The 144,179-nt window shown below is 44.6% G+C and overlaps 2 protein-coding genes across 3 annotated transcripts; both read left to right on the top strand.

The window, feature by feature from the left end:
- The first annotated feature begins 24,088 nt into the window (after positions 1-24,088).
- Positions 24,089-133,291, top strand: TGFA (transforming growth factor alpha). Of its 2 annotated transcripts, none has more exons than XM_061210589.1 (6): positions 24,089-24,352; positions 59,589-59,642; positions 112,036-112,153; positions 124,717-124,866; positions 127,658-127,767; positions 129,726-133,291. In XM_061210589.1, exons 1-6 carry the CDS (start codon positions 24,313-24,315, stop codon positions 129,731-129,733), a joined length of 480 nt encoding a protein of 159 aa, XP_061066572.1. In that variant the 5' UTR covers positions 24,089-24,312; the 3' UTR covers positions 129,734-133,291. The 2 variants fall into 2 exon arrangements, with proteins under 2 accessions (XP_061066572.1, XP_061066571.1); XM_061210588.1 differs by having other exon boundaries at positions 112,033-112,153.
- Positions 79,618-80,067, top strand: LOC133105381 (guanine nucleotide exchange factor MSS4-like). Its single transcript, XM_061211371.1, has one exon. It carries the CDS (start codon positions 79,625-79,627, stop codon positions 79,994-79,996), a length of 372 nt encoding a protein of 123 aa, XP_061067354.1. The 5' UTR covers positions 79,618-79,624; the 3' UTR covers positions 79,997-80,067.
- Positions 133,292-144,179: the final 10,888 nt, after the last annotated feature.

Raw genomic sequence — 144,179 nt, 5'->3', positions numbered from 1 at the left:
CTGATTTCTGATTTCATACCATTGTGGTTGGAAAAGCTGCTTGATCTGAATCCAATCTTCTTAAATTTATTAAGACTTCTTTTGTGGCCTAACATATGATCTATCCTGGAGAATGTTCCATGTGCACTTGAGAAGAATGTGTGTTCGGCTGCTTTGGGATGGAATGTTCTGTAACTATCTGCTAAGTTCATGTGGTCTAACACAGTGTAACATGGCACCAGAGCCAAGCAATCAAGGGTTGCTTACCCTGGGCAGCAGCCACAAAACAGGGACATCAGTTGTGTGTACAAACTCCTTCCAGGGAGACACTAGTAATTTGGAATGGGCTTCAGGGAGAATGCAGATATGATGTCTGCTGGCTTCTCTGGTCTTGGGAGAGGTTTGCAGTCAGCCTCTAGATGTGTACTAAACCAGAAGCCTGACTCTCAGGGAGCAGCCTCTAAAGTATGCAAATAGGTCTCTTTCAGGGAAAGGCTGGGAGATGGGCTTTTCCATCTGGTCTTTCTGTGCTGAGCCCTGGGGTGCTAGCTGGTTAAAAACTGTTTGTTTTGTTTGCTACAGTCCTGTAGGACCCACAAATGCAAGCTAAATTGGACACCAGAGCCAAGTAGCCAAGAGGGGTGTCAAAACAACAGCAGCAACAAAAACCAATGCATCAGATATATGCACAACAAAAGCCAATGCAGCAGCAGCAACAAAAGCCAATGCATCAGTTACAAAAGCCAATGCATCAGATGTATGCACAAGCTCCTTCCAGGGAGACACCAATGACCCAGAGCAGGCCAGAGGGAGTATGTGGAGACAACACCTGCCAGCCTCCCTGTCTCTGGGTAGAATCACAAATGTATGCTAAATTAGAATCCTGGCCCCCAGACAGCAGCTTTTGCAAATAGACCTCTTTTGAGAAAGACTGGGAGATGGGCATTTCTGTTTGCTCCCTCTGTGCTGATCCCTGGAGGGGAGAGCCACAGTGAGTCCTCATGAGCCCATTAAGAACTGTTTCTTGTTTGCTATCGTCTAGTGGGTTTTGTAGACACAAGCCCCAGGGGCCTTTAGAAATGGTTGTTTTGGTGGCCCATTCCTCAGGTGGAAGTCTTAAAAGTTGTGGTGCTAGATTCTGAGTCAAAATCTTTTGCTCCTCAGGGTTTCCCTCCCAACTGTATGTTGCTGTAGCTGGATATAAGGTTTATGGCAAGAGTATATCTCAGCCTTTTCTACCTGTTTTGATGTGAGCATTTTCTTATTTGCCCCATGTGTAGAAGTCAGTCAGCTAGTTTTTAGATTTCTTTTAGATCCATGTGTAGATATAGATTTGGTGTGTCCATGGGAGGAAGTGAGTTCAGGAGCCCTCTATGTCACCATCTTGGACTTGAACCTTCAGGAGGAAGCTCCTTGACATATGTCTTGTGTGGCCAAAAGTGTTGCCTGCCATATCAATAAACAAAGGATGTTGTGGTCATCAAGCCATCAGCCACTGCAGCCACCCCCAATGGTGCACACCAAGGGGATTCAGGATGGAGAAAAACAGAATACTGGCCCCAGATAGTTAAGGTGCATATCAAAGGAATGATTTCAATGAGCCCAGACTCTCATCTTCCCATACATAGAACAGCACTAAATTCATTAACTTGAGACATCTGTTTTTTCTTTAATTAGCAGGAATCTTCTGATGTTCAACTACCTGTTTTGTTTTGTTTTGTTTTTTACAAAAACTCCTATATATCCTGGCTCCTTCCATACCTCTTTGGAACAGTCCCTCAGAGCTATCTGAGAGGCGGTATCCCAGACTTTAGGCCTCAGTAATGCCCCAAATAAAACATAATTCTCAACTTTTAGGTTGTGATTTTTTTTTCAGTTGACAATTTGCAATGATTTTTTTGGATATGACACCAGAAGCACAGGAAACAAAAACAAAAATAAACATGTGGGATACATGAAACTAAAATGCTTCTGCAGAGCAAAGGAAGCCATCAACAAAATGAAAAGACAGCCTACACAATGGAACAAAATATTTGCAAACCATATATCTGATATTCAAAATGTATAACAAACTCCTTTAACTCCTTAACAACAAAAAAAAAAACCCAGATTTTAAAATGGGCAAAGGACCTGAATAGACATTTCCAAAGAAGACATACAAATGGTCAATGAGTATATAAAAATGTGCTCAACATCACTAATCATCAGATAAATGCAAATCAAGACCATAACGAGATATCACCTCATTCTGTTATGATGTCTTTATTTTTTTTTAAAGGTAAGTGTTGTCAAGGATATGGAGAAAGGGAACGCTTATACACTGAGGGTGGGACTGCAAATTGGTAGAGCCATTATGGAAAACATTTGGAGGTTCCTGAAAAAATTAAAAATAGAGCTATCAGATGATCCAACAATCTCAGTTCTGGGTATTTATCTGAAGGAATTGAAATCAAGATCTTGCAGAAATACCTGCACTCCCATGTTCATTACAGCACTATTTACAATAGCCGAGATATGGAAATGACCTAAATGTCCAATGACAGATGAATAGTAAAGAAAATGTGGTATATACATACTGCTACAGATTGAAAGTTTGTGCCCCTCCCACCCACCGCCCACTCACCTATTGAAATTCTAACCCCCAAGGTGATGGTATTAGGAAACATAGCCTTTGCGAGGTGATTAGGTTATCAGAGCAGAGCCCTCATAGGTGGGATTAGTGTTCTTATAAAAGAGACCCAAGAAAGCTCCCTTTCCCCCTCCACCATGTGAGGACACAGTGAAAATATGCCACCTATGACAAGAAGTGGATCCTAACAAGACACTGGATCTGTCAGCATCTTGATTGTGGACTTTCCAGGCTCCACAGTGTGAGAAATAAATTTCTGTTGTTTATAAGCTACCAGTCTCTGGTATTTTGTTATAGCAGCCCAAACAGACTAAGATACATACAATGGAATATTATTCAGTCTTCAAAAAAAAAAGGAAATCTTGCCATTTGTGACAACATGGATGGACCTGGAGGACATCATGCTAAGTGAAATAAGCCAGACACAGAAAGACAAATACTGAATGATCTCACTTATATGTGGAATCATCAACTTCATAGAAGCAGAAAATAGAATGGTGGTTTCCAGGGGCTTGGGGTAGAGGAATGGGGAGTTGAGGGTCAAAGGGTATGAAGCTTCAGTTGGGCAAGTGTGGTCAAAGAATGTCACCTGCTATTTCAGTAAATAAAGGATGTGGTGGCCATCAAACCTTCAGCTACTGCAGCCACCCCCAATGGTGTACTCTAAGGGAACTCAGGATGAAAATAAACAGGATACTGGCCCTAGATAGTTAAGGTGCATATCAAAGGAATAATTTCAATGAGCCCAGACTCTTGCATCATACCATACATAGAAAAGCACTAAATTTATTAACCTGAGATGTCTGGGTTTTCCTTAATCAGCAGTAATATTTTGATGTTCGACTACCTGGTACATTTTTTTGCAAAAACTCCAAAATATCCTGTCTCCTTCCTTACCTCTTCAGAACAGTCCTTCAGAGCTATATGAGAGGCTGTATCCTGGACTTAAGTCCTCAGTAATGCCCCAAACTAAAATTATTCTCAACTTTTAGATTGTGCATTTTTTCAGTCAACACAAGATAAATAAGTTCTGGAGATTTACTGCACAGCATTGTGCCTATAGCTAAGTATTGTATACTTAAAATTTGCTAAAAGAGTAGATCTATGTTAAGTGTTCTTACCACACACACACACACACACACACACACACACAAGATAATAATAAAGGGTGTGGGAGGAAACTTTGGGAGGTGATGAATATGTTTATGGCCTTGATGTTGGGATGGTTTCATGGGTGTATACTAATCCTCAAACTTGAATTGTGTACATTAAATATGTATAGCTTTTTACAAGTGAATCAGACCTCAGTAAAAAATTTTAAAACAATGTAGTGACTTAGAAGAACAACAATCATTTCATTATCTCCCTTGGTTCCTGTGGGTCAGAAATGCAGAAAGGGCTTACCTCCATGTTTCTGGGGTCTCATGCAATTCTAGTTGGATGATGGCTAGAGCTGGAACATCAGGGAACTAAAGTAGCTGGGGGCTGGCCGGGCATTCATAAAGTCTTCTCTTCATATAGTTATGGGGCCTCTCTATGTCATCTCTCCACATAGGCTAGCTTGGGCTTCCTCACAGCATGGCTCCCCATGGCAACTGAAGTCTCAAAGAGTAAGTATTCTAGTAAACCAGGTTGAAGCTGCATTGCCATTTATCACCTGCCCAGGAAGTTATGCAGCCAATCTAGATTCAAAGAAAGGAAAATTAGACTCCATATACTGATGGGGCAGCAGCAAAGTCACATTATAGAAGAACACGTGGGATTTGGATTGGGAACGCACTCCATTTTGGAGAGAATTGATATCTAAACAATGTTACGTGTTTTGATCCATGAACATGGTATATTTCTCCATTTATTTTGGTCTTAGTATTTTTTTCTCTTCAATATTTTGTAGTTTTCAATGTATAGATCTTGTATGTATCTTCTGTCATATTTATTTCCATCTATGTATTTATTTCCATCTATGTATCTGATGATTTTGATGCTCTTGTACATAGCACTTTTACTTCATTTTAAATTGTTTATTGCCAGTACATAGAAATTAACTGATTTTTATATTGACCTTGTATTCTACATCTGTGGTAAAGTCACTTATTAACTCTAATTGTTTATACATTTTATTGAATTTTATACATACACAATCATGTCATCTACAAATAATGAAAGTTTTACTCCAAGCTTTATACTCCACCCCTCCCCCCAAGACTTTCAGTGCTATGATGAATAGAAAACGGTGACAGTGGCCATCATGGCCTTGTTCTCAATCTCAGAGAGAAAGCATTCATTATTTCACCAGTAATTATAAACTGTAGGTTTTCTGAAATACACTTTTATCAGATTAACGAAGTTCCCTTCTATTCCTAGTTTGCTGAGAGCTTTACCATGAATCTATGTTCAATTTTATCAAATGCTTTTTCTTCATCTACTGAAATTTATTTTTTCCCTGTTCTGTTAATACATGAATTACATCGATGTTTGCAATGTTAAAACGAAATTTACATTCTTGGACTAAATCCCATTTGGCCAGGATGCATTATCTTTTAAAATACACTGCATTCTATTTGCTAAAATTTTATTTAGAATTTTTTATTTTTATGAGAGATATTGGCCCATAATTGGCATAATTATTAATAGTGCCTCCTTTCACTTTAAATAGGTTAAATTAAATGATCACCCTAGTAAATACTACATCTTCTTGCATTTTATTATTGACATTATTTTATTTTATTATTTACATTTTATTATTAAGTTGCAACCTTCCTGAGTTTTTCTTCTAGTTCTACAATAGGTCATTTCAAACAGTCTTCTGAATTATATTCCCTTTTCCTTGTTCTGTAGGATTTTTTACACATGCCCAGTTTTGAGGTATAAACAGCAGGATTTGTTTTCTTTTTTTCCCTCACCTCCAACTAAGATCAAGTCTTTCCAGACTAGATGCTGGTCATCAGCATCTAGTGAGTATAATTGTGTTGCCCTTGACCACACTGCCAATCCACTGTGTGATGAGCATCTCCTTTTCAGATCTGGAGTACAGTTTGACATGCAGAGTGTGTCCAGAGCAATTTTCAGTTTCTAGCAGGCATGCACCTACCATGGCTTCGTTCTACTGAGATAGCACATTCTTCCACCCGGTTCCCTATTCCTCTGACCCACAGAGTCACCTGCAAAACTGCAACTGATACTGTGTACTGCTAATAGGGATCTTCCTGTCTCCGCCCCTGCCTTTAGTGTTTAACTTGTAAATATTGCACCTCCCAGAATACAGCACAAAATTGCTGGTTTTCCTTCCTCCTCCCCCTCCCTCCCATATACACACACTTCTTGACCAGTTATTTCCTGGGAGGTGCTACCTCCAAATAGATGTATTACTGGCATCCTCAAAAAGCAGCACTTCCATAGCATATGGGTAAGCACTTTGTGTTCTAGTTGGTACAGACCTTGGATCTCTGTGTCTGTAACAAAAAGTAGGGGCAGCTGGTTTCCCACTGAGCTCAATTACATGAGCCATAACCTGGATAAGTTTGTACCAGTCCACTGTGTCCCACTTTATGATTAATGAAAATGCCTACCAGAATCTGGTTAAGCCATGGATTGGGTTGACATTTCCAGTGTTCTTTTGAGTTCTTGTCTTTTTCTTTGTTTTCATGAATAACATAAGGCAAGTTGGGAGAGGCTGCCTCATACACTTCTAGTCAAATGGCGTTAAAGCCAGAAGTCATTTCCTTGTGGCTACCATTTTTTTATATATGTGTTTAGATCTGTCGCTAGGGAGAGAGGCAAAGTGTCAGCAATCTGTGAAATAGCACTGCCTGGTTTGGGTTGTGCATGAATGGTGTAAAGAACTACACTGCAGAGGCCAGACCTCAGAGAATGCTATTATTTGTCACTTGTAGTGAACTATTTACACAGGACCTGTTTTTCTGTATACACATCAGATGTTACTGCACCGACTTCAGCACAAAGAGACCCTCTTTCCTGTCTCTCCTCCCCTGAACCCCTCTCGACAAGTCACATTTTCTAACCACTGGGCCACTGTTTTTCCCATCAGTTGAAACCTCCACTCAATGTGTTCTCTGCAAAGTGAAAACTCCAGTCTCAGTTGCTTATTTCTCAAGTCTCCTTCCTGGGTTTATTCTTTCAAAACGTTTGATCAGGCAGTTAAGGCTGGAGAAATGCGAGAGAACAGTGTGGTCCAGTAGGATCCACCAGAGGTAGAGAGTCAGCACGTAATTAAGGTATGTCATCCACAGGGGCTTGAGGCCCACTCCTGGTGAAAGTTATTCTTAACTTTATTCTTACCTTAAAAAAAACCCTTGTTTTTCAAAAATTGTGATTTCAAACTTGCAGCATTAACATAGATTTCTCAAAAACATATTGGATGGTGATAGTTTTACAATTTCATTTTGGTAACAGTTTCCAAAAGAGGTGTTGGGGCTTATTGAAAGATTTAAAGAATTTTCAAAGAGTAATTCACTCATTCATTGAATGAATATTTATTGAGAATCGACTATGTTCTAGACTGCACTAGGTACATAAACTTCTAATGGGGAAAGATAGACATAAAACCAACAATTTTGGAAGTCTTTATGTAGTATAATTGTGGTATGGGTATAATAGTTATGACTTTAGATGAAGGAAGAGATCTTTTACTTCTCCTAAGTCAAATTAAATCACTCTGGAGAGATTGCCCAGGTTGATGAAGTTCACCCTGGTGACCCCTGTTACCGTTGGGCTGATGTCATGCAGGAAAATAGCATAGGGCCCATTCTTCAGGCTCAGTGGCTCCCACTTTGGCTGACTCTTATCCTAGCCCATGTTGCCCTGTAGTGGTAGCCCATTCTTCTGGAGGCTCCATTCTCTCTATCCAAGCTTGACCAATGAGAGCCCCCACCAAGGGCTCAAGTGTACAGACTTAGTGCCTGGATTCCATAGGCACCTTAGCAGTGATCTACCAGAAGCCTTGCCACTCCAGAGAAGGTAGTGCTGTGTGGTCAGGCTCACAGAATCAGCAACCTTCTCCTCCAGCCCTGATCCCTCATGGTTCCAATGCTCACCCTGCCACCCACTCCCACCCAGGAGGCCCATGGTCTTTACATCCTTGTGGGGGTCCTTCCACTTAACATCCCAGGATCCTTGTAAGCCCAAGAAAACCTAGAGATGGGTGGGGTGGGGTGGAAGGGCATCCATATCTGCATTTTGAGGTCAGACAAAACACCCTGAGATGGGAAAAAAGGAGATGCTATGAGTGCCCTTGAGAAGCCTGCAGGATACTATCAGACTTCATGGGTGGCCCTGACCACATCTGAGGAATCAGAGGAGGCTGCCCGGAAGAAGTGATATTTAAGCTGAGCTGTGAAGGAGAGTAGGAGTGAACTAGGCAAGTTTTAGTCTTGGTGGTGTGGAAGGTTTTGTGTGTGTGTGTGTGTTTCCTGAGAATGTTAGTAAGGGAGAGAAGTTTATTACTAGAATTAGAAGGATGACATTTTGATTGTGAGTATACCTTGGTGAGTAGGGCTACTTCAACTAAATCTCACATTTAGATATTTCTTACCTTCCTGGGACTTTTGGAGACATTCCCAGAGGAACAGGTATTGGTTCTTAGTTCCCAGCTGAATTCTGTAAGAGCCAGGGAATTTGGATATGTCTCCCAAATTTTAGGTTGTGTAGAATGATCTATAGAGGTAAATCATTAAACATGTACCAGACTCTCCTTTGTTCTGATTTTGATTTCTTTCAAATTGTTCACCACCACCACACATGTGAGAACACGTTTGGTGTTAAGATTCCTGTACGTGAAGATCTGCACAGGGAGAACCCCTCCCAAAGGAGGCATACTCATCATTCCTCATTCTCTTAGTCACTGGGTTCGCTATCTAGAGCCTTTGTAGCTTCTTTTGGCTGTAATGTTTTCAGTCGTTCTCTCTCTCTTTTTTTTTTTTTCACAAGTTTTAAAAACAAAGGGGCAAGGCCAGCTCTCTTTTCAGAATCAAAATGCAGAACAAATGAGAAAATGATGGTATTTAACCTTCCCAAGTTTGAACCCCCAAGAATAATGCAACCAACTTTTATATTTTCAACAGCCCTTCTACATACAATCTGTCTTCTCTGACTTGGCTCCAAGTTCTATCCTCATTTTCAATTATGCCAATTCTATTGTCATTTAAAAGGAAAAAGCCTTCTTGGTTATTGTCAGAAACTGCTGTATAGCTTACCCCCACCAGCACCCAGGAAACTACAGAGAGGATGGAGTGGAAGGTGGGCAGGACAGAGTCAGAGGCGATTCACCAGGGTCACTTAGTTCTTCCGTGAATCTGGTTGTTAACATTGCTATTATATTGTGACAATGACTACTGACTGTTATTTTCTGAGAGAAATGGTGGGGGGAATTCCTTTCTTTTTGATGCAGCTAGTACATAAAACAGCGATCTCATCAGCTGAGCTGTCAGGGAGAATCCAAAGGGTCCAAGAGAGCTCTGAGATCTGAATAGTTACTATCACGGCAGGACTGTGTCTTCAGTGCCTCTTTGCCAGGGGTCCTGGTGGTGATAATGTCCTTTCTCGGAGAGATGACCCTGCAAGAGAGAAGCAATGACCTTTGTTTAGCTTGTGGCAGGTATAATGAGGGAGATGAGTGTTTACTGATCCCACTCTGTGCCAGGCCCTGGATTTGAAGTTCGCAGGCCAGAGTTCAGATTCTTGCTCTGACGTTTCCTGGCTGTGTGACCCCAGAAGAATCATTTAATTTCTCTGAGTCTCAGCTTACACATTTGTAAAATGGGGATACATTGGTAGCTTCATCACACATGGTTGACGTAAGGATCAAATGAGATAATTATTCAGAAGCTCTTTGTAAGTGGTGCCATGAGAAGGAATTGCTGGTTATCTTACTCAGTGTGATCCGATATCACAATATCATAGAACCTGCCCCACCTGGAGGTCCCGTCCTGGGGAATTCCAAGGTCTTGCCCAACTGGAGAAGCAGGTCACCTGGCAGATCCCTGTCTGGCATCCGGAGACCCATGAGAACTGGCAGACCAGATCTCTAGTGATATGTAAGTAAAGGACCAGGCAAAGGCACTGTGGGCAGGCATATCTGCTCTTAGATCTGGGGTGCCATTTCAGGCATAGGCAAAGGCTGGGTTGTGGGCAGCAACCAGATTATGCTGAACTGTTTATTGCTATATTTGCAAACGTGCACCTGAAGGTTTATACGATTGCTCACAGGAAAAAAGAAATTAAAAAATACCAGAGGTCCAGTCATACGAGAGTAAGAAATAAAATGACAACATCAAGGATCTTTCAGACCAGGATAGAAGTCAAAGGATTTTTGTTGCTGTTGTTAATTTAGAATTACATACACGCTAAAAGGGCAAAAAATTAAGTGAATCATGTGACTCACTGAATAAAGGCCACTAAACTCAGGTTTTTTTAATTAAAAAAAGATAAAAGGTCAACACACTCTTAAAACTAAGGGTAAAATACAAACTCTCACTCATTAAAATTAAATAAAAAATCATTTGATACCATATGATATCACTTACATATTTTTCTAAAATATGACACAAATGAACTTAATGAAACAGAAACAGACTCACAGACATAGAGAAACAGACTGGTTGCCAAGGGGGAGGGGAGGTGGGGGAGGGATGGTTTGGGAGTTTGGGATTAGCAGACGCAAACTATTATACATAGGATGGATAAACAACAAGGTCCTACTGTATCGCACAGGGAACTATTTTCTATATCCTGTGATAAACCATAATGGAAAAGAATATGAAAAAGACTGTATATATATGTGTGTGTGTGTGTGTGTGTGTGTGTGTGTGTGTGTGTGTGACTGAATCACTTTGTGTATAGCAGAAATTAACACAACATTGTACATCAACTATACTTCAATAAAATAATTTTAAAAAGTCATTTGAATGCTCAGTTTCTTATACTGCTGGTAAAGAGAAGGAAAAAGTGAGAGATGGGCAGAGTAAGGAAAAGAACAGGAAAAGCTGACTGGAGAGCGAAGCAGGGTAAGTGGTCCCGGGAGGCAGCAAGGAGGGCAAGCTGAAATAGAGCCAAAGAAACTGCTCTTGTCACTTGAAGCACAGACCCCAAAGCAAGTTATTACTGACTGGTTTTCTGATTATTTCTCAGAGCCTAGAAATGGCTCATCTACCTGTTTTAGGAAGAAATGTTTGTTGTGAAGGAATGGCTTAAGTTTTAGGAATTTTCTTTGTGTGATCTTAGTGGTAGCTTCAAATCTGTTGGTTTACTTTTTTTTCCTATGTTCCTGCTGGTGGCCAATAAAAACTGAGCAGAGAGAAAGAAGTGGGCATGCCCTGCCTTACTGGACAGCTATTCCACTGCTTTGTGCCAGATCCCCAGAGATTCAACTTGGAATAGCATCCCTAGAAGATCTGACTGAAGAATCCTTAGGATCTGAAATGTGACAAGTACATGTCAGTTCGGATATCTGCCCCTGATGATGCTAGTAACAGGTTGGATTTAACAGGCCAGAGGATGATAACATGGATATAAATTAGTGGTCTCACCTTTCCCCTTTCCATACCATTCATCTGCACACCACACCCCTGCTGGGGACATCTCTCATTACAGGTGGCCGTTCTCAATCTCTCACTGCTAGAAGAGCACATCAGACTCTGAGGGCAGGTCAGACGTGAAATGTAAAAGCCCCTCCCCAAGGTTTCTATGTCCACCCCCTTTGCTAGTACTGATATTATGCTCGAGAACAAGTCAGCATCAGACAGAAAGTCACTGTCGCTGCAAACTGTGCTTTGTCAGTCCTGCGGTTGTACCATTTTAGCCTCACCTTCCCAAATTGGGCAGACACTGCACCTGCCTATGCCCTGTGAGGTGACAACAGTTGTGAGTCACAGCAGTGACATCCACCGTGCACTGAATGGCTTCCATGCGTCCGGCTCTGATTACACCCTTAACACACGTCATCTCATTTAATCTTCCCTATTGACTCTGTGTGCTGAGTGTTATGACTAGCCCCACTTTATAGGTAAGAAAATTGCCAATTGGAAAGGTTCAGAAAGTTGTCCTTGGGTCCTTAGTGCCAGAGCTAGGATTTGAACTCAGAAACTCGAGAGCCTGTTCCACAAAGTCCCAGGCACGGTCTTTCCCTGTAGAACCACCTTGACTTTTATGATTTAAAGACTCCTTTGTATGATAAAACTTCTATCCTTTTATAGGTCTGATTTTCTAACAGGTGGGGGTTTGAATGAGTACCTAAAAGGAAAAGAGTATTCCAGTGTGTGAGAGGTTGGGTGGAAGGGAGGGAGGAGGAGGCACGGCCATGAAGACATGGGTGCTTCCAGCCTAGAATGAGCTTATTGCCAAAGGTCAGAGGTCACTTGTTCGCGCTGACCGAGGCACTGGGTATGCCCCATTTCCTGGGAAATGAATGGACAATTCGGGGCCTAGTCAGTCACTGCTACTTCTCAGCCTTTAAGCCATAAATCTAAAACAAATAATAAACAAGGGAAGCTCTTTAAGACTCCCTCAGCAATCTAGTCTGCTTGATTTTTATTCAGGGAAGATGCCAAAAAATCCCCGACTCACTACAATTTGTTTTTTTGTAAGAAACTGAAAAGATGGAAAACTCAAATGTTTCTGCTCTCCCTCATTTGAACGTTTCGAATCCAAAGTAAACAGGGGACCTCTGTCCTTTGTGTTGGATGGTGGTAGACACAGGGCCCTTGTTCCAGGAGCACAGTGTCTGCCCATCACGGGCCCCAGTGCACACTGAGGCCCTGTGTCCGGGCCAGTGGGACGGGCCCTGATTCCCCCACGCTGTGCAGCAGTGCACACAGTTGGTGTTCAAGCTTCATCTCTCCCCGACCCCCGTGATCATCTCTACCTCAACGAAAAAAGAGAAACCCTCTCATGGCTCACTCTCGGGGACTCTGAAACCCGTCCCACTGTGCTCACTGCTTTTCTTGCTGAGAGAAAGCAGTTTGTTGCTTATTGCAAAAGTGAAACAAATTCATTGTGGAATATTTAAATCAGAAGACGAAGAGAGAAGAATAGACAAAGAATCACTCAACTTAAATACCCAGACATAAGTGCTAACCATTTTGGTGTATCTATAGCCTTTATCTGTTTCGTGATGCATGTATAGCAACACATTTTTGGGGGGAGGAGCAACATTTGGATCATACTGTACATTGCTTAGGGATGTCCTGTAAATCATCACCCAAAGAAATGTCAATTGGAATAAAGAATTAATTGTAAAAGGTGGTGGAATAAATACAGATGAATATTTATTTCAGTTGTTAACCTGGGGTCCATGCATAAGCTTCGGAGAGTCTATAAATGCATGTAATCATGAGCACAATTTGGTACACAAATATAGATATAGATAAGGACATAGATAAAGACTTAGCTATACGGGGGCAGCAGGGAAGATGGTTCATAGTTTTCACCAGATTCTCCAAGATATATGTGACTCCCAAAACCAATGACTTATATTAACTTGGCTTGGAGGAAAATTCCCAATGTAGGAGACCACCTACCACACAGCTGGTAGGAACGTGAATTGGTTAAACAATTTGGGTAATCCTCTGTGTATGTATGTGTGTGTGTGTGTGTGTCTGTGTGTGTGTGTGTATGATTTAAAATATACATAAGAACATATTATGAAGTTAAAATAGTGCAAAGCAGTGTAAATTGGAGAGCAGAGATTGACAAATTATTAATACAGAATACAAAGCTTGGGGGATGGGCAGGATCAAGAATATAACAGATCTGTGGTATGATAAAGGTATTATTTCAGATCAGTAGGGAAAGAATGGATAAAGTTAATGGGTATCAAAAACCTTAAGATTCTTCACCAAATCAAATTGTATGGAGAATGTTATAGAATAGTGGTTAGATTAGCATCCTTGTTTGGTTCCTGCCTCTAATGTTTTCACATGAAGAATTTTACACATGCTGATTTGATGTAGGTATTCCTAATGTTAATGAGGTAGCCTATATCTAAGATATTTTTCCTGTAACTATAGAGGTAATTACATTTTATCTTTGATGTTAAAATGTAAAAAAAAGAATTTGTAACTATGTGTAGAATGGATGTTAACTAGATTTATTGCAGTGATAATTCAAAATATATGCAAATATCTAATCATTATGTTGTACACCAGCAACTAATATATGTCAATTATATGGCAATTTTTAAATGTAATTATTTATTAATAAAATATTACCTGAATTATCAGAACAAACTCTACTTGGTCCTAGTATATTGTTTTTAATGACATTTTGGATTTGATTTGCTAGCATTTTATTTACTTTTTTTCATCTTTCCTCTTAAGTCAGATTGGTCGTTACAGCTTTTTTATTCTTTTTTGTTTGTTTTTGCTACTTCTGTTAGTTTGGGATATCAGGGTTGCTTTAGTTTGAAAAACTGAATTGTGACACTTTCCAGCCTCTTTTATGTTCTGGAACACTTAAACAGCAAAGACATTAAATTCCTTGAAGGCTAAAAGAAATATACTTTATAACTCTGTGGAAACGGCATCTTTTATGGAGTAATTTTTTTAACAACTTTTCCATTTCTTTTTTTTTTTTTTTTAAATGAATTGACATGTTTTTATTTATTTATTTTTATTTTTGGCTGTGTTGGGTCTTCGTTTCTGTGCGAGGGCTTTCTCTAGTTGCGGCAAGTGGGGGCCACTCTTCATCGCAGTGCGCGGGCCTCTCACCATCGTGGCCTCTCTTGTTGCGGAGCACAGGCTCCAGACACGCAGGCTCAGCAGTTGTGGTTCACGGGCCTAGTTGCTCCGCAGCATGTGGGATCTTCCCAGACCAGGGTTCAAACTCGTGTCCCCTGCATTAGCAGGCAGATTCTCAACCACTGCGCCACGAGGGAAGCCCTCCATTTCTTTTCTGATTATTAGTCGTTTCTAGTTTCTACTTCTTCTTGAGTTGATATGGCAATTATATTTTTCCTAAAAAATTTATTTATTTTAACAAAATTATTCAAATTCATTAACATTGAGTTATACATTACTATTTTCTTATAATTAAAAAATTTTTTCTACATATGTTCTATTTCACATCTCATTCCCAACACTATAAATTTTTTATTTTCTCTTCACTCATGATTAATCTTGCCATGCTTTTATTATTCTTTTCAAAGATGCTCTTTCATTTATTCTGATTTTGCCTTTTTTTTTTTTTTGGCTGCGCCAGGTGGATCATAGTTCCCCAACCAGGGATTGAACCCAGGCAACAGTAGTGAAAGCACCAAGTCCTAACCACTGAACCGCCAGGGAACTCCTTGATTTTTGCCTTTTCTAATTCACTAATTTTTGCTTTAATTGTGACCCCACATTTCTGCTTTCCTTAGATTTTTATTTTTTAATTTCTATTTCAGTAAAGTTGTTACTTCATTTAGTTTAATTATTTTTTAATAATAAAAGAAAATCTGTGGCTACAAATTTCAGCTTTAGCCAAATCCCAAATATTTTGACTTTGTTCTCATCACTATTTTGAAGTATAATTTTAATTTTCTCTTAGATCCAATAGTAATTTAGGAAAAAATGTTTTTATTGTATGTTTAAGTTGTCCTTTGTTATTAAATTCTAATCTAATTGAATTATAGTTAATGACTGTAGCCTAAGAAATTTTTTCTTCCTGGAATTTAAGGTTTCATTTGAAGGTCAGCATATGTTAATTTCTTAAAAATCTTCTAAGGATTTTTGAAAGGAATGTATTTACATTTGTAGAATAAAAAAATCTTAATTTGTACATATTAAATTAATTACATTAGATAAATTATCCAAATTCATTGTAAATTTACTAAGTTTTTTTTTTCCTTTTGAGGTGCCACAGAGATGCTCCAGTTTCAAAAAGGGTATCCCTTATCTATTGTTGCACAACAAATCACCCCAAAATTTAGAGGTTTAAAACAATGACATTTTGTTATTTCTCAGGATTCTGAGTGGGCTGGGTTCACTCTTACAGCTGGATTCAACTGTGGATCAGACAGGGGCTGTGTTCAGGACTGGTGGCTTGTCTCTGCTCCACATGGCCTGTCATCCTCCGGTAGACCAGATTGAGCTTCTGCACATGGTGGTGGAACCATTCTAAGACAGCAAGCTCCAATGCACAGGAGTTTTTCAAGTCTCTGCTTGTATCCTCCCATTAACTGAAGTCCCATTGAACTAAGAAAGACACATGGTCAAACCCAGACTCAGTGTGGGAGGGGGCAATCCAAGAGCATGGGTACTGGGAAGTATGCGTCATTGGGGACCATTGATGTGAGAGTCTAGCACACAAAAGGATGACAATTTGTTCTTGTAGTTCTCCTTACATTTCTAATAGTTTTGACCAAAATAATCTTGTTTACATATGAATTCATTTTTTTGCTACAAATTTTAGTTTTCTCATAATTATGTTACCCTACCACATTTCTTTTGGTTTTGTATTTACAGTTTTTGATTTTATTATCACTGACAGGTGAGTTTTTTAAAAGCCTCTAGTTGGATTTTGTATTTTAAAAGGGGAATTAAAACTACTCATGTTTAATTGGAATACAGATACATTTGTGCTTACTTCTACCATCTGATCATATGTATCATTTTTTACATTTCTTGGACTTTTTCCTCATTCCCTTTTCCTGCTAACTCAATATATCTCTCTCTGCTCCCTTTTTTCCTCTAGAAATTTAGATGCTAAATGTTGTATTTTTATTCTATTACTAGCTACCTTTAGATCTTTGAATGAATTTATATATCTATCAAAGAAAATAATTTTATAGTAGTTATTAATTCTCTTCAGTGAGTGATAACAAAATAAGCACATTTTTATTTTCCCTTCTATGCCACCCTGTCCCCCCAGTTTCTATAACAATAATCTGGGCCTTTAGATTTAGATTATTACTATGATTTAATCCTGACTACCAATCCATGTATATATGTTTTCTTTTAAGAATTATCTTCAATAGTTTTATTAAATTTCCAACCATACCTTCAGCTTCACCTAACAGTGGCCCAGACATTAAGGACATTTAATTACACCACATAGAAAGGAGAGTGAATGGAAGCAGGTCTATGGTTGGTTCAGCAGCTCTAAAATGCCAGGGTGCTCTCAGATTCTCTTGGCCTTCTCCTCGTGGTCACAAGATGGATGTCACACTCCAGATACTTCATCCTTAGACAACCATCTTCAAGACAGGAAGAAAGGTCAGGCTACCTCATTGCCTGGCTTCAAAAAGAAAACTCCTAATAAACTTAACCAAGGAGGTGAAAGACCTATACTCTGAAAACTATACAACACTGATGAAGGAAATTGAAGATGATACAAAGAAATGGAAAGATATCCCATGCTCTCAGATTAGAAGAATTAATATTGTTAAAATGGCCATACTACCCAAAGCAATCTACAGATTTAATGCAACCCTATCAAAATATCCATGACATTTTTCACAGAACTAGGACAAATAATCCTAAAATTCATATGGAACCACAAAAGGCCCCAAATTGCCCAAGCAATCTTGAGAAAAAGAACACAGTCAGGAGGTTATACCTCCCAGACTTCAGACTATACTAAGTCTGAAAGCTACAACAAATAACATACAAGGGAACTCTCATAAGGCTATCTTTGTACTCTGTTGGTTGAAATGTAAATTTGTACAGCCATTATGAAAAACAGTATGGAGGTTCTCAAAAAACTAAAATGATCCAGCAATTTCACTCCTGGGTATATATCTGCAAAAAAACTAAAACACTAATTTGAAAAGATAATCTGCACCCCAATGTACAAATTGGGTTAAGAAGATGTGGGGGGTGTGTGTGTGTGTGTATACAAGATGTGGTATACACACACACACACACACACAATATGTAATATTATTCATCTATAAAAAGAACGAAATTCTGTTTGCAGCAACGTGGATGGACCTAGAGAATATTATACTTAGTGAAAAAAGTCAGACAGAGAAAGACAAATACTGTGTGATATCACTTATATGTGGAATCTTGAAAAAATACAAATGAATGTATACGCAAAACAGAAACAGATTCACAGATACAGAAACAAACGTGGTTACCAAAGGGGAGAGGGAAAGGGGGAGGGACAAATTAGGGGTATGAGATTAACAAATACAAACTACTATGTATAAAATAGATAAGCAACAAGGATATACTGTATAGCACAGGGAATTACAGCCTTTAGCTTGTAATAACCTATAATGGAGTATAATCTGCAAAAATACTGAATCACTATGCTGTACACCTGAAACTAATATAATATTATAAATCAACTATACTTCAATTAAAAGGAAAAAGAAGAAGAAGAAGCAAATTTCTACCCAAGAAGCCTAACAGGAGACTTTCCTGACATTTTATTGGCCAGAACTTAGTCACATGCCCAGCCCTAAGCCAATCATCAACAATGGGCAAGGAATCCTCTTGCTTCATCCCCTGGGTCAGCGCATGCTGTCAATCACACAAAACTGGGATTCTGTTAGCAGGAAGAAAAGGAAAATGTTCATTCTATTGGCATCCAACAGTGAGTGCCACAATATATTAAAAATCAGGAGTAAGGCTCAACAGTTCTACTGCTTTATCATTCACTGCCATTTCCGTTACACTATTTCTTTTACATTACTGAGTTTATTTGCTTGGCTGGAATATTTTCTGTGGAGTCTTTTTATTTATTTATTTTTCCATTGGGGTGGTACATGAATGATTTACTTTTTTTATAGCTGCTTGTCTGAAATAGCTTGGTAAGAGACACAATTTTGTGTTACAATCATTTCCCCCCAAAATGCATTTTCCATACATATTGCTTTGTTGGTTTTGGCATTTATGCAGCAAACATGAAGATGATGTGTTTCCTTCAGAGGTTACCTGATTCTTCTGCCTGTGTGGCTTCACAAAGAAGAGAGCACTTTACTTGTCCATTGTTGAATCCCTAGTGCCTGGAACATAACAGGCTTGTCATGGACATGTGTGGAATGAATGGATGAAAGAAAAAAGAGCCAGTTGTCTGTGGGAGACTCCCGAAAGAGCCCCTGCATTTCACCTGCACGTTGAAGTTTCTTTCCCCTGCACGTATAACCACATAACGTTAGCTGGGAGCCAGTACAGCTGCCCTCACCACGACCCCCTCGCCAATGTTCTCTCTGTGCCAGGCATAAAATGTGAGTGCCCCCGCCAAGGGATCCCTGCCCTGTGTGCACCCCTGTACCTGGACACTTCCTGGATTCTTCAAGAGGATGGAGATTTGCCCCTCCTGACTTTTCTGTGATTCATTTCTGCCTACAGCCTTTGTTACAACCAACCTCAGGAGCATTGCTGGGTTCTGATGGGGGCGGCTCCCTAGAGATACCTTTCTTTTCTGTGAGGTAAATTGAAGGTTGTCAAAGCCTTCTCTCAAACTGGTCTCATCTGCGTTGTCTTAGAGAAATTCCTTAAAATGTCTGTTATGTGGGTGGAATCCTTTTTCAGTTTTGAACAATGGCAGATTTCCCCCGTCATTATTTTCCTTTGCCTGTTGCAATGGGAGTTTGAAAGAGAGGCAGGAGGAGAAGTTCAGTGTGATGGTTTAAATGTATGTCACAGAATAGAAGTCTGTCCTTGCACTTTTTATTATCTCAAAATCCCCTCCCCCTTATAGATCTGTGGGATGTATATCCCCCTCCTCTTATCGCTGACCCCTCCTGTCTTGGGACACAAGAACAGTTTCTCCTCTATGAGCAATATGCTCCCTTTTTGGCTCTCTGTTAAAAATATTTTGGATATCCTGGCTTTGTTTTTCTCTGTCTCATATATTTTTTAAAATATTTTATTTATTTATTTATTTATTTGGCTGCGTCCGGTCTTAGCTGTGGCGCGCGGTCTCCTCTAGTTGCAGCATGTGGGTTTCTCTCTAGTTGTGGGGCACGGCTCTAGGGCGCACCAGCTCAGTAGTTGCGGTGTGCAGGCTTAGTTGCCCCATGGTATGTGGGATCTTAGTTGCCCGACCAGGGATAGAACCCATGTCCCCTGCCTTGGAAGGTGGATTCTTAACCACTGGACCACCAGGGAAGTCCCTCTGTCTCATATCTTATCTCTCATAATTTTTTTCCTTTTCCTCTGAGTTTGGGGAGAATTTTTTGAGTTTATCAGGCAGATTGACCCATCACTAAAAAATATTTAAGTCCGTTTTGCAGCTATCTTTCTTTGATTTTTCCTTCCTCAATTCTTTATATTTTTTTTCCTGTCTCTCTTTTGCTTCTCTTGATCATCACTACCCTTTCCCATCAATACCATTAATTTCACCTGCGTAAGGATAGCTAGGCATTTGATTTAGGACTTTCCCCCGGCACTCCTGAGAATTTGGGGGGCAATCTTCCCAGTCTTCAGAATGCTCTGGCTGTACGGCTGAGGCTGCAGGAGGTGGGGGGACAGCAGCAAGGACAGAATTGAATGCATAGCTCTTCTGTCTCCAAGTGTGCTTAATGGAATGGTTTGGCATCAGCTGTGCTGAATCCTCTGGATACCTCTCCTGCATGCTGGTCAACTAGGCAGTTCACGAGCTATATGAGAAGATAAGGATTTTAGTTGTAGCAGCCATCTGGTAACTCTGAGTCTTAGAGACTCTGACTAATACCTTGACATCTTGGAGCTGCTTGGACCACCTGTGGAACCATCAACTTCCAGACTTCAATACTGGGCTTTAGAGCCATCCTGTAATATCCCTTGCGAAGGAAGGATTCAAGCTGAATACACAACTTGAATGTGCATTCCCAAGGTAGACCTGAGAGCTGGGAGATGGAAGATGTTAAGCAGAAGGTCAGACCAGTCTTCGGACAATTCTGGCATGAAAACCACCTAGGTAGCTGAGGACAAAGCAAACGCCTCTGATGGCTTCTTACCTCACCCATTATGCTGGTGATGAAAACTGTAAAAGTGGACTCAGCATAAGGTTTCCTACTTTTTCTTTTGGCTAGAGATAAGGAATACACTAATAGCTGAGGCTTTGCAGGGGGCTGATACTCGAACAATACCTTACTTTGGATTAGATTTCTTTTCCTAAATCCCTTAACACATTAAAACCTCACTCGGCCTGAACACAGTTCTCCAGAGTCCTTTATAAAACCTCTCTCTCTCTCTCATACACAGATGACATCTGACCTTTGACATCTTACTGAGTCAGGCATCCCTTCCTGTTTTTCCTCTGAGTCCCCCTGTCTACTGCTGCCACCGAGGAAGGTCCTGCAGCCACCAGAAGCCTTCTCTGCTCACTGCCTTCCAAGGCTTGTCTGCAGGAATTGTAATTCCTTCAATGCAGTGGCCCATGGCAGTGCTTCCTCCCTAAGAATGTCTGGGCTGTTTACTCACTAATATCTGGGTTAATTGCCGATCTAAACAGCGAGTTCTACTGGCCTGAATCATTCAGGGAAGACTCTGATGCTAGTGGTCCCACAATCACTTCCACAAATGAATCAGGAAGGAGGGGGAGGCTGATTACAGTGGAGAAGGAGACTCTTTAAACATACACTCTGTAATAAGCATGTAGAAGAAAGGAAAGGGAAAACTGACAGTGGGACTTTGCTGGCCTCTGAGCAGAAGATAGAGTAGTTCTCCTGTTTGCACGGGGAGAAAAGGCTGTGCTTGGCTCTTTACAGAAGGTATTATCCTTGAGCTCAAGGCCAGCTGAATCAAGCGTGTGCAGAGGTAGCCCAGGCATGTTCTTAGGAGGAAGGCCGCACGTTGGTCAGTCTCCACGCACACAGAAACAGGACTTTCAGTGGCCACGCGAGACAGCTACCGTGCCTGTAGGTAAAGGAACGCAGCGGCGTTCTCTATGTAGCATCCGGGGGCTACAGCTGGAATTTCACTCAGCTTGGGGTGCCATTATTCCATACTGCTAAAATACAAAAACCTCACAGCATCCTCTAGGAAAAATGATTTCTTCCCTCTAAATCGCATTCTGTAATTTTTTTCTCATTCTTCTTACACCACAGGCTGAGAAACAAATTCATAGCTCCTGACTTACCTGTGAAACTATCCCCTGTAGGAAGGTGAACACACGCACAAGCAAAGAACTGATACGGAAATGTTAAAAAAAGACATTGGTAGGAAATTGAGAGAGTGGGAAATTTATGTCCACTGAGAGACTTTTTCTTTAAGCAATAGTTATATTTGTTGATATTAAATAATGTGCTAAGCATGCAAATAAATTCTTCCATTTAGTCCTCACGTCAACCCAGTGAGTTCAGTATTATCCTTATTAAAACCATGGGAACTGAGGCAGCATGGTATAGAAGCCAATACAGAGGCTTTGGAACAAGCTCATTTTGCTTTCAAAATCGGGCTCTGCCAATTGCAGGCTTTGTTTCTCTGGGTAAGTTACTAAATTCTCTAGGTCTCGATTGTTTTCATATAAAAGGAGGATGGAATCTATCTCATAGGGTTGTTGTGAGGATTCAATGAGAGATACAAGATGCCAAAGTCAGAGTGTTAACATTTTAGGAGACTGGGTTTCCTCCTAGTTCTATAAATGTTCAAAAATTATTTTTCAGTTTACAAAAAAATCTTGTAGATGTTTAGAAAAAAACTTCAACACCTGATTGTCTCTGTGACTTGAATGATTTGGAAGGTTGATAAAACTACAGATATGGACTGGCTATTGACAATTTGAGGGAAGAATGAATGATTTCCAAGCATCAGAATGTCCTCTGATGTGAGTACTCTTTAGCCTGCAAGATATCAAATTATATCTTGATTACAAAGATTTTACAACCCTGAAGGGGACAAGCTCGTTGTCTTGATTCTGCTGCTACTTCCCTCCACCCACGACTTTGTGTGCAGGCAGGGGGCAGAGGAGCGGAAACTGCTGAACCTGACTCTTGCCAGTTTGGACAGTCAGCCCTCAGCCACAGTGAACTTGATGTGTGTGTCCCAGCAGGAAACAAGGTGACAGGTCAATTCTCCAGTCCTAGTTGGGGGTCCTGGAGAACAGGAGAAGGGTGTGGAGAACTCCTGATTTCTTTCCTCCTATAGACAAGGCAGGCTAGTCTAGGAAGGAGACAGAAGAGCCACTGGAACAGGTCAAGACCAGTCTGAAGGATGAAGACACAGATGCTGAAGGGAGTCAGGGACCACTCACTAAAGAGAGTGTGTGTGTGCTCTGTACATGCATGGGTGTGGACTTAGGAAAAGATGTACCCAAGGACTTATCATGAAACCCTCACCACCAATCATTAACGGTTGAAAGAGCAGCAAAGTATCCTCTGACAAATGTATTGCAAAGAATGGTTTCTCAGAGTAAATTTACACTGTTTTCAAAATCCCTTTCTACACTGGTGTTTCCTGCTCAAATGTTGAGGCCAATGGCCTGGTGCTTCCTTTTTGAAACTCAGCTCCTAGGAAATAAACTCAACAAACATCAACTCTGAGAGTCTGAGCATTGCGCCAAGGAAACAGCAAGAGATTTTGCTCCCTGCCCCTTCAAGGAGAGTGGGTCTACCCTGAGCAGGTAGGCTACAGGGATGAGAAGACTTAATCCTTGAGCTCGGGGCATCTGGAGAATACACCAGTCACAGCCTCTCAAGGGCACACGGTCCCCTATGGATGGTCCCCAGGGAACCTATGATTCTTCCATTCTCTGCCCAGAATGTCTTCCCTCTGTCCCCCCTACTTCCCCAAATTCCAGCACCAGGGGCCAGCTCAAGGCCACAAATCCTTGAAAGAACCACTCAGGTAGCTCCCGCCCAGACACATCCTCTCTCAGGGACATATGGCTGCATGCTACCTTGTTCTCGGCCTCCACTGCCTGTGGCGGGATGGGGTGGAGTGGGCTGGGGGTACCGGTGGTGATGGATAACCAGGTGCCCCACAGCAAAGACCCATCTTCATTATCAGCATCCGACCAGAGGCACGAAGGCCCGCTGATCTTAACAACGTGCCGCCTGAGAACGTGGGGTGGCTATGCTCCCGCGGCAGGCGTCCCGAAAATCCAGTGTTCTCTCGGATGGGGGCGCAGGTGGGAAATCTGGTTGAACAAATTCTTCGCTCGATTCTGGGGAGCACTTTCCTTGGGCCAAGTCTTGGCAGGGGCAGGTGAAGCTTGCAGGTCCCGTTCCGGGTCGAGCCCCAGTGCCTTGCCCGGGAGAGCCCCCGGCAGCTGCCGTTGGCGCAAGTGACAGACGCCAGGGCCGCTCCGCTCCCCCGCCTGGAACCTAGAAGCGGCCACTGCGCCCGGCCGCTCGGGCTCCGCAATGAGCTGCTAGTCTGAGGGTGGTGTCTGAAATCAGGCGCTTCCTGCCTTTTCCTCGGCCTGGGTGACCGGCTCGCGCTGCGGACTCGGATATTCCCGGGTCGCGCCGCGCCGCCCCGCCCCGCCCCGCCCGGCACGGTGCGCGCAGTGTCCCCGCCCCTGCTCCACCCCCACCCCCGCTCCACCCCCACCCCCGTGCCCCTAGAGGGGTCCGCCAACCGGGGCGCGAAGGTGGTCCGCCGGGCCCGGTAGGCGAGTGGCGGAGGTGACGGTAACCGCCTTCCCATTTCCGCCCGGCCGGCGGCGCGGCGGGGCGAGTGCCAGCTGAGGCGCGCGGTCCTCCCTCCGCCCGCCCGCGCCGGGGGCTGGCCCTGCCTCGCCGGCGCCTTTTTCCCCCGCACCGCGGCGCCGCTTCGCCACTCAGGCGCCTCAGGTAGGACAGAAGGCTGGAGCGCCTGCCGCCCGCCGCCCGTAAGATGGTTACCTCGGCTGGACAGCTCGCCCTCTTCGTGCTGGGTACGTACGCTGCCTGCTGCGCGCCCGGTGGCACCTGCCCTCCGCGACACCCCGCTTTCCCCTGTCCCCTCCACTTCTCTCTCCCGGGGGTGTTCTGCGCCCGCCTAGGAGAGGAGAGGGCGGCGAATGCTTTTCGAGGCTTGAAGGCTGGGAGGCAAGGGGAGTCACTCGGGCTTACTAGCAATTGGGAGAGCCTATTCCGAAGAGGGGGACCGTCGAGCGCTCAGGCTTTCCCCGGTAAGTGGCCGCCGGGCCGTGCGTGAGAACACCCGCCGGGGAAGGGGGAGCGGTGGGTGAACGGGTTTGAACTTTAATCCGCCTTCTCTGTGTGCTCGTACGCTTGCCCACACCTACTTGCTTACCTGGCTGCCTCCAAGCCCTTCTTCACCGGCGTCGGTAGCGCGTAGACTCGCAGAGGGTGGCCAGCGTCCGACCCTCCGGCCGGACCTTGGCTGCTTCCCTTTCGTACCCGCCGCCTACCCGTGAGCCCCAGCGACCGGCAGATGTTCACCATCAGCAGCGGCGCCTCAGTCTTCTAACTTTGAGAGTTCTCGAGCTTTGGGGGTGGGTTTTGGATTTAGTGCGGATTAATTGTTCTTTTAATTAACTTACCTTGGAGAAGTGGTTTAAGTGTCAGCTGAGGACAGGAGTGAAACCCTAGACGAAGCGCTGCTGATTTCCTTTGAGTTTGTTCTTGGAAGAGAACGAGGGATGGGGGAAGGGAGGGGAAGTTAAACCCGGCAAACCCGGGTCGGGTCTGGGGAGCCGGTGAGATTTTCAACGGTGAAGGTCACTGCCCGGCCGGCTCTTGACCCTCGCGGCGCCGGGTCTCTCTTGTGTTGAGATAGCAGATTGACAGGCCAGGTGTCTTGGTTGCTGCCGCAGCTTCCGTGAAATGAATTGTTCAGTCGCTATCTCCTGCGTTTAACCCTGTAAAGCAAGTTGCTCCCTACAAGATCATTTATTAGAGCGTGAGAAAAACTATAGAACCCCTCCCTGCAAAATGCCCAGAGCCACAGCCCCACCCAGTTCTGTGTACAGTTTCAGGGGGTTCAGGGACCCGCCCGTAATCCTGCCCATGAAACGCTGATGCTGATTAAGAACCGCAGCAGAAGTGGAGGCATCATATAAGGGAAATACAGAACAGCCGTGGAACGGGATTCCACAGCTGCTCCGAGGTGTACCCTCACCTGAAACTCGCCAACAGGTGGCATGACTCTGAGTGGCTTTTTTTTTCTTTTCCCAAGACCTTTTTATATTTTTGTATTGATGGTTCTAATTTTAGATTTTTTTTAAAAGCAGTAAAACATTACCAATGCAGTAGAAGCCTCCTGTATTTGGGTCCCTATGTAATGTTTTTTGCAAATGCTAATAGTAATAATAATAATAGCTAACACTCTTTGAGCACTTCCTCTGTGCCAGGCACTGTTCTAAGTGCTGTGCATGTATTAACTCCTTTAATTTTCACACCAACCTGATGAAGAAGGTATTATCGTCCCCATTTTATGGAGGAGGAAAGTGAAGCCCATGGTCCCACAGTTAGTAGGTAGTTGGGCCAGAATTACGAGAGTGTGGAAGGAATGTGGATATTAAAAGTCACCTAACTGTGGTCACTGTAGTCCCATCTCCCAGGTTTGGGACTTTTCCTCGAGTCGAGATGGGTGGAATACGCTGGAGATTGCTTTAATTGGGTTTTCTTTTGGACTGTCAGGATCTCAAGGCGGTCTTAGGTTATTCAGTGAAAATCACAGGCAAGAAACAATGAAGGTAAGCAAATTTGAGGAAGCTTTGTAAAGTTGCCCCTGCCCCCCCCCCATCATACTATACTTGCCCATGAAGACTGCATTCATTCATCATGGAATTTTTCTCTTTTGCCTGAGTTCAACTTGATCTTTGTTTCCTTCCTTAAGAAAAAGATGTATAAATTTGCAAAGATTGATCAGTATGTGAAAGCTGGCTCATACAGTTCCAAACTATGAGCAGTTGAAAAAAGTAGAGGAAAAGCAGGCAGGAGGAACTTACACCAGTGAGGATTCCTTTTTATTTATATTGCTTAAAAAAAAAAAAAGCCATTGAACGTGGCCAAAAAAAGTCAATGTCGTTCTGTACATTGACTACCACTTCTGCCTCCCACCTCACTTTCTGCTAGATTACTAGATACCTGTCAGTGCCATGTGCATCTTTATTCTGCACATTTCCTGCAGAGCTGCTTTCCTCTCTAATTTTTCTTAAATTAGTTGAAGGCAGTTCCAGGCAAATCAGCCTGTGTTCTATCAGTAATCAAGATCTAGAAAACCGGGATCTTTCCCCTCCTTCCCCACCTCCATGGGAACAGTCTGAGAAGGAACTGTTAGGAGTCTCAGCTGATTCTTCTGATTACTTGATTGACGTTTTGGCCAAGAGAATGTGGAGACTGTTACTTAAATGGCAACATTGGGAACATAATCTAGGTTCCTGTGGTGGCTGCGCTCCCATGTCAGGTTTCTGTCGTTGGCGGAACAAACCTCACAGGGGCTTGGCTTCTCCAGTCCCAGGTCCTCCCTGTGTCAAGGGAGCAAGATGTGTAATCTTGGGCGAGTTACTTAGCTTCCTTGTGCCTTGTTTTCCTCATCTGTAGAATGGTGATACTAATAGGATCATTGAATATAATTAATGAACCTAGAATGGTGCCTAGCACATAGTAAGAGTTTAATCAATCATCGTCATCACTTTGAACCTCATAGAATTCCAGGTATCATTGCAGGTTATGTCCATTCTGTAACTGAGAGTTTGTCTTACTTATCTCATTTTCCATCTCCCCACCCTTCCTAAGACAGAAAATACCACCTAAGCTAAAAAGCTAGTCAGAGATTTTAGCGAATATCGTTTGGCAGATGACAACTTCAAGAAAGTTTGGGAGTTCTTTTGGACCTTGTGAATTCTTTAATTTTTGATGCAGAACATTTGTATTTCCTCCTTACTGTTCAGTGGTCAGTTGTTTATCGAAGTCAGCACTGTATTCCAGTTTTCTTATTTATAAAGTGAGAATAATAAAACTACCCACCTCACAGGTTATGAGAATAAAATGAGATGGTAAATATGGAAGCTATTTATAAACTTCAAAAATAAATAAAAATAAACTTTAACATTACACACAAAACGACATTGATTTTATAATGGGTCTGATCATCCAGAAAAAAGCATTATTATTTTTATGGCAGCTCCCAGAAGTAGGACTAAATGTAGGCTAAAGAAGGATGTCCTAGGACACGAAATGCCATGAAGGATGGGTAGAGAGGAAACAGGTCAGCTTCCCTGTGGATTCGGGGCTGAGGGACCAGCAGGGGGCATGGAGTAAGACAGTTCTCTTCTCCATTACATGGTAATGATGTCTTTCAGAGTGAACAGTGGAGGTTTGCCCAGGACACATGTTTTCCTTGTTGGGCAGCTGTAATTAGGGAAAGTTCACTTTGAACAAGGGCTGTAAAGGTGTATATGGAAGGCTTAGAGGCTGAGTTTCCTGTATTTACTTTTCCAAAATCTGGTTTCCTAGGATAAAGTGATCTTTCTGTAAATACTCAGTGTCCCCTGCAAAGGAGACCTTTCTTATAGGAGTAAATGATGCTTCATGTTCCTGTGGTAACATATGAAAAATAGATGGTTTTTCCATTAGACCTATCTCTAAAGGCCTTTTGAAAGTATGTTTTGAAGAAAGCCCTGCTCTTTGGGCTGTCCACTAAAAGGGACAGGGGATGGGAAGTGGAGGTTGGGTCAAACAAAATGGAACTGGCCTGACACACTGAATTGGGCATCTTGTGCCTGGTTTCACACTCACAACCTCTGTAGTGTCTTCCACAACAGTACCCGCAAATTACAACCACTTGGAGAGCTTGGTAAACCAGATGGCTGGGCAAGAGGTGGGAGAGTTTGCATGTGTAAAGAGTTCTCCAGTGTGGCTTGTGCTGCTGGTAGGGAGGAGAGTAAAGGGACACTTTGAGACCCACCGCTCTACAGTCGGTGCTGTTAGGGAAGCTTCTAGCTTAACGAGTTGCATTTTATCTGAAGCACGTTTGATGTTTTAAATGCCGCCGTGGGTTTATGAGCATTATTAAAGGCACTTCTACGGGCTGTCTTGTTTACCAGAGCAGAGTTAGAAGTCGTGCTGAGAACTCTTATCTGTTCTAAGTGTTCTTGTACTTTACCTATGGAAAATGTAATGATCCCATGTTATTAAACTCAAGCTGACCAAAGCTAATCATGTCATGCTTTCTTTTTTGTGGATCACCAAAAATTGACTTGTTTTGCTGTCATTTCAAATATTTTTCATCCCCTCATTCTAAAGTATGAACTTAATTCTGTGCTCAAGCTAGTATGTATTAGATTGCGTATAGATAGAGGATTGGGGCACTTTTATGGTGACTTTTGTTTTGCGCTTTTTTTTTTTTTCCTGTGAAATGTCAAGTATAAAAATCTTTCGTAGAATCAGGAAAGCCAGAAATCTAGGCTACCAGAACCATCTCTTAGGAGCTCTTCATTTTAAGCACAAGGCACATTCCCTTTAGACCGTCTCTAGAAATCTGGGTAAATTCTTTTGAAGCATTACGAATTAGTTGTATTAAATATGACTTGAATAGTTGTTACCTGGGCTTAGAAAAACTAGGAAGTTTCTTGAAATGGAATTTTATGTATTTGCTAGTATTTTTATTTCTTTCTCTTTTAAGTCAGAGGAAACAAAATTTTCTTTCACTTCCCTAGTCTAGTGTATTATATGCCCAGTACTATTGTCCTTAATATTCTGCTGTCCTCTTACCCTGAAAAGCTTTTAGTTTTCCCCACCTTAGGGTTTACACTTCTCAAGTACTTGCAGATGGTTAGGGCTTCCTCTAGGAGAGATTTGACACATAACTCCCTTGTATAACAAGCTTGTATAACTTTGTATAACTCCAGCCTGCCATTGCCTTTTCTCTTTTGGTTTTAATTTTTGAATGTGTTAACTTTTCTGGCTGGGAACCTCAACAGCATGTCCTGACCCCTCCATGTCCTGCCTTCAACTAACATTGGCTGGTGCTTGCCGCCTCTTCCCTTCTAGTTTGAGGGCTCCTTGAGGGCAGAGCCCCTTGGTCTTCATCTTTGCCTTTGGCACCCTGAGCACAGGCCAACCTTCAGGGGAGACCAGTGAGCACTTGATGACTCCTTGGGGTGCTGCATACTGAATACTCCAAGTGTGGACTCAGTTAGCAAACACTTGGCTGGGTAGGTAACGTTTATCCTGAAAAACTCTTCATTATGATAATCAAGAGTGGTTGCATATAAATTCTTCTATACAGCTAGTTTTCAGATAGTGTTTTATTGTTTTTTAAGAATAGATTATGATTTGTTTTTGATTGCAAAAACATTTTTTTTTCTCTAGAACATAGAAAATTCAGGAAAGCATAAGAGAAAAGTTATTTTAATGGCCTGTAATTCCACCACCCAAAGATGACTATGATTAACATTCCATTGCACAGCCTGATGGATGAATGTATAGGTCAGTAGATATTCTTTAAAAACTTGTATGACTTCCAAGAGGCTCGCACTGTTTAACTTATTTTTGTAACTTAACAATCTTTCATGATAAACATTTTTATATCATTTAACATTCATCCATAACATCACTCTTAGTGGCTGGGAAATAATCCCTTGATTATGTTTACTATAATTTTGAAGCCCTTTGGACATATAGATTTTTCTTATTTCTCACTGTTATGAATAATCCACACACTGTTGTTGGGAATATAAATTGATACAACTTTTCTTGGAAGTCAGCGTGACAATAGCTATCAATTTTACGTGGGTATAATTTGGGTCATCAGTTTCACTTTTTGATATATATGCTACAAAAATACTTGCCTAAAAGTGTGAAGAAAAATGTAAAGGGTGATGATTGTTGACTTGTTTATAATCGTAAACAAGTTGCCAGTAAAAAAAGTTGCCAGTACCACACTGTTATAGTTTTTTAAGCAGATTCCTTACATAAGATATTTTTATGTATGAATACAGTTATTTATTATGTATCTATTTAAAAGAATAAAGGTTTTTATGAAATATTAAAATCAAAAAGGCAGGTTCCAGAATCAGATGTATAGTATCGGGCCATGGTTTGAATTGATTAGTTTTTTATAACAAGCATATATTAAATTTATAATGCTAAAGTCAAGGAACATAAATGACACAACAGACATTCTTGTACATAAATGTTTGGCTCATCTTTGATTATTTAGGATAAGTTTCTAGAAATTGGCTTTTTCTCCCACCAGCAGTATATGAATGCTCACTTTCTAGACTCTTCTATAACCAGAAGTTAGTTTTAACATTTACCAAGTTGATTGGAGAAAAAAAATCTTAGCCCAGTTTCATATTTAATATTTGTTAGCGTGAGTAAGTTTGTGGGTCATTTGTCATCTTGTTATTTGCATCTTAACCTTTTCAAAATTTCTTCTTATTGATGGATCATCCTTTTCTTAGAACTTTATAACACACTTTATGTAAAAAGGTTGTTAATACTTGGCAAGTGTTCATTTATTGTTTGTCTTTTACTGTTTTCTGTATGATACTTTTGACATGCCTAAGGTTTTTGTTTTTATATAACAGAAACTATAAATCCTTCCCCTAAAGCTTTCTACCTTTGCTTGTATAATTAGGAAAACCTTCCCTATCCCAAGTTGAGGGCAAATATTTACTTATTTTTTTCTTCTAATTCTTTAGTGGTCTCATTATATTGAAATAATCTACCTGTACTTTATTCTAATGTATGGTGTGAGGTATCAATACAACTCATGTTTCATTTTTTTAAAACAGCCAACCAGTTAATATTCTCAATTGTCATTTGTGGAATAATCTATCCTTCCTACTGTGGTTTGAAATTCCATTTTTTATCATATGCTAAATTCTTCTAAGTACTTGAATCTGTTTGTGGGATTTCAGTTTGGTTCTTTTATTTTGTATTTTTGCCCTTGTTGTGAACTTGTTCATTGAGGTAGTCTAGAAATATTTATTGAGCACCTATTCTGTGCTGCAACAGCTTCTAGGTGCTAGGGAATCAGCCAAGACTGATCCCTGTTCTCATGGATCTTGTATTCTAGTGGGTGAGACCTTTTCCGCTGCTTTGTATTCTAATTGGTTATTGATATCTAAACGCTTTTTTAAAAAATTATTTATTTATTTGTTTATTTATTTATTTTTAACATCTTTATTGGAGTATAATTGCTTTACAATGGTGTGTTAGTTTCTGCTTTATAACAAAGTGAATCAGTTATACATATACATATATCCCCATATCTCTTCCCTCTTGAGTCTTCCTCCCTCCCACCCTCCCTATCCCACCCCTCTAGGTGGTCACAAAGCACCGAGCTGATCTCCCTGTGCTATGCGGCTGCTTCCCACTAGCTATCAATTTTACATTTAGTAGTGTATATATGTCCATGCCACTCTCTCACTTTGTCCCAGCTTACCCTTCCACCTCCCTGTGTCCTCAAGTCCATTCTCTAGTAGGTCTGCGTCTCTATTTCCATTCTGCCCCTAGGTTCTTCATAACCATTTTTTTTTTTTTTTAGATTCCATATATATGTGTTAGCATACGGTATTTTTCTCTTTCTGACTTACTTCACTCTGTATGACAGACTCTAGGTCCATCCACCTCACTACAAATAACTCAGTTTCGTTTCTTTTTATGGCTGAGTAATATTCCATTGTGTATATGTGCCACATCTTCTTTATCCATTCATCTGTTGATGGACACTTAGGTTGCTTCCATGTCCTGGCTATTGTAAATAGAGCTGCAATGAACATTGTGATACATGAGTCTTTCTGAATTATGGTTTTCTCAGGGTATATGCCCAGGAGTGGGATTGCTGGGTCGTATGGTAGTTCTATTTTTAGTTTTTTAAGGAACCTCCATACTGTTCTCCATAGTGGCTGTATCAGTTTACATTCCCACCAACAGTGCAAGAGGGTTCCCTTTTCTCCACACCCTCTCCAGCATTTATTGTTTGTAGATTTTTTGATGATGGCCATTCTGACTGGTGTGAGGTGATACCTCATTGTAGTTTTGATTTGCATTTCTCTATCTAAAAGCTTTTTAAAAATTATATTTACAGTTGACCCCTGAACAACACAAGGTTAGGGGGCCAACCCTCCAAAAATACACCTTTTTTATGGTTGGCCCTCACATCACCGGTTTCTCCATTTCCAAGGTTCCCCATGGGCAGACTCGGTTACCCGGCTCATGTAGTAGTGTAGTATTTACTATCAAAAAAAAATTCACATATAAATGGACCCACACAGTTCAAACTCCTGTTGTTCAAGGATCAACTGTATTTTGTAATGGGTTTTGTTAATTTTAATAGTCTTTCAGTTGATTCAGGTTTCTTACGTAGATGATTATGTAATTTTGAATAGTGATAAGTTTGCCTGTTTCCGTTTTTATTTTCATCGCATTACTTTTTCTTATCATGCTGACTAAAACCTTAAGAACAACATTTTTTTAAAGGCAGTAGATATCCTTGTTTTTTTCTTGATGTACTGCTAATGTTTGTAGCATTTAACTAAGTCACATAAGAGGCTGACTTTTCAGTTATTTATATATAATATGCATATATATGTGAGTATATATTTGTATATGTATATATATGCATATAAACTTTATCATGTTAGTAAAATATACCTCTCTTCATAACTTACTAAAAGATTTGGTATTTTGCTTTGTTTTTTAAAGCAGGGGAGATAATGTGTTGTTGTTGTTGTTTTTCCAAATGTTTTGAGGATGTTTATTGACTCAAATTAAAGCCATTCTTAAATTCCTGGAACGAACCTTCTTGGTTGTGCGGTATTATTCTCTGTATCTACTGCTAGATTTGATCTGTTCTGAAGTATTTGGGGCCTTTTTTCTTTTTTAGGTTTTGATAGCAGTGTTATGTCAGCTTTCTAAAATAAATATTAAAATGTTCCATCTGTTTTACGTTCTGGAGTAGCTGAAATATCATGGAAATCAAATGGTTCTGTGTAAGCTTGAAAGAAATTGCTTATGAAACTTCTGAGCTTGGTCCCTTTTTAGTGATCAGTTCAAGTTTTCTACTTCTTGAGGTGTTTTTGGTAATTATTTATTTTCCTCACAGTCTATTCAATTCAGATTTCTAAAGCTTTAGCACAGATTTATAAATGATCTCCTTTTAATTAAAAATTTTTCTTTCGCACCTGCAACCTCAGTTAATATGACTGTACCAAATATGAAACAAAGTAAACCCTTAGGCCCCCCCCAAATAAAATATATTTTTAATTTGTTTTTCTTGATAGTGATATTTTGAAGAAAAACTTCTTTTTAATCATCAACCAAATTCAAGTCAAAGCTTCATATTTGATGGTTTATTTGCATAAATGCATGTGCCAAAGTTGTTGTAATAATGCCATTTCTGATTTGGATGATGCATGGCACTGTGATTTCTAGCAGAGGCTGCTAAGTAGCTTCCTGATGGTTTCTTAAGCTTTCAAAAGTTTAAAAACCTCCAGATACATTATTGTGTCCATTAGATGTTACTGTAGTGTTTGGAGCAAATGGGACATTTCTGTTGTTTGCTTATTTGCTTTTTGTTTATTTTTTTCATTTGTTTTTAAGATCAGTACTTCGAGGTAAAAAAATGTTGGGTTCTGACAAAGAGACCATGTCTTCCTCGTGGATTTTAGGCCTTTAATCTGAGTTTGAATGAGGTTAGTAAACAATTCTCCTGGGTGCTTAGAGAATAGATATACCTTGATGGCTCTTTCGTCATCTCTTTCCAGGGCTGAGGCACTCTCTGTGTAACTACTGTACTTCCAAGAGGTATGGGAGATTAACTGGCTAAATGGTACACGTAAAGTGGTGACACAAAAGCAGCCAAAGCTGATAAACGAGCGGTTTGCAATTACACACTCTGCTCCCCTCCCTCTGCCAGGCCTTGGCAACAGGGAAAACACAAACTTAGGATACTTTTCTTGGTTGAAAGAAAGCACATAAGACTTGTAACTTTCACTGTGGCGGTGGCTTTGAGGAATTGGCATGTGGGCTGCTGAGGGACATAACCTGGTCACTTTATTTGTCACTGAGCTCAGCTGGAAACTCTGGGCTTGGGCACTTCTCACCTGGGACTGGTTTCTGGGTTACCACTTTTGCATTGAAGGAGCACATCAACAGGCCGGTTTGCATGCCGTACACACTCCCTGCTAGCACGTTTGCACAATGACAGATGTTTTTGCACATAGCAGACCTTGGGTGTTATAATTAGAGTTTCAGGGGATGAATCATAGGTCCCTGAACTAGAATGAAAGCAAGCCCGGGGCCTGAGCATTTTTTTAGGGAGGTGAGGTAAACTCATAGATCACATTGATGGGGAATCCTTCTGGATCTGGACTCTCCCTAAACCGCATCAAAGACTCCCATGTCCCCCCCACCAAAAAAAAAAAACAAAAAAAAAAAACCCAAACAAACACATCTTTTGTGTTGGCCCCAGTGCGGGCAACTTAGCGTTACCAGAACACACACCCTCTGGTCGCCACCTCCCATGTGGGCCACTCAGGGTACCCTCCTTGTCTGCCAGCCTCGCTAAATCCTAATCATTCTTTTTCCACAGCGAAATAGAAAGCAGAATCTACAAACCAAAGTATCTAGAAAACACCCGCACATTCAGCTCATCAGAGACATCCGCTGACAAGGTTGAATTGTCAGGGATCTTAACAGATCCGTTTCTGTGTGTGGTTATGGATATATTTGTATATTCACTCTTTTTCCTTCAAAAATGGCATTTGGTATTTTGAAATCTGCTTTTCACTTACAGTGTATGGAGAAAATATTTCTGTGGCAAAGATACAAATGTATCTATCGATCTATTCTTAATGACTAACGCATTCCGTTACACAGCTCTGTCATTATTCATTTATCCACCCCTTATTGATAGAGATGTAGGTTGTTTCAAACTTTTAAATATTTAAACCTGAAATGAAAATGTTTACAGCTAAACATTACCAGCATCTTTGAATTCTTTTCTATGGTCAAATCCCCAGAAATGGATTACTAGGTCAAAAGGTACACACTTTTTCACCTCTCAGTATGTTTTGACAATCTGCCTTCCACAAAAGGTAGACAAATGTATACTTCTGTCCTGTGTGTGACTGCCTGTTTATCAGCAAACTTGCCTAGGATGAATATTATCATTTTCTAGACTTTGCTAATCATGTTGGCAAAATGGTATCTCCTTGTTTTAATTTGTGTTTCTTTGGCCAAAACCAAAGTTTGCTACAATTGAATGCTTCTTCATGTTTGAGTATTTGAATTTCTTTTCTTGGGACTTACCCATTTCTGTCCTCAGGTCACGTTTTGGGTGGGTGAATTATCTTCTCATTGATTTGTAAACAGTTTATAAAAGATATATTAAATTTTTTCTTTATTTTGTCATTTTGCCGTTTAAATTTACGTGTGTGTATGTTTGGGTTTACAGAAGTATGGTTTTGTTTTTGTTTTTAACTTTTAAGAACTTAAAATCTGTTCATTATTTCTTTGTGATTTCTACTTTTGTCTCGTGGTAGGAAAGGATTTGCTATGACTCTCTGATCTCTCATTTCCCCTTGTACTTTTATGTTGTTACTTTTTGGATTTCAATTTCACTTCTTTGGGAATGCATTTTGGTGTAAGATGTGAGATAAAAATCTAACTTGCCTTTTTGTCGAAATGATCCGGTTCCTCAAACACCATTTGTTGAATAATTTATTCTCTGCTCACTGATTTCGAATCCCACTTTTGTCACTTGAGACTTTCTTAGGAGTACTCGAGTCTTTTTGGAGTTTCTGTTCTGTTCCATTAATCTGAGGCTCACCCTGTAATGAACCATTCTTTGGGGCTGGGAATGTGTTATTGCCCCAGGAAGTTGGAGCAGAAAAATCTTGAGAAGTAGGCAGGCATTGGGTGGTTAGTGAGTCTCACTGTCCTGAAAGGCATGGTGAACCTGCCTCTGCCCTCCTATTTTTTCTGGAACTTTGTGCTTTGCAGGAGTAGGGGGACATGAGGCAGGCCTGCAGTCCTCACTCCATGTGACCTTCTGGTTAACTGACATTGTATTTTTCATGTCGCCTTCTCAAATGGGAGGACGGTGGAGTCTGCCATGGCATACCTGGAGCCACAGACCAAACCTGGCACATCTCCCAGGATATAGTAAAGGAAATAATTAAAGAATCAGAAAGGAACTTCACTGGAAAGTCGTAACATTGTTTTATATATTAAAACAAACTCAGATATATTAGCAAATAGAATGCAAGATTGAAATATCAAAATTAAGTTTTTGGATACAAGACTTCAACTAAATTGTGATTTTTTTTTTTCACTTCGATAGTTTCAGGCTGTGCCCCCAGACTCTAGAGGAGCGAGTATGAGTTCCTTCTCTTTGCCATTTTGGGGGTTTTAATGGAAGAGTTTGAGAAGTACTGTCCCATGTGGATGACTAATTTTCAGATACTTAGAGCAGAATAGTAACTAAAATGAATAACTTCATCATTCTTCTGCTTCTCTTGGATATAATTTGCCTTTCTTTTTCTAAGTTTTCCTAAGGTAAAAACTTAATTATTGATTTTAAATCTTTCTTCTTTTCCAATATATTCATTCAGTGCTATAAATTTCCCTCTAGACACTGCTTTCACTGCATTCCACAAATTCTGATGAGTTGTGTTTCCATTTTTATTTACTTCAAAATACTTTTTGACTTCTCTTGAGATTTCTTCTTTGACCCATGTGTTATTTAGAAGTGTTGTTTAATCTCCAGTATGTGGGGATTTTCTGGCTATATTTCTGTTATCAATTTCTAGTTTAACTCCTTTATTGTCTGAGAGCAGACATTGTATGATTTCTATTCTTTTAAATGTGTCAAGGTGTGTTTTATAGCCCAGAATGTGGTCTAGCTCAGTGAATGTTCATGTGAACTTGAGAAGAATGCATATTCTGCTGTCATTGGGTGAAGGAGTCTATAGATGTCCATTATATCCAGTTGCTTGATGGTGTCTTTGAGTTCAACTATGTTCTTATTTTCTGCCTGCTGGATTTGTCCATTTCTGAAAGAGGGGTGTTGAAATCTTCAGCTGTAATTGTGGTTTCATCTATTTCTCCTTGTAGTTCTATTCAGTTTTGCCTCATGTATTTTGATGTTTTATTGTTAGGTGCATACAGGTTAAAAATTGTTATGTAATTTCATCATTCTTTAATGATTCTTTAATGATTCAGGGTCTCCCAGTGCCTGAAGATCATCACTAGTAAATCCTTTATCTACATGTGGTACCTGTAGTTAATGCAAAACTTCCGTTACTACCTGCGAACGAGGAGAGCTTTCTTCCTTAGTTAAGCAGAACTCTATTTTAACTTTCCTTGTGGAGAGAGAAAAATATATAAAAGGCATTACTCCAGGTTCCTGGACTAGTGCTCTGTTAGGATCAAGGTAGTGGGACCTTCATTGATTGAAGCCATCCTTTCAAATCAGTTCTTATTTTGAACCCTCTGTAGGTTGTAGAAGGTTTCGGTGAATGGATTGCTTATGCCCCAGTGAATCACTTGAGAGTTAGAGATTTACACTTAGAAAAACATCAACTCACTATGTAATATTGATTTACTTTCTTGTGAAGTGCCCCTTTCCCCTACTGTGGAACAGAGGGAAAAATAAAAAGTCCTTTCAACTAAATTGGATTTTTTTTGGATTTCACATAAATGGCAGGACATTTTTCTCCTAACAGTAATAACAGAGGCATTTGGAGTATCTCAGCTGTCATCCCATGTAGAATAGATCCAAGTGATGAAACAGTAGTTGTGATTTTTGTGAACTGGGCCTAACGTTTTATTCTTAATTCACCCAAGGTAGCTACTTTATTCACTTATAGAGCCCAAGGGATGAATAACAAAACTAAGATCTGTCAGCTCAAAGTGAGGGATGCTGTTTGTTTGTTTGTTTAGGTTATTTTATACATGGATTGTTCACTTCAGCAAACACTTAACTGTGTATCAGACCTTCTGCTGGGTTTGGTGATATTAAAGCAAAGAGGGCCATGACCTAGCCCTTGCCCCCAGCCCCTGAATTCTTTGTAGCAGAAGCAAACACACAGTTTTTCACAGTATGACATGAGATACACAGTGAATACCTTGGGCCCAAGAGGAGGGTCCTTGAGGGACTTACCTGGCGGTCCAGTGTTTAGGACTCCGCACTCTCACTGCTGAGGACCGGGCTTCAGTCCCTGGCTGGGGAACTAAAATCCCACAAGCTTTGTGGCGCGGCCAAAATGAAAAAAGAAAAGATGAGCGTTCTTGGTATGACGGGGCAAGGCACTCTTTGAGGAGATAATGGCCAGTACTTAGAACAGTGCCTGGCACATGGTAATTTCTTTAAGTGCCTTACATATTGCACACATTCCTTTAACCCATCTAGCAATCCTGCGACATACGGTGATGATCCGCATTTTACAGATGAGGAAACTGACGCAAAAAAATGTTAAGTAACTTGCCGAAGTTCCTACAGCCAGCAAGTGGCAGAACAAGGATTTGAACCCAGGACCCTTTCCTGCTGTCCTAGCCTTCCCACTGTTCTGCTTCTCCAGGTCATCCAAGGAAGGCTGTGGATACTGAAGTGCCTGGCATCAGTCACATGTGAGAGTGCCGTTTTGTAGTAGACATTAAGTGTAATCAGGCTTTCAGACAGCTGCTCCCCTAAATAATATTTACCATATAGAGAGTAATTGCTATGAAGGTAATTGTCATGCTGGCTAAAAGGAAATAGTACTACTTCACAATGCCATGAAATGTAAAGAAACAAGTGTGGTAGAGGTTTTATCCCCCCTTCTTCAATCAAAAGTTCAGATGTTCAGAAGACAGATAATCACATGAGGTGTGTGTGACTTAAAATATATTTTGTTGTGACCAGGGAGCCTCTAATAATAAATTCGTTAATGGAGGTCTGTTTGCATTTCTACCATAAATTTTTTAAAAGGAGTTTGTTTTAAAGGGTGATCTCTTCCATTTATGCAGGCAGCCTGTCCCCGACGGGTGACGTGCCTGAAAAATCACAGCGCACTTGAACTGCAGCCTCGAAGGCCCTCTGCTGGGGGGCTGGCTTTGCCCTCGTCAGCCCCCTTTTCACGCCTGCGCGGTTGACGTTTCCCCCAAATAAGAGCGGAAGGTGGAAGAGTCTTTAACACTTTTAGTTCCTCCCAGTCCAACTAAAGATAGAATCTGTGTTAGCACATTTGCTAATAGCTGGCTTACTTTCAGCCTCTTCACCCCAACTGTAGCGATGACACATACCCACAGACAACATAGGCATCTCCTTGGACTTGATAGAATCTCAGATCAGAACGGAAAGAGCATTTACTGTTTCACTTGTGTGTAGGAACTTCATTCATTCAGCTGGCAGCATTTTTGATGGCCTTTGTACCTCTGAATAGACAGTTGAGTATCGGATGCCCAGGTGTTAGAACAGTGCCGCAGCGTGGACGGTCAACAAAGGTTGATTCAAGGTGATTTTTTTTCCCTGTAGGTAAAGGTAATGGGGTCAGATGCACTGGCAGTCAGTGTGTTACTAACACACAAAGCAGCCAGTGGGACAGACCTCTTTTGCAGTGAGTGAGCTTCTGAAAAAAAATGTGGGATTTAAAAAATCTGTATCTTGTTTAAAGGACCTTATTTGATAATCCTTTTCTAGAACAATCTCTCCTTAATTGGTTTATAAATCTAAATCATTCACATCTCTGGTTTGCCTAAAGTATGTTCCCTCTACTGTGGCGACTTCTCTCAAAAAAAAGTTGACTAGTTGGGAATTGTGTTAAAGCCCATCCAGTTGGCCATGGGGGAGAAAAAGTTGATGTTTTAAGGGAGCCAAGAAACTAAACTCTCTCCCCAGAGTTACCCACACAGATAGTAGCTCCTTATAAAACTCCTGATATTCTCAGAGCAGAGGGCCTGCTTGAATTTTCCACGGTCTTCTCCACACTGGGCTGCAGGCCTCCTTGATCTTTGTTTGCGTCTTCTCATCTCTTAGTGACCCGCTATCCAACGTTTCTTCCTCTGATTGATGCTCTTTAGTTGTGACACTCAACAGGAGAGAAAAAAGAAAGGTTTAACATTTTGGAACAGAGTAATCCTTTGGGGAGAAAATGTCTTCATCTTTTCAGCTTGTGCCTCAGAACCCAAGGAACCAAAATTGCACGGGGCTGGTGTGTGATAACGAGGAAAAGACTAGGGAAATAAGCCTAGCTGTTTTCCAGGAGGAAGAAAATAAACGTGCTTCATCATTCACACATGTGTTTCACCTACTAATCAGGGAACAACGCTTTCCGGCCATTTTCTGTGCTCCTGTGGGAAGAACCATGTGAAGCAGGGAGAGGGGCAGGGAGAGGGTTCTGCTCCAGTGGGTGACTGTTCACAGGCCAAGGATGGAGAGGCAGCCCCCACTGCTGAGAGCCCTCGCAAGCCCGCCCTGCGGATGGAGAGTTTATCTGAGCTCTCAGCCTTGAGAAGTGAACCACAGGGCTATGGGGGAGGGGGTGTTTTTTATCCTAAAGAAATAGGATATGATATGCACCTTCCCTTAAAAATACTTCCTTAAACAAGGCAGGTACCAGCTGCTCTGGTGAATGGGGGAGGGGGTCAGCCTGCAAGGTGAGACCCCCTTCTAGGTGTGTGGTCTTCATCCCTGAGCATGCTGTGACCCCAGAAGCCGGTTCTGGCTCAGCCAAGAATGTTCTCTGGGGACTGTGATGTCATCTGATTCTACTGCAAGCAGAGCAAAAGTGGGCAAATGGCCTCACTGTTTGGCCTTGAAGATAAATCATCACCTTTTGTGAATGAGCATGTTTAGGTTCCCAGTAAGTTAATTAGAAAGCATTAAAGAAATCCACATTGTTCTAACTACCTATCTCTGTGCTGCTCTTGGTTGTTTCCACTTTAGCCTCTTTTATCATTGGTTCAGTCACCGTTTTCACCTGGACTGTTTATCACCTGAGATATTTTCAGAGGCTACACAGGCAGAAATTTTCTGAAAATCTAGGGCTTTGATTTATATAAAAACCTTTTGCTTTGAGGAGGTGGACAAATTGGTATGAATAGTTATTGGTATTCTCTGGTACTGTCTCCCTTATCCTGGCGGAGAAAAGAAGAATCCACTTTCATTTGTAGCCATACCAACAGATGACATCTTGCTCCATTGACAATAATTGTGTGCAAGGGTGTGAGAATGTGTGCATGTGTTTCATCTAGAGGTTTCGTTTCCTACTTCATGGGCTTTTTATTTCAGATTTCCTCTTGCCCCCATCCTCAACTTCTGCAGTGCCTCACACAATACCTAACATTTAATGGTTGATCCTTACGTTTTTATTGATGACAAATAATTTACCCCCAGAGTCTCTCTTCACTTCTCTTTTCTCTTCTTTCCTTCCCCTCCCCACCTCTAACTTTCAAAACATCATTGACATAGCAGCAGGTATTTTTTGAGCAGAAGTGGGAAATAGTTCCATTTTCTAGGCCAACTGTGATCCCTTGGAAATGGCTCTTTCTAAGGATTTGGAGGCTGCATCTGAGTTCAGTGGGAGATAGTGCTGTGATCAATTAGTAATGTCTGCTGTGGACCCAATGTGGAGGTGGTGTCACATATACTTGCATTCCTGCTTGAGATGGTGGGCCGTTTTTCTTAAGAATGAGAAAAAGTCATATGTTTCTCCAAGGAATTAGTTGAAGATGTTCCCACTGGTGTTGCTTACATTTCCTGCCTTTTAAAAAATACAGTACTCTAATTTTTAAAATGTGTTCCATAAACCTAATACCATAACCATGTAGAAGTGCTACTGAGTTCTGCTAGGCAGGATTAGCATCCGGCAAGGCAGAGAGCCTGTGAGGGTATGGACTGGTACATCCTGTCGTCGTTCAGGACGCGGGGTATTTGCCTACCTTCAAAGTAAGAAGCAGAAAACCACAGGTAACGCTGGATGACAAAGCTCTGTGTTGATGTTCATGTCTGCCGATCTTGGGCCCTCATTGGGTAATTAGCAGGAGTGTTCTGGCTTGCCTGCTAGTCAGAAGGGAACACTGATATCTCGCTTTCTTAGAGGGAGGGACTCCTTTCCCTAGAAGGTATGTAGCATGTCGTGGCACTCCCGCCCCAGCAGTCATCAGCATCCTTACACCTGCATCAGTGGGGGTGACCATCCCTGTTTAATCGTCCCCCACAGGCACTGTGAGGGGATAAGAAAGAAAGTAGAGAGAAGGGCTGTGTCCACACGGGGCATAGAGGTTGTGGCAGAGGCAGGACTTGTAGGGCAGAGAAACCCGGAGCAGAGAATGCTGTCTGGGTCTGTACATTTGCAGCTGCTTGCGCTCTGGTCACAGGTTGGCTCGGAGCCTGTTCGCTTTGCTCCCCGCGGGCCCTTCACTTCCGAGTCTGGGATGCTTTAGGCCAGCCCAGGGGTGGTAGCAGAGGGGTGTACGGTGAGCAGGATTAGATACTGTGTGAGCCTCCAGAAAGCCTTGGGCAGAGCCATTGTTGTCTGGACCCTAACTTATCCTGGATGTTGAATGTGAGTCTCACAGGTAAGCCTGGGGTTCCCTTGGACTGAGATTCCTAGCACCTGTCTGGGGATGAGCAGGGCCAGAGCCTTCATTCCAATTTGTAGCATCCTGGAGGATCTTGGGGGAAGTGGACAGACCCTGGCTGGGCCCTGTTAATGAACACTCTTTAGAGAAATGTGAGAACATCAGGACGAAGATGAGATTGATTTATGTGGCTTTGGTGCTTGTTGGCACTTGCGAATGGGTTTCTTCAGACCTGTGTTCCTGTTGACTCATTTGCTTGCTATTTTAATTTTTTGAGGGAGAGGGGGTCCTCCGTCTGAGGTGGTTAGGAAAGGTTTTTGAAGACATTGATGTTTGAGCTGGTCTTGAAGGTAAAGAAGGCAAGGAAATAGTAGAGGTAGAGATGGGGTGAGGAGAGGAGGTCCCACGCTCAGCCCTCCCGAGTTCCCGAGTCCTGCTGGCTCTGATTCTGTTCTACACCCGACCACTCCTCATGCCCTCCCGGATGCCCCTCTCATCTTCCGCCTGGACTGCTGTAGCCTCATCCATTCCTCTGGTTTCCAGTCTTGCCTCTATAAGGCCTCTTCTGTTCTCAGTACCCTGAGTGATCCATCTAATCAGATGCTGTGGCTCCTCTTCTCAAAACCTTCCAGTGACTGCCCAGCTTGGAAAAATTCCGATTCGTAGTGCTCCCTGTGACAGACACCTGCCTTCCACCCTCATTTCCCACCACTGTCCTCCAGCTGCACCAGCCTTCCTGCTCTTTCTTGAACATGCTAAGTTCATTCCCACCTCAGGACCTTTGCACCTGCTGTTCCTTCAGTTTTGACTGCTCTTCTTCCACATTTTTGCAGGACTGCTTCCCTCATTTTATTCAGGTCTTTGTTAGATGTCACCTGTTCAGAAAGGATATCTGTGATGACTTTATCTATCTATGCACACACCCATGATGAAGAAAATGCTCCAGTGTCTGCATTATTTCTTGGAGAACTGTCATCACAGAAAAGTTTTAATGGTGTCTTCTTATTCCAGAATGAAAGAACCTGTATTCCACAAAGTCTGTATAAAATGCTCCTGCTCAAATAGGAGTTTAAGGGTCACCTTCTTTAGTTCATACTTCCTAGACATCTCTGTGGAACTGTCTCCCAGGTTTGGCTTTAAAAGGAACTGAATTCATTCAGGAGGTATTTGTTCAGAGCTGTCGATGCGTCAAGCACTGTTCCCTAGAGGGTGTCCCCCACTTGGTGCCAAGGAGACAGAAAATAAACAAATAAACCTACAATAAAATGTCAGGTTGTGACAGTGCTGGGGATGGGGATGAGCCACTAGCTTCATTACCTTGCAAATCGGTCTTCACAGGAGGATGCTTTCGGGCAGTTGAAAGCCATCCAGTTCTCTCTTGTTCCTTTCCTACCTGAAGTGTAAGAAAGGACAGAAAGAGGAGGGTGGAAGAGTTCTCTGTAACGGCAGCTGCATTTTGTTATGCCAAAGGCTGTGCTGGATACCCACATAGGAGCCCCCCCTCTTAGATATAGCAGGAGGGTCCAGAAGCAGGATTAAACCATCCTTCTAGCAACTCTTGAATTCTGCTCCCTCGGTCTCAGAGGTGACAGCTGGCTGGCTACAGGTTGAAAATTGTATTGATTACTTGTCCTCAGCTGAGGGAACATCTAGGATACATCATCTATTTTACATCAGAAACCACAGAAGCAAGGCCAGTTGCCTGAAACCAGGGCACTGGATTTCCTTGGTTGTTGCCGAAGCTGCTCAGATTCCCGGTGGTGCCTATCAACCTCTCTGTAGGAAGACTTCTCTGGAAGACCCCTCACCCACTGTTCCTCCCTTTCCTCCCCTCCAGGCTCCCACCTGCCTTATCTGTGGCCTATTTCCAGAGGGTTCTCCTCTGCTTCCTCCCATCCTGACATGCTCCCAGTTTGAGAGTGAGGCTCAGGGTCCACGGTGGCTCAGTCCAGTCAGATCAGGCACTGATCAAAGCTTCTCCCTGGCAGCCACCATCAATATACAGTTGTCTGTAATAGACTGTAGTTTTTTGTTTGTTTTTATTGGGCTATAATTGCTTTACAATGTTGTGTTAGTTTCTGCTGTACAAAAGAGTGAATCAGCTATATGTATATATATCCCCTCCCTCTTGGACCTCCCTCGCACCCCCTACTCCCATCCCACCCGTCTAGATCACCACAGAACACCAAGCTGAGCTCCCTGTGCTATACAGCAGGTTCCCACCAGCTACACATGACAGTGCACATACGTCAATCTCAATCTCCCAATTCATCCCCCCACCCCCGCGTCCACACGTCCATTCTCTACGTCTGCGTCTCTATTCCTGCCCTGCACATAGGTTCATCTGTACCATTTTTCTAGATTCCACATATATGCGTTAATATATGGTATTTGTTTTTCTCATTCTGATTTACTTCACTCTGTATGACAGACTCTGGGTCCATCCACGTCTCTACAAATGACCCAATTTCGTTCCTTTTTTATGGCTGAGTAATATTCCATTGTATATAGGTACCACATCTTCTTTATCCAGTCGTCTGTCAATGGACATTTAGGTTGCTTCCATAACAGGGCCTCCTCTGGCCACAAGGGTCCAGGTGGGCTGAGCACTGCCCCCCTCTAGACTGTAGTTTTTTTAGAGCAGTTTCAGGCTTATAGAAAAATTGAGCAGAAAGTACAGAGAGTTCCCATATGCTTCCCCTGTTATTAACATCTTGCTTTAGTGTGGTACATTCACTATAATTGATGAGCCAATATTGGTACATTATTATTAATGAAAGTTAATGTTTTTTATCTAAGGTTAAATGTAAACAAAAGTCCCTAGTTTACATTAAGGCTTATTCTTTGTGCATTCTATGAATTTTGACAAATGTGTGATGACATGTATCCACCATTGTAGTATCACACAGAATAGTTTCACTGCCCTAAAAATGCTCTTTGCTTCCCCTGTTCATCCCTCTCTCCCTTGTCCCAAACCCCTGGCAACCAGTGATCTTTTCACTGTCTGCATAGTTTAGCCTTTTCCAGAATATCATATAGTTGGAATCACACAGTCACAGTACATAGCCTTTTCTGATTGGCTTATTTCACTTAGGAATATGCATTTAAGTTTCCTTGGTGTCTTTTTGTGGCTTGAGAGCTCATTTTTTATTGCTGCATAATATTCCGTTGTCTGAATGTACCACAGCTTATCCGTTCACCTGCTGAAGGATATCTTGGTTACTTCCAAGTTTGGGTAATTGTGAATAAAGCTGCTATAAACATTTGTGTGCAGCTTTCTGTGCGTGTGTGTGGACATAAGTTTTCAATCATTCAGGTAAATACCAAGGAGCTTGATTGCTGGACCATATGGTAAGACTATGTCTGGTTTTGTAAGAAACCACCAAACTGTCCTCCAAAGTGGCTGTACCATTTCATCAGCTGGTTCTGGTTCCTGCACCACTTTCATTTAGAGGAGTCTGATTTTTCTGGGCAGTGCTTTGGAAGTATGCTGAATATTCCAGGGATGCCACACACATTCTTCTTTCTGTCATTTTCCTCTTGCTCGAGCTAAACCATCCTAGCAGAAAACTTCCTCTTCCCTCCCTCTTTTCTTTTGCTTCGCACCTCTACCCTCCCTGCCAAAAGTCAATGAGGTAAGTAGGGGAAGGGCAGAAGCAGGGTTGGTAGGGGAGAATTACCATGCTTCCCCAGGTTTTTTTTGTCTTCCTTTAAAATGATTTAAGTTGATACTACTAAAAGGTACGTGATGCTCTTCACCCAAAACTGTGGGGTCAGGTGTACCTTGTTCCCCACTGGTTTGTCTCCAGTCAGTAAATAAGACTCTTTCCCATACGACTAAGTGCTTTGGGGGCATTCGCTAAACAGCTTTGCCATATGTGGCCAGAAGAACATACATTGGCCAGAGGGAAATACGTCAGGGGCCCTAAAATCAGTGCACCAAGGGACAGTTGCCTGCCTCACCCCTCCTGCAGTTCCCTCCCTCTCCGGGCTCCCAGGAGTCCGTTTGGAGCCCCACGACTGCAAATCCCTGGGAGAAGGTTTGTTGATGGCTCGTCGGTCTTGTTACTTTATAGGTAGGCTTCCTATTGTGCAACCCAGATGCTTCAGGTTATTATAGAGAGGCAGACAGATGAACGGAGAATGGAGGGAATCACTGAATGGGGAAGGGAGCATCCCAGTTTCCTGAGGGCAGGCTGACCCCACAGTCCTGCCGCGAGCTTCCCCAGACCATTAGCCAGGCTCTCTGAGTCACCCTGTCCGTTCATGTGACTGCCGGCTTGTTCCATCTCCCCGGAGTCTAGGGTGCTTCTGCCCACATGCCTTTGGAGGCTGAATGAACTGTGGTTGAAGGGACTTTCCCTGCTGGGGTCCGGAATTTCTCAACAAGGTGCGCTATTAGCATCTTAGGCAGGACAAAGTCCTGTGCATCCCAGCAATTTAGCATCCCTGCTCTCACCCATTAAATACCAAGAGAGCCCCTCACGTCATTGTGACAATCAAAACTACCCCACCCATTACCACATGCCCCCAGGAGGCCCTGCCAGCGATGAGAACCCCTGAGCTAGGGGTGGTTTGGTCAGGGTCTCCTAGTTAAAAGGGGTCACTCTGAGTGCCTCTTGCCCACTCCTCATCCGGGCCCTTCTCAGCAGCTGGTACCTGCTGTTTTCACCCACATCCTTTTTCATCTACTCTCCCCTCTTCCTCCTCCTGCCCCTCACTTCCAGGGCCCAAGGAGAAGAACTTAGACATTTTTCCAGCCTGCAGTGTGCCGTGGGGTTTCAAGAACTTCAGGGTGTTTTCCCTTAACTCTTGAAAATCTAGGCTTCTGAGGATTTGTTTTCTCCATTTGAACCCTGCTTCTCAATCAGTGGTCCTCATGCAGTCAAGTGAGTTCCCCTAAGGGGTGTTCTGTGGTCAGCCCCGAGAACACAGAACACGACGGAAGGCTGACAGTGGCGATTAGCATTGGTGTAGCGCTGTCCCCTCTGTCCAACCCTCCCCCGGCCCCCAAGGCTGACGCTGCATTGATCTGAAATTTGGCCAAGTCACACTGGTGTTTATCTTGGCTCAAACCCCACGCCTCGTCATGCCTTCTACAGAGGGGACCCAGGGGTGTCCTGAGCGGAGCTGTGGGAAGGGGTGAGTTTGTCATCACCCAGCTATTCACATGGAGGAAATGGGGCAGAGTTCAAGGATTGCTTATTTTTTTTACCTCCCCGCTCGTAGCCTACTTCCAAGCCACTAGCGGTGAGTGATGTGTGCATAGGGCCTTGACAGAGCTGAGGGATGGGCCTGGCTTTGTTGGGGCTGCCAAGAGGCTGACTCTGCTGGGCTGAGGTCCACACAGGCAGAGCCACTGCTGACCCTGGGCCCGGAGGATGGTAATTATGGGGACACCACAAGGCCGGGGGAAGCTGGGATGGGGCCAGTGGGCCTCCACGAAGCGGGAGGGGGCTTGGTGTTTGATTTCTGCAATTCCCGGCAGCTGAGGGGCCCGGGCCCTGCAGGTGGTGTCCTTGCATCTACCACTTGATCCCGGCTCTGTCTCAGGTCCACTCTCCCGCCCCTCCTTTCCTCCGGGACTCTGGGAAAGTCGAGCGTGGCCCTTGGCACTGACACCTTTACTCCTCAAATCAGTGTCAGTCGGCTGCAACGGGGTCGCGAGCACCTCCGCACAGCTTCCTGTGGCCTCAGAGCTCAGCCCTGGTAGAGCCTGTTGGTGATTCAGCGGCCGGGAAACTCCGGGAGGGCTCGGCGATACTCGCCCTGCTGCCCTGCAATCCCTGGCCAGGGCCCTCGGCCAGCCAGCATGGGAGCGACTCAGTCGCCAGCCCTGGTCCAGGTCTTTGATAAACCCTCAGCTCTGCTTCCTCCTAACGAGAAAGGGTGGGGCACAGATGGGAGCGAGCACAGGGCCCGCCTCGCCCAGAGGAGATGCTCTGTGCATCCTGGTTAACTTACTGTTTGGCAAAGATATTTTGCTCCTGTGTGCTGTTTGCTTTGTAGGAGGGGGTCCTCTCAGACCACCGGATCAGTAGGCAGCACCGTTCTGTAAGGCTTTGACATAGGTGGGTGTTGGGGAGAGCAGAGAGGAAGATATGTGTGTAGCAGTGTGAGAGGTTGCATCACACCTGCCAGGCCTTAGAAACAAAGGTTTCTCAACAGGGCAGCACCCACCCCCTCCTGCAAGGGTCTCTGCGGATTTTTTATTTAGTCATTTCTTTTTTGCATGTCTTCCGGAAGTCAGGATGAGCACGCCACCTCCTTTTATAGCTGCATTGCTTCTCTGATGCCTGTGCATGTGGTATAAGTCCTGGGCATTTATTAGGACCTTGACTCTTAAGAGCCCAAAGCATTTTGCAAATATTCTCATTTGGCCTTTGAAGTACGGAAAGGAAGATAGTAATCTGTTCTCCTAAGTCAGAGATGGTGGGAAAAGAGGTCTGGGCCTGGGGGCTGCAAAGAAGTAAGGTCAGGGCGGCCTGAGGGTTTTCCAGGCAGGAGAGAGCGAGTGAGAATATTTAAGAGGCCTGGGCCAGGTGGACACATTTGGGTGGAACAAAGGACTTGAATAGCGAGCGTGGGAGAGGCTCCCAGGACACAGGTGGGTGTGTTTGCTTCAGCCGTATCTTCCTGCTTTCTCATAAAGATTTCAGGAAAAACTGACAAAATAAGTTAAGGGTGTTAAACATTTCGGGGGTCATCTCATCAGGTGATCAAACAACTCAGGGTCATCTTGGCATGATCGTGGTTCAGCAGACTTACTCCAGGCTCAGGAGAAGGGTGACGCTTCCCCATCCTGCGTGGTCTTCTCTATATTCTAGTGAGACTCGTTAACCAGGATTGAAAGAGAAGAGGCATTTTAACTCAGCACCCGACTGAATGATGGTGCAGCCTGACTTCTGTAATGCAGTTCAGTGTGATGGTTTCTAAGGGTTGGAAGAATTATTCCTCACAAGAAGAGTACATTGCAGATGTTGTGAGAGAGGGGCCTTTGAGTCCCTCCCCTATCTCTGCAACCTCTAGAGCAGTCTCTGCCACGTAGTGGGTGCTCAGTAAACACTTGTTGAATGAGTGAATGCCAGGTTTCCGTGTTCTCCGACTCCACTGAAATCAGAAAAAGAACCGACACTGAGAGGTGTAGCTGGGGGAGAAGTGTGGGGGGAATTCTGGGGGGTCGGTGGGTTTTCCCACTCCCCACCTGCACACTCTCAGTACTCACCCCCCTCCAACTCTGTTTTCAAGCTGGTGACCTCTTAAAGAAATCCAGTTCAACATACATGTATTCCAAACCCTAAGTAGGTGGCAGGCATTGCACCAGGTGTGAGGGTAGAGATGAGTAGGACACAGCTGCCGACCTCGCTGGCGGGGAGGGGTGAGACGTGAAAACTTCTTAACTACAAGGTGGGATCTAATAAGGACGGCACTGAGGAAGAAATGATTGTTTCTGACATTTGAGCGAGGCTTTCAGAGGCAAATTTGTTTACAGGTAGAGGAAGGGGCTGGCCAACTCAGGGAGCATCATGATAGAAATGGGAACTCTCAGTCATAGCAGCAACCACATGCTGCATGGTTGTGATGGGCCACTCCATGTATTACACGTTTCTCCTGAGTCCCCTCACTCAGTCTTTACAGTAACCCTGTGTGGGAGACCAATATCGTTATCTCTTTTTCATAGCGGAGGAATCCGAGACTCAGGCAACTAAGCAAAGGTCACACAGCTGCAAGGACTCGAGTCAGGACCCTAGTGGCGTGAGCCCCAAGGCACCGAGCTGAGTGAGGACAGGTCGTGTGCAGGGAAGGGGGACAGTGCCAGGCGGCTGGTGCCTAACAGGAGCGGGTGGGAGGAGCCAGATGGAAATGGGGTTTGGGACCAGGTTATGCACCTGAAATCTCTGCTTGGGACTTCTTGGCTGGGGGAGGGGGCTCTGTGAGTGGGGGTTTAGAGGGAAGGAGTCTGATGGCCCAGAAGTGCTCTGGAAGCTCACTTCTGGCAGCAGGAGCAAAGGTAAAAAAGCTGTTGTCAGGAAAACCAGTCAGGCAACTATTGTGATAGCCCAGGAGAGATGATGAGGCTGAATTGGGGCAGTGGGGATGCAGGGGGATGGATAAGGTGGAGGCAGGACGTGTAGGAGACCTTGGCTTGGATACACGGTAAAGGAGAGGGAGGGGTCGATGACAGCTATCGGGTCTTCAGCCCCACCTAGAACGAAGGAGGAGGAGTGGAACGGTCAGGAGACAGGTGAGTTTATTTTGGAACACGACATTTGAGGTACAGGCCTCTGGAGAGGGGTCAGGATTGGAGATGGTGTGTGGGACCTGGAAGTGGGAAAGTGTCTATGGGAACATGGGGTTTGTGTGTTGGCTTCAGCAGCCCATACTCATCTGCCTTCGATATAGTATGGAAGAGTTCATTTTCCTCCGACTTTGCATACACCATTTTATTTTATTTAATCCTTGCAATAGTCATGTGAGGAAGTGTTATCCTTATTTATGGATGAGGACACAGAGGCTCAGCGAGGTCAGATAACTTAGCCAAGGTCCCACAGTTAAGCAGTGGCAGAGGCAAGATTTGAACAAAGGCCTGACGGCAAGGCTCCTTTCTGCTCTGCCATAATAGACCCAGAGTGAAGAATAGAAAATGGTACAGGGTTGCAATGCAAGCACCCATCTGCCTGTCTCTTTCACCTCCCCATCCTGCAGGTTCATTCTGAATACTTGAGGTTTTTCCATCCACAGATATATGGACAATACCCATGAGCATTCAGGTAACACTGGCTTATTTTCCACAGTGTCATAGTTATGAGGTATTGCCTTAAACGCATCAAGTTGGGCTTTGCTGCTTATGGCCACCCAGGGGTCATTAGGAAGGGTCCCAAGCTCACTGACCCAAGAGCGTTCCTCATGGACTGTAAGCTTGGAATATATCATCAAGCCAGTGTCAAGACTGCACTGAAGGGCTTCCCTGGTGGCGCAGTGGTTAAGAATCCACCTGAATGCAGGAGACACGGGTTCGAGCCCTGGTCCGGGAAGATCCCACATGCCGCGGAGCAGCTAAGCCCGTGCACCACAACTACTGAGCCTGTGCTCTAGAGCCCACAAGCCACAACTACTGAAACCCGTACACCTAGAGCCCGTGCTCCACAACAAGAGAAGCCTGCAGACCGCATCGAGGAGGAGCCCCCGCTCTCTGCAACTAGAGAAAGCCCTCGCACAACAACAAAGACCCAACACAGCCAAAAATAAATTAATTTTTTAAAAAAAAAGTGCATTGAAAATGTAGAAATGAGAAGTGCCCTTTTAGGTTGCGGTTTTCGGATCTCTCCCATCTTCTGATATTTGATGGAAGTGCCATGCTAAACTGAAAGACAATATTACTGTAAACCGAGCACACTCACTGAGATAAGCACTCGCAGCCTGCATCTTGCCTGATCCTCGTTCAAGGCAAGGGATCCACCTACAAAGCATTGGAATGAGGCCAAGTATGTCCCCACCCCCCTTCCCCAGATAGATGGTTGAAGAAGATGCACAGCCCCATATTGTTCCAGAAGTTAAGGACTGGGCTGATCTTCTGGCCCAACTCTGTCATTTAAACGTAAGGAACCCAAGATTGAGAGGTGAAGGGACTTGCTAAAGGTGACACCATTCACGAATGACCCTGGTCTCTGGACCCCTTGGTAGCCTGCATATCCCAGTACATCTGGCTTAGATCCAGAAGAAGAGGAGGAGGTGGACTTTTCTAGCATGTCTGTGTTCTTTGGCTGCACTTCATAGGGTAAGGGAAAGCAAAGGGGGGGCCAGCTGGGCCCTGTAACATGAGTCTGCAATGTCTGTCACTTACAAGCTGGGTGACCTTGGGCAGGTGACTTCCTCTCCTGTACCTCCACTTTCTTACCTCTGAAATGGGAGCACATAGTACCTGCTTCCTAGGACTGGCTTTGAGTATTGAATGAGATGATGCAGGGCATGTCATAAGTGCTCAAATGTTGCTGCTATTATTGTTAATAACGCTATCAGCCACAATAATAATTATGGCTGAACGGTGTGAGGAGGGAGCTCAGAAGACCAATCAGGCGCTGGTGGTCTTCCCTCTACCACCCGCCACTGACATAGAAGTGTCTTCTCAGTTCATGTGTCCAATGTGGGGCTGTTTGGGCACAGGGTCAGAACCTCACTTGGGTGGGTCTGTAACTGAGAGCTGCCCTCTTCCTGCAGAGTTGGGAGAGTTTCTTTGCTCTGTGTGTCTGGACTCGCCACCTGAAACACAGCACTAACCATTTCAAATAATTTCTCGATAAGATTCTCCTTGGGTAGCAGAGTCCAATCTGTGTTTTGAAAGCAGAGTTCCAGATGCTGGGACGGTGAAAGAAAGAGCCCTCTGTCCCATGAGCCCATCAGCCTAAGGTGATTCATTCCCGTGTCACATATTTCTAAACCCTCCTTGCCTTCCCCTGAGCTGTCGTAATCCCGTCTGGCCAGTTCCTCCACAAATTCCTCTGCTGCTTTGCCTGCCATCCTCTGAAGCCAGTGTAACTGGTGTCTCTGTAAGTAGGAGCACTTGTGAATTGTCAGCTCTTCCTTGGAGAGAAATGCTGCACTGGGGCGACGAGGATGCCTCGTGGCTGCTTTAGACCATGGCATTTATGGGTATTCTCGAAGGCGGGGCAGGCCCGGGTCTCCTGGTCCTACCAGCTTCCCTCCTTGTCCCTGTCTGCAGTGTGTTCCCTTTTTCTTTCTTCCAAATCAGTTCTGACCCTGAAGCCAGCATCTTCACCTGGCTATCGAACCTCTTGCATTTAAAAATACTGATAAAGTCACACAATATTGCAGTTTTTGCTATGCAGTTAAAAATCCTGCTATGTTTGCAGATAAAATTCAGATGTTGGAATATAATTCATAAGAAAAGATACCTTAGAATCTGGTACCAGAAGATACCAGCAGGCCCTGGGTTCCCCGTGACCCATTTCCATATATTTTTGTGCCCTATATGGCTGTCCATGAGTGTCACCTGAAGACCTCATGCTGAGATGCAGGATTCTCACCTTCTAGGTACCACCCTCACTTCCTGAGCTCCTGCTCTGTCCCGTATGACCCTGCGACCCCAAGCATGGCAGGAGAGGAAGGGGGGATCCTGGCTACCCTCCAAACACCCACACTCCCTTCTGCCTCTCTCACCTGATTCCTGCCCCTCTCATCTGCATTAGTTCTTTCTCCATAGGCCTTTGCTCGCCACCTCTAAATCCAAGGCATCCTTTTCTTTTTTTTTTTTTTACATCTTTATTGGAGTATAATTGCTTTACAATGGTGTGTTAGTTTCTGCTTTATAACAAAGTGAATCAGCTATACATACACATATATCCCCATATCTCTTCCCTCTTGCGTCTCCCTCCCTCCCACTCTCCCTATCCCACCCCTCTAGGTGGTCACAAAGCACCAAGCTGATCTCCCTGTGCTATGCGGCTGCTTCCCACTAGCTATCTATTTTACGTTTGGTAGTGTATATATGTCCATGCCACTCTCTCACTTTGTCCCAGCTTACCCTTCCCCCTCCCCGTGTCCTCAAGTCCATTCTCTAGTAGGTCTGCGTCTTTATTCCTGTCTTGCCCCTAAGTTCTTCATGACCATTTTTTTTTTTTTAAGATTCCATATATATGTGTTAGCATATGGTATTTGTTTTTCTCTTTCTGACTTACTTCACTCTATATGACAGACTCTAGGTCCATCCACCTCACTACAAATAACTCAATTTCGTTTCTTTTTATGGCTGAGTAATATTCCATTGTATATATGTACCACATCTTCTTTATCCATTCATCTGTCAGTGGACACTTAGGTTGCTTCCATGTCCTGGCTATTGTAAATAGAGCTGCAATGAACATTGTGGTACATGACTCTTTTTGAATTATGGTTTTCTCAGGGTATATGCCCAGTAGTGGGATTGCTGGGTCGTATGGTAGTTCTATTTTTAGTTTTTTAAGGAACCTCCATACTGTTCTCCATAGTGGCTGTATCAATTTACATTCCCACCAACAGTGCAAAAGGGTTCCCTTTTCTCCACACCCTCTCCAGCATTTATTGTTTGTAGACTTTTTGATGATGGCCATTCTGACTGGTATGAGGTGTTACCTCATTGTAATTTTGATTTGCATTTCTCTAATGATTAGGATTGAAGACCTAAATGTAAGGCCAGACACTATAAAACTCTTAGAGGAAAACATAGGCACAGTACTCTATGACATAAATCACAGCAAGATCCTTTTTGAGCCACCTCCTAGAGAAATGGAAATAAAAACAAAAATAAACAACTGAGACCTAATGAAAAAGCTTTTGCACAAAAAATGAAACCATAAACAAGATGAAAAGATAACCCTCAGAATGGAAGGAAATATTTGCAACTGAAGCAACTGACAAAGGATTAATCTCCAAAATTTACAAGCAGCTCATGCAGCTCAATATCAAAAAAACAAACAACCCAATCCAAAAATGGGCAGAAGACCTAAATAGACATTTCTCCAAAGAAGATATACAGATTGCCAACAAACACATGAAAGAATGCTCAACATCACTAATCATTAGAGAAATGCAAATCAAAACTACAATGACGTATCACCTCACACCAGTCAGAATGGCCATCACCAGAACAGCTGATTTATACAGTGGAGTACGTAGGAGCAAATACTGGCTGTAGCAGAGGCCAGAGCAGGGCATGGTCAACTCTGCTGGGGTGACTGGGGGCCTGAGGATGCTTCTTCCAGACCAGGGCACTAGAGCTTAATGTCCACAAAGGAGGCGAGGCAGTCAGTAGGCCAACAGGTGATGGGTGGAGGGTGTCCCGTGCTGAAGGCGCAGCCAGGTCCCGGTCCGTGCCTGAGTGAAGGTGTGCATGGAGGGGGCACCCTGCTCTGTGGCCTGGGGGTGGGGAGTGCCCAGCATCCGTCAGCAGCATTTCCCATTGGCCCAGAGGTGGGTGGGCTTCACAATGGCCCCATCCTGTGAGCTCACCAGATAAGTAGGCTAGCCTTTCTGTTGACATTCTTCCTGTTGGAAACGTCTGTCTGCATTCCAAACAGCTGAATTATAAGCACTGCAGCCCTTGTCCTTCCTGGAGGGCAGCCTGGGTTCCCACTCTACCTCAAGGAACAGGGTCCGCCTTTCATAAGGTCTTTCTTCCGTTGCATGTGGTTTTCCCCTCACCACCACCCCCTTTTCTTTTTAAAGTTCACAAGGCAGGGATTCCCCTCTTTGGAGCTATTTAAACAGAAATGGGGTGCTGGCAGGAGCAGTCTAGAAGGGATTCCTGGCCCAGAGGGAGGCTGGCTGGGTGGCCCTGTGGCAGGCGAGGTCTGGCTTTGAACCTCAGGCAGAGGCACCTGTGGCTGCCAAGCCTCCGTCTGGAGTGTGTGTCGTCTCCCCGGAGCTGCTGACTGTGGCGCTGTCCCTGGGCCTGTACTGTCCCCATCCAGGTGCTCCAGGGAAGGATTTCCTGTGCTTTTGATGAGCCTCGGAGCCTGCCAAGTCCACATGTTTCTGGAAGGCCTCTGCACAGCCCGGGGGTGGGGGCTGGCAGTCTGGGCAGCTGGGCTTACGAATACTGGGCTGCAGGAAGTCTGGACAGTCACACCCTTGCCCCTTCTCGGCAGACCTTGCTCGCAGTGGGGGAATTGGAGGCAGTGGGAGTAGCCCAAGAGGTAATTGACGTAACCTCTGGAAAAGACGGATCAACCTGGAGGCTAAGCCTGCTGAATCTGTTGTCCGGACTCATTTGGGGGTTGTAACTGGTAAACACACACCTTCCAGTGTGTCATGACAGGCTATGGTCAGAAGGACTGGTGTTCGGGGTGGTAATTAAACACTGTCTTGGGCACAGGAGTTGAACAGACTTGAATTTGAATTTGGCTGCAGGAGCTTGGGCAAACTTCTCAACCTCTCTAAGCCTCAGTTTCCTCATCTGTAAAACCAGGTGTTTCCATGGGCTGGACCAGAAGGCAGGGAGGCCAGGAGGTGCCCTGTATCATGGGTTATCGTGAGGACTAAATAAGATAATGCGTGTAAAAGCTGAGTGGTGGGCCTGAGAGTGGCACCTGTCCAATAAGGGGTATCCACCCACGTGAGAACTGAAAGAGGCCTGACCCTGTCGTTTTGGTCTGGGACCCTCTTAGGGAGCCCACCACGTAGTGAAGGGAAAGCAGAGGGCTCACCTCCCATCACAGGGCCTCAGCTGAAGTTGTGCCTGAATGGAGATTGCAGAGAGAGCCCAGGGCACTAAAACGTTTTTCCATGGGAATGTGAGGGTATAGAAAGGAACTATTCTTCTCCTATTGCTCAAATTATGAATAAAAACCCAGTGTCTTTCATCTGTGGAACATGGTGGTTTTGTGAACTCTAATTAGTTCCCAAGACATCTTTGCAAGTTGGCAGCTGAGAGGTCCCAGGTGAGGAGCAGAGGGGGCAAGGGGACTCACCCCGAGTCTGCGGGAGCCCCCCTCCACACACCCTGCAGGCTGGCGAGCATCTCTGTCCTGGCTAGAGTTGGACAGTATTCGCTTTCTTATTCTGGTTTTGCTTAAGCAGAGGTCAACGTGGAGCCCAGGAACTATACTGACTGACAGGATATGGGGCCGGGGAGGGAGATGGGAAGGTAATTCATTCGTTCAGGGACAGTTTGTGACAGGCCATTGGCACTTTCTGTCGAGAGGTATGCAAAGCATCCCCGAGTCGTTCCTTTTGGTACCACAGGTCACGGGCCACCTTTGGCCCAGAGTGGTTTGTGGTGGTGTCAGCAAAATCAGATTGTGACGGGTCCCCAGCTGACAGTGAGAAACCTCTAAGACTTTTTCTGGCTTTGGTAGGAAAGCCTCATTTTAACGCTTGGTGTGCGGATTACAAACTTGGCCTTTTAGATATGTCCAGGGGAACCCTAAGACCATGCTTCCAAAGTTAGTGTCTATTGAGCAACAAGAAATAATTGCACGGGGCAGATGTGTGATTTTACTAACTTTCTCTCCTCGTCCCCCACCGTCGACTGGTCTCCCCAAACCCAACTCCAGCACAAATGTCTGGTTCAACACTCTGTAGGAGTATTTGGGAAATCCATGCCAAGCCTGCAGTAAAAGCGGTCTGAAGTTTTTGAGATGTTTCTCATGTCAAAGGCCTGAAGGAAAGTCATGAGCAGATTGCCATATCTGTTGCAATGTGTTTCTCCCTTGAGAATCAAGGGCTGGTGCGTCTACACTCTGAGGGACAGGAGAAAGGAGCCCTCACAGCCTGCACGGCGGGGGGCGAGCTGGTCCCGAGCATTGGGGTGCGGGTCACAGCGCAGAAGTTTGCCTGTTTTCTCTGCCGCCTCTGGGCTAACCTGCAGGCGGCCCAGCCTGTTAGCATGGCCACCACGGCGTCTTTTTGCAGTTTGGTTTTAAGAAGTCATTCTAACTTAGTTCGTGCTGATTGCACAACTCAGAGAGGTTCCTTTTTCATCAGAATTTTGCTGCTCTGTTTCCTGAAACCTCTGGTACTGTAACATGCTGGCATATAAGGTCATCTGCTGGCAGGGGCGGTTTCACAGGTGGTCACAGGATCTCCTGCTCAGGTGGGCCCTGAGCTTGGGGGGCTAACACCGCTGCCGCTGTGCAGCTGCAGTCTTGAAATTCTTAACAGTTTTCTCTTTGCATTTGTATCTTGTAAATGAAGTTCAATGGGACTGTGGGGTGTGCACCGGGGAGGACTTGGGCCTCGCCTCCTGTGGTCCCACCTACCGTCACCTCCCTGCCTCCCCTGGGTGGGTTCTCACCCCTGCCACATGGGGCCTGGACACAAGAAAGGCTGGGGTGAGGTGTGCATACCCCACGGCATCCCGGGCAGGGCATGGTGGTAGCTGCCCCATCCTGGGCTGGCAGCCCCACTGCGTTTCCGTGGATGACTGACTCCCCTCCCCCCATCCAAGTTGCCAGGGTGGATATTGCAACACCCTCGCGGGTCACCTGCCCACCTTGGGTTGGGGCGACTGGTTTCTGGGAAGAAGAAACCCCTGACTAGGCTCCCCTGCCCCCAGCTGGGTCGCACACATCCATCCCGCCGCTGGGGGAGGGGAAACGCGGCAGTGCGGGGTCACGTGCACACTTGCGCGCTGTCGCTGGGGCCCAGGGTGCCTCTGAGGATCTGTGCTCACCCTGCAAGTCTCCTCATACCCCAGAGAGAGCAAGACCAGAAAGAGCAAATAAGAAACATCACGACATGCGCAACAGTGTGTAGGTACTTAAGGCCCCCGAACTGTACCCTTAAAGAGGGTTAAGGTAGTAACTTCTATGTATGTTCTACCACAATAAAAATATTTATAAGGTGTTTTTAAAAAGACAGAAACAAGAAACATCATGACAAGTGGAGACAGAGAGACCAGGAAAGGAAGGGAAAAGCTTGATATTTTAGTAACTTAGAGTGCCCATTAGATAGGCACTTTTTTCCTGCTCTTTGGATAGTGGGTCCCACGTCTTCACTTTGCACTGAGTTCCCCAAAGTATGTCACCAAGCCTGCCTTCAGCCACCTTGTGAAACTACCAAGTCTCCCTTGCGAGGGCCCACTCTCGAAGCCTGAGAACGTGGGCTGCTGGCCAGACTCTCACCTGTCCTCTCTTCTTCCCCTCACAGGTCTTTTGTTGGCTGTGTGCCAGGCCCTGGAGAACAGCACGTCCGCTCTGAGTGGTGAGTCCCGTCCCCTTGGGGTGGGGTGGTGTGCGGAGCATTGCACGGCGGCAGACCCTGGCTGCCTTGTGGAGCCTGAGCTCTAAGCTTCCTCCTGGGGCTCCTGCCCGCTGAGCCCCCGCACAGCTGTCCCCTGCACCCTCTCTGTCCTCTGTCCCAGGGGCCCAGGGAGCGCTCCTGGGAGGTCTTAACTGCTGGCCTCAGGGCTCGCCCTCTCCCTTCTCTGATCAAACAATCACTGTGGGCAGGGGTGCCGGAAAGCAGAGCCTGCACGACCCACAAGCTGGGAACCGTCACGTTATAATCCATCTAAAGAAGAACCCAGATCCCTAAACCCTCTTGTCTCCTTCTGCCTGGTGATTTTGTTTAGTTATTTTCCAGTTTATCTTTTGACATTTGTAGTCATATTTCCCTGGTTTCGTTTGCAAGATCCTCGATCAACAGATTGGAAAGTTGGGAAACGTGGGAGGCAAACCATTCTCAGGCAGAGGATCACAGAAAGCATCGGCTTTTAGCATTTGTCCATGTGCGCTAATATTTTTATACAGTTAGTCATGGTGGGGAAACTATTTGGATTCCTGCTTTTTAAATTCAAGGTTTGGAGTTGTGCGTTTTTCCATGTTGCTAGAAAGTCTTGAAATTTATCCTTTTAAAATGTCATGATGTTCCATTAAAACGGACATATGTGATTTAATTAGGCATTTCCCATGGGATATTTTTGTTGCCTCCAGTTTAAATTATAATGCTACATCTTTATGTCTAGAAGGTGTTTCCTTCTTTTGGATTCTTTCCTTAGGACATATCTCCAGGAGCAAGGATAAATATATTTATGAACCTTTTAACAAATTGCCAAATAGCTCTCCAAGTGAATTGAGCTGATTTCTATGCCAGCAATGCATGAGTCTGCCAGTTTCACTGTTCCCTCTTTGACATGGCATATGCTCCCATCTGTCATTGCAGTGGCCCCTGCTGTGTCTCCCTAGTTATCTCAGGGAGGTGCCTGGGCAGGAGGTGGTCGTATGCATTCATAAATTCTCTAACCAACCACAGTGTCCCTGGTACTTGGCTCTTCTCTTCTTCCAGACCTTTCCATCCAAACACAATGGAGGTGATGCTGCCACTCCCACTGAGTACCAGACTCCTCTTGGAGATGTGCATCCTTGATGCACTTGAACCATTAAGGTGTCCAAGCCACTTGGTGGCCCATATTGCCACAGATGCCTTTCTTCCTCTGTGTTATTCTTTTCTGGGACTCGGGGTAGAAGGATCTGTCCCTCCCAAAGCGGTGCTTTTAGAGTCCAAGGTCTGCCAGAGTTTCCATGAAGCAGTTCTTTCACTTTTTAATTACTTCCCCCATCACAGAGGGCTCAGATATGGTATATAGGGAGGGGGAGATAGCTTTGTGAGTCCCCCATGCTGTTTTCAGAACTGCCCCAACCCCCATCCTGGGATGCATTTACCCCCAGGTGCATCTCCAGCCCCTGCTGGTCCTCACTGTAGGACCTGGTAGGCCAAGAGCCGGGGTCTCCTCTAAGTCACTTGTAGGTGACAATTTGTGGTGATGGCAAATGTTGATGCTACCTCCATGGGGACGGGTACTCCTGGTTATTTTATCCCCTCCTCCCATTGCATCCATTTGTACAAGAAAGGCCTAGGGGATGTCGTACCTCAGCCAGTTCCCTCAGGGGCCTGGCGTGGCTCCTGCTGAGGCCCTTTGGGGTTTCCCAGGCTCTTCTGGGTAGAAATGGGAAAACCTGTGACATTTATCCAGAAAATGACTGTCCTTGCTGCAGTAGTGACCAACCTCTCTTCCATCTTTCCTTTCTGGACTTGCTTCTGTGAGATAGTCTCAGGTCCTTGTTGATATCAGAGACATACTCTCCCTCATGATGATGTATGTTCAGAAAACAATAGTTGTGTCCTGCCCTTTTGCACATGACCCTGTAACTGGCTGAGTGCCACTCTGTAGCCCAATGTGATGGGTGAGAGCAGAGGCAGTGCCACACCTTCTAGTGTCCAGGGGGCCTTGAGATCTTGGAGTTAGTTGGTGATATGTGGAGAAGGGAGGTGGGCTGCCAATCTGGCCTCTGCATTGCTCTCTGTTTGATGGGTTACTTAGCTATGGCACTTGTGCCCCAGAGAGGTTAATGGAATAGTTCTTTGCATGTTTGCTTACTCTCTACCCTACCCCATTGGACCGAGACATGAGTCCAGAGAGGGCTGGGCTAGTTAGTAGACAAGTCCAAATGGTGATGGCCATGTCATAGCCACCCCTCCAAGGGCTAGGGCTTTGTGACTAAATCAGGCTTGTTTGCTCAACTTTCTCTTCCTTTAGGGTGACCTTCCTATCTCCTAGAAGACTCCCCAGGCCCTGGTAGGCCTTGACCATCCCATCCCACCCCCACTCTGTCCTCTCCAGACATGGCTAAAATCCTGTTGTGGATGCAGCTCAAACTGGGGACCACCCCTGCCAGCCACACTCACTACCCCAGCACTGGGGTATGTGTGTATTTAACTCTTGACTAATTCAGGAAGTAAAACTATTTGTTACTGTTTATAGTAGAAATCTTCATACATGGAAAAGGAGAAATAATAGTGAAATCAATCCCCATATACCCATCACCCAGCTTCAACAGTTAGGATCACTCTGCAATTTTTCTTTCATCTATTCTCTCACCTTTTTGAGTTTTATCTTTGTTGGGATAGTTTAAAAACAAAGTCCATTTCACTTGTGAACACTGCTTATATCTAACAAGTAAGAACTTTAAAAACAAAACCATAGTTCAGTTACACCAACAAAAGCAACAAGAATTCTTTTTTTGTTAGATCCTTAAATATGGGGGATGGATGATGCTGAATTCAAATTTGTGGCACTTCATTTAATTTGCATTCCCTTTGTCACAAGATTAGACGTTTTAGATTTTTTTTTTTTTTCCTCACGTGGCATGCAGGATCTTAGTTCCGCAATCAGGGATCGAACCCGTGCCCCTCTGCAGTGGAACTGAGGAATCTTAACCACTGGACCGCCAGGGAAGTCCCTAATTTTCATTCCCTTTGATGTTTTCATATTTTGCTTTCTACTTATATTTCCTTTCAGGTCAACACTGCTTTTGTAAAATGTGCTCATTTATATACTGGGTGACTGACTTTCACATCTGAGTCCCTCCTAACCCTTATGCTCTGAATGTTGGTGGGCTCATTTACTAAATCCTAAAACTATCCATTTAGGTGTGAAGATGGGTTGTTTTAGGACAGAAGCTATGAGAGCTTCACCCATGGCATAAATATGCAGGTCTCTTCACTCTAAGAGTTGTTTGGAATGAGAAACAGTAATGGACATAAGAAGGTTTTGGTACATTCCTGATTGATGGTGCTGGAGCAAAGGACTGCAGGCATACTCAGAATTAAGCTCTAACATTTTGATGGAGCAGCGTAGAGAGAAAATTGCAAACTCCATGTGCCAATCAGGAGTAGAATATGAGCTTGAAGGAACAGGGGCTGATCCCATGCGGCTTTCTTGTGCTTTTCCCCCCAAAAAGTTCAATGTTCTCATGACTTCATGGTTGCTCCTGACTTTCTTGTTGAGGTTTCATTGGTTTCTTCCAATCTTCCTTTTAATAAAGCCCCATATGTGGAGGGTAGATGATGCCAGAGGCATGGGAAACTGGCATTATTGTCATCAGTAAATGCTTCTCAGACATCTGCTTTGGGTGGGACATTGGAGGGATACATGCCTTAGGCTGAAGGTTAGGAATCCTGGGCATTGGGCCCATCTGGTCTGAGTTTTGTCGAGTCCCTGGGCAAGTTATTCATCTGGTTCCTGTTTGGATCTTAGTTTCCTCATCTGTTGGCCTTGAATCAGAAATAACCTGTGAAGTTTTTCACGTGATCACTCTGATGGATAGATAGAGACTACTTGGAAAGCTTTGCTGAGGATTATAAGGCTGCCTTCAGACTGTTAGGAAATATGGCAGTGATCAACTGGCGATGCCTGCCACAGGCCTCAGAGAGGCTGGTGGTAGTGTGACCGCCATGTATCTCATTCTCTTGGAGCCAGGTGCTATTTTACATTCAGGTTCTAACATTATAGTTACTGGACAACTTCTGTGTCCTTGTCCCCACTACACAGGTGAACCCATAATGAGAACCCATAATGAGAGCCTCATAGTGACAGAAGGCAACCACAGCTGACTGCTTAGTGCATGATTTAGAAAATAATTGCTACAAGAGTGAAGTCAGTAGTCTGGGGGTCAGGACAGAAAATTTGTATCTGGTTTGTTGTCAATTTGTAAAGCATGCAGAGAAACATTAGCTGGAGGCAAGATGAGGGTGGCAGGCAGCACCTACAGCTTAGAGCTTCGCATCCTTCACAAAGAGTTACAACCTATCTTCAAAGGCACCTTTTAATGCCCCTGACAAGGGACAGAATGCATCCTGGTTAAGTTGTTGGGTGGCTGCTTGCTTAACCCTCCGAAATGTTGCGTAGTTCCCAGGCTGCCCATGAGGTTCTCATGTTTTCGTGAGACTTGCTCTAATGACCGAGGGGTGTGGTGAGGGCCTTGCTCAGGGACCTGGGAGCCAGGCTCCCTGTGCTATCTTCCTTGCACGATCTGGGTACTCGGGGTGGCTCTTTAAACCTCTGAATTCTGCTCCTTCCTCTAGCCTGTGTCTAATGACCCCCACCGGGAACCGGGCAGTGTTGGAAGCCTTACTTAATTTAGCATCTGGGAGACTTCAGAGGCGATGATAAAAGACCATGGAAAATTCACAGTGCTGTTATTCATGGGGAAGGTCACTCTTATCGGCTTGCTTGGGAAGATGGTGGTCAGATTTTGGTGGGGACTTTGGGCTTAACTATGTTGAGAAGGGCGAGTTTGGGCTGGGGGTGCAGAGGAAGGGCAAATCCGATTATAGGGAGCAGTCTTTGAAGGCGTTACTTGTTTGGAAAACAGGTAGAACATGGGTCAGCCAGCAAGCAAGGGATCTGTTTATTGCTCATCTCACCTAACAAAAGCTTTTCAGAACTGCAAACCACTTCCTCGTTCCATTGTCTGGAGTTTTCCCACGTGGAGCTGAAGTCATTCTAAAATTAGAAAGCTCACGTGTTCTACCCAGGTACATGGTTCACTGTTCCAAATATGTGTCTGTAGCACAAGAGACTTGGTATGACTTTGTTAGGGGCTAAAGGCACAGACAGCCATAGGTGCTGGGACTAGCTCACTTCAGAGGACACTTAGTGGACCGTGGAGCCTCAGGAGAGAAAGAGGGATTCATTCTCCTTTCCTCATTTTACCTTTTACTTTCTGCAGAGGAAACTGTGCTGGATCAGAGGGAAGTTTGCTTGGGGTAGTAGACAGGCCATAGGATGTGGAATCCAGGATCGTAATTCTGACTCACTAGCTGTGTGACATCTTAGTGCTCTTAAATCTCCCTGAACCCCAGCTCCCCCTCGATAAAATTAAGGAGTTGGATTAAGGCAGTCTTTTCAAACTGTGAGTCACAAAATCACTTTAGTGGGTCACAACCAACATTTTTTAAAAGGAGATTGAATAGTTTAGACTAGAGAATTTCAGAGTGCATTACATGAAGGAAAGTCAGGTAATGTTTCATGATACTCTTGGTTATTCATGGATTTATATATTGGCGTTCTGCATTCGTTTACTTGTGTAAGCTGCACCCATACTGCATCCTCTGTAATTTCCATATTTGATTTCTTCAGCGTAAGAACTTAGACGCTTGCAAAGTAAGTGCTGTAAATCTTTGTAGATTTCCCTATACTTTTCCCCCCATACACCTAGTCTTTTTTAGTTGTCTTGTTCACCCCTAATTTGACAGCAGTTTTTTTTTTAACATCTTTATTGGAGTATAATTGCTTTACAGTGGTGTGTTAGTTTCTGCTGTATAACAAAGTGAATCAGCTATACATACACATATATCCCCATGTCTCCTCCCTCTTGCATCTCCCTCCCACCCTCCCTATCCCACCCATCTAGGTGAACACAAAGCACCGAGCTGATCTCCCTGTGCTATGCGGCTGCTTCCCACTAGCTGTCTATTTTACATTTGGTAGTGTGTATATGACAGCAGTTCTTTTTTATCTACTCACCTTTATCAGATCTTTCCAGAACACTCCACTTAAAATAGAAACAACAGCTCTTTCCTTATGCATAGATATGTCATTAGTTTATGTAATATGTAATTAAATTATGTAAATACAATAATGAGTGCAACTGACATAAACAGGTTTGGGAACAAACACACATGTCCTCTTGGTAAATATATAGCTTCACTGGTAAAAACAGAAACGGGCTGGTAAGCTAGAGTAGCCAACTAATTGAGCTTTTGCACGCTGAGGACATTGGTCTAGTTGTTTTAACAAAGGAATGGAGAGGATGGATTGGGTAAATCAAGGCCCTGGTTTAAGTTGAGCTCAGATAAGAGAGCATCTACCAGCTTTGAAAAAAGCAAGGCAAGTGACACAACTCCTGGATTTCTAAAAATCAAGGCCTATAGAAACCTACTGTTCTCCCACTTTTTAGTTTTCAACTTTTATTTAGCACACACTTATTAAGTACTACCTTATACCAGGTGTTGTGCTAGGCCCTGGAGATACACATGAGAAGTAACTATGAGCCCTGACATCAGAGAGCATAGGGTCAGGCAGATGATGATGATGATTTTTACATCTCAGAGTAAATCATAAACATAGACCATGTGATCTACCATATGGATTTCTTTGAGGAAAACACCTGCTTCTACTATATTCAGACTTCCCATTTTTAATCCAAGTGCGAAACTGTATACTTTTTATTTTCTTTGATAAATTGCTTCGTGCTCCGTTTGGTCTGTGGTGCCGAGCTGGTTTTCCATCTGATTGATCACCCGTCTGGGCTGTGGTTGGCATCTGTGGAGCTGGCAAAATCCACAGAATTGCTGAGTAGTGAGGCCCCACAGATTGTGGCCATTTAGTCTGTACCTACCATGAAGATCATTCTAATACCAGTTCATTCCATCTCTGCGCCACTTAGCTCAGAGTCTCAAGAGAGAGAATTGGATCGGTTTGTCCCCCTTGGTCAAGTGGTAACCCAACAGCTGTGGCAGGACTGGGAAGGGGAAGCTGCAGGTAACAAGGTGCCAAAGATCAACAAAGATTTATTGAGCACTTATTATGTGCCAGGCCCTGATCAAAATAAAGTCTCTGTTTTTAAGAACCTTATACTCCGCTGGGAAAGATAGACATACTATTATATTTTTATCTATCAAATCGGCGCATTTTTGAGAATGGCAACACTGAGTGCTGGTGTGTGTGAGGTGAGACAGCTACATATATTGCTTATGGATGTGCATATTGACTTTCTGGGAAAGAGCTTAGTATTAATGGGGAACTTGATTCCTTAGTATTAGTAAGAACCTTAAAATTGTCCATGCCCTGTGACTCAACAGTTACACTTTTAGCCATCTATTTTACAAAAATAACCAGAGATGTTAGGTTATTATCCATTATAGTAAAATATAGCCAATTTAGATGTCAGCAAGAAGGAAATAGTTATGGGACAGGTGGATAGATTTTAAATGAAAGCCCTTTAAAATCATGCTGAAGAATACTTAACGATATGGGAGAATGCACATGTAAATAAACAGAAAAAGTAGTATATAAAATTGAATATAATATCTCAAAATTGTACAGAGAGATGCAAAAATAAAGGGATAACATCATATGGTATTAACATTAATTATCTCTGGCTAATGGGAATATAGGTGATTTTAATTTCCTTTGTACTTTCCTGTTTTTCTACCCTGTCTACAGCAAGCATGTTTTAATACTATAGTCAGAAATAAAAGGAGCTACATTTTTTAAAATAAATTTACTTATTTATTTATTTATTTGGCTGCGTTGGGTCTTTGTTGCTGCACGCGGGCTTTCTCTAGTTGCGACGAGCGGGGGCTACTCTTCGTTGTGGTGCGCGGGCTTCTCATTGCGGTGGCTTCTGTTGTTGCGGAGCACGGGCTCTAGGTGCGCGGGCTTCAGTAGTTGTGGCTCGTGGGCTTTAGAGCGCAGGCTCAGTAGTTGTGGCTCACTGGCTTAGTTGCCCCGCGGCATGTGGGATCTTCCCGGACCAGGGCTCGAACCCGTGTCCCCTGCATTGGCAGGCGGATTCTTAACCATTGCGCCACCAGGGAAGTCCCGAAAGGGGCTACATTTTTAAAAAGAAAGAAAAGGCTGTGGCTGACATCCTGCCCTGCAGGTCTGTTGGCCAGCACAGGTTGAATGCAGGCTGCCTCAGTGTTGCTGTCCCAGGGCTGCAGCTGTCACTGAGGCTCAGGCAGTGCCGCTGTTTCTGGAGCACAGGGACCTGCCATACTGGCCTGCATGAGGGCTGCCCCAGTCCCTGCAGCTTGGCACCCACCCCCAGGGACCTCGCTGTCTGGACATGTTGACCCCAACAGAATAATTGCCAGTTCACCTCCAAGTTCTGGGGATGCTCATCCAGACTCTTCTTGGGTGACCCTTTGGCTCCTAAATCCTGATCCACTTTTTTTTTTAAATTTTTATTTATTTATTTTTGGCTTCATTGGGTCTTCGCAGCTGCGCACGGGCTTCTCATCGCAGTGGCTTCTCTTGCTGCGGAGCATGGGCTCTAGGCGCGCGAGCCCTAGAGCATGCAGGCTCAGTCTTGTGGCTCACGGACTCTAGAGCACAGGCTCAGTAGTTGTGGCACACGGGCTTAGCTGCTCCGCGGCATATGGGTTCTTGCCGGACCAGGGCTGCCAATCTCCTGCATTGGCAGGCAGATTCTTAACCACTGCGCCACCAGGGAAGCCCCTGATCCAGTTTTATCTCTGGGTTTCAACAGAGAGGCTGGGCTTTCCCAGGCCCCCAGCCCTAGAGTCAGTCTCTAGAATGTGAAAACTCTGGAACTGGACAGAGTTCAGATTCTCCCTCTGCCACTTACTAGCTGTGAGACCTTAAGCAAATTACCTAACCTCTCTGTACCTCAGCTTCCTTATCTACGAAATAGGAATAATAGGACCTGCTCTTAGGCTTGTTGTGAGGGTTAAAAGATTACATGTAAAACACTTGGAGCTGTGTGCACACACACGTAGGTACTCTGCTGCTACCCCTCTTACTATATTATTGGTGATGCACATGTCATGACGCCAGACCTGTATCTTTATGGGTGCTTTTATCCCCTGCAGTTCAGTTCTAAGGCAGTGGTTCTCGTGTTTCAGTGTGCAGAACAGTCATCCTGCTGACTGTGTTAAAATGCAGATTTCTGGGCCCCCGTCATCATGTGGCCCAAATCAGCACTTCTGGTCCTCAACCACATTTTGCTAAGGCCCGATGGGAAGAAGGTGAGTGGTACACACCCTTGTAGGCTGAGGGGCTTTCTCCTTAAGACAACAGCCCCTCCCCGTCCCTGGAGTTCTTGCTCCTTCGCTGGACGGAGCCGGTTTCTGGGAGTCCGTGAAATGTTTGTGTTCCAGGACTGACTTACTAGCATTCACCTGGAAGCTTGGTAAAGACAACCCAAAACCTCAGAACTTGCGCCATCACCTCAAAACATCCTCTTTCTTGTTACCCTTGCTGTGAGGAAATGATGAACACGGAGGCTTTTGGGTAAGGCATCAGCTTTGTTTTCTGAGAGCCTGACCCAAACCTCCTGCTTCTGAGTTTGGGGAACAGCCTGGGTGTCTGGTTATTTACTAATGAAGGGACCTTTAGCCGTTTTGATCGAGCCAGGTTCAGATGTCCTCCTAGCAGCCTCAGTAACTTTGATTTACAGTTTCATTCTGAATCTCTCTTCTTCGTTTCCTGTCCGGAAAGTTATTGTGCAACTTTCTTATCAGAATGTGTAACAGAAGGTGATTTCACATGTTTGACCATTTAATCACTAGGTTGCACTGACTAAAATGTTTCTTAAATACCAAAACATGCTAGCACTAAACAAGGGGGGAAATGGATAAGATGAAATAGAATGGAGGGCTCAGTTTTACTCATGCCATGGAGCTGGGTTCAGAAGAAGGATGCTTTTCTTCTCAGTTGTCATTTAGCAGCCTGCCTAGGAAGCTGTCTTTCTGGCCCTTTTTGTCCTGACTATTGGGGGCTTGGGATATAATAAACATCTCTCGCTGCCTTACACAGTAGGTCTAGGAAGGCATTTTTTGAATCTTGAAAGTGAAAAATGTTAGCTCTTACTAGGAAATCTGGCACTAATGAATCTTCCTGGTGCTCTGGGGCATGACAAATGGAAATATAATCATGAATCATGTAACCATCGACAGGAGCCTCTATAAAAGTCTGGGTCTAGCAGGCTTTCCACCTGATATCCTGTTAAATAACCACAGCCCAGCACAGTGAAAGGCTCTAGAAACCTAGATGCACATCTAACCAGATGATAACCACATCATAGTTGTCATTGTAGGCAGTTTCCTAAGGATTTAACCCTAAGTCGGTGCTTCCCAACCTTTTTCAGAATAAAAACCCAATTTGAACATCAAAAGTATGTGACACCTCATGGATAGTAGTTGTGCCTTTAATATTAAATTAATTAATATATGAAAGTTGCAATGAGAACTCAGGAACACTTTGAAATAAATTTGTATTTTATCGATCACAATAGAGTTCACATAGTAATGTGACCTAACACTTACAGAACTCTCACTGTATGCTGGATACTTTTCTATATATCCGCATTTAATTCCTAGAACTCTAGGAAGAAGGTACTATTATTAACCCCATTTTACAGTTGGCAAAACTGAGGCACAGAGAAGTTAAGTAACTTGCCCAAGATCACATAGAAAGCGGCAGAACTGGGCTTTGAACCCAGGTAATAGCATTGTTGTAAGCACTTCACCACTAGGCTTTAAAAATATACACACAGAGATACACGTGTATCTCATTCAAACAACAGATATTGCTTGAGGGAAGATTTACCAACACCTAGCATTAAATAACTCTCTAATTCTCTTTTTTTCTACCTTCCACAAGACAAATTGGGAACTACTTTCTTGGGTTTTTAATCCTCTTTTCCACTAAAAATTAGACCTAACATCTTAAAGCAAAGCATGGGCACGTATATGTATGTATACGTGTGTGCACATGTGAGTGCTCATGTGTGAGCATATATGTATACATATATAAGCTTCTATTTAATTTTATATTCTTCTTAACACAAAACTGTGGAATCTCCCTTTATGCATTTATTCTTCCATTCAACGAAGACTGACTCAATCCTAGGATATGCTGAGTCCCAGGGGAACAACTAAGACATCGTTCCTGCCCTTGAGAATCTCAGCATCTCAGGGCAGAAGTGCCTGGCTAACAGATAATCACACCCTTGGGTGGCACATGTGCTGTCGGGTGGCTGCACGAGGTGCCGAGGGAGAGAGGGAACCTAAACTTGTTCTTTGGGAGGCATCAGGGAAGGCTTCTCACAGGAAGTGACTTTTGAACTGAGTTTTGGAGGCCGAGATGGAGTTAGGCAGGCAGACTTTTGGGGAGAGGACGTGCTTGCAGGTGCGTGGAGGTGAGGCTGGAAGAAAGCGGTAGCCAGCTGAGGAAGACCCGTGCGTGGACTTTGTTCTGAGGTGTATAGACTATTATCATTGTAAATGTTTTCATAGATCTAGTCACAGAAAGGTGCTTGCTAAGGGAACCTTTTCATAGATTTACCTAAGGTGGTTGTAACTCGGCTTTTGAAACACAAGGGGTTAGATCTAGAGGACTCCAAGGTCACAAAGTCCATGTGGGTAATAACACAGCCCTCCCACTCTTTAGCTTTGTTGTGTGTGGTGGCTCCATTTGCTAGCTGCCTTGGGTGTATATCCAGTGGAAGTGGTTAGAAATTCTCAGTTATTCTTGGAGCTTCAGTTTTACTTGATTTCAGCTTCTCATTAGCAGGTGAGGGAATTATGCCTTTTCACCTACTTAAGTGTGGCTTGATGAAAAGGTGCCTAAAAATAAAAATCATAAGGCTGATAGCACAGTAGTTACAGTAGAATCTAGAGTCAGCCTGGATTCAGGTCTTAACTGTGCCCTTTGGGGACTGTGATCTCGGGCAAGTTAACTATTCTGTGCCTCAGTTTCCCCATCTGTAAAGTAGAGGTAACAACAGAGCGTCCTTCATAGGGTCATTGTGAGGTTGAAAGAGATGACCTGTAAAGTGCTCACACAGGGCAAGGTGCAGAGTAAGGTCTGTGTATTGGTCACATAAATCTTTTCAAAGATAGTGAAAGCAGTGATATACATGTGAGAAATGGTGTTCGAAATATGGAGATGGCCTGAAGCAGTTGGTGGCCAGGACATGAGTTGAGTTTGAAGTTGTAAAGGACTGAGCCAGGGTACGCCATATAACTCCACGCTCGGGGCTTGCCCTTGAAACTTAAAGGACAGGTCAGAGGATGCCCCACTCAGCCTGTTGGGAAGTGGTGTTATAGAACCTGCCACTTAGAAGATCCCAAAGTTAAGCTCTCCTTTTAGAACTGTGGTACCCAACGTAGAGGAAACACAGCCTGGCCCTTCGGTGACAGTGATGGGAGACGTGGGATGTCGTGCTCTATTCCGAGCAGTGAGATTTAGGAGGGACGTAGAGAAGCTGGAGAAACTGAACCACCATGAGAAGCCAAGGCACCGGAGGGCAGACGAGCAAGGCGAAGGTCTCAGCTCCCTGTACGGGGTACCTGGCACAGGCCGCAGAGGCACAGAGGTGGACACGGCACAGTCATATGCTTGAGGGATTCACATTCCTGCTACATGGAAGGCCTTTGACACCGTTGTTTAAAATAAAGTGCGAATGGGTTGCTCTCCCTCCTGTGAAGGCTTCAGGGAGAGGCTGGTGATCCTGTGTGGGGACTATTTATAGCTATTATAAGAGAAGAGTTCAGTCCTAATTCCCCTTTTGATTCTAATGATTTCAGAATATAAGTGGAAGCACAGCTTAGAAATGTATAAAGATGGAGAAATAATTAGCGAGTGAAACTGAGAACATACCTAATTGAGGATTGTGAGCTATTGGGATTAAATGGCTTTTAGCTTGAGAAAGAGGATATTATACTGAAGGGATCTTTGGCCGAATTTGAGTTGACTTACTTTCTTTTTTAAAAATTTTTTAAAAAATATTCATGTGATTCACTGTGAGGGCTTACTACAGACAGCTGTGGTGGGCATCAGAGATGGGCAAGGGACAGTCCCCACGCTCAGGGCCCTTTAACTGGGAAAAGTGAGGAGTAAAACTTCGAACCTTACTTGAGTTAAATGACTGCCCACCAAACTCTGTAATAACCTAAATGGGAAAAGAATTTGAAAAAGAATAGATACATGTATATGTATAGCTAAATCACTTTGCTGTACACTGAAACTAACACAACATTGTTAATCAACTCTACTCCAATATACAATTTTTAAAAAATTTGTAAATGACTGCCCACCAGAATTGTAAATAAATCCTTGTCAGGAAGGGTCAGGTGCAGGCCGTCCTCTGCCCGAGGGCCTGAAGAAGGCTCCTTAGAGGAGTGAATTCTGTGAATAATCTGTGTTCTGCTCCAAGGACAGCCTTCTCGGCTTGGAATCAGCTTCAGCAACAACAGGAGGCTTGAAAATGTGTGTTTGGAGGAACCTGAGTGGTTCAGAGTCCAGGATCTCTCGTCTGTGAACCACGGAAAAGGATACGGCCTCCAGACCATTTTTCAACAAATGAAATGTAATATTTGTTGAGGATTCTGAAACAAGGGGAAGTCTAGGCCTCCCGTTCCCCGTGTACACCTTGGCGTGCCTTGTGCCAGTCATGCCCGCAGTTGGCTCCTCTAGAAGGACGAGGGGTACCTGTGATTAGGGCACAGCGGGGGAGGCACAGACAGCCCGTTTTTACTGTGCTTGAGGGAAGGAGGTCCGCTGAGCAGGCCTTGCTTCCTACTGGTCACATTTCAAGTTAAAATGATCAACCTTGGTAAGAGTGTTGGTACTACAGAGCTATGCAAATAGTCACTCCTGTAAAAACTTGTGTTGGCTAATTAAGTCAAAGGAATTCTTCAGAGGTATGTTTTTGCCCATTAATGTTGCAGGTTGACTTATTTTTTTTAACTTGGCTTAAATAGTATAACTTTATGAGTAAATAGAATCCCCTGAACCAAGATGTTGTCTGGGGAGAGGCTTTGACAATGTCACTATTCTTAAATATCATTATATTTGTATTGGTCTTCAAAGGCTTATATAATTAAAAATCTGGCACATGGAGCATGCTCAGTTCATGGTTTGCCTTTAAGAGGATGAGCGCTCAGTGCTCAGTGTATCCTCCTGGAAGAGAGGATGTCTTCAGAAGCCTCTGGCAGCTGTCTAGAACTGCGCTGTCCAATACAGCAGCTGCCGGTGGCTATGGAGCCAAGTTGAGATACGTTAAAATATACAATAAACACCAGATTTTGAAGACTTCTTATTCTTTTTATGTACTATCTTATTAATACCTGTTAATACTTGTCATCTATTGAAATGACACTATATTGACCATATTGGGTTAAATAGAATATTCAAATCAATTTCACTTTTTTTCCCGGAAAGGTGACTTTCAGAAAATGCCAAATCACCCAAGCGGCTCCCGTTAATTGCTACTAGACAGCACAGCCCCAGGGCCTTGCAGCACATTTGTTCCCACTCACATCACTTCCCTGCATCCTGGGTCTTCCCCTAAAAGCCAGCCCCTTGGGTCATCTCTCATCAGCCTCATCCCAGTATCTTGCTCCAACCCATGTGTCTAGTGCTTTCTCGTGTACCTGTACTTGTAACAGTGTTCTGCTTAGGGAATGTGGACTTGTCCTTTAAGATCTAGGTCATACATCTCTTCTTTAGAAAGCTTCTCTGACCATCTTTGGGCAAGATTAATTCGTCCCTCCTCTGTCCCATCCTCTTGTTTTGAAATATTGGAAATATTTGGTTTTTCCCCCCTGCTGCCTCCTCTCCTGTGGTAACTCCTTGAGGACAAGGGACTGTCTTGTTCTTCTCTATATCAGGTGAATGCTTAACTCCATGCCTGACACAGCGGGCGCACAGTAAAAGTTGAATGAGTAAATGAACACTAGCTCTCTGTAACACCAAGTTCTGTATAAAGACACGAAATACAGAAAGTTAACATAGCATTGGGTTTACTTCTACAAGTGGAGGCCACAGGCTGCTAGCATAACAATCGGCTAGAGGCTTATAAAAATTAATATTCCCAGGCTTCACTCTAGACTAACAGGTTCAGTTAGGAGAAGTTAAGTCATGCTGTAGTAACAAAATTTCATTGCCTTAACAGCAAAATTTTCTCACACATTTAAAGTCCTGTGGGAGACTTCCCTGGTGGTGCAGCGGTTGCAGTGCAGGGGACACCGGTTCGATCCCTGGTCGGGGAACTAAGATCCCACATGCCACGGGGCAACTAATCCCATGCACCACAACTAGAGAGCCCACGTGCCACAACTACAGAGCCCACGCGCTATGGAGCCTGCGCGCCACAACTAGAAAGCAGCCTGTGCACCGAAACGAAGAGCCCACGCACTGCAACAAAGACCTGACGCAGCCAAATAAATAAATAAAAAGTTCACCGTGGGCCCTGGGTGACTCTGCAGGGAAACCGATGGTTCAGGTTAAACCTCCTGTGGGATGTAAGGTCTAGTGTCCACAGTTGAATGCTCTCACCAAGTTATGGGTCACTTTTCAGTGCTCACATTTCATTGCCTGAAGTAACGCGTATGGCCGTACCTATACAATGGCCTGGGGAGACCAAGCCTGTGTGCCTAGAAGTCGAGGGATGCATATATTGATACACAAGCCAAATGCGAATCTCTGAGGTGGAGCTGGGGAATCCACATTTTTAACTCCTTGCTGGTCCATATTCACACTAACATTTGGGGGCCATTGGGTAGGACAGGAGTTCTCAACCTTGGCTGCACATTAGAATTACCTGGGGAGTTTTAATGACACTGATGCCCTGGCCCTACCCCCCATAGACCCTAATTCACAGAGGCTGTGGGTGAGGTCTAAGCAGTAGTATTTATTCAGTCTTCCCAGGAGATTCTAGTATAAGGCCAGAGTAGAAAACCACAGGTGCAGGAAAAAGAGCAAGGGCCTTTGAATCCTGACTCCAGTACAGACTAAACCTTGGTTTGCATACCTGTCAGTGGCAGTGAAGATCAAACAAATGTGAAAGTATTTGTCAGCTACAATATTGAACAAATATTGGCTGTAATTATACACTGGCAGGTGTGGACTTTTTATAAACTGGATTCATGTACATTCTTATACGCACACATGCCAGTCCTCTCCCTCCCCCACACAAAGCCAGGAGGGGAAGCAAAGCATCCTCCCCACCTTTGCATCTGCCTCCTTTTTACAGTCAGTAAATTGGGGGTGGCGGGGTCCCTCCTCCCTCCCCTCTGCTTATCTTCATGATAAAAGGAAGCGAAAGAGGGGCAAAAAACCCTTCCCCACTTCTGTTTTCCTCTCCCCCATCTGTTCCAAAACCCTTAGCCTAGGGCTCTTATTGTGCCATCTCCTTTCCCAGGCCCCTCCCTTCACTGTCCCTTCACTCTGAGACCTGTGCCTTATAACTCTAAGCCCCTACAACCATGTCGCCAACCTCTCCCTAAAGCTCATTTCCCACTGACACCCCAGTCCCATGCCAGGGCAGACAGCAAGCACCCTGGCCCTGTAGAAGGCCCCTTCCTGCTTTCTGATGGGTTTGAGCAGCATAGGAAATCCATATTCTCAGAAAATTGGAATCCAAGGCATTGTCCCATAGCAGTATCATTAGGACTGGCAAACTCAGCAGAACTTGAGAGGTGAAGTGTGCAATAGGTAAGACCAGCTGGTCTAGCACTCTTACCCACTCTTTATAATATCTTGTTTCCTGTGGTTTAATATTTTGTTTCAGGTTAGATCCTGAGATCTAACCAACTGATTTGCAACAACTTCTTGAAATGCTGCCGTTCTATAACCTGGAATGGCCTCGGAAGTCAGTTTTCTTTAGTTTTAACAATACCACGTTGGCTTTCTTCCATTGACAGAGCTGAGAGTTTATGCTGGAATAAGCTGTTTTTAATTATTTTTCCTCTCATGTCTAACAGTTTCCAAGGCAGAACAATGCAAGAGTACCTCTCAGGAAATAAATGCAGTACCACTTATGAAAATAACCCATTTTGTGCATTTGATGTGAATTGTTGACTTTATAGAAGGATCAAAAGCGTCCATCAGCCTAGACAGCTGTGATACAGATCCTTTGAAATGATTCTTACTGGTCCAGCTAATACGGCTGAGGAACTTGTCAGTGGAGGTTTTATGTCAAGCATCAGATTACAGGCCACACTGACCTTTCCCAAAGCTGGAGCCCACTTCCTTCCTGCCCATCAGCCAGAGCGTCCTCTCCACCTGAGTTCTTTCTCAGAAGTCAGCAGGGCTGAAGTGCCATGTGCCCAAAGGAAAAGAGCTCCAGGGCTCAGCTCCTTGTCTGCAGGGACCGCAGGTGCAGCTTTTCCTTATTTCCAGTGCCTCCCACATGGTAGGTGCAATTGATGTTTTTCCTTGATTTGTGCATGGTGTCAGGTCTCGTACAGACATCAGAGATTCATTGAATTAAACAGAAATGCTTTGCAATCTGAAAATGAGCCTGCTTAGGTCGGATCTCCTTGGTACGCTTTCCTGCAAATGAAGATAGTTGAGTAAGTATTTGAGCTCTGGTTTGAATCTCAACCCAATGCAGCATCTCCCACGTCACCATCGGCTGTAAGAACGGCCGCCGCAGTAGCAGCAGCCAGAGACCCAAGCCACTCCTGCCCCACGAGGCCCCGCTGCATGCAGCCCCAACCTCCCTCTTCAGCTGCAGCAAACGCCTCTTTCCTCTTTCCTCTCCGTGCTCCAAGTCTCTGGCCTCCTTTGTTTTCCTCAGAGGTGTCAGACCCTTCTCCATCTCGAGGCTTTTGCACTTGCTCTTCCTTCTGCCTGGGATGCTCTCTCCGCAGTTTTCCCATAACTGACTTGTCTGTGTCCTGAGGGTCTCAGATCTGCTTCCCCTTCTCAGAGCGCTCTTCCCTGGATGGTGACCTCCGACGGCAGCTCTCCATCACACCTCTCTTCCTTTCCTTCGTAGCACTCACTGCTGTCTGTAATGATTTCATGTGTTTATTTACTTATCATCTGCCTGCCTTCCCCAGTCGCCCTAAGTTCCTTGAGTGCAGGGATCTTGTCTGGCTAGTTCATTAACGGCTCCCCGTGCCCAGCACAATGCTGACCACATAGAAGGCACTTGATATTTGCGTAAGTGAATGGAGAAATGAATGAATTTGTACTTTACGTTACCACTGCATCTTTACAACACTCACTATGGATACACGGGGAAACTGAGGCCCAGAGGGTTTCAGGGACTTGCCGAAGGTCAGAATTAGTAACAAAGAGCTGAGATTTGATCTCAGTCTGCCTGCCTGCAAAAGTTTGTACCAGAGTCAGGTCTGAGGTTATGGTTCAGATTTTTGCCTTATTCTGTACCTTCATGGATTTGTTAATAGCAAGTATTTTGTTTATTCCTGTGGCTCAAAAATTCTTGTCCATGGCCCTTGAAATAGGTCACTTCCCACAGTTTTGTGCAAAAGAACCTGGTGGAAACAAGGAAATGTTCCAGCAGAAGCATATTTTGGAGGGAGCTATAGACGTTTGCTTGAGCCTGAGGATTATGGATGATTCGAGAAGTAATGCATGTCTTAAAGTCTAGGTTTTGGAAAATAAAAATAATTATGGCAGCAAATGGAAAGCAGGGCTAAGCTCCAGGCAACATTGATGATGCTTGGTAACAACACTTCCCCAGCAGCAGGAGCTTCTGAGGTTCCTCTGTGTGGTGTAGCAGCAGCTTTGCAGCAGCACTGAGATCTGTCACAGCCAGACCTCTTAGACTAGAAGACTGACAGAGGGTGCCCAGTAAACTGGTTGGAAAGGAGATAAATTGCTGTCTTTCAAAACTATATTGTTATATACCTGGAAAACACACAAATCACCAGAATGCCTGTTAGAAATATTAAGAGTATCTGGTTGGGTGCAAGTAAGAAAATAATCAGTGGTTTCCTAAAAATCAATAAAAGGTGTGCTGGGGAAGGTCACCTTCAAAATAGTTATGAAACATAGACTATAGACTATGTAGGGATAAACTTTAAAAGATGTGCTCAGAATCTGTTTGAAGGATACCATAAAGTTTTCCTTTTGAGGTAACTGATTTGACTAAATAAAGAGAGCCATGCCTCCATAGCAAAGCACAATGATATGAACTGTTAGTCCTGCCTATTATTACTTTATAAACCCAAGGCAGTCCTAGATAGTCTTTACACAGGATCAGAATGGGGAAGGGGCAACTTGACTAAATGATTCTAAAGTTTACCTTTAAGAATAAGGCACAAGAAAATGTTGATTTAAAAGGTGGAGGGATTTGTGCCATCAAGTATTAACAATTAATATAAAGCTGCACTAATTAAAACATTATGACACTGACACAAGAATACTTTCGGGACTTCCCTGGTGGTTCAGTGGTAAAGAATCCACCTTCCACTGCAGAGGATGCAGGTTCAATCCCTTGTTAGGGAACTAAGATCCCACATGCCCGTGGGGCAACTAAGCCCGTGTGCCACGACTGCTGAGCTCCCACGCCTCAACTAGAGAGCCTGCGTGCCTCAAACTACAGAGCCCACGTGCTCTGGAAGCCGCATGCCACAACTACAGAGCCCACGTGCCCTGGAGCCTGCGCACCACAGCTAGAGAAGAGAAACCCCGCGTGCCACAACTAGAGAGAAGCTCATGCACCACAACAAAAGATCCTGCATGCCTCAGTGAAGATTCCGCGGACCGCAACTAAGACCCGACGCAGCCAAAAATAAAAATAAACAATTTTTTTTTTAAAGGCATTAGATGTTTAAAAAAAAAACAGAATAGAGACCGCGCCTGCGCGTCGCCGCCTAGGGCCCGGGTGGAGGCCATGGAGCCCGCGGCGCCGCCGAGCGAGCTGGTGTCGGCGGAGGGCCGGAACCGGAAGGCGGTGCTGTGCCAGCGCTGCGGCTCCCGCGTGCTGCAGCCGGGCACAGCGCTCTTCTCCCGCCGGCAGCTCTGCCTCCCGCCCATGACGAAGAAGCCGGCGCTGGCCGACGGCGGCAGTCCTGAGGGCGACCTTCTGCAGGAGCACTGGCTGGTGGAGGACATGTTCACTTTCGAGAACGTGGGCTTCACCAAGGACGTGGGCAACATCAAGTTCCTGGTCTGCGCAGACTGCGAGATCGGCCCCATCGGCTGGCACTGCCTGGACGACAAGAACAGTTTCTATGTGGCCTTGGAACGGGTTTCCCATGAGTGACTGAGGGGAGGGGACTCAGCTCCACCCCCACTATAAAAGCTACTCCCCACAAGGACGGCCGAGTCGCCTTCTCTGCACTAATGTCAGTCACGAGTGTCAGCCCGCCCCGTCCAGCACGCATCCACGTGCTTCCTCACGGCCTCAGCGCCGGCCTCCTGCTTAGTTCACATGCATTACCGCCTTTCCTCAGCTCCCTTTTCCCCCGGGTTTAGGACACGGGGTGCTTCCACAGATCTGCTCTCCTCCCGGCCTCCTGCTCTCCTGAACACTGGGGCTCCCTGTTCCTTACCCTCAGAGAGCAGTTATGCAACCTTTTAGCCATGATGACACGTGACAGATGGTGCTCATGATGGTGCTGACGGTTGAAACCCGCCTTTTTCTCATTCAGGAAAGTGCACGAACGTCTGTTGTGTGGCTAACTTTATTTACAGTAATTTATTCTTTCTAAAAGTAAAGCATTTCCAAACTGCAGTATTTAAACCACTAATCAGAAATACATTCCTTTGGACATGCCTCTAAGACCACGTTTAGGGGCCTCTCCTCTAGGCTGACAGTGACTTTATTGTCAAGGTGGGTGTGGCCACTCTTCCCTTCAAATCTTGATGTAGTTTTTCTTTGTATTAGCTCCGCACTGCTATATATAGCCTGTAAGCTGAAAGTCAGATTTCCAACCCCGTCTGTCAGCTACCCCAAGGAAAACTCAGCCCTGGCTGTGTTCCCAAGATCTCCTGGAGTCAGCGGAGAGTGTGGGACGTAGGGGGCGGGCCTTTGCCACATCATACATGAGTTCATTGGTTTGTCTTACCTGGACTCATATAACTCTCATATAACTCTCTCTTTGCTCCTAGGACAGACTTCTTAAGTGGATGGTGTCATCATTACTGTATGCACTGGGCGTGGTCCTCACAGATTTCTGATTCAGTTGGAATCTCTAGACTAACCCAGAATACAGACTTTCCATCCAGATGCCGCTCTTTGTAGCTGTGGGGTTGCTCTGACAGTTTGATGTTCAGTACGATTCTCAGTTCTGTCATTTCTCTTCTGAAACGACTCACCATCTCAGAAGGAATCTGTGAAACCAGGTTCCAGGTATCCTTCCATCTTCCGTGCCTCTAAGGCTCAGGAGACCTAGAATGGAAATGAGGACTAAGTGGAGACCTTACAGACATTCCTTCAGACCTGTTTTCCAGTTGCTTCCTCCCTCCTTCTCCCCAGAACGTAGTCTAAGGGCCCCCCAACTAAAATGTGGGCCTTGGGCACAGTTTTGCCACCAACCTCCTCCCCTAGAAAGGTGGCTTCCGTCCCCGGCCGTAGCCTCACAAGCTCTGGTAGAAAATGAGAGAACGGTTTTCTAGACGGATGGTCAGACGTCCATGATTATGGCATTTGCAGAAAACCTGTGAGAGTATCCAGGTCAGAAGGCACAAAACCACGTAGATGCCTCTGGGGACATGTGGCCCCTCATATCATGAGCCAAAACCTGGGCAAAGCGTTTTTTAAATTAGACTTTGACTTTTCTTTCCTTTTTTAATCACAGAAATAGTACACATTCATTGCAGATAAATACAAAAGTAGGTATATGGGGATATGTGTATATGTATAGCTGATTCACTTTGTTGTAGGGCAGAAACTAACACACCATTGTAAAGCAATTATACTCCAATAAAGATGTTAAAAAAAAAAAAAAAAAAACCTAATAGATATATTCATGAGCCAGCGTGGAAGGTTCCAGAGGAGAGACAATTACATGTAACAGGTTGACATAATACAAAGTGGCATTTCACATCCCTAGGGAAAGAGGGGATGATGTCACAAATGATTCTGGGGTCATAGGCTAAACATTGAAAAAGAGACAAAGTTAGATATGAAAACCTAATGACATTCTAAAGTAAGTTCTAGCTGACTAGAGTAATTGTTTAAATGGAAGCAAGAAGTTTATCTAAGAAAATATAGGTGAATATTTATATGACTTACACAAAAGGAGAACTAATCAGAGCACTGAAGACAGAAACCATAAAGGAAAATAGATACATAGAAATCATAATTTTCTGAATATCACAGAAAGAACACTATAAAGAAAAGTCATAGATAATATTTGCCAATCGTTAAAACATAAAGTACTCTTACAAACCAATAACAAAAATTTTAATATACCAGTAAGAGAACAAGCAAATTATTTGGATAAGTCACAAAATAATAAGTACCTGTGGCCAATAAACATAGAAAAGATATCCAGCCTTGCTAGTCATCAAAGAAATGCAGATTAACTCAAGATATCATTTTCATTGATCAAATTAGCTAAGGTACAAATTGGTGTAGAAAATAGATAAGGTTGGAGACTCATACCGTTGGGTGTGTAAGTTGTAAGTCTCACGTGTATGAGAGCAATTTCGTAATACTCAGCGTAAGTCTTTAAAATGCCCTGCTTACCCAATGACCCAGAAATAACACTTCTAAGAATTTATCCTAAGGAAATAAGCGTGGGTAGATTTGTATGACTTAGCTACGATGATGTTCATGGAAGCAAGATATTTTTCAGGAAAACTCCAAGTATTGAGATGGTAAGAGGTGCTGGGGAGGGTTTAGGATTGCTTTGAAATGGTGGGCAGAGCCTGTGTCCATATTACTGTACCATACAGAACCTTTAGCGCTCAGGTCACCATCTGAGGGGCCAATGAAGTGTACAAGTAAATGGCAATGATGCATTTGATGGCCTGTTTTTAAGGTTTTGTTTTTTCATTTTGATGGAAGTTTTTCAGGTTTGTATCTTTCAGGTTACTATGAATTGGGGTCCACATTTCTCATTTATAGTTTTGAACTATTGAACACTTGCTTAGATTTGTATAGTACCTGTGGACATAGTCATTTGATTGAATTTATAACTGTGTTGGCCCTCGGATTATAATCGTACAAGCAAAAAATATAGGTTTGGACTTCCCTGGTAGCGCAGTGGTTAAGAATCCGCCTGCCAATGCAGGGGACACGGGTTCGAGCCCTGGTCTGGGAAGACCCCACATGCCACGGAGCAACTAAGCGTGTGCGCCACAACTACTGAGCCTGCCCTCTGGAGCCCGCGAGCCACAACTACTGAGCCCGTGTGCCACAACTACTGAAGCCCATGTGCCTAGAGCCCGTGCTCTGCAACAAGAGAAGCCACCTCAATGAGAAGCCTGCACACGGCAATGAAGAGTAGCCCCTGCTCTCTGCAACTAGAGACAGCGCGCACAGCAACGAAGACCCAATGCAGCCAAAAATAAATAAATAAAAATTTATTAAGAAAAAATATATATATGTATAGGTTTCCTTTTGCCCCCGCTCTACCAATTTTTACATTTTAGAAGGGCCATCAAACTTGCAAATATTTTTCTGCAGACAACAGATTACTGGACAAATAGAATTCTTTTTGTTAGGTATGGTAGCTAAATAATGGTCCCCCAAGGATGTCCACATCCTGAACCCCAGAACTTGTGCATATGTGACCTTGCATGGAAAAAGGAACTTTGCAGATTGATTAAGGGCCTTGAAATGGGGAGCTTGTCTTGGATTATCTGGGCAGACCCAATGTAACCAAAAGGGCCCTTATAAGAGGAAGGCATGAGGCCCAAAGTCAGAACAGGAGAGGAGATGCGGGAAGCAGAGATTGAAGTGATGCTGCGTCTAGTCAAAGACTAGTTCTGGCTGATTCTAGAAGCTGGGAAAGGCAAGGAAACGATTCCCCCCCTAGAGTCTTTAGAAGGAACCAGCCCTGATGACACCTTGATTTTAGCCCCATAAGACTCATTTCAGACTTCTGACCTCCAGAACAATAAAATGATAAATTTGTGTTGTTTTAAAAGTCACTAGGTTTGTGGTAATTTGGCATAGTGCAATAGAAAACAAATACATTTGGAAAAGGAGGAAAAATCAAACTTATACTTGAGCCGTAGTTATACATTAGTTGGTCCCGGATGAGAAGTTCAGAGACCTAGATTCTGGTCATGACTTTGGGAAGTCACCTCTCTAGATCTCATTTTCTTCATCCTTAAGGTTCACTTCTTGCTATAAAGTTCTGGTCTTCCTCAGCATTTGTTTACCGTCGTTAAATACATCATTATGATGACACTGATAAGTGTGTGAGGCTGGTGAATAAATTTTAGTTGATTTGTTTTGGAAGTTGACTACACCATTGTTAGCATTGTCCTTTTTGGGGTGTGTGCCTGGGTGTGTGGTGTGCCCTCATATGGAGGATCTTGGAATATCACAGTGAGTGCTGTGGAGTCAAGTGAAGACACACACAGAGGTCAGAAGCCATTAGAACTACAACAAATGGATTACAAAATGACCTGAGATTGGGCATGCAAGCCTGACAGACTCTCCCATGGTGATCCCGAGATCTTTCTAGGAGGATTTTCTAGATCTCGCCTACTCAGACCCCTATTCCAAATCACTGCAGAGTTTTGCACACGCAGAATGAGAAGTTTGAGACTATAATGTCACACCACAGCCCTGCCGTGGAGCAGCCCAGGTGTCCGTAGTCACTTGCCCAGCAGACCCACAGGACCTGCCCAGGAGGGAGAGTGGGCCTTATTCATCTTCTCTCCTCACGTGTGGTCTGCTCTCTGGCTCACAGAAGGAGCACAGTAAATGTTGCTGAAGAAAACTGTTCAAAACATTAGCAGTGAGAGTTGTCACTTGATACCAGAGTGTATGCATGTTTAATGACTTGGTACACGGGCATTTCGGGGTTTTATCACATACATTCTTTCCTCTGCATATAAGCACAAGAACCACAGTCAGTATCCATTACTGTTTGAGTTTGACTATATTAAAGATAAATACATACACGTAGTTTTCAAATTGAAGTTTGTTCCTATGAGGGATACAAGCTACATTTTAAAATGAGAATGAATTCACCTTATCACCATTGGGAACGAACTACTGTAGAATTTAGCATGCACACCAAAAGTAAAGCTGTGTTTATCAGGGAATAACTTGAAAGACATCTTTGTTTTTCAGAGCAATTGGAAGCACAATTGGTGATTGAGAACCATGCCCGGGGGGTGCCGTTATAACTTGTTATCCCAACATGTGGAAACATTGTGAAATGGAACTGGGGTTTTGAAGTTAAACGTGGGATATCATTTCAATCATCAAAAGGGATATCAAGGAACATCAAGGTGAACAAAACAGCCTAGCACAGTAAAAAAAAAAAAAAAAGGGAAAAATCCCAGGCTTGATTAACCAGTCATGGCTGTGCTGCCAACCAGCAGAGCGACCTTGGGCAAATCACTTAACCTCTTGAGTCTGTTTCCTTGTCTATTAAATGGGAAAAAAATAATACCTTCTTGTCTGGTGGTGGCGAGAAATAGGGGTGATGGCTGACACATGCAGCCACTCATCTTGTCCATGATGAATGATCTCAACAGATGTACAGCCCAGCTGAGGAGATGCCAGTGCAGTGCTCAACTGACCATGATCCAAGATGGAGCTCATTAATTACTGCTCTAGAATCCTCTCCCCTCTCCCCACCTTGGCCAGGTGTGGCGAAGGAAGCGCCACATTCAAGTACCTGTCATGGCCCGTGGTGGCTGTGGAAGGCTCCCATCAGTATGAGACAAGCTCTGTTGCTCTTCTTCCCCTTCTCTATCCTTTATTGTGTTGAGACCCAGGTTTTGTCTGTAGTCTTGCCTCCTTTCCTCTCATCCCTCTTGATATCTTTGTTTTTCTCTCCTTTGTATCAGCACAAACTGGAGTGTGAGTAGTAACCTCACCCGAATATAAGATCCTTGAAGGTAGGGCATGACTTGCTTGTGGTTTTTCTCTTCCGTACTAAGTTTTCCTGTACAGGTAAAGAGCTCAGTTAACATTTGGTTTTAAAAAATTGTAGAATTGAAGATCTCACCTCCAAGACACTGGAGATGTACCTTTGTGCAACTCATTTCCTGGGCTGTGTGAACTCTTAGCCCATGCTGTGTGGACTAAGGCCCTGGGAGTTCCCAAGGGATGAGGGTAGGAAACTGACAGAGTTGTGGTATCTTCCACATGGCGCAGAAGATGTATACGAGCCTTTTCTTAGGGGGTCAGAGGAGAGCAAAGAAACCCTTTCACTCATCAGAGCAGAGCGCTTCTGAGAAGGAAAGTGGTACCAACAGTCCTGTGCATAAGACCTTGTTAGGCCACTGTCTTTAGGAAGGGGGCCTGGCTGGCTTGGGGCAGGGTGAGAAGGAGACTTCTTACAGTATACACTTGTGTTCCTTGTGAATTCTCAAGGAGATGAAGGGAATGAATGTCTTTAAAAACCAACTTTCATAAAGGCCATTTCACAGGCCAAGGAAACTCACAGAAGCACAGGTGGGCTTTGGCGGAGCCCTCTAGAGTAGAGCAGTTCTCCTCTGCACATGTGTGGTGGAGTGACTTCTGGACCGTGCCACACTGGAAAGTGTGGTCTGGTCTGGAAGGTTGTTGGTCCCCTGAACACTGTAAGCTGCTGGTCCTGGCCAACCTCCTGACACCTAATTGTCGCCTTCCTCAACGTGGGTTTGTCCTGGGGGACCCCATTCCAGCACCGTTGCTGACACTGCACACCTGGGGCCGAATAGCCGGAGAGAAGCACCAGCCAGCAGCTCAGGTCCTTGACCTCAGCCCGGCTCTCAGAGAACGTGCTGGGTTTCTGGTGGCGCGTGGGAGCTAACAGTGCCTTCTTTAGGAGTTAAAAGTGGGTGGGTAGGTGGGTGAACTCTGTGCTGCCCCTGGGCTTGAAATACTGAATACTGACCGTTTTTTCCACTGTCAGTTCCCACTGAATATGGTCATGTCATATGTCAAACCTGATATGATTTGGGAAACCCGAGCCAGGAGTCACTTTATATTTTCCTGAGTCACTTTTATGAATGGCTTGAATTGAAAGGAAAGACGCTGACTGGTACACAGATATGTCTACACCTTGTTGTGCTGGCTCCAGGGCCAGATAAATGTGCAAAGTGCAGGAAGCCCTGTAAGCCGAGACTTGGCTTTGGGGCTGATGTCCTTCCTGCCTAGGTGGCTGGAACACGAGGGCAGATGTCTTTTCATAGCTCACCTATGAGTTTAAAGCAAAATAAGGCAGGAAGTCAGAGAGAGACCAATTCATACCCCCTTGATTATTTACCCAACATGATGCTGAAAGACATTTGTGTTTTTTGGAAGTTCTGTTCCCTGGCAATGAAATAAAACCTCCTTTCTAGGCTAGAAAGATTGATGTCCAGCTACATTAAAGGAGTATGTGAGTAAAAGGATACTCTGTATTCTGCCAGTGAACACAAGAACTTCCACTGTGCTTATGGGACCATAGTGCAGAATGTGTTATCAGACCCGAAATTTGCAACGCAGAAGTAAAATTGTTCTAATAAGACAGGAGCACAAAAATATTCCCACTTGCCATGGTTTGAAAATTGTTGTATGAGGAGGGTTTTCTTTTATTAGTCAGAAGATGGGAGAGAGGAAGTGTTACCTTTTAACTTCACCAAAGAATATGATTCAACCTTGTTTTTATTTTTCTCTTTCTTAAGGACATCATTTATTGACACCATATAGCAAAGGCACATCACATCAGTGGTTATATGTCCAGTTTCTTCTCAGTGAATTTGGCTTAGTTGTTTGCAAAGTTTTCTGTGGTTCTGTTTATAGTCCAGAAATTCCAGAAGGAATTTCTGAATTTTTTTCTTTCAATATATTTATGTATACTAGACCAGTGGTTCCCAAACTTTACTGCATATTAGAATCACCTGGGGAATCTTAAAAAATCCCATTGTCCCAGCTGCACCCAAGAACAATTAGATTGTCATCTCCGGGGCTGGACCCAGGCATAGGTACTTTTGCAAGGTGGTTCCAGCGTGTGGCCAAGATTGAGAAGGGCTGGACCAAAGCAGCACTTAGCAAACTGCAGTGTGTACACAACCCTCTGTGGGGGACGGGGAGGTCTGGTTAAAATGCAGATTCTGATTCGGCAGCTCCGGGGTGGGGCCTGACACTCTGCATTCTAACACGCCCCGGGGTGGTGCCAGTGCTGCTGGTCTGCAGACCGACCACACTGAGCAGCGAGGTCCTAGACCACAGGAGAGAACTTACAGCTAGATGCCAGAAGGCAGACACACTGATGCTAATACGCTGCTCAGGTTCCCGCTTGTCCCCGACTGCTGTCCCCTGCTGTGTAAACAAACAGCAAAGCCACCAGAGTTCATCTTCCTTTTCCTATGAGGTTTTTAAAATGATTATTATTTGCAAACCCTTCTTTCTCAGACCTCACTTGACGGTTTGTCCTTGAGAACGTGAGTCACCCCCGAGGTGGAGATTGGGGTCTGTCACCCCCGAGTGGGTGGCTGGGTGCCACAGTCGATAGGGTGGCGACCTGTGTTCTGTGCTCTGGCGGCTCACCTGGTTGAGGGAACATCCCCAGGCAGCCCCGGGAACGCTGGTCTCGTGCTTCGTCTGGTGGGGGTGAGAGATCTCGGTAAACACTGCATGGGAAGAGGAATGAAATGGGCTGAGAATGAGGTTAAGGAATGGGTGTGTGAAACACCAGGTTGAGCGATGCCATGGTGCCTCGAAGCAGCATTCCAACGCCCGCCTCTCCAGCAGCTGGTGGGCGAAGGCGCTCACCTGCCCAGAGAGGCCGGCGGTACCGAGCACCAGGACATGGGTGCCCTGGCAGAGCTATGGGGGCACGGCCTGTCTGAGCCTCGCTCTGGGGCCTGGGTGTGGACTGGAGGGGCAGCTCCTGCCCACGCCTCCCCCTCTGGGGACCCCACAAACGGTCTCCAGGCCCCGTCCTGTCCCCCGAGCTGGGAAAGATCATCTCGCTCTGTGTTCCCCACGCCCTCTCAATGCCTGGAAAGGTCTGATTCAAGGCCAAGACCCCTAAATTAATTTACCTGGATTCTTTGCCCATCTTTGGACCAAGGAAGTCTTAGGACCGGGCTGGACTTTCTGGACTAGGCCCCTCTATGTAGAGAGTGGGTGAATTCTGTAGAACGGCCGCCCAAGACTGAGCTAAAAGAAACAGACGTATGAAAACGTGCCCAAATTCTGTCCACTGTGGTTTCGCTCCCCAGACCCATCCGAGCAGATCGAATATGCCTCCCCCACCCGCTCGCCTACCTCTTGCCTCTGCACCTCTGCACATCTGTTCCACATCAGGGGACTGATTGCACATATTTGCTCTGCCCTTCTGAAGATCCCACGTTCAAGCTCACTTTCTCCAGCAAGCTTCCTCAGGCTAAACTAGCTGCATTTAAATAATCACCTTTTCTTCCTTACTCCTTCAGCATCTAAGCATACCATTATTAACAGACATTACCTTTTCATTTCTGTGAGACTCCATCCTCCTCAAAGGGCTCTCTCATCCACCATCTCACTTTTGATAGAATCAGAATTTTAATATGAAGGGAAACTTGGGAACCGATTTTAGAGAGGAATAAACTGAGACCCAGGGAAGGGAGTGACTTGGCCAAAGTCATGAAGCGTGGGTGTCCAAGCCACCACTAGGACCCAGGCTGCCACCTCAGTGTTTCATGATGCCATCCTTCCAGCCTTGGTGCACCCTTGCAGCTTCCTGCGCACAGGGCTACAGCAGGCCAGCGAGACTGGAGCCTTTGCAGATCCTATCAGGGACGGTTCACACCAAGCCAAGGGCATTACACAGCAGCGATGGTTGTTGAGTGCAGAGTTCCATAGAACTAGACTGCAAGGCGCACAAAGGAGATTTGAATAAATGGAAAAGCATAGCATGTTTGTGACTAGGAAAACGTCATATTATCCAGTTATCTCTAATTTCTAATGTCAGTCTCCAAAATATTTGGATATCGGGGAGGGAACTTGACAATGATTCTAAAGTTCAACTGGAAAAAATAAACAGATGAGAATATCTAGCAGCTTTTTTTTAAATAATGTGTCATGGGGGCAAGGGAGAACAACAAATTTGTACTGCCAGATATGAAACCATATTACGGGGTTACAGTAAATAAAGTGGTTTGGTACTGACATAGAAATAGAATCTCAACCATTGTAAAGCAATTATACTCCAATAAAGATGTTTAAAAAAAAAAGAAATACAATCTCAGTGGAACTAAACAGAAAGACCAAAAAATAAGTATAGTTATGATAGAGATAACATTTCAAATCAATAGGGAAATGATGAACTATTCAATAAATGGTGTTGGGAAAATTGGTTGGCTGTTTAGAAAACAATAAAGTACACACTATAAATAAATGTAAAATAAATGATAGATTGTTTGGAGTTAAATGTAGACAGTGAAATAGTAGAAGGAAATGTAGGTAAATATTTGCATAATCTTAAGGAAGGGAAGGCCTCTAATCATAACACTGAGGTGATTTCTGCACAAGCAAAATGAAGACGCAAACCACAGATTATTGGCTATACATATACATTATTGGCTATACATATACATATGTATATAACAGGATACCAAGTTATCATTCCTATCATTTTAAGGAGCTCTTACAAATAAACAGGAAAGAACATATCAATACAAAAATGGACAAAAGATGTAAGCAGCTAATTCACCAAAGCTGAAACACGAATGCTAATGATAATATGAAAAAAACATTCAACATCATAAGTAATCAAGAAAATGCAAATTTATATGAGGTTTCCATAAGCCTCCATGAAATTGGCAAGGAGGGAAAGGGAAGGTAATATCCAGTGTTGGGAAGGATAGGAGCATTCATCTCCTCACTGGAGCATAAATTGTTACAAACATCCTGGAATGCAAATTGACAATATGCCTCAGAAGTCTTAGAAATGAGCATTCCTTTGTCACACCAATTCTGCTCCCAGGAAAATAATCATAAATGTGCTTGAACAAAGGTCTATGTAGAAGGGTATTCAGTTCTGTATTATTTACAAGAGTGAGTTATTGGGAAGCTATCACAATGTCCAACAAGAGGAGATTGGTTAAAGAAAATGTATATCAGTGAAAAACTTCAGCTATTGAAGATTACCTTGTACTATAATGTTACTGAGTTGGGGAAATGTTCATGATAGCATCATTTTATTCCTGTTGGGGACAGAGTGGGGGCACAGAATAAAGACAAAGGTTATACTCCAAAGTGCTGATACTGGTGATCCCTGAGTGATGGGCCAGCAGTGGTTATCTATAAGTGGTGGGCTTCGTTTTTTTTTTTTTCTTCTTTCTGCTTTCTACAAGTGACTTCGTTTTTTTTTTCTTCTTTGTGCTTTTCCATTCTCTCAAGTTTTCTGCCTTGAACATATGTTGCTTTTGGAAATTTCAAAAGTTATTAAAACAAGGGAAAAAAAAGAAAGGCAGGAGGTGTAGTTGTAAGAATCTGGGTGGGATTTGTTCAGCTGTCTTTGAGAGACTATGTAAGTGGCCTGTGGTCGGGGTCTGGTACCACTAGGAAGAGTGCACCCTAGAGGTGCCCAAGCCAGGATCAAAGGAGGTAAAATACCCTGCCCTGTTCGCCAGGCCCTCCTTCCCATAAGGAGCAATAGATCAGAGTGTTCGTGGTTTCACTGTCTAGGTCTACAGAGGATATTTCTGCTGCGTTGCCCAGAGGCAAATATAGACCTTCCCCATTCACAAAAAGCCTCCCACAAGTGGGTACATGAAGGACAGCTACACTCCAGTGGGTAGTAGAAAGCAATGACTTCTGACTTGGAAGGCTAGGAAAAATATATTCAGGACAGGTTAATTAAGAGACTAGTTATGTGAGCTTTTGCCTTTCAAATACCATCACCTTGACACCACCTGAAGAGTAGGAGACCCTAAGAGTCCTCAGTTCCAGGAGGAAGCAATACAGTTGTGAATTGTTACATCCTGTTGAAGGGTACAGTGTTGATCCCGGTGTAGCTAATTAGTAGGTGTCTGGTCTTATATACACGTGTGTGTGTGTGTGTGTGTATGTGTATATATATATATATATATGTGTGTGTATATATATATATATGTGTATATATATATATATATATGTATATATATGACCATGGCCTATAAAGATTTCATCAAGAGATGGACTATGTATAAACAGGGAAGTAAGCACATGTTTGGCAAAAGAGCCCCCCAGCTAATCAGTATGTCCTTAAACAGAAATTTTGGGGTGAGAGAGATAAAGATTCAAATAAAAATATAAAGCCAGATGCTGCGGAGAGGGTGGCAAGTGTAGTTTGAAAATTAAGCAGCACTAAGCCCCTTTGAGTTGATTCTTAATTCTCAGTTACAATATTGAACTTATTTTTAAATTTCTCAAAACATTAAAGGAGGCCATGAAGTTATATTTATCAATTTAGGAAGGGAGAACTTAGCAAAGAACAAGAATAATGCAGAACACAGCATTACAATCAACAATACTTAAAACTTCAGGTAACTGTAGTCTCAGAGCTCTCTTTGGGGGCAACGAATAAATTCAACTTGAAATTTTAATCCGGTTTATGCCATGTGGGCTTGTTAGGGAACTGTTTCTGAAAAACAAATAAATGGATGAGTCTAGTGAATTGAATGGGTGATTCCATGATGCTGTGGGCATTGGCGACTTGGTGGGAAGAACATCATTGGAATAAGTGATTGGAGAATATGCCTTGTCCTGGAGTATATCTACTAGGGTTTTTTGGTTGCAGCAATCAATTCTGGCTACCTTAAACAAAAGCAACCTTGTTGGAAGGCTGTTGACAGCCCACAAAATCAGCAAGAAAGCTGGAGAATCATGCTTGGAAATGAACAGTAACCAAGGTGCCTCCAGGGAGCCAGGCATCTCAGGACAGAACTGTGTTCAACACACGGCCGTTGTAGTGCATGAACCTCCACCCTCATTATCTCTGTGTCTTCTCAAGATTCAAATTCTGTAAGGGAGGGTAGGTGTCTGACTGTGGCCATAAACCAGTATAAACCCATGGTGGAAAAGGTAATTCCCCAAAAGAAAATCTGGGTGCTGTTTGGAAGTGGAGAAATATTTGCCACACAGCCCTAAATTGTTGAGCATGAGCTCAACAGAGACATGGGTGTTTAATTCAAGGTTAAAAAAAGGGAATACCAAAAGTAATATCATCATGGGTCAATTCTATGGGTAGATGGTTTATCCAAGAAATTAACACTGCATGGATCCTGATTACAAAGTAGTCATAAGGATAGAATGTGGTTTAACAGCAAATGTCAGATTGGTACATTTTCTGGAAGTCTCAGTGTGCCACAAATTGAACACCTGAACATTTCTTTACATACCTGTCGGCTGTCGTATCACTCAGAAAGTAGAGAAGACAGGGACACCTGCTTCTTTGAATGCAGCCTTGACCAGAAAGAATAACAGGCTGGTGTGTCTCTGTGTCATTTTAAAGTTTCTAACAGGAAAGAAGGAAACACTAGGCATAGTTCAACTTCAGAAAAGCAGAGTCTCCAAAAATTCAGAGGAAAACCAAATGTGATCCCATGAGTAGGATTCTAAAAAGGAATATGGCCTGGGGAGGTTGGAAGGCTCATAAATGGTTCCGATTTACAGTCAGAGGGTGCATGATAAAGACAAAGAGTAAACATTTGAAGAAGACCCAAGTGCATCTGCAGAGGGAGGTCTCTGTGGTACCATTTAATAAGTGGTACAGAGAAGATCAAACGAAAGACATGTCCCAGGAGATGACAAAGAACAGTACTGAATGGCACTTTGTTAAGTGAACAAGTATGTTGGTGCCTCCTGGGTGCCAGGTGTTATTCTGGGCGCTGGCAGGTGTTTACGAGAATGTCAGGAAAACTGAAGGACATGAGAAACAGAGGCTTGCCCACATGGCTATTGACCACACAAGAAAATGACTTTTTAACCCTATACTTGGGAACAGACAGGTAAAGAAGGAAGAAATATGTCCGGTCCTTGGGGCAGATGGAATGAGGTTAGTGCAGAACCAAGAAAAGACTACTACTGGCTAAAATTTTAACTATAGAAGATAAAACATAGCAAATAAGAAATAGAAGGCAAATGAGGATCCTAGTAAGACCACCTAAGGCCATAAATGAATTTATTTTCAGGGGTACAGATGAATTACACCTCCGTATACTGAGGACACTTGTATCAAAAATCTTTCCATCCCTGTTGGGAATTTTTAAGAAGTAGTAGGAAATGTAAAAATTGCTCAGTGAATGAAAAAAGACAAAGATGTTTCTGACTTTAAATAAGTAAACACCTTAAGATTCTTTAGACTATAGATGAGAAAACTTGATGATACTCTCAGAAAAACTCCAGATCTAACTATTACAGGGGATAGAGAATGAATTCTTGGGCCTCTGAATGAATCCATCAAAAATGAGTTACAGCAGACTAACTTTATTTCCTTTTTAGTGTTATAGATTGATGAGGAAAATGCAGCTAGGACAATGTTATCAAGGTAACGCAGTTTGATTTCAGCAAGGCACAGGACCAAATCAAAGTATTCAGTAGTACAAAATGGAGAAACGTGAGTTACAAAGGTGGCTGATCAGTAAGATGGAACAATGGTAGAGCCCCCCTTAAACGAGTGAATCCCCAGGCATACCCTACACAGATTCACCGGTGAACTTTTGGGAAGGACAGGAAGTTTGTAAGCAGAACATCCCCCAAAACTGTTCACTGATGTATTCATATTGACCTGGGAGGGGGCCTCAAGGGTTTGCCAGCAAGATTTGTCCTCCTTTTCTGTTGAGATTTTTATGAGCAACTTGAAAAAAGACGTATAAGTCAAATTTATCAACTTTAGAGGTGACAAAAGCCCAGAATGATAGCTGAAGCGTTGGATGATAGAATAAAGACTCAAAAGGGGAAAAAAAAAGTATTGAGCTAGAACAATGGATCAAAGCCAACCAACCAGGTTAAATTGAACAGTGACACATTTAACAGTATCTAGGTTAAGAATAACTATTTAACTAGGAAGGATATGAGGCCAAGTCTGACAATCATATATGTGGAGAAAAGCTAGAGGCTTTAGTTGACCCCAAACTTATATAAGCTCTAGAACTGCTAGCAAACTGATGGATAATTGAGTTATATTGTTGTAGAAATCAAATCATAGGAGATTGATTCCTGCTGTCCTCTGTTCCCATAGCCCAGAGCTTTAGGGTGTGGGCTCTGGGGTCACACCACCTGTTTTTGGATTTCCCCTCTGCCTATTCCTAGTTCTGTACCTCTGGGCAAGGCACTAAACCTTTCTAAACCTGTATTCCTCATCTGTAAAATGGTTAGAGTCATAGAACTATGTCACAGGGCTTTTATAAGAATTAAGTTAGATGATGCATGTAAACCTAAAGCATTTGGTAAGTGTTTTTGTAATAGTTGTTGTTATCAATGTTACCCTGTAGTGGACTATTTATTATAAGAATGACACCAGAAAAATGTCAGACAGACAAAAAGTTGACAGACTTTCTCACTTAAAGAACATTTATAGGAATTAGAGTGTATATTAGTTATCTATTGCTGTGTAACAAATTACCCCAAAATTTAGCAGCTTAAAGCAGTAAACATTTATCTCACACAGGTTCTGAGAGTCAGGAATTCCAAAGCAGCTTAGCTGGGAGGTTTTGGTTCAGGGTCTCTCATAGAGGTTGCTTTCAAGATATCAACTAAGGCTGCACTGTCATCTGAAGGCTTGACTGGGGGCTGGATAAGGGCTCACTCACATAATTCTTGTCTGGAGACCTCAGTTTCTTGCCACATGGACGTCTCCTGATGACCTGGCAACTAGCTTCCCCGCCAGGGTAAATGACCAGAGTAGAAGAAAGCAGAAGTTACAGTGCCTTTTGTGACCTAGCCTCTGAAGTCACATACCACCCATATTCTATCAGTCACACAGACCAATCCTGAGACAGTGTGGGAGGCAAATTCACAAGGCCATGGATACCAGGAGCTGGGGATAGTTAGGAGCCATCTTGGAGGAACCATCTTTGGGTTTATCACCACAAAGTCTCAGAGATTTGGAAACCGACTGCAGATACATGAAAGGACTGTTTTCTAGAAGAGGGAGACTTATTCTGTGTGGCTTCCAAGAGTCAAACCAATAAGCAGAGAGGTTTCAGGCAGGCATATGTCAACTTAGTTTAAGGAGGAACCTCCTTGCAATAAACTGCTCCAAAGAGAAGGAGTTGCCTTAGGGAGTAGTGAGCCCTGTGTATAAGAAAAGTCAATCACAGGTGGGGTGCCCCGCTCAGGGACACCATATGGAGGGATGGTCTCTGGGCTAGTTAGAAAGTTAGATTTGAGCACCTCCATCTCTGTAATATTTCATTCCTTGGTTAGGGAAGAATCTGGGGAGATGGGACCCTTTAGGGCTTTTTTCTTTTTTTTATTTTACTTTCGATAGAAAAGAAATGTTTCATCAAAATATAAGATCTTTGTTTCTGAACCAATGTGGCTTGGAGAAGCTATTAAGGGGTAAAATGACCTTGGTGTTTCTGGAATCCCCTTACATTTCTCCTTTTAAGAACAGAGTTCTGATGTGGTTGGTTTACACCTAGCCTGTGGAGTTAAAACCAGGAATTCCCAACTTTTTATGAGACAAAGCTTTTAGATCATGGAAGGGGCAGGAACACTGGCACTGAGTTTTCTCTTTGGAAATCCCAGCAGACCTTGGAGAGAGGGTTGAGTGTGCAGTTCTGGGGAATACTGGCCAGGTAAGGCTCAGACATCTACCAGGGGGAAACCAGTCCACTCTGAGCATGCAAAAGTACTTGCTGACACTTCACTGGGGATTCCATAGGGAGAACTGAGAATGCAGTTCCTGGAGAAACTTAAGGGGGTTGGTGGGGGGTGGTGAGGGAGTGTTACACTGGTCACCCATAATGTAGAAAATGTCTATAGGAAAATGAAGGGAGACGTGAGCATACCACTTTCACTTCTCCTTTCTCCCATCTGCCCTTGGATGCTCATTGAAATGAGTGATCAGTGGAACATGAAACTATTTCTAAACTTATATCAGTACTAGAGGCTCTGAAGAATTTCTGCCAGTGAATGTTCAGATGGGACCCATCCCCCCCCAGAACAGCATCCACCCCTCCAGGAGGTGAGGGCATTGTCAGGAGCAGAATCACACCTTGGAAGGCCAGGGTATGTAGGTGAGAGCTGGCCATGTGGCAGTGGGGTTAGGGAAGGTCCATCTGGATCCTGTCTACACCTCAAGAAAGGACACCAGTCAGGGCCACACTGAATGATGAACTCCGTCAGCTCTTACTCCTGGCATGGCATGGGTGCCTCGCAAACAAGGGAAGAAAAGAAAAAACTTCTGTCCCAGAGATAAAACCCTTGGCTGTACTTGCTCTGTCTCCTGCTTCTACTGAACAGATTCCTCCGATATTTAAAGCCAATATTTAAACTTTTCCCTTTCTGTCTTTATCTGGGCCAAAAATATTGAACAGGGCCACACAGTCTCTGACGGAACCTATCTTAACTCTCCATCATACTCTACAAAGTAGATCTTCGTCTGTAAAGATGATGATGCAAGAAATTACTGGCCACATGAAAGATTTATTGGGTTGGCCAAAAAGTTAGTTTGGGGTTTTCTGTAAGATGTTACAGAAAAACTGGAATGAGCTTTTTGGCCAACCCAATATTATATGAGAAGAATATTTGTGAGGAATTTCAATGACTGTCTCTACTTCTAAGAAATGGGAGAAGATGTTGAATTATCTCTAATTCATGTCTTTGAGACTGAAGCTGACATTGCATCTATGAAACCACAGCAGGGAGCTATTAGTAAAAAAACAACTGCAAGGAGATGAAAAATATGGCACCCAATTTTGAATTCATAATGGACCAATGAGTAACAGATTAGATATAACAGTAAATCAAATCAGTGATTTTTTTTTAAATGACCTGGGAAGTATCTCTTAGAGCTCGGAAGGACACAAAGATAAAAATACAGAGGAGAAAAATCTGAAAAACAGAATTAAGTGATCCAATATACAGATAATAATAATTGCAAAAGAAGAAAGCAAACTAAGGTTGACGCAGTCATCGATGAAGTAATTAAAGAGCACTTTCTGAAGCTGAAAAAGATGTGTCCTTAAGGTTGAAAGCATTAACTTTGAATGTGACTTGACAAGTTTTCATTACAAAGAAAAAAATCTCATAAGCATCCAGGTGAAAACAAAAAACAGGTTTCTTACAAAAGAATACAGTAAAGCTAACTTTGGGCTTCTCATCAACTACAAGCCACAAGTCAGTGGTAGGAGGCCTTACGGGGTCTACAGATTGTGACCCAAGTTGTCATTCACATGCAAAGCCATGAATGTGGACAAGAACATAGAAAGATACTCTCAGACACATATTATTTCATGATGTAGACATACCCCTCGCATGCCCTTCCTGGAAAAATGTCCAAAGATCCTACACAGCTAGATAGCAGCTGTATCAAGATTAAAAGCCCCAAAAATGGGAAAGATATGGTGTAGAAAAAGCAGTGATGATGTGTGTCCAAGTAACTGTTGTTGATTTAGTTACACTAGTACAAGTGTCTAAATTAATTAGTAAAATAAAAGTTACATATAGAAATAATGTAAAAGGGATTGAAATCAGGCTGTAGTAACTGGTAACTGGGGACAAGAGAAAGGAGGAAGTAAAAGTACACTGAATTCATATCGAATGGAACATCCAATTTCATTCTTAATATTGATAATTAGAGAAAATAAGTTAAATATTTTTAATTTAAAGATAACCATAAATAGGTATATCTAAATCATTACAAGGGAAAAGAAGTCAAAGAAACATAGTCCCTTATGCAAAGGACAAAACAAAAAAGGGAAAACAACTAGAAATCATAAGCATTTATAAAATGTTCTGTGAAAGCAGTGGTTGTTTCTCAGCAATGGCAAGTAATTTTCTTAGGATTTTTCTATTTTCTAAAATTTCTACAATGAATATGTATTACCTTTTAAATAACAAATTATAAAACTCTTTCTGGGGCTGTTATAAAAAGTTGTTTTATATGTAACACACCACCAGTAAAACTAAAGCCTGGATGGAAAGCCCCCAGTGATATTGATGAGATATTATCAAGATACTCTGAGGCAGATGATTTAAGATTTTGTAACTGGTAAGATACAAGATGTGGCAATTTGGAGAAATTATAGGGCACCACCTTCTGTATCAGGAAGACTGAAGATGTGGTAGACACGTTGCTATCCTGCCTTGGTGAATTTTTTGTCCAGAGAGTTTTGATAATCTAGTAAACTCACATCAGCTGTATCATTTCAAACAAGACAGCTGGACCCTGCCTGCTCTCAGTTGTGGCCACAGTGCTTTATATTTTGTTGTGTTCTCAGACTTACACTTGAAGAGGTAGCCTTTGCTCCATCCATACTTTGCTTAGTTACAAATGCTGGTCTCATAAACATTGAGCAAGGACAAGTCACTCCTGGCCCCCAAAAGATTATTACCAACCCTGTAGAGGTTTGTGAGGGTTGACCTGACCAGAGAGTAGACAGGACATACCATAAGCTGAGGAGCAAGGGTTTCAAACTGGAGGCTTCCAGTAAGGGTCAGATGGCCTTGAGATTCTAAGTGTAAGACATGTTGGTATTTGGGTGAGTTTCCCAGAAGGGACTATGGGAGAAGAGGAGAAAAGGAAATGATTTATTAAGAGGATTTCTCCCTCATCAGAAATTCACTAACCTCCAAACACTGTTCATACTTCAGACTTAGCTCTTGAGTAACACTCCCTGCTGTAATAAAAGCCCTGAATGCTGTTTATTTCCTGCATATCTCAAAGTCTGTGCAGGTATTCCTGGCCTTACAGACTTCTTTCCTTGCAGTTATCCAAGGACCCAGGCTCTTTCCATCTTGTGACTCCTCCCTCCTCCATGCCTTTGGAGGAGTTCTCTCCATTTAGCCAGCAGCTAGGGAAAGAAAAAGGAAGATCTCACTGGAGAGGTTTATATGGACCAAAGTGGTGCATATAACTTCTGCTCACATCCATTGGCCATAACCTGGTCACATGGTCACACTTACCTGCAAGGGAGTCTGGGAAATGTAGTCTGTGTGTCCAGAAGGGAAAGTAACAGAGGTTTAGAGGAACTCATGGGAGTTTCTGCCCCAGACTTTTTCCTTCTTCTCATTCCCTGCCTCCTTCATAGAATGGTTTCCCAAATGTCCTCTTTCAATTAAAAAACAAAATAAAACAAACAAACAAAAAAACGACATGAGTATAGGAGTTGGAAGTGGAGTGGATCACACAGGCCATGTTCTTTTTGGGGTTCATTGTTGTTTATAGTGGGAGCATGTGAGGTTTCTGCGCCTAGAGGCCAAGCCTGAGGTCAGCTTTTACTAAACATCTTTCATCTTAGCATCCTCTGTCTTCTCTAAACATTTATTTTGTGTATCCCTCCTCCTTATGGCCCCTTTAATGATAAAACACAAGGCAGTAACATGATTTATGTTATGCAGATTCAAATCTAGATTCATAAAGGCCAGTTTCTATAAAACTACAGTTTTATCTGTGAGTAAAACAATGAAAAATAAAAATGGTTTAAACTTTATCTTTTTAACGTTGTACAGTTTTAATTTTAAATAATGTTTATTTTCAAACTCTAAATGTTCATTTTATAAATTTTGGAAAATTATGAAAGAGAAAATGATTGCCCGTAATCCCACCACCCTCTCAACGTCTTGGTGTTTTCCTTTTGGAATATAATCTTAATTAAAGGGCTTTTATCTAAGGTCAACCAAACATCATCAGTATAACTGCCAGGTTGAAAAGGAAGAGCCACGTATTTGTCGTGGGACAAAGTCCCAGCCGCAAAAATCACATCTGTGTTTTTAAGGCTGTTGAGCTTTGCCTAAAATTTACCTCTGGATGCCTCCGTTTCCTCACTTTAAAATGAGGAGTGTCCTTCATCTACCCAGACCGCATCTGCAGACTGTAAATGAACAAGGCATCTGTCAAAAAGTTCTGAGGGCATAGAATGTTCTAGAAAAACAGTTGTCCCAGTAGTATTTACATGTACTCAGTGTGGAGGGTTTGAAGGGATTATGGTTCAAAGACTCAACAAGAGGAAGCATTTTTTCCTAAGGGTGGATTGAGGGTTTCCTGCCAACCACGTTACCTAACAATTTTGATATTAATAAAGAGGAGAACAGAGACACACAGAGACTGCAAACCTAGGTGGCCCCAGGCTCCAACGGGGCTGTTCTTCCAACAAAGCCAAAACAGAATTCCCCGTCCAGCAGGACTCAGCTCTAGTTCCCAGAGCCGTTCACATTTTGATTCAAAGCTGGCTGATGAGAGCCAAACGAAGATATCCTTGTTTACTTTGTAAATGGAAATTTGAAATGAAGTATTTTCAAAATGCTGGTTGACACCCAAGAGGATGTAATTAGAATAAGGGGCTTTCTGGTTTGATGATGTGAAAGAAAGAGATGATCTGTCTCTTTGAAATCAAATTATTAATTTGTAAGAGAGAGGGGAGGTTTGACTTTCAGTCTTCAAAGCAAAATCATGACTGGCAATTTTTTTTTTTTTTTTAAACATCTTTATTGAAGTATAATTGCTTTACAATGGTGTGTTAGCTTCTGCTTTATAACAAAGTGAATCAGTTATACATATACATATGTTCCCATATCTCTTCCCTCTTGCATCTCCCTCCCTCCCACCCTCCCTATGCCACCCCTCTAGGTGGTCACAAAGCACCGAGCTGATCTCCCTGTGCTGTGTGGCTGCTTCCCACTAGCTATCTATTTTACATTTGGTAGTGTATATATGTCCATGACACTCTCTCACCCTGTCACATCTCACCCCTCCCCCTCCCCATATCCCCAAGTCCATTCTCTAGTAGGTCTGTGTCTTTATTCCCGTCTTGCCACTAGGTTCTTCATGACTTTTTTTTTTTTTTTCCTTAGATTCCATATATATGTGTTAGCATACTGTATTTCTTTTTCTCTTTCTGACTTACTTCACTCTGTATGACAGACTCTAACTCCATCCACCTCATTACAAATACCTCCATTTCATTTCTTTTTATGGCTGAGTAATATTCCATTGTATGTATGTGCCCCATCTTCTTTATCCATTCATCCGATGATGGACACCTAGGTTGCTTCCATGTCCTGGCTATTGTAAACAGAGCTGCAATGAACATTTTGGTACATGACTCTTTTTGAACTATGGTTTTCTCAGGGTATATGCCCAGTAGTGGGATTGCTGGGTTGTATGGTAGTTCTATTTTTAGTTTTTTAAGGAACCTCCATACTGTTCTCCATAGTGGCTGTATCAATTTACATTCCCACCAACAGTGCAAGAGTGTTCCCTTTTCTCCACACCCTCTCCAGCATTTATTGTTTCTAGATTTTTTGATGATGGCCATTCTGACCGGTGTGAGATGATACCTCATTGTAGTTTTGATTTGCATTTCTCTAATGATTAATGATGTTGAGCATTCTTTCATGTGTCTGTTGGCAATCTGTATATCTTCTTTGGAGAAAGGTCTATTTAGGTCTTCTGCCCATTTTTGGATTGGGTTGTTTGTTTTTTGTTATTGAGCTGCATGAGCTGCTTGTAAATCTTGGAGATTAATCCTTTGTCAGTTGCTTCATTTGCAAATATTTTCTCCCATTCTGAGGGTTGTCTTTTGGTCTTGTTTATGGTTTCCTTTGCTGTGCAAAAGCTTTTAAGTTTCATTAGGTCCCATTTGTTTATTTGCGTTTTTATTTCCATTTATCTAGGAGCTGGGTCAAAAAGGATCTTGCTGTGATTTATGTCATAGAGTGTTCTGCCTATGTTTTCCTCTAAGAGTTTGATAGTGTCTGGCCTTACACTTAGGTCTTTAATCCATTTTGAGTTTATTTTTGTGTATGGTGTCAGGGAGTGTTCTAATTTCATACTTTTACATGTACCTGTCCAATTTTCCCAGCACCACTTATTGAAGAGGCTGTCTTTTCTCCACTGTATATGCTTGCCTCCTTTATCAAAGATAAGGTGACCATATGTGCGTGGGCTTATCTCTGGGCTTTCTATCCTGTTCCATTGATCTATATTTCTGTTTTTGTGGCAATTTTCTTAATTGGTTTTTTGCTTTAAATCACTAAGGCCAAGGTAGAGAGAGAAGGGGCAACCAGGGGGCTGGAGAACAGGGTCGTGAGGAGAAGGAAGAGCTGGGTGGGGAGGGGTAATCTTCCATGTGTGGTGCATTTCCCTTCTATTTCCATCTCATTTTAATCCTTCATGGACTTAAAATGCAGTTTGGGGGCTACTCGGGGCATCTCACACATGCCTCTCCCTTCCTCATGCGCTTTGGGGGAGGAGGTGGTGTTACTGGTGAAAGCTGGACGCAGGTAAGAGGCCAAGTTGAAATCTGTATGCTGAGCATCTTTAGATGAGTACGCCCAGAGTCTGGTTTTAGCCCATACTTCACATGATGTCACTGAGATTTTATTTTTGATTCCTAAAGCCTCTATGCTAATTAAAACCATTTTGCCTTGGGACTTTTAGCTCTTTTAATTCTAAAACAGTCCTGAGAATTTCATGGTAATTCCTGATTTGTTTACTCTTCAAATGAAAGAGTTGTCTTAACTGCAGCAGATGCCCATAAGGATTTAACCCTCAACTCATTCTTTCTCTCTTTCGCCCTCTCCCCACTCTCTCTCTCTCTCCACACCACCCCCCCCCCCAACACACACACACACCCTGAAGCGACAATGTGGTATATTAGGAAGAGCAGGAGCTTTAGAGACTGCCAGCCATGAGTTCTGGTTTCAGCTCTGCCATTTGCAAACTTAGCAACATTGAACATCCTTAACCTCCCCCGCCTTTACTTTCCTCATCTATAGACTGGCGTAGTAATGAGTACCTCTCAGGACTTTTGGGAGGATTAAACAGAATTCTCTGTATAAAATGCTGGGCATAGTGTCTGCATTTAGTAGACAATGTATTAGTGGTAGCTACGGTTCATAATAATGGTCGTCATCATCATCGTTTGCATCACCATAGTCTAACCCCAGAAAATCCACATTGGGTTAAAAACTCTAAGCCCAGTTAAAAACTCTAAGCCCACTTTAGGTGGGATATGAACCTAGCAAATTGTTTTTATGTTCATGTTATGTGATTCTCTTCTTCTCTTGGATTAGAAAAGGATACCAATAGTGATGCAAATTCTGCCTTTGCCTTAGAAATAAGCACAAGCAGGAAGAACCCCACTGGGGTCAAATACCACTGGTGACTCTCTCTCTCTCTCCGCCCACCCCACCACACACACACACACGCACGCATACGCACACACACACACACACAGGTGTTGTGTTATTAAAAACAGTATCTTTGTAGGAAAATAGGAAATATGTTGTCTATGTTGTCTGCTTCTTCACCGATGCCTTTCTTTGAATTTGGTTCCATCACATCTGATTCCCCCTTGGGTTTTACCCAAAGAGAGAAATGCTCAGAGGGAATTAAATTAGCTCAGATGCTCCCTTAGGTTCCCCCAGCATCTTGTTTAAAGCTGTAAAAGCAATTCAGAGTCCATTTTAGCTATGCTCTAAGCCAGACGCTCCCGATTTCTAGGGCATGAGCACCATGTAGCCCAGAGATTGGGGCTCTGGGGAGAGCATGCTTTGTGAGACCACTTAGTACCATCCTATGGACCAGCCCCCCACCCTACTTCCAGCTACTCCTCAGTTCAGCATCATCTGTGGACAGATAGAAATCTCTTTTGCATCTTTGTTTTTCAGCTACTATTCCCTTGTGGGAATAATGAGTCCCATATGTATAGTTTCCCACTCCTCCCCCAGATAAAGTAATACTTCTTCTTGCTTCTCCTAAAAGTGCCCCTTTCTGATTACTAGAAAGTAATCTAGTTTCCTAACTACCTAACAAGCTAAGAATTCCCCTTCCTCATTGCCATGTGATTTGTAGATTTTGATTATGTGCCTTCCCAGCATTTGTCTTCTAGGATTTGAATAGTGTCCTAATTTTCTACAGCTCTTTACTCTCTTAAAATCAGAGAGACCTGAGATAAAATCCCAACTCTAGTACTTTCTAGCTACATGTCCTCTGGCAAGTTTATCTAATCTTTAGTTTCCTTTTCTCATCTGAAAAACAGAGAATAGTAATGCTTACCCCACAGGGTGGTTTGAGGTTTTAGGAGATAAAATGGTATCCGTGTTCTTAAGTGGAGATGAAGGTATGGGTAGGGTCTAAAGTCAGTTTAAGACCAGGGAAATGTGAAGATCAAATAGGGTCAAAAGTAGCCGGTGTTGGAAAAGATTGCTTAAAAAGTAGTATATCTGTATTCAGAGATCATGTAATAGGAAAAATATGTATCTTTTAAGTATAAGATTTACTCTCAGGAAATTGAGCATCTTGGGGTGGAGGATGGTAGTGAAAACAATAGTGCTACCCACCCCCCATCCGTGGAATGGCAAGAGGAATTGCAGGGCTACTTATCTTTCTCTCATCACTTAACTAAAACAAATGACCGCTCCCTCTTAGATGATGGTACTGTGAAGCCAAACTGCTTTCAAATTGCTTTATATCTATTATTTTTAAAGTATCCACTGTCCTTAGTTTTAATAGTGAATGAGTTGAGTGATTATGTCATACCACCGCCACACACATCCCAAATACAGCAAAATCGAATTCCCCTTGATTGGCCAGTAGGCCTTAAGAATAAGATGTGTTTTCCTACTCCTGTGAATGTAGCTGGGCTTACTCTTCTGTACTCTGCTCGCTTGAAACTGCCCCCTTGTTCATCTGCCCCCTCACACAGCCTCAGGAAATGCCCTTATTAATTGTCTTCCTTTGTGGGACGTTCCTCTCTGTGGTAAAGGTCAGCAGTGTTGCCATGCTTGATACTGACAATGTTCTTCCTCGTTGGGATCATTTATAAAACTTCTAATAGTTCTTTTTCTCACTCCCCAAATGCCCAGGGAGACCAGGGTCCCTGCTCACCAGTCTCTGTCTGGAGAGGTGCCTGTGCTCTGTACCATCCATTTCTCTAAGCCCTGGCTTAGCACTTCCGCCACCCAGGTGTTAAGCCTCTGTACTAGCCTTTCCTTCACACGCTGGCTAATTTTGCAGGTTCCTGCATTGCCTCATGTAAGCCTAGAATTCCATCCCTGTAAAATGGGCCCACTGACAGCCTAAAGCGAGCCTTCTCCATCCCAGAACTGAGCCTAGACGACTTTGTGACTCTAGCCTGGCCCTGGGAGCATCAGCGTGGATCTCAGACGCACTCAGGTCCACACGCTCCCCTCGCTTCACCGGGGCTGCTGACCAGCTCCCATCTTCGTTAAATTCATCTACCGCCTTTTCTCTTAGACATTCCAGAAGCATTAGTTGGCTTTCCCACTATAGCACCTGAAGAGAACATACTTCATCCCAGGTCAAAAACCTGGCTGAACGTTCCTACTAAAAAGCCAGGTGTCACTCTTAAATTGTCAAGAAAGTTAGCCATGATATTTGAGGAAGTAATGAAACGGCTATAAATGATGTAAGCTTTGCAACAGGCAAATGTGTTCGCAACATCTAACACCTGGAGAAGAGAGTGAGAGTCGGCTCCCAGCGACAAGCCCAGCAGAAAGTCCAGTTAGGGCAGCTTTGAAAGGGGGTGATCACCTCAGTGGTGTGGACACCGCTCCCAGGGGAGCAGGGCTGTCAGGAGGCGCTGTCCAGATGGCTGCCTCCCAGCCCTTCTGAACTGGAGAGACCCCTGCTGTGAATCGAATCTGTGGTTTCCGTGCCCCTCGATTGCTATTCCAGACCCTCTTCCTGTGAGTGGGGCGGGGGGCTCCAGGCCCTATGAGTGGGGCGGGGGGCTCCAGGCCCTATGAGTGGGTCTGTGGTCTCTGGGCAAAGCTTTCACAGCTTCTCGGGAGAACAGTGGTGTCTGCAAGACATGCGTTTGGTTAACAAGCCGGAGAGGCCCCTCGTAAATTTCACAGCAACAAGAACTGAGCGCTTTGAAACTCCAGCTGCAAATGGGCTTGGTATGAGGTCTGTTCCGCAAACCAGAGCATTTGATTTTCCAGTCAGCCTGCGTGCTAATCAGACTTGGTGCCTGGAGGAGAGGAGGGCAGGGTCCCGAGCCCGGGGGAAGGGGCAGCCCGATCCTCCCTTGCCTGGACTTCCGGGGGCCCCCCCTTGGAGTTTCCCTGTTGGCCTTTACTGCCTTCCTTTTCTAAATGAGGTGGGGTTTTTTCTATTTTAAGTGTCTAGGCCTCTCCTTCCTTCACTTTGATATATCCTTGAGTTTTCAGAAAGAAGAGAAAGAAAAATTAGGAGGGGAAGAAAGTTGAGGAGGGTAAAGGAAGAATAGGGAGAGGGAGAGGAGGAGGAAAGGAGAGAGACAGAGAGAGGCTGCGAGACTCATTCTCTGGGAAGATGCTGGGAGTTGGGGCGTTTCCTTATAAAGCTCATTGTTATTTAAGTTACTAGCAAATCCTCCACTTGTTGTGACCGCCTGCCCCGCCTGGATGTAAGGCCAGCACCTGGCACGTAACCCACACTCAGAAAGTGGTGACTGTCTTCTCCCCTCCCAGCCTCCCCCAGAGTCCCTTTCCTCCAGAGCACCCCTGAAGCTTCTGGGAACATCAGTAGGACCGGTCTTGTCTGTGTGAGCTCAGCGCGCTGCAGTGTTGGGGTTTTCATTGCTGATTCTAGTGGTGTCTGAGGCAAACACCTTTAAAAGCCCTAAAACATGAAGAACCTAGTGGCAAGACGGGAATAAAGACACAGACCTACTAGAGAATGGACTTGAGGATATGGGGAGGGGGAAGGGTAAGCTGTGACAAAGTGAGAGAGTGGCATGGACATATATACACTACCAAACGTAAAATAGATAGCTAGTGGGAAGCAGCCGCATAGCACAGGGAGATCAGCTCGGTGCTTTGTGACCACCTAGAGGGGTGGGATAGGGAGGGTGGGAGGGAGACGCAAGAGGGAGGAGATATGGGAACATATGTATATGCATAACTGATTCACTTTGTTATATAGCAGAAACTAACACACCATTGTAAAGCAATTATACTCCAATAAAGATGTTAAAATAAATAAATAAATAAATTCAAACTTAAACAGTCAAAAAATAAAAGCCCTAAAACAAGAGCAGTGCCTCCCCTGACCTGTGGGGAGCTTCGCACTCTGTGCAGGGCTCTTAGGCACCTCAGCCCGTGAGGCTTGCCCAGCACCTCCAGGCACAGGAGCCTACACCTCCCGCTGAGGTTGCAGCAAGCGCAGAGGGCGAGGATGTGGCCCACCTGCGGACTGTATTTGGTTCCCTCCTCCCCGTCCACTTCCCCAGTGCAGACCGCATCCCCCCAAAGCCGCTGAATGTGCTGTTGGAAACAGGACCCACCGTCACTATACACAAAGAACTGCTCGGGGTTACGGATCAGGATGGCACCCAATGCAGAGTCTTGAACTAAATGCTCACTTTTAAGATGTTTGGGATTATATTAGGAGGACAAGCTTCTGTAACAGAATAGAAACAGGAAGTTTACATACGTGCGTGCACGCGTGCGTGCAGGCACACAGGCTGCGTGTAGTTACATAGTTCTCCCTAAGTGGTGGATTAAAGATGGGTTTTATTCCCTAAGATGTTTTTTTATTCTACATTGGCATTTACAAAAGGTTTCTGCAGTGATGTATCACTTTTGTAATCAGGAAAAAGGTGTTTAAAATAAACAGCCTTTTAGTCATCATGATCATTGACTAGCATCAAGCTCCCTTGGTCCCCTCAGCACCTGGGTTTGAGTGGGAACGGTGGGATTGTGGAGGAGTGGGAGCCCAAGCTCTAAGCGTCAGACTCCCCGCCTCACCCTGGTCTCTGACTGCAGGGAGCGAATCCAGCAGGCATCTGCTGCCATCACTGTGACCAGGGCAGGGAGTTTCCTCATTGCCTGGGCTCTTCGGCTCTTAGTGAGCTGTTGACCGACAGACGGTTTACATTGGCAGATGCCTCTCTGTTGTCTTCATGGAGGATGTCGTCCACCATAACACATGAAGTCCCCTTCAAAAGCAGCTGCAGAAGAGAAGTTGCTCTCTGACCTTAGACTTGGGCAAAGCTGAGCCTGTCCTGCAAGTGCAAAATAGGTGCACTTCTACTGTGTACACCCTTGCTTAGACAGCTAGGAGACACGGAGCTTCAGCACATGCACGTGACTGTCTGACGTGTGTCTTCATATGTAACCTGATACCCGAGTTCTTTGCCCTTTTCAACCCCTGCCCTTATATTCCTTTGCTCTGCTCTGTCCTTCCCTTTCTCACTGCCTCTCTGTGTTTCTTCCTTTCTGCCCCACTCCCCTTCTCTGTCCCTTTCTCTCCATCTCTGTCTCTCCCTCCTTCCCTCTTTCCCTTCCTGTCTGTGTGTGTCTCCTCTGCCTCCTCCCCCCACCCAATTCTCCCTCTGTGCCTCCCTCTCTGTGTTTCTCTCTCTCTCTCTCTCTCACACACACACACACACACACACACACACGTCTTTCCCATTTACATCTCCTTTTTATGGTACCTATTTTTATAAAGCCTCCTCAAGTCATTTATGAGATGAGGCAAAATATCCATAAATACAGGTTAAACGAGATCGTGGCATTGAGTCTACCCCTACCCTGTCAGCTCTGGAGAGTAGTGTTCCCAAAGACAGATCCTGAGTTTTCCTTTTAATGTATTCCTATTGACCTGACACTTGACCACAGAGAACCTCAGCAGATTCCAGGCTTTAGGCTTTCAAACTCACACAGGAGTTTGAAGAGCTGGAAGATGATCAGTTCCAACAAGGATCCCTTTCAGGATCCCTGTCATTTTACTTCTCTGAGAGGCCTTTTGTCTCTATCCTTTGTTTCCTCTGATACAAGCCTGTCTCTCAAACATTAGTGCACATCAGAATCACCTGTAGGGCAAATGGTACTGTATATCAATTCTACCTCAATAAACCCAACTTTTAAAAAATCACCTGGAGAGTTTGTCACACGGATTACTGGGCCCCCCACCCCAAGGACCCTAATTCCATAGTGTGGGGTGGGGTCCATGAACTTGGCCTTCTGACAGGTTCTCGGGGGTGTGAAGCTGCTGGTCCATAGACCACATTTTAAGAAGCCCGGCTCTAAGCCCTGACAAGGGACTCCCACTAGGCCCCTTGGAGGTGGTTGTCTAAATGCCTTTTGTAGAGCTTATCAAAAGCCTTTTTTAATGTCTGAATCAAAGTAGATCCACTAATCTCCAGCCACTTCATCTCGCCATATTTGCCCCTTGACGAGTTTAGTCAAGCACAGGGACACCGGTTATGTGAACTACAGCAGACCCTTCCAGCTTCAACTTACCATCCCAGTGTCCACTGTCAGCGAGTGGCCAAGTCACTCATCAGCCACCTGGGCCTGGGCCTCGCAGGTAGCTGTTATCAGCCAAGGCAGTCGAAACCCATGTCCTAGAGGCCCCTGCCGGACAGGGATGTGCTGCAGTCGGGAGCAGGGCCGGCCAGCAGCCCTGGGTCACCATCTCCACTCGGCTCTGGGCTTCTCTGCTTGTCCTCACACGTGAAAGTCACTATCTTTAGTAGCTGAAGGGCCCACCTGGACTTTTAGTTAGGCTGCACTGAACTTATGGAGGGAGGGGGAGATTATATACTAGAGTGGTCTTGTCATGTGTGGGGACCCATTAGCATAGTGGGATTGTCAGTGATGATAACAGAAGAGCTAACAGCTGAGCGATAGGTACCAGATGATTTGCTGAGCACAGTATTTAACCCGCTTGGCCTCGCTCAGCCTCAGAGCCACGATGAGGCAGTGGACTCTGCATCTCACAGGGGCGGAAGCTCAGCACCGCATCCAGGCGGCAGAGGCAGGACCCAGACCCGTGTCTCTCTGCCTCCTAAGCCCACGCTCATAACCTCTGAGTGCCCTCTCGCCTTCTGCATCATGGACTCTGCTATATTTTTAGCCTCTGCTTTTTCCACTGGAATTACGAGGTTTCCAAAATTATGCTTCTTCTGGAAGCAATAGAGAGACAGCAACATGAGTTGACTATTTCGTGGTGGTCAAAAATCCCACAATATGAAATTGGGGCTTAATTCCCTCAAAGAGCAAGAGCTCCAAGCACATATTTTTTCCCCAAAAAATACTTGAGAAAGACCCACTCCCCAAATGCGCAAAACACAAAATATAAGAGGACCCCCTGAAAGATGCAACAGAAACATCTGTCATGCCATCTTGAAATTGCTATCTACTATGTCTCAAGGGTTATTTGGACAAAACAAGGCTATTGGAGTCTAATAAAATAAATCCAAAGTGATACCCTTTGGGCTGGCCATTAGGTCACGTGTGGTTCCTTACAGGCTTCCAGCTGGCCTGAGAGGTTTGGTGATGCCCCAAACCCTTGAGAGTTACAGGTGCCAGGGCTCTGAGTGGACCCGACTCTGCTGCCTCTCCCTCCCCATCAAGGCTTTCCCAGTACTGCCTGTGCCGCTCCTGGGTGGACTTCTATGCATTAAGTCATCTTCACGGCATGATCACGCCTAATCCTACCACCCCAGAGAGGCCCTACCACCGTGTTCATGTAAATCCTTCCCAGACTTCTTGACATCTAAATTTCTGTTTGTTTGTTTGTTTGTTTAAATAGAATCATACTATACAGACCACACTGGAAATGCACTAGTTCACTTACAGTCATATATCATGAAAATCTTTTTGCATCATTATTCTTCCTCAGCATCAATTTAATGGCTTTAGAGTACTCTTTTGTGCCTTTCTTCGGTTTCCTGCCTTTAAAACAAATGTTTATGAAGGCTATCTTTTAAAAAATCATCACTATCACTTTGGAAAAGTAAAATTAGGTCATTCTTGGGGAACAGGCTTTAAAAGTAAAATTGCTCTGGTGTCTCTGAATTACACTGAGTCTTTTGGAGAGATTGTTTTGTTTTCTACAAAGTTAAGTAAGTAAGTAAAGCCCCACTGGAAAGCTCACAATGCAGGCATCTCTGGTCCTGTACTGGCTGTTAGAAAGTTAGAGCTGAAGAGGAGGTAGAGACCAGAAACCCCAGCCATCCAGGCTCCCTCTCCGGTGGGGTGGACCCGTGGGATGTCTTGCTATGCCTTGGATCTGAGCCGAATGTCTTTTCTCTCCCCAGCAGACCCGCCCGTGGCCGCAGCTGTGGTGTCCCATTTTAATGACTGCCCAGCTTCCCACAGTCAGTTCTGCTTCCATGGAACCTGCAGGTTTTTGGTGCAGGAGGACAAGCCAGCATGTGTGTAAGTGTCCCCTGGGGTTCTGGGGTGCTGGGGCTGCAGACGCGCCGGCAACCCATTAAAAGAGCACTTCCCTCCAGAAGCCATGCCAGAGGCCCCTGAGAGCCTTGGAGCCGACGTGTTAGAGAATCAGAACAGCGGGCTAAGGGACACGTGCTTCAAACCCAGTTGGTTAAAAATCCAGGTTCCAGAGCCCTGGCCCAGAGCCACTGAGGCAGAACTCCTAGAGTTTAGAGCCTGGGGATCTGCATTTTTAACAAGCACCTCAGGTGGCTCCTGGGTTCAACAAAGTCTGAAAATTCCTGGATTCACGTTTTTTTACTTTTTTTTTTTTTTAATTGAAGTATAGCTGATTTACAATGTTGTGCTAGTTTCAGGTGTACAGCAAAGTGATTCAGTTATTTCTATATTTTTTTTATATAAAGAATATATTCTTTTTCAGATTCTTTGACATTATAGGTTATTACCAGATAGTGAATATAGTTCCCTGTGCGCTACAGTAGGACCTTGTTGTTTATTTTTTATATAGTAGTGCATATCTGTTAATCCCAAACTCCTAATTTTGGTTCAAGTTTAATTCACTACTTAGAATTTCTGGAGGGCAAGGCACTTGGTTGGATCCCTTTGAATAGCTGGAGTCTCTTAAGGTGAGGTCTCTGCCCTCATCCAGCTAATAAAATAAGCCAGAAGTGCACGCAGAGGGTTGGTGTACGTGAGTGGTAACAGAGCAAAGCAACTTGGAAATAAAGATGCAGGCCGGGGCGTGGCATTTGCCACCGCAGGCTGAGCATGAGCCCCCGGGGGCTGCTTCTGAAAACATAGCTGAGCCCCACCCCAATCCCCTGAATCAGAATCTCCAGGCATGGGACCCAGGGGTCACATTAGTTAAGAGCCACCAGTGATTGCCATGGTCAGCCCGACTGGGCAAGAAAGGCCCATAAGGAAAGCTTCCCGGAGCAGGTGTCGGGGTTTGGCTGGTGGGGAGAGCGGAGAGGTTGCTCCAGGCCTGGAGTGTTGGGGGACCTGCCGTTACAGTCAGTGAGGCCACAGTAGGGAGGAGACAAGATTGGAGATGAATTGGAAGCCAGAGCCTGTTGGAAGTGAGCCTTTATTCTCTAGGCAGTGGGAGCCGTGCCAGTCATGGGAAGGGGTGTTTTAGGGAAGTAAATCTGTGCGTGGTGGAGTACTGTTAAGTGGCCCTATAGTCAGCCTTGGCACTGTTGACTTTTGGGGCTGGGCAACCCCTTGCTGTGGGAGCTGACCTGTGTAATGAAGGGTGTTAGCAACCCTGGCCTCTACCCACTAGGTGCCAGTAGCACCACCTCCCCCCAACAGTCGTGACAATCAAAAATGTCTCCAGACATTGCCAAATGTCCCCCAGGATGGGGGGGGTGGTGGTTTGGGGGCAGAGGAAGAATTGCCCTCCACCCCCATTAAGAACCACCCATGTCTATGAAGTTGCCATTTTTATAGGTCAAAAACGGTTAAAAGTCAGCAATTTCATATGATCCAAACTAATAATACCAGTAAATAATACTAAATGTTAATAAAAGCCAGCATTTATTGAGCTTTGCTTCATGCCAGGCATCGTTCTAAGCATGATCCATGTGTAAATTCATGTAATCCTCAAGATGATCCCGTGAGGTGGGCACAGAGAAGTTGTGCCCAGATCACATAGCAGAGCTCACATTCAGACCCAGCCTGTCTGGCTCCTAAAACTGCATTCTTAACCATGATGCTTAAGGGTATCAGATGAGTAGCCCAGGAGAGACTGGGGACCGGGAAAGCCTGCCACAGTAAGTGGTGGTGGGTAGGGCTTTCCTCTTCCCGAGGTGCAGCTGTGTGAGCCTGGGCAGGCCCCTCTGGGTGCCTCTGAAGCCTGGAGAGGCACCCTGGCCACCTTCCTCCTGGGAGGCCTGGGTGAGGCCCCCAGGCCACATCTGCAGAGCCAAGAGCCCTCCCCACCCCTAAATACAAAGCACAATGATGACAATAGTCATCGTCATTCATGATGATCATTATTATTAAAATACACATAGGAGCCTCTGGGAGGCTGATGGGATTATTTTTGATCGTAGCCTGGTCATTATGGAAAAACACTGGCCCTGAAGGAAGGGTGGCTTCTCGGCCTAGATCTCAGGAAACCTACCAGTGCGGCAGGCGGAAGGCCCTCTCCCCTCCAGCGGTGCCCGGTGCCCGGACCGACCTCAGGCTGCCCCAGGCTGTGCGATGGGAGGGATCTTCTTTGGAGAGAGAGAAGGGAGTTCTGATCAAAAGTGTGTCAGAAGTTCAGTTTTTCCACCAGATCAGGGACTGTTGTAAACTCTGAGAGCTGGCAGCCTTGAGCCTGGGTCAGCAGGTAACCTTACCTGTGGCCGAGGCCCCTTCGGCTGACGGAAGCCTTCTGAGAGCAGGGGGTGGTGGCTCCCTTGTTCTGCTCAGTCTAGGTCCCAAGCCCCGCTCGTGGCTCAGGGAGATCGCTGGCCATCACATTTACACACCATTACGTGCTGGTGGTCAGGAAGACCGGCTTTCTCTCTCCCCACTCACCCTATAACTATTGCTGTTAATAATAATAGTCAGCTCTCTGTAAAAGCTGTAACTGTGTGCCGGGCCCGGCTCCCAGCACTCCACATACAGTGACTCATGGAGTCCTCCCATCCTCCCAGCTTCCCTCTCAAGTAGAGATTCTTGCCCTTATTGTGTAAATGAGAAAACTGAGGCTCAGAGAAGTTAGGCGACTTGACCGGAGCCCCAGAGCCCATAAATGGTGGAGCTGGGGTTCAGTCCCATCAATTCCAACCCCGAAACCCATGTTCTCAGCTGTTGCCCCTGAGGGCACTCTGTCTCAGCCTCACAGAGTTCACCTCAAATAGCTCTTATTTCCAGGAAAGGTGTTGGCACCTTCCCCCTGCAGGTAAACCTTCCTCCAGAGGAAGGTCAGGGTCATTTCTACACTCTTTACTCTCAGCACAGACTCTCAATGAATCCTTCCTGTGGGCCAAGGGCAGGGTCTACAGAATCAGCAGAGACCCTTCTGCAGTGTGGGAAAACTGACTGTCTGTGGGGAGGCGTGGCCACGTGAGCCTTTACTGCCTCTCTACCTCAGTTTCCCCGCTGGATCTTGGCGGTATTCAGCCCACAGACGTGTTTCATACCGCGGTAGATGAGTCTGCCTTGTTCTTTGGTGGTTGTAATTAGCTGTCCACATTTTGGAAGTCAGGTTTTACATCTCCAGGCAGACGCCCAGCTTCTCTGGAACGCAGCCTGCCCCCTCCAGTTCCCCAGTTTCCACCTCTTCCTGCTGCTCCCCAACACTGAAGCCAAAGTCGGTCCCCAGTCGTCCTGTTGCCTGCTCTGTTCTGCTCACACCAGCCTGCTTTGCTCACTTCTGCCGCCACATGAGCTTGTAAGCTCAGTGAGGGCAGGACCACGCCTCATACCTTTTTGTATTTACAGTACGTAGAAGAATGTTCTAATTCATTAATTCCCACCAGACCAAAAACTGTGAGTCCATGCAGAGGAAGCAAAACATGCTGTCCCCACTCATAGAACCACCCCAGCTTTAGGGAGCTGATACACTCATCCTTGTCAATAAAACTGACATACCTTGAAGGTAAGGCCGTGTCAGTCACGGCCTTACAGGAAACCCACAGGGGCCCAAGATTATAGTCCAAAAAGAGGAAGCTCTTTCTAAAATACTGTCATTCTTAAGCTTTGTTTTCCATAAGAACAATAGTCCTTAGGTTTCCAGAGAACTAAAATGACGTCTCACACTAAAATATGAGATAAGGAAAAAAAGTTAAAACAAATAACTAGTCAGAAATCACCAAAGGCAGTCACACTAAAATATGAGATAAGGAAAAAAAGTTAAAACAAATAACTAGTCAGAAATCACCAAAGGTAGTGAACATTATCCTGAAATATTTATGCTTCAGATGAACCCTAGATTGTATCTTTGGTCTCCCTTTAATAAATCCCTGCTAGGAGCCAACCACTTCAGAAAACAAATAGGGAAAGAATTTCCAAAGGTAGTAAGCAAAACCATAGAAATGCAAGGTTAGGACTCAAACACCATTTTTTCCCCTGAGGCAGATTCTGCAAACCGTTGGTCTGCTGCCTGCAGAAACCTTCAAACAAAGGAAAACAGTTGAAGGAAGCCACCCAGGTGACAGGTTTTCAGGGTTCCAGTGTTGGCAGCCAGTGACAACTCATCGAAGTGTCTCACCTATCCAAAAAATGCCCCTCGGTGACTGAACTCCCTGACTTTCCCACAGCAAAGTGTGAAAGCACATTGCTGTCAGCCAAGGAAAACATTCCACCTGGCTCTGGCCACAGGACATTCCAGTGGGATCTGAACAGAGTCAAACACCCAGAGAGGGGTGACCGCCTTCAGTGCGCAAGCAGACTGCCTGTGTGACCAAGAACACGCCTCCCGAGAGATCAGGATTGGGAGTGGTTTTCTTGTTGATGCTTGAGCCACTTTATGTAGATCTACTATCATCTCAATAACCAGCAGGTGGTGGGGTGCAGGGGTAAGACGTTAGGACATCACCCACCCACAAGTCTGGAGAAAGTGCACGCCCTCTCTCTACCCCCAGAGGAAGCAGGTACTGAGGGTCACACACCAGGCAGGATAACGCAGCAGTTAAAGGCATGGATTTGGACATCAGACAGATCTGAGTGACTTAGCACCGTCAAGCCTCAGTTTCTTTGTGTATATAATGGAGAGATTAGTACTTCTCAGGATTGTAATGAGGACCCAGTGACCATGATGCATGCAGAGCTTTTGCTGTCCAAGACAGGAGCCACTAGCCATGTGTGGCTATTTAATTTATTTAATTAATTAAAATTTAGTTTTTCACAGAAGTAGAGCCACGGATGTAGGAAACAAACTTATGGTTACCGGGGGATACGGGGGACAGGGATAAATGGGTAGATTGGGATTGACATATACGCACTACTCGATTTATAAAATAGACAACTAATAAGAACCTGCTGTATAGCACAGGGAACTCTACTCAATAGACTGTAATGGCCTATATGGGAAAAGAATCTAAAAAAAAAAGAGTGGGTATATGTATATGTATAACTGATTCACTTTGCTGTACACCTGAAACTAACACATCATTGTAAATCAACTATACTCCAATAAAATTTTTTTTTCAGTCTCACTAGCCACATTTCAAGTACTCAGTACCTCTAGGCAGCTAGTGGCTGCTGTATTAGACAGCACACATACAGACACTATTTCCATCATTGCAGAAAGTTCTTCTTAAATTTATTTTTTTATTGAAGTATAGTTGGTTTACAATGTTGTGTTAATTTCTGCTGTACAGCAAGGTGACTCAGTTATACATATATATACATTCTTTTTTATATTCTTTTCCATTATGGTTTATCCCCAAATACTGACTATAGTTCCCTGTGCTATACAGTAGGACCTTGTTGTTTATTCTATGTGTAATAGTTTGCATCTACTAACCCCAAACTCCCAATCCATCTGTCCCCCACTCCCCATCCCCCTTGGCAATAGACAAGTCTGTTCTCTATGTCTGTGAGTCTGTTTCTGTTTCATAGATAAGTTCATTTGTGCCATATTTTAGAGTCCACATATAAGTGATATCATATGGTATTTGCCTTCTCTTTCTGACTTACTTCACTTAGTATGATAATCTCTAGTTGCATCCATGTTGCTGCAAATGGCTTATTTTGTTCTTTTTCATGGCTGAGTAGTATCCCATTGTATATATGTACCACATCTTTATCCATTCATCTGTCGAATCATCACAGAAAGTTCTATTAGCACATTAGAGAATATTGAAGCCCAGTTCCTAGCAGAGCATAAGAACAGCCATCATCAGCACAATCACCATTGTGAACAGCACATTGTTACCATCACCACAGCTGAAGGATCCAAGTCCTGCTGAAGAAGCAGTGAAAGTTGGGTAGACCATGGAACCTAGGGCTGTACGAAAAGGAAGCCCCTACTCCCTCCAGCCCACTCCTCCCAAGCACTCCAAGCAGAGAGGTTCTAGGACTTGTAAATCCAGTTCTTGAAGCCAAAAATGGGTAAACCCAATACAGGTGTCCTGCAACTCAGTGTCCCCACTCCCACCCCAGCCCTATGGATTTTCTCCGTGTTAAAGGCAAGTTGGTATGAACGTTTTTCTAAAACCATGGTCCCTGGCCCTTGCTCACCTTGGTTCTTGGCCCCCATATTAAAAACTTTATCTCGGGACCTGTGCCAAAAGGCGTGGCTAAAAATCAGAGCACTAGCCTCCTGCCAGAGAGTACATCATTGTTTATGAAGACAGTGTCTCTCAAGAGCCTTGAAAATGCTCCCATTCTTTTATTTATATTTTTGGCACTCATACAACCCTTCCTTTGTGTCAGGCACTTCACAAGATGTTAACTCATTTAATGCTCATAACTCTATGAGGTAGTTTTATTACTATCATGTTTTAAGGATGCAGAATGAGTGCCACAGAGAGGTTGAGTAACTTGCTCAAGATCACACAGGTATTACATGGGGAATGGGATTCAAACCAATGACAATTTGGCTCCAAAGTCTGTACCATGTTGTGCCCACTTACGGAATCCTGTCCTGAGGAAGTAATCTCAAATGCAAACAAAATGTGTACACAAAGATAATCCCCTGGCATTGTTTATGATATCAAAATTGGATACAGCCTAAATGGTAAGGGTTCAGTGAAGCAAATCGTGTATAAATTACTTTACAACCATTTTAAACAACTTCTGCAGTTTTCTAATGACATAGTAAAATGGTGAAGAGATGTTAAATGAGAAATTGATGCAAAATCATATTTTTAAAAAATCTTAACTATGTTTAAAACTACATAGAAGTAGTCCAGAAGAACTCCTTGTCAATCAGACTGCCATTTGAGGTGGTAGGGTGTGCAACAATGTGGGCTTTTCTTTTCTTTGTCTTTCTGTTCTATTATATTGTGATGTATGTTCTTTCCAATTTGCTTAGAAACATTCTTTCTCTAGTTGGAGAACATTTTCCTTAAGGAAAAAAAAAACACACACACACTTATAAGAGCACAGCTCTACATGCATTATCCTATTTCTTTAAAATTTTAAAAGGCGCTGTGAACCATGTACAAAAGGAACTTAGGGGGAAAACCGAGCAACTGGACAGGACTAGAAGGTGGGAAAGCCCTCAGCAGAGGAGAAAGAAAGGCATATCATTGATCATTTAATTCTTGTTAAAATGAGGAGGCCTAAGCCACAAAGTTTGCTCCTAAGAAAAGCTCCAAAGCAACCTCCAAACTGAATCAGTAACAAAAATGAGAAGGTCTCAGGGACCCGCCTGGCTGGAGTCCATTGCCTTTCATCTTCAGCCATGATGGCTCCTGCAGCTCAGACAAGCTCCTTGCCCCTCCTGTGCTACACTCTTTCCTTGCTTTCTTATGTACTTCTTTCTTTTTTATTCTTATCTGGGGGAAACAGCCTACATGTGATTCCAGAGCCTCATTTTCAGAATTATGAAGACAAAATCAGCATTCCAGAGTTTTGTGTTTGACGATATCCACTCTCGACAGATAAAATTGAATGGTCAAATGTTATAAGAAAATGTTCAGGCTTACACACGTGCCATTCCCCTTCGTGATAGAAAGATTCCTATTTTGCTCAGATTCCTTTCTTAAACAGAGGTGCCACGTCTCCCATTTCTCCTGTACCTAAATGAGAGGGCCCACTGTACAGCTCCCACCCTGGGGAGATGCCCAGAGAGAGACGGGGAAGAGAGGAAGGAGAAGGGGGAGGGGCAGATTTTGAATTGTTGATTCTTGATTCTGTGTCCTTAAATGACCTTCTACCTCAGTGGTTCTCAGGCCTGGTCGCACATTAGAGTCACTTGGGTGCCCAGACCAATTGGATGGGCATCTCCAAGGGTATGACCCTGGCCCCGGCATTCTCCAAAGCTTCCCAGGTGATTCTAATGTACAGCCAGGTGGGAAGCAGTGCCTACCTGAGGTAGAGACAGCAGCTGAGTCAAGCGTGATTCGTTTGTGACAAGGTGAGGTGACTTTTCCCCTCATTATGTGACTTATGCTAAAATAATTGCGTAATTAAGTCTAATATTAGTAGAAGCTTGGGAAATTTTTTTTTAAATGTATGTCACCAAACCTTTTCTTGCTCCCCCCCTAGTAAAGTTCAACTGAGAAGCATCCCTATATTACAATCGATTGGGGAGAAGAAAGGACCTCCCTCCACCCCAAGGCCAGAAAGTCTAAATTGTGTTCTCAACTTTGGCTGCCCATTGGAATCATCTGGGAGCTTTAAAAATGCTGATGCCCAGGCCTTACTCCCAGGGATTCTGATTTAGTTGGTCTGGGCTGTGGCCTGGACATCAGGATTTTTTCAAGCTCCCCAGGCCATTCCAATGGGCAGCCAGAGTTGATTTCACTGGTAAACCTTCACGGTGGCTTTCAACTCGGGCTTCATCAGAATACCCTCGGCCTTTTCTTTAAGACACCCAGGCCCCATTTTCAGAGAGATTTTGATCTGGGAGGTCCTGGGAGAAGCTCAAGTATCTGGACCACAGGCTGTTCTGCCTCCCAGCTGCAGTTGGGCTGCTTGGTGCTAAGACTTGCTCTTCTTGGAGCTCACCTAGGCCCTGACCTGGAGTCTGTATTAGGCAGCAACCCAGGTGCTCCCCATGCCTCACTGGAGAAGTTTTCATTCAGAAGCGAGCTGAGCTCCCTAACTCAATGAGACTGGGGTTTGAGTGTTTACAGCTGTGACACTAAGGGGACAGAGGCATTCTTTTTGGCATGAAGACTTTCCTAATGGGAAAGACCTCTGCCGGGGCAGTACTGAGGCCAGGCTGGTTGTAAAGGGCCCAGCACACACATGGCAGGAAGAACATGGAAAGTCAGCAAAATGTGACCCAGCCTAGGGGGTTATCTTCCCTAGTGAGTTAAGACGGCACTGTTTGGGGGCATCTTTGCAACTTGCTACACCCACAGCAGGAAGACCTCTTTATGGGGGCCACCCCTCTTCCTTTTTGCTGTGCAGTTTGTGAGTTTGCCATTGAATCACTATCCCAGAGTAGTATCTTCCAGATTAATTTGCATTACCCCAGAAAGTTCTCCTTCACAGTTGAGATCCTTAGGTTTTTAACTCCCGAATCTGCCCACCCCCATCTGTAAAACAAGGTAAATAGCAGCCCAGACCTCACATGCAGTAGTCATTGTTGGGATTAACAGAGATAATTCATGTAGGAGTTTAGCATAGCCTTCATTGATAAGATAATGTAATTAGCACTAAGCTCCCATTATTTTATTTAAATGGGATTTCTTAGAGTCCGCAGCATTGATTTGTTAATTCATAGGGTTTCCAGAACCTAGCAGTTGAGGAGATGTTAGAATCCTCCTCTCCCAGGGCCTGCAGGTTGGAGTAGGAACATCTCTAGCTGGGTGAAATTGCCTCCTGGGGTGCTCTTCCTATAGCCTGGACCTTTCACGAAGAGCTGTGCAAATCCTCATCACACTACCCTTCCCTAGAAGGAAGCAGACTAACACCCAGCTACAGAGAAGTCTCATTGGCTTGACTGCAACTCCTGGTTAGACATCTAACGATCCATCCCAAAGCCCAGGCTCCCCAACCCTCTTCTGTTCTATGGTTCACCAGAGTTTTTGTAGAGCTAGGTCTTGCCTGCAGGAGCCTGGAGGCTGGCCTAAAGTGAGGCTGGTGAAAGAGGCAGTCAGAGAGGTGGGCATAGTCCTAAGGGCCTTCAGAGAAGGAGAGGCTAGGGAGATCCATAGAAAGGGCTATGGAAAATGGATGGATGGATGACTGGGTGAATGAATGAGTGAGTCTTTAAATTATATCTTCTTGGAGAATGTGGTCTTTGAGATGGAGTTTGAGGAAGAAAGTGAGGAATAATATTCCAGGCAGAGAAGGTGGCAGGAGCTGAGATGGGCAAGGGGAAGGTAGTCATTCATTTATTCACAGGCCAACGTGTCCTGAGTGCCTATGTGCTGGGCACTAGTTTAGTTGACATTGGGGGTGGGGGGACTTCTTGGGTTGGCTGAAACCTAGGTGGCTGGAGATAAAGTAGAGGTGGATTAGGGTCCTGCAGATAAGGGGTGTTGGATACCAAATAGAGGAAGCCCGCAACCCAGGTGGGAGCCATCCGGGTGCAGGGTGAATATTCAGGATGGGTTGGAGGAGGGACCCTTTGCAGGATTCGCTGTAGACACCCACAGCTTCAATTTGTGCATCACCTGTGCCTGTTGCTTATCGCCTCTCAGTCTCAAGTTCAGTCCACCGTCAGCTTCCCCCTAGTGGGAAGGGGCCAGCGCCTTGTTTTCTCCCCAGCCTACAGGGTGAGCTGTTTCCTGAATTTGCCCTCAAAATGATTTTGTTATTAAGACCAAACAAAAGCAAACTTGCCCTTGTTTCCTAGCCCCCAGTCATCGCTCTCCTAGCCAAAGTCTGTGAGAGTCTGTGTTCCTATTCACAATTCTGTGGTCCAGATCCTTTTTCCAACAAGGTCCTCTTGCCAGAGCTCCTGCATTTTCTTCCTCTCTGGAGCCTGCTCTCTCCTCCTCAGGTCTGTAGAGAACTCTACATGGCATTTTCCATCCCGGTTGGCCCTCCCCAGCTTCCTTACTAACTGAAGACTGCAAACCCTTTGCACCCTTGTTGAACCTAAAACCTCAAATCTCCTTTACGCTTTCAAGATTGGAGGCTAAACCAAAAGCCAGATTTAATCAAGAGCTGAATCTGCGGCGTTCTCATCACAATCCCCAGGTAGTATGCAGGGGCAGCAGCCCTGCTGAGTGAGCGAGAACCCAGACCCTGGGGTCAGCAGACCTGGGAATGGATTTCTCTCTCTTTCCTGGCAGGGTGGGCACAGGCAAGTGACTAGACTTTTCTGTGCAAAGACTAAATGAGAAAACATGTGTCAAATGTAAACTAACCTCTAACAGAAAAGCAAGTTCAGACAAAAGAATTCAAACTAAAGAATACCTTTAAAGGAGGTACGTAACAGTTGGGCTTTGGGATAAAGAGCACCAATGAGAGACTTTTCCATTAAGCAGCATTAAAGACAGAAGCTATATGTTCTGGTATCCCAGGTTGTAGCCTTAAGCAGCCATTTTTGCAGTATCTCCTGTTTGCCATAACCTTAAACCCATACAGTACCTGAAAATGATTAAATTTGTGCTAGCATTGAGCAAAACCTGTACTCCAGGAAAATGCACTATATTTGTCCTGTGACTCCTTCTGGCATGTGGGGTCTGGCAGCCCGGGAGCCCAGGTTTAAGGGAATCACAAATGCAACGCCCCTGGGACTGGCCCTGCACAAGAGCGGGCATACCAGGACCCTTAATCCCCCTTCATTTTCCTTGCTCTTCCAAAGCCTTTTAATCTAAAAGTGAAAGTGACCGTCTGGCTATTTCATCAAAAGGTAGACTCTTAAAAAAAAAAAAAAAATGTTTAACTATCATTGTCGTGTCTGAAGGGCAGTGGGGAGGGACAAGAACCTTTAAATCCAGTGATGTTTGGTGCAAGACTGCTCCTCAAGGAAGTCCCCTGTGGGAAGGAAGCTATCCCACCTGAGAAGGCAGTGGTGATCAAACATTTTCATTACAATAAAAAAGTCACCCCAGACAAAGGGACCTGTGTGTAAGCTAAGTATCTTCTACTGAGAAGAATCATAAGCTTGGCGGGAAAAAAAAAAGGACCTGCATCAGAAAATGACCATCGCTTGCTTATGCCTAGAACATGTCCTGAGGAATCACCATGCAAGAACCCCTTGTGGCCCCAGCCAGAATCTGGGTGGGGGGAGTTTAGCATAGGTGAGAGCTACGTGGAAGAAGCAGCTTCAGCCGTCAGCTCTTAGGAGGAGGCCACTACTGAAATGATTGACACCAAAGAGTCTCTGAATAGTAGCAATACAAGTAATACTACCACCTTGTGTTGGTATGGCCCTTTACAGGCTACATGCATGTTCATAAACATGCATCGTTTTGTGCCATTACTAATCCTCTAGCGGAGAGAGGCCAGCTGTTATTACCAGCTAGCGGTGCTGGCCTCTAGTCCAGTACATGCCCCACCTGGTAAATGTCTGCGGAACTAATTAAACTTGATGAAGAAGATAAAAAAAGCAAACCACAGTCTTTGTCTCCTGCTGGTTTAGCATGTTGTCTTTCTCTCATCACTAGGAATTCTGAATACACACATTTAGTTTAAAAATAACCTGGATTTTTATGAACTGCCAAAATGAGCTTCGTGTCTCGGACACACTTGCCGCCCTCCTCACTCCCCCGGGATTTGGCACGGTTACTGTAATAACGAAGTGCCTCAGCAGCACCTTCCCCTCAGATGATAAGCTGGTGAGTTATCCCTTGTTCTCCAAACAAGAGGAGCCTGTGCAGGGGAGTAGGAGCAATTTTGCTGATGCCTTTGCCTCCAGTAGCAAAGGCTGGAGGGGCCCCTTTGGGCTTTTCCCCTCCGGCCCAGCCTTCCTGGGGAGTGGGGAGAATGAGCCTTCTGCCTGGAGAGCACGCTGATGTTCCTGTCTTCCTCAGCTGCCACTCTGGGTACGTCGGTGCACGCTGTGAACACGCAGACCTCCTGGCCGTGGTGGCCGCCAGCCAGAAGAAGCAGGCCATTACTGCCTTGGTGGTGGTCTCCATCGTGGCCCTGACTGTCCTCATCATCACGTGTGTGCTGATACAGTGAGTCTTTGCTACCCCTGAGGCCGGGACCCCCACCTGCAGGCCCTCCCGGGGCCATAACAGGGCCACCTCGACAGTTTACTGCTGTGATGTCTGCTTAGTGTTAGCAAAGCAAAGAGGAACGTTGGCGACAGCCAAGCCGTGTGAAAGGCACACATCCTGGGAGGTCCCCAGCACGCATCCTGGGAGGTGCCCCGTTGGAAGCAGAGCCAAAGGTGCTCTCTCTCTGCTGTGGGCTTGGAGCCTTCACCATTGTGATGGGGATGTGCAGGGGTTCCAGAGGGAACTAGAAACGGCTCCCAGCCTCCCGTGGGCAGTAGCGGCCTCGCTTCCTCTCCACAGAAGGCACTTCGAGAATCCTAAAGCCACTGTTGCTGTTATGACAGGCCTCCCCCTTTCTCTACTTCTCTGCCCTCTTCCTCCTCCTCCGAAACTCAGTCTCCGCCTGACATCTTCCAGGAAGCCTTCCTGAGCCCTAGACCAACTGAGCCCTTTTCCGGGTGTTTCTTAGCCTCCTTTGCTTGCCCATATCTCCCGATTGGACTGCTCTGCAAAGGGAGAGGCCCTAGGGCTGTATTTCTAGCATCTGGCCGGATTTATTCCCAGGAAGTATCTGGAGACCTCTAAGTCACAGAGCAAGCCCTCAGAGTATGCTACCTAATTGGACACGCACAAGAAATCGACAGACCGGCCAAAGGCTGCGGTTAGCTCAGCGTAGAGTAGCTCATGGTGGAAACAGTAAGTAGACAGGCCCCTCTAGCCAGGCCTGGAGGAAGCAGTGCATGTTCCCGCAGGAAGCCAGACTTGAGCCCTCTGGGGTTGCCTGGGTTTTGGACAGATAAATAAGAGTCTCCGTCCCGTTTGTTTATTGGCTGTTGCTGTTGGAGCGTCTAAAGCACACGCTCCTGGTTCTGGGAACGCACGGGGTGCCCCTAGAGCCCCAGCTTGTTGACCTCCTGGATCAAGCCAGGGTTAAGGGTGAGGGATGAGGTCTCAGCTGGGCTGTTCTGCTCCCATGTGTCTTGGGAAAACATGTTTGCAGGTGGTAGACATGTTTTCAGGCTGGGGCGTAGCTCAGGTTCTGCTACTTGTGAAGACCCCCAGGGGAGGAGGCGCAACCTAACGCCCACCAGCCTCGATTCTCATGGCCGGCTGGCTACGTGGGGGCAGCCGTCACTCCCACAGTCCTGTTTCTGTGGCCAGGAGGGTCCCAGAGCCGTAGGAACAAGACTCGGTGCCCACGTGGGCCTCCCCAGGGGGAGTGAAAAGCTAATTTTGCCATATTCTCTGAAGACAGAAACAACGCAGGGTACCTCTCTGATTCCCAGGGAGGAATTCACAGGGAGGCAGCCATCCCATCTCTCCTCTGTCCTTTCCAAGTCCATCCTTGCCAGAGATCAAGTTCAGAATCCCTGAGAGACCAAGCCCCCTCCAGACTGCTGGTTGCCGGGGCACGGGGTCCCTCCTGAGTGGCAGAGTTGGTTGGGACCAGCTCATCCCATACCAGAGGGATCTAGAGGCCTTGATCTCACTGCCCTGGGCCATTCCTGTCTGGGTAGTGACTGGGGCAAGCCCTCCTGGCTAGGTGACAGCAAGACAGCAGTCACTGATAGATCTGGAGTCCAGGCCTAGGTCCCTCCCGCATTGGGTGAGCTGGTCCCAACCCGGACTCTGTGGCTCAGGAGGGACCCGGGCCCGGGAGACTGCTCTGGCCACCCATGGCAGAAGCAGCTTGGGCAGAAATGTCGCAGGGTCCCTTCTCAGCTCTGCTGCCCAAAGATTCAGGGGCTCTAGTAACCTTCCTGGGGCAGTGCCGAGAGAGAGGGGCTGGGGTGGGGATCATGAAATGTCACCAGGCTCCAACAGGGAAGCACAGCAACAGGCTTGTTTCCTCATCTGTTTCCAGGCTCATGTCAGCCAGGAGACCCCTCCCAGCCCCAGACACTGGATGTATAGGTTACATATACCTTAGGGTTAGAATGAGTGGAAACAGTCCTCCGTGGTATCCCAAGGGAAACAACCATCAGTGTCTGTAGGTAATTAATGTCTTAGTGCTTTCTTTTCTGCCCTTCTCTTGGGTTCTCTGGTTCTTTTTTCGTGCTAACTCTGCAGACCGTTCATTCCTGCCCACAGAGGGAGGCCGGAGCATTCATGGTCCTGATGCTTTAGGACTCCAGGTTTTGGGTTCACTGAGAGGTCGAGTTTGCCACGACTAGAGAATGTTAGTCCTCAGAAAAAGATTCGAAGCCACGGAGATGCATGATTTATTCTTTCATTCCTTCCGTGGGTCCATTGCAGCCCACCCACAGTCCCAGCTTTTCTGCTGGCAATTCCTGATGGATGACCCCGTCCCTAGCCCTCCCAGCCCTGGCTAGCCTGAAGTGGCGGCTTTGGCCCAGTCCTGACAGCGATTCTGAGGCTGCTCCCGCATTTCTGGAGTTACCCAACTGCTGCTTTATGGAGCAAGCAGCCGGTGGGGGACCGGTCCCCTCTATCAGCTGGAGCCAGGTACCTGCCTGCCAGGTTACCCTGCCAGCCCAGAGCAGAGCAGCCGAATGGGGCTGGTCCTCTGGGGTGGCCAACAGGTCCTCTCACAGGTGGCCAGCTCCTGCCCCAAAGGCCACCACCCTGCAAAGCCCTCAGCCCCCTGCTGTGTCTGTCCCTCCGGAGGCACCATGGGAAGGCTGGGTTAGAGCCCAGAGCTGCCCAGCAGGCCCCTCGGGCAGACGCTGCACCAGCTGGGCACCCCTGCCAGGCTCCTGCCAAAACCGTGTTCTCTGCACCTTTGCAGCTGCTGCCAGGTCCGAAAACACTGTGAATGGTGCCGGGCCCTCATCTGCCGGCACGAGAAGCCCAGTGCCCTCCTGAAGGGAAGGACTGCTTGCTGCCACTCAGAAACAGGTAAGAGGGCTGCCTCAAGGAAAGGCCTTTTTCCCTCGGGAGACACTATTGGGTAGAGAAAAGGACCACCTTCTCCAGGTCAGGGCAGAAGTTCTTGGAGGATGAAGCAGAAAGAAGGGAGAAAAAGAAGAGGATATTCATCCTACCGAGTCAGGTTTAGTTTATTCTAATGTGTGTTTTACTCAGAAGGGAGCTCTTTTATCCTTACTGATGACTGTGTGACCTTTAACAAGTAACTTAACCTCTCTGAGCCTTGGTTTTCTTGTTAAAAAGATGTTGTGCAAATTGAATAAGTACTGATATAAAGCACCTAGTGTGTCATAGACTGTAGACATGCAACAGATGTTCATTCTCTTTCCCTTGAGAAATCATCTCCCCTTTCCCATCTGTGAAATGAGAGATTTGGCCTATAGAAGGTCTTGAAGGACTCTAAACTCTTAGAATCCTGTGATCTTCATTCAGTTTACCATTGTTGCTTGAATATTTTCTCCAACATCCATGAAAAAGATTGGACATCTGGATATGAAGCCAAACTCACATCTCAGGAACCCTCATCCGAGCATCCCTTGCCCAGGGCTCCTTGAGTCAAATAGCAAATATTTCCAGACAGGCTCTGAAAAGTCTCACATGAACAAGTTTCTGGAACGCTGGGTTGACCCACAAAGCCCGTCAGAAACTTAGAGTTCCTTTTTAGGAAGTAGTGGATTAGGAGACAATCACCCCAGACTCGTCCACCTGGGGGTGTCCTTCTCTAGTAAACAGTCAGCATTCCAGACGAGATCGGGCGCGTTCAGGGTGGTATGGCCGTAGCACAGTCAGCATTCCAGAAGCTCACGGTTGCATGGAGAAGACAGGAAGAAAAGCGCCTGGGAAGCTGGAACGCTGCCGTGTTCATTAGGCCTCCTGGTGATCTGACCTGGAGGGAACTGAAGGCCCTGGAGCGCCGTTCACTTGGTCTTCATTTCAAGAGCCATAGTAATTGTGCATGAGCAGCTCTTTTGATTTAGGAAGGTGCTGATTCATTAATCCTCACGATAGCCTTAAGGAGAAGGGTGTGGGTAAACTGAGTCTGCCAAAGGCCTGCGTGGGTGCCTCCCTGAGTCCCTGGGGGAGCTAGGATGAGACCCAAGTCCTCTGAAGGCCCCACTCACATCTCCTCCACTACCTCAGGGGACCATCCATTGAGCTAATGAAGATAAATATTTTTGTTTTGTCTTTTAGCACCAATAGGAAAATTGTGTATGCCTTTTTAAGAAAATTTATAGGAGATTTTGTGCCATCGGTCTGCTCCTTGGCAGAGTCATTTAGGATAGAGTAAATTTCTTGTTAATGTCACTTCTTCCCTACCCACATTTGAGAGAATGTTAGCTTTGAACCTGGGGATGGATCTGACCTTCCAGAGATGGCCACCAAGGCTGACGCCCCTCTCCTTGAGTTGACAGGTACCTTCCCACCTCCAGAGGAACCATGGGAGGGACCAGAGCAGGAAGATGTCCAGGCTGGGCTGGACTCAGGAGCTGCTGGGGACTGGGTACACGCTGCCTCCCCGTGACAGGCACAGAGGATACCCTCAGGGCCCACCCATTGAGCAACAAGGGGGTCCATTCTTATATAGCCTCAGAGGAAGCCATTCTGCTGCCAGAGCCCTGACCAGCTCATGAGCTGCCCACTAAGCCGCCCCTGATGAGGGAACTGGCCGCGGAGGGGGTTGAATCACCTCCAGTTGAATGAAGACCCTCATGACAGCGCGCATCCCCATTCTCTTGTTTGCTTTGGCGCGAAAGCGCAGTTTCAGGAGCTTCTGCCCCTGAGGTTGAACCAGCAGAAGGTGAACTTGTCTGCCCAAGAGAACCTGGTGACTTTGGCTGGTGCATCCCCAAGTTTCTGTCCCAAGCCAGTTTTCCCAGCCTGGCTGGGGTCTGGCCTGCAGAGCTTAACCTCTTTTTCCTTCCTTCCAGTGGTCTGAAGAGCCCAGAGGGAGAGTTCTGCCAGATGGCCTGCGGCAGCCTGAGAAAGAAAGGACTTCTTGAGGAGGGCACGGCGAGGGCTGCCTGGGATGGGCCAGCAGACCTTTCCTACTCTGCCTGCCCTCGCCTCTGTGGGCTTTTTGTCTTTTGTGGGCCTTCATTCAAAACTCTGTCCACAACTCTGTCTGCTTGGGGTTATCCAGTGTGACCTGGAGAAGAAATCAGTGGACCACAGTCTAAAGACTGGTCAGAAATGAACGGCATGGGGTGGACCTCCTGTTTACCTAATGAGGTGTGTGCGTTGGCATCTGCGTCCAGGTGTGTGTAGGTGTGTTCTGCCAGTCACGGATGCCAGGCTGTGCTTGTTTTAATGGGCCCATCTCCCCACAGCAGTCTCCATCCTGCCTTACACTGGAGATTCCTATAGTTGTTACATTTTTTTTCTTACCGCTTATGGGGGAAGAAGGTGGAAAAAGGCATAACTGCTTTTTGCTACGTGAAGACACCAGTGTAAGAGGAGCCATGTCTGTCCTCTGTCCACAAAACCCTCAACCAGCCCGATATCTTCCACAGACACATGATGTTGAAGACCTTCCCGAGCTGTTGCCACCCTCAGAGATAACTTCTTATTTATTAGATGGATGATGGTGTTATTTTAAATCTCTTAAGTCAATGTAAAAAGCGCAAAACCCTTTCAGACGTCTGCATTAATGATGTATGTATTGCTGGCCAAAAAGTTAGACTGATTAGAAATGTCTGGTCTCTTTGGAACAGCTAAAGCTTGGGAAAAACCACCAGGATAGGTGGAGATGGAAGCAGAGGATGAGTTGCTGATGGGAGCAAAGATTGGGGTTCAGAGGTCATGCCATTTAATACACAAAACTAGTAAATGCCCCAGGATAATTCCTGTTGAAAAGTTAGCAAATCTAGCAGTAGAGATCTGGCATCTTGTCAAGGAAGAGGAAGAATGCCTGTGTGTGCCTCTACATGGGGGAAACACAGACTACCCCGCTCTGTTATTAAACATACTAACTGTCTAGTGGGCCCTCTGAGAATCTGTTTAGAAATAGAGCATTAGCAGAGGGCCGTGGGCATTTGGGGCTGCGTCCATGAAGGGGGACCAGTCACTTATTTTCCATGTTGCTACTCGGTTGATTTGTTGTTTTATTTTGAAAGGGAGAAATTGAACTTTCCTATTTATTTTTAAGCATTAGGAGAAATATTCCAGTGACCTTTTTTTTCTTTTCCATCCAGGATGCCGTTTTTTTTTTTTTTTAACAAAAACTCTAACAAGCCACCTCCACCGTGTGGGTCTCACTTTTCCCTCAGGGAAGGAGAAATTGTTCTCCTGGGTACTTTCCAACCCAGTGGGTCTGCCTGTAGGAAATTCCAGTTCCCTCCAACTGCACGGTGGGAGCTCATCCCTAGGAATTGTCATTGAAATTTGGAAACGGGAAAACAATGAAATAACATGTAGACTCCATACGTGAGGGAACTCTTATTCACTAATATTTGAAAAAATGGAAGATTTCTACCTATTAACCCTTCAGTGCCTGTAGCACCTCAACATCGTGAAAGGGACCTTTAAAATATGTCAAGTTGGCTTGAAATTCCTACCAGGTCATTTTGTCCTCCTCGAATTCTGCCCCAGTATGTCTACTTCAGTGAATTTTCTCTGTATTTCTTACAGTTGAGACAATTATATGACACGTGTCTTAATTCTGGCACTTTTACTGAATGATGCAGCACCCAAAGCGCCCGTAGCAGAAATGGGATCCGTTCGCCAGCAGTGTAACTGACACAGCTCCCGGGTTTTAGTCATAAAAGAAAATACACCTAAGTTTGCATTCCTAAGGCTGATCCTACAGCAGCAGATCTGTGGACTGAGGCTTGACCATAGGAGACCAATGCAGTTGACACTGGTTTGTGGACCCCAGTTTGCACTCACTTTTCTTATCAGGCTCTCCTGAAGGTCTGATTCCGGTTCAGAGAGACTAATGAAAGTGGAGTAGCATCACTTGTTTTTAACTTGAGATCATATTTTTACTTTAGGACAATCTTGACTCAGTCTTTTAGAGCCTATTTGCGGTCTGGTTGCCTTTAAAGAGTATGAACTGATGTTGAGAATGTCTTGTGGGGCTTTGTTCACCTACTGAGTGGAAGGATCAGTGTCCAGTCTTTAGGTGTCCAAGAGCCTTTGCAGAGGGGTGAGAATATAAGGATGGAAGCAGAGGGAACCTTCTTTGTTCCCTGTGGGGACCTCATATTTAGGGTCTGTGAATGCTCCAGTCCAGCAAGTCACGGCTGCCGGTGCCCCCTTCCTTGTGCCTGTACAACCATGCAGTGAATGGGCTCAAATGTGTGCCATCCTAGACGTGCCTCTCAAAACAGTCCTCTGTCAACCAGCAGGTCTGAAGAGAGTTGGAAGCAGAGGTGGGGTCAAGGCAGGCCTGGTTGGACCTTTGTCCATGCTCCAGGATATGAGAACCTTGCTTCTTTAGTGATTTCTCTCTTAGAAATCAGATGGCCAACAAGCATTGGATTCCTATGCCATTAATGGCATTGGTACTTCTTTGGTTAGCTGTAACAACGCCCCCTTGTCAGGTTAAAAATCATCTCCTAATCCATCTCCGTAGGTTCCCCATGTTTCCTTGCTTTTTAGAAAGCCAAGTTCATTATGATCCGGGAATCATTCCCAAGATCTGACCTGGTAAGCAGCCACACACCTGGGGGCAGGGAACACAGCCGTTTCCAATGTCTGTCTCAGGAGAAATGTAAAGCCCCCATTTAAAAAAAAAAAGGGAGGGGGTGCTTCCAAATCTTTTGTGGGGCCTGGATTTTCCCACTGCTCTACAGGCTGTGACTTCTTTAAGCATACTGGCGGGAAACGTCTTCTGCTAATGAAAGGAGAGACAGCAGCCAATCCTGATCTGGAAGACACATCTGGATACACGTGTAACCAAGCAAGATATGAGTTTGCCATTGTGTGCCAGCGGAGAAGGGGGGCAGAATGTCCCCAGAGTCTATCTGCCATGAAAGGAGACAGCGGGATTGACATTCCCCCACCCATACTGATCAGGGAGGAGGTGTGCTTCCAGAGCTTCTTGGGAGCCTGGTCTGCGCAGGTGGAGAAAATGTCTGGCACCTTCAGGTTTCCCAGGTCTGGGCTGCCTCGGTGCACAAGAACCGCTGGCTACTCTTCCAGGCAGTTTTGGCAGGAACAGTGCTCAGGAGACCCCAACCCCTTAGTAGGATCTGGGCTTTGATTCCTCCCAACCTGCTCAGCTGAGGAGGGGGCAGGGGATGATTCAAAAGCCCAGGACCAAGGGGGACATCACAGAAACAAGATGAACACACATCTTTGTTCTTAATGTTCTAACATAAGACCTGTTCTCTGGAGCCACTGATTTTACCAGGCTTTCTAAAAGATCTCATGGCAAACACACACATAGTACTGAACACAACCCCTCTTCCTAGTGTAATAATTTACTGAAGTGTTCTACTTCTCATTATCTTATTATAACAAACCTGATGCTTTTTTTTTTAGAACTTGTTACTCTGACTTCTGTATATGTTGCACTGAAAAGGTTAATATTTAATGTTTAATTTATTTTGTGTGGTAAGTTAATTTTGATTTCTGTAATGTGTTAATGGGATTAGCAGTTCTTTTCCTTAATGTCTGAATTGTACTTATTTAAAGAGTAGTGAGCAATGTAAAATGCAGTTGTGTTTTTCAGTAATGTGTATTGTTGTTCCGTTGTACTGTACCTTGTTTGGAAGGATGAAGGAATGAACTCTTTTTTTTCCTAAATCAAGACTAGAGCTTTTCTTTCATGAGATTGGCAGATGGCTGAAGCACATTTAAGATTTTTCTCTGCAAATGTGAATGATGAGAAAAAACTAGATGCTGTTTTGCAAAATGTGGGAATCCTAAAATTAACTTTAGTTGATCCCTGTCTGCTTGTAAAAACCAAATTCCCTGAAGTTCTTCTCAGTATATGAGTATTTCATTTACTATGTGTCCAACAATACACTAACTAGTGTGAAAGAAAAGATGAAACATACAATCCCTGCCCCGAAGGAATCAACATCTGGCTGAGATTGACTGACATGCAGAAAATAATTCCAGACTAATTCCAGCCAAAATACAAATAACACCCGAAATTCTAAGGTAGAGAGTATGTGTTAACAGCTATGATTCTCCAAGTGTGGTCCCCAGACCAGCAGTATCAGCATCACCTGGGAACTTCTTAGGAACGCAAATTTTCAGGCCCCACCCCAAACCTATTAAACTCTCAAGATGCCCCATGCCCCCTCCACCTTCCAGATGATTCTGATACATGCTCAAGTTCGAGAACCACTGTGCTATAGGACTCAGTGAAGCGCAAATTCATGTGGGGCTACAGTTTTTAGGAAAAGCTTTCTAGAGGCTTTTCAGAGGAAGCGAAACTTAACACAATTTGCCTCTTAGTGTTCAAAGTTAATGGCCATCAGACAGTACGGTCTTGAAGTAAGGCCTGCATTTATCTGGATCTTCTGTGCTCAGCCTAGTTAAAGAGAAAAACAGGCCTGTCCATCTCCTACCACACCCCCAGTCCCCACTGCTCAGCTTCTAACTGTAAGGAGTTGTTCTAAAACTACCAACCCAATTCTTACAAGCCTCGCTGCCCTTGAATTCCCATGGTTAACCCTCTTCCCTTCCAACCCACGTGTGGACCTCGCATGTGAAAAGTAAGAGGAGCACGTAGAGAAGCAGCAGAGAGCAAAGTAGCTGCCGTACAGTGTGAGATCTTGGTCCCAAGGAAAGTTCAGCTCTTTGTAGTGAGGGAAGGGTGTGTGGAGCCCGTTGTCCAGGCCTCAAAGGGCTTGGGATTGGCCTAACTTAAAGGGAGACAGTGATCCAGGCAGCTCCGTATTCTGAGCGCCCTGGTCTGGTATCTGTCCCTCAGCAGAACCTTTACTCACCTCTGCGGAGAGGGAGGGCGAGACCTCTACCCATACTCAGTGCCCCCCTGGTGACACTAGTCAGTCTTCAGGGACATCTCCAGGCCCGATTTCTAAACCACTGGATTTTCTACTTGCCCCCTTCCTTCTCTTCCTCCCTGATGTCCAAGCCCTCCTGCCAAGACTGCCTCTGCCATTACCGGTGTCTAGAAGCCATTCAGGTGCACTGGACTGTCTGCGGTGGTAGGGGAGGACCCATCCAGGAAAAAGCCCCCATGAACTTGGAATCAGCCAGACCTGCCCTCATTTATCCACGTGACTTGCAGTTGCCAGCTTGAATCCGTGATCTGGATCGTTACGGCCCAGTCTTTGGGGATGCTGTTGGCCCACACTTCAGACCCCTGTTTTGCCTGGCTGCTGTATGCCCTGACTCCTGCCTGGCCCGGCCTTGGGGTGTGACCTAGCCTTGCCTCTCCTCTAGCTCGGAGCTCCTTGCCCAGCAGCAGCCTGGAATTCTAGCCCCAACGCTCTTTCCCCGTCTCCTGAAACTCCCTCTTCCACACTGGCTGTCCACAGGACTTGCTCTGCAGGCCCTGAGCTTTCTGCCTCTGCCTTTCACCTCCAGAAACAGGAAGTGCCCATGGTCACACACCCCTGGGTCGAGCAATGCCTTTTCCACTAAGCTAGTGTCTCTCACCCCAGATCAATTGAATTCTAGAATCTGTGGGGGTGGAGCTTGAGCATCTTCTAAAAATCTCTCCCCGTGATTCTAATCCAATCCCTACTGCCCTCTGGAATATGCCAAGCCCCAGGGAGCACATGGCACAGGAGAGGTTTGATGCCTGGAGCTGAGATACCCATCCCGGGCGTCCCACCCTAGTCCATGCTTAAGTATCCCTTAATATCCAGCAGATGTTAGCCCTGGGGAAACAGGGAGGCTTGGACCTCCTTTCAAGTGGGATCATCTAAAGCAAAGAAGTGAGATAACGCCTGTGGGAACAGGGCCCCCTGAGGAGTACCATGTGGCTGATGCTTGAGGTCATGCACAACTGGGCGATGGCTTTTCAGGAGCCAAATTTTGCAGTTGGGAATGAAAATGTGGTGACATTGATACTGAAGAGTAAACAGGAGAGGAAAAAAATCCTCTCTCCAGGGACGTTTACCTCAATGGAAGCTTCAGGCCCTGATGTGCAGCTGAACAGGTGCCCTAGGACGGGAGGAGCCCCTGCTGCCATGAAGTCCTCCAGGGCAAGTCCAAGTCTGGCAGGGGAGCCCCTCTCAGGGGGTGTCAGGGGAGTGGCGTTGAGAACTGGGCAAGGGAACAGCTCCACTCCCTGGGCTGGTCTGCCCTGCCTGTTCCAGGGAAGGATTCCTCGGGTCTAGAAATGTGACATCCCAGAAGGACTGTGCTGTAAAGAGCTGCCATCATTTAAACCTTGTCCCACCAGAGCAGAGCACGCAGCGGCACCCTCCCCTGCAGCGTGGCACTCCCACCTGCCTTTGTAAAAGAAGCCCCCCAAACAGAGCACAGGGGCTCCGGGTCCCCATGGTGGAAGGAGGCCCGGAGGTGAAGACCTGGGGTTGGCTGCAGCCCTGCTCTTGGCTGTGTCACCCTCGGGCGGTACTAATTCTTTCTGAACCTCCAGTCCCTGCCTATTTAGCTCCTGCCCGTTTAGCTCAGGGAGGTAAAACTTATAAACTCCCACTTGCTCAGCCTGATTCTTGGAATAATAAAATCTAGTGCTGTCCTGAGCTTCCCTGGTGGCACAGTGGTTGAGAGTCTGCCTGCCGGTGCAGGGGACGCGGGTTCGAGCCCTGGTCTGGGAGGATCCCACATGCCGCGGAGCAACTGGGCCCATGAGCCACAATTACTGAGCCTGCGCCGTCTGGAGCCTGTGCTCCGCAACAAGAGAGGCCGTGATAGTGAGAGGTCCGCGCACCGCAGTGAAGAGTGGCCCCCGCTCGCCGCAACTAGAGAAAGCCCTCGCACAGAAACGAAGACCCAACACAGCTAAAAATAATAAAAATAAATAAATTAATTAATTAAAAAAAAAATCTAGTGCTGTCCTAAATGCCATTGACACGTTGCCCAACTCAAGGGAGGCCTCACTCCTCCCTCTTCCAGTGACCTTCAATCCAAGGTAAAAGAAGGCATGAGGAGGGGAGATTGTATGAGAACTATTTCCAGAGAGCCAGTGGCAAAAGGGGCCACATCCAGTGGGTCATGGTCCCAGGACACCACCTTTAGAAGTGGTTAAGGACCTAGAGGGGTGAGGAAAACACTCCTTGGACGTAGGAAGGTGTTCATTGTGGCCTCAAGTTGCAGGGCCAGAGGCAAAGAGGTTGACCTCAGCTCGTCAGAGGGTCTTTCTCATCATCAGAGCCACCTCCTGGACTACTGTTCTCCCTAACGCCAAAGTGATCAAGCAGAGACTGGGTGGCCACCAGGGGCACAGTGGGTGCCTGGTGAACTAGAACACGAGCCAGAAGCCCTCGGGGCCAGTCTTCCTCTAAGTATCCTGACCACCATCTCCTGCCCATGAGTCCACGGGCTACCCCAGCCCTCCAAACCTCCACCTACCACAGCACCCTTCCGCAATAGTCTTTGTGAGCGCTGACTTCAGCCTCTGTCCTCCCCTTGTCCTGCTGTGGGCCTTGTGGCCTCCCAGAGCTTCTCGGTGATGGAGGGGCATCTCAGGCCCTGCCCAGCCCCCTTCCCTCCCACCTGCTGGCTTTAGAGCCCCTGTGGCTTAACCATACTCAGGAAGGTCCCTATACAGGGACCACAGCTCCAGTAACTCTCAGGAGAGGGCCTTTCCTGGCTCCCTCTCCATCCCCAAGTGCCGAGATGTACTAGTGCCCTCCCGGATCCACTCTCCACCGTCCTCTGCCCAGTGCCCCACTGTGGACAGCCTCTGTAGGGCTCTCTTGCCCAATGGCTTCTGGTTCAGCTAGTGGGAGGCCCTGGAGGAGAGACCAGGGTCGTTTGTTTGTTTGTTTTTATGGTGCAATTCTTTTCTGTTTTTAAACTTACCTATAGTTGATTTACAATATTATATTAGTGACAGGTGTACAGCATAGTGACTCAATATTTTCATAGATTATATGAAATTTTATAAAGTCATTATACTCCATTTAAAATGACTACAAGATAATGGCTATATTTCCCTGTGCTGTACAATAAATTCTTGTTGCTTGTCTGAGACGGAGGTATTTTAACCCCCCTCCCTTCCTGCTCCAGTGCTGGGTCTCCAATAATTACACTCCAGCACTAGGCTCTCAGGGCCCCTCCTCCTTCCAGCTCTCACCACACTTCATTTACGCCACTCCCTCCCCTCGTCCTTTCTGCTCTGGGGTGGTAATGGCTCCCCACAGTTGCCAGTTTTAACTCTGCCAATCTTGCCCTCCCCCAACCTCCACCTCGCCGTTTAATTTCCAGGGATGCTTAACCAGAGGCTAAAAATTCAAACGCTTTCAGGAGTGAAGCTGTTCATGGGAATTAGTGCAACTGCTGGATGGGAGCATAAATGCCCACAAGTAGTTTGCATCTGGCATGGGAGGTGGACATTGGGATAAACTGGGGTGCACAGACCTCTTCTGAAGGGGGCGATCATGTCTCAGTTCCAGCCCATAATAGATATCCAGCAAGGTGGCCCAATTTTCCATTTTTTCAAGAGAAGCAGAAAATCTGGACTTTTTCATGAAATATCTCCATTTCTAAATGTGACTCAAATTCATAAACCACTCTGTGGCCACGCCGAAATCTGTCTGCAGGTCACCATCCGTTGTCAGCCTTCACTCTCAAGCTGTTCCCTTGTCTCCACCTCTGCCAGGCCCTTTCACACCTCTCTGCCTTCACAGTTCTCTTTACTAAGAATGGCTTTTTCTGCTTCTTGGCCTGAGCAAACTTCTGGTCCTTCAAGAAGGGACTCACACCTCACTTTCTCTCTGGAGCCTTCTTGGAGCCCCCATGCAGAGCCTTCCCAACGCACCCAGAGCACTTTGTACATCCTTATGTTAAGACCTTCATCTCACTGGGCTGACACTGTTGACAAACTCCTCCACAAGTTGCCCTGTGCCCAGGATCATCTTGTGCCCCAGGTCATGAGCTTCTCAAGGTCGAAAACCTCTGTCCTATGCATCTTTGTAGCCTAAGCATTTAGCCTGATGGCTGAAGGATGCAAGGTGATGCAATAACTCTTTGTTGAACAAAATCCTCAGATATACGGGGCTTTGGTTGGACACATGTCTGTCTCTGGAGGCAGGAGAGCAACGTCATGTGGGATCACTGGGTCCTGTGGAGCTGCGTTATCTGGACTTGGTGTTGGATGCTACGGTTGGACACCTCACAGGTCAAATAGGAAACCAGGGAGAGTCCCAAAGACCTATCTATCATGAGAGCTTTGCTTCTAGGCAAAAACACATTACATGTTCTGACCAGTATCTTACCAAGAACTTTGTCACAGCCTAGGTGAATTTAACAGGAATATTTTTCCCTTTTTCTCCCCAGATTTATTGAGAAAGAAATGACATATAAAATTGTGTAAGTTTAAGGTGTACAGTGCAATGATTTGATGCATGTATCTATTGCAAAATGACTACCACAGTAGGGAAATTAACACTTCCACTCCCTCACATAGTTACCATTTTTGTGTGTGTAGTGAGGACACTCAATATCTAACCTCTTAGCAACTTTCAAGTGTACAATACATATTTTTAACTATAGTCACAATGCTGTACATTGTATCCCCAGAACTTACTCATCTTACAGCTGGAAGTTTGTACCCTTTGACAAACTTCTCCCCATTTCTCGCACTCCCCCCCCCGCCAGCTCCTGGCAACCACTATTCTACTCTGTTTCTCTGAGTTCAGCTTTTTTAGATTCCACATATAAGTGAAGACTTACAGTATTTGTCTTTCTCTGTCTGACTTATTTCACTTTGCATAATGCTCTCAAGGCTCATCCATGTTGTCACAAATGGCAGGATTTCCTTCTTTCTCATGGCTGGGTAATATTCCATTGTGTATATATGGCACATCTTTATCCATTCATTCACTGGTGGACACTTAGTTTGTCTCCGTATCTCGACTATTGTGAATAATGCTGCAATGCACAAGGAAGTGCAGATATCTCTTTGAGAACCAGATTCCATTTTCTTTGGTTATATACCAAGAAGTGGGATTGCTGAACCATATGGGTGTTCTGTTTTTAATTTTTTTTAGAAACCTCCATACTGTTTTCCATAACGGCTGCACCAATTTACATTCACTCCAGCAGTGCACAGGAGTTCCCTTTACTCCACGTCCTCGCCAACACCTGGTTTTGGCTCTAGCCCTTCCATCTCCAGCCCCACCTCCTACCAAGGTAATAGCTCCCAGCACACTCTGAGGAAAGATGACTGTGTTCATGTCAGATCCAGCTCTCCCACCAAAGCCACTGGGCACACGCAGACTGTATAAGGATGCTCCCACACAAGGACACCCCTTTAAGACCACAATAGGTAACCATTTCACCTAATTTCATAGAGAAAGAGAAAGTTAAGCAAAATGAGAAGACAGAGGAATTTGTTTCACTTGAAAGGGCAAGAGAAAAACCCTGAAAAAAACAACTAATGAAACAGAATTCTTAAGACAGCAAGAGAAAAACAAAAAGCTATATACAAGGGAACCCCAAAAGGCTGATTTTTCTGCAGAAACTTTTTCCTTTTCTGCAAAAGGAAGTGGCATGCCCTAAGAATTCTCTCTTTAACTTTTATCATTTTAATTATGTCATGTTTTCGTGTGGGCCTGTTTGGGTTCATTTCGTTTGGGACCTTTTGTGCCTCCTGTACCTGGATATCTGTTTCTTTCTTCAGGTTTGGAAAGTTTTCAGCCATAATTTTTATCAAATATCAATATCAGTGTCTAGGTTGCCGGTCTTTTCTTCTCAGCACCCAATACAAGAGCACCTAAATATACTGGGTGGGCCAAAAAGTGCCTTCGGTTTTCTAAGTATAAATAAAAGACAGATTTTTCATTTTCACCAAGAACTTTATTCAACAACGTTTTCACCCTCTTGTTCCACTACCTTCTGCCATTTTTCAGGCAACTTCCTAATTCCATCTTCCCAAAACTTTTTATCTTTTTTTTTTAATTAATTAATTAATTTATTTATTTATTTATTTTTGGCTGTGTTGGGTCTTCGTTTCTGTGCGAGGGCTTTCTCTAGTTGCGGCAAGCGGGGGCCACTCTTCATCGCGGTGCGTGGGCCTCTCACTATCGCGGCCTCTCTTGTTGCGGAGGACAGGCTTTAGACGCACAGGCTCAGTAATTGTGGCTCACAGGCCTAGTTGCTCCGCGGCACGTGGGATCTTCCCAGACAAGGGCTCGAACCCGTATGCCCTGCATTGGCAGGCAGATTCTCAACCACTGCGCCACCAGGGAAGCCCCCTTTTATCTTTTTGAGCAAAGAACGGTTGCAGATGCCTTTTACAGTCTTCCATTAAGAGAATTTTGTAAAGACCGAAATAAATGGAAATCTGAAGGTGCAATGTCTGGTGAATACAGTAGATGAATCAGAACTTCCCAGCCAAGCTGTAGCAGTTTTTGCCTGGTCATCAAACAGACACGTGGTCTTGCGTTATCCTGATGGAAGCTTATGCGTTTTCTATTGACTAATTCCGGACGCTTTTCATCGAATGCTGCTTTCAGTTGGTCTAATTGGGAGCAGTACTTGTTGGAATTAATCGTTTGGTTTTCCAGAAGGAGCTCATAATAGAGGACCCCCTTCCAATCCCACCATATACACAACAGCACCTTCTTTGGATGAAGACTAGACTTTGGTGTGGTTGGTGGTGGTTCATTTCGCTTGCCCCACGATCTCTTCTGTTCCACATTATTGTACAGTATCCACTTTTCATCGCCCATCTTAATTTGTTTTAAAAACAGAACATTTTCATTATGTTTCAGCCGAGAATTGCATGCGGAAATACGGTCAAGAAGGTTTCTTTCACTTAACTTATGTGGAACCCAAACATCAAAGCGATGAACATAACCAAGCTGGTGCAAATGATTTTTAACACTTGATTTGGATATTTTGAGTATGTCAGCTATCTCCCACGCGGTATAACGTTGATTTGTTCTCAATTATTGTTTCGATTTGATCATTATCAACTTCAGCTGGTCTACCCGACCATGGAACATCATCCAGAGAGAAATATCCAGCACGAAACTTCGCAAACTACTTTTGACATGTTCGATCCATCACAGCTCCTTCTCCATACACTGCACAAACCTTTTTGTTCATTTCAGTTGCATTTTTACCTTTCTTGAAATAATAAAGCATAATATGTGGAAAATGTTGCTTTTTTCTTCCATCTTCAATATTAAAGTGGCTACACAAAAATTCACCAATTTTGATGTCTTTTTTTAAATGCATGCTGATATGACAGCTGTCACATACAATCTAACAAAAGTTACAGACAACTAAGTGCTACTAGAGCCATCTTATGGAAAAAACCGAATGAAATTTTGGCCCACTCAATACAACTTCCAAGACTGTATCAGGAAGAAATTGACAGTCTGAACAGGCTGATCACAAGTAATGAAATTAAATTTGTAATTTAAAAAGACTCCCAGCAAACAAAAGTCCATGACCATACTGCTTCAAAGGGGAATTCTACCAAACATACCAAGAATTGTTAGTACCCATCCTTCTCAAACTGTTCCACAAAACTGAAGAGGATGGAACACTCCCAAATTCATTCTACGAGGCCACCATTACCCTGATACCAAAACCAGACAAGGACACTACAAAAAAGGAAAATTACAGGACATTATCTCTGATGAGTATAGATGTAAAAATCCTCAACAAAATATTAGCAAATCAAATTCAACAATATATAAAAAGGATCATATACCATGATCAAGTGGAATTTATTCCAGGGGTGCAAAGATGGTTCAGTATTTGCAAGTCAATCACTGTGATACACCCCCTTAACAAAAGGAAGGATAAAAATCACATGATTATCCTAACAGATGCAGAAAAAGCATTTGACAAAACTCAACATCCATTCACAATAAAAACTCTCCTTAAAGTTGGTATAGAGGGAATATATTTCAACATAATAAATGCCATTTATGACAAGTCCACAGCTAATATCCTACTCAATGGTGAAAAACTGAAAGCCTTCCCTTTAAAATCACAGACAAGGGTGCCCACTCTAGCCACTTATATTTAACATAGTATTGGAGGTTCTAGCCACAGCAATCAGATAAGAAAAAGAAATAAAAGGCATCCAAATTGGAAGGGATGAAGTAAAAATGCCACTATTTGCTGACGACATGTTACTATACATAGAAAACTCTAAAATCTCCAAACCAAAAAAAAAAAAAAAATCTATTAGAACTTATAAATGAATTCAGTAAAGTTGCAGGATACAAGATTAATATACAGAAATCTGTTGCTTTTATATACACTAATAATGAACTATCAGAAAGAGAAAGCAAGAAAACAATCCCATTTAAAATAGCCTCAAAAAGAATAAAATATCTAGGAATAAACTTAACTAAGGAGGTGAAAGACCTATACTCTGAAAACTAAAAAAACTGACAAAGGAAATTGAAGATGATACAAAGAAATGGAAAGATATCCCACGTTCTTGGAGTGGAAGAATTAATATTGTTAAAATGGTCATACTACCCAGAACAATCTACAGATTTAATGCAATCCCTATCAAAATACCCAGGACATTTTTCACAGAACCAGAGCAAATTGTCCTAAAATTTATATGGAATCACAAAAGACCTCGAATTGCCAAAGCAATCTTGAGAAAAAGAACAAAGACTGGAGGTTATACCTCCCAAACTTCAGACTATACTGCAAAGCTACAGTAATCAAGAGAGCATGGTACTGACACAAAAACAGACATATAGATCAATGGAGCAGAATAGAGAGTTCAGAAATAAACCAATGCCCTTATGGTCAATTAATCTACAACAAAGGAGGCAAGAATATACTGTACAGAAAAGACAGTCTCTTCAATACGTGGTGCTGGGAATACTGGACAGCTACATGTAAAGAATGAAATTAGAACATTTTCTCATAACATACACAAAAAAATAAACTCAAAATGGATTAAGGACCTAAATGTAAGATCTGAAACCGTAAAACTCCTAAAAGAGAACATAGGTGGAACACTCTGACATAAATCGCAGCAATATTTTTTTTGAATCTGCCTCCTAAGGCAAAAGAAACAAAAGCAAAAATAAATGAAGGGGACGTAATTAAGCCTCAAAGCTTTTGCATAGCAAAGAAAACCACTGACAAAATGAAAAGACAACCTACTGAATGGGAGAAAATACTTGCAAATGATATGACTGATAAGGGGTTAACACCCAAAATACATAAATAGCTCATACAACACAATATTTAAAAAAACAAACAACCTGATTAAAAAATGGGCAGTAGATCTGAGTACTTTTCTAAAGAAGATGATATACAGATGACCAACAGGCACATGA

This window comes from Eubalaena glacialis, chromosome 14 (assembly GCF_028564815.1).
Source record: "Eubalaena glacialis isolate mEubGla1 chromosome 14, mEubGla1.1.hap2.+ XY, whole genome shotgun sequence".
Lineage (NCBI taxonomy): Eukaryota > Metazoa > Chordata > Mammalia > Artiodactyla > Balaenidae > Eubalaena > Eubalaena glacialis.
Note: the sequence above shows the minus strand (reverse complement) of the source record. Positions and strands in the feature narration are given on the sequence as shown.

What these genes read in the sequence shown, in the direction of transcription:
- TGFA (XM_061210588.1), top strand. Translation starts at nt 24,313, where the DNA reads ATGGTTACCTCGGCTGGACAGCTCGCCCTCTTCGTGCTGG. An exon ending in CAGCACGTCCGCTCTGAGTG is followed by an intron (nt 59,643 to 112,032) that starts GTGAGTCCCGTC and finishes TTCTCTCCCCAG; the next exon opens with CAGACCCGCCCGTGGCCGCA. An exon ending in GAGGACAAGCCAGCATGTGT is followed by an intron (nt 112,154 to 124,716) that starts GTAAGTGTCCCC and finishes TGTCTTCCTCAG; the next exon opens with CTGCCACTCTGGGTACGTCG.
- LOC133105381 (XM_061211371.1), top strand. Translation starts at nt 79,625, where the DNA reads ATGGAGCCCGCGGCGCCGCCGAGCGAGCTGGTGTCGGCGGAGGGCCGG.